The following is a 144,179-nucleotide window of genomic DNA, read 5'->3' as shown; positions in this document are numbered from 1 at the left end:
ACTCGAGTCCCCAAATGACAAAAGGACCTCACTGAGACTGATGCTTGGTGTCAGAGCCATGGCCTCAAGCTCAACGTCAAAAAGTGCATTGTCATCCCCTTTGGTAAAAACCTTGTACCCATGGACTACCACATAGGTGGCAGCCCACTTAATGCCAAAGGCATGATAAGAGACCTCGGGACTCTAGTGGACAGTATCCTCTCCTTTGATAATCACATTGCCACAGTAGTCAGGAAATCCTTCTATGTGACACACCTCATCAAGAAAGGGTTCTCATCCAGGAAAAAGGAAGTCATTGTCCCCCTCTACTCAGCTCTCATCAGACCCATTATAGAGTACAACACCCCATTTGGAATGTACCTTACGAGGCATCTGCAGCAGCTGGAAAGGCCACAAAAATACCTCACGAAGAGTATTATGGGACTCAACCAGTTACCCTTCACTGACCGCCTCAAAAAACTCTGGCTTTACTCCATAGCCTATCACCTACTCTGAGGTGATCTCTGCCTAACATACAAAGCTATGTCAAACCCTGAGCTGTTGGACATGCTACACCTAAAGAAATCCCAATCCCTCAGAGCCACACACTCTAGAGACCTAAACCTCATCACCACAATTAACAGAACATGCTGGAGGAATAGATTTGTGTCCCAGAGACTTCTCATACTCTGGAACAAGCTACCTGTCTATGTCAAGCAGAGTTCTGCATTAGCACTCTTCAAGAAAAATTTAGATGAGTGGATGGGTAATAGGAAATTTACCCCGAGAATCACTTTGGTGGCCCTGCTAGACAAGGGCGCATGTAAATAGCATCCATGGGTGATGAAAGCCAGGGAACCTTGTTGGCTAGGCTTACATAGGCCCTAGGGCCGATAGCCTAGTACTTACCTATGAACCTATGAACATACTTGTTTTGAAAAAACTTGTGCCTGGTTTCCTCTCCACAACTTTCTGTCTTCACTATGAGTAATGAAAGATCTTGGCTATTCAAAGTTCTTAATCACCACACCTTCTGGTTGCTTATCTTATAGACCTCTGATACAGTCTCATTCTTCTATTCCTCTGTTTCAGACAAGGTAGGCATCTTTTGTTTTTTTGCCATAGAACATTTGTCTATGTTGTGTAGAGGGGTCTGCTTTCAGTCTCTCTCTTGTACTGAACTAATGCCCTCAGAATGTAGTAAGCAAGCAGAGAAAGGCAGTGTAGGGACCATCAATAATTAAGCAGGTGAAAAATACACACCCTGCAAGTATTTTTAATACCTACAAAAGCTCAAGTGCATCCAAGCAACAGATGATGAAACACAAATGACCAGAAGACAAAACCTCTGGTTATCGTTGAATAATTGTTTAAAGGAATGATGCAAAAGTCTGTTAGCAGTTCTTTCAATGTATTTCCTGAGGATGCTTGTTAAACTAATAGATTGAGAGTTCTCTGTTTTAATAGCATCTTTAATATTTAAGAATAAGTACCACTATAGCCTCTTTCCATATCTCTGGAAGATAGTCATATGAAAGGTTGTTTTGAAATTAGTACGTTAAACATGGCACATAACCAAGAATTATCTGAATCAAAAAATATCCATTGATGCCATCTGGTCCTGCAGCAGCATCTGGTTTGATGCCCTTTATTAATTCATCTTCTTCAGTTTTACATGGACTAGTATTATCACTAACATTGCTCAAATTACAGGTGTTTGTAGGCACCACAAAATTACCAAAGATATTTTCACAGAATATTTCAGTTATTATTGTATCTGTAACAGCATCCAAGGTTAATATTTAATTAGTCAAATGAGCATAGTATAAAAGGAAGTGTTTTTTTAACATGGCTGTTCTGATGAAGTCCCATTATTAAAGTGTGTAGGGACGAATGCACTTGACATTTTAAGTGGATTGTGTGGATTTACAATAAATGACATTGGTCATTTCTGCTTGAGGCTTTGCTGCATGTTATATTGAGCTCTATGAGGGAAGGTCATAATAAGAGATTTATTTTCAATTTTGTTTTTTTTTTTTTTTTGGTTTTATTTACCTCTTTTTTCCACTGGTTTACTTCATTCCAAGTTTAATATTGTCTAAACTGTCTCTGTCATATATCATATAATCCTAAGACACTTATAAAAACATATTTTTCATTGTTGCATGATTCTGTAGCAAGCTTAAACTCATAACCACTTTTAGCTCTCTTTTGACCCTTCCTTAAGGCAACCTATATTTAATGTATCATTGTTTGCTTTGGTAAGCTAAGACTTTATGAACAATTGTCCAGTGTTGCTTTTTCCTTATTAATTAACCTTTTAAGAGACTTAATACATCATGGTAGATTCTTATTCCTGATAGCTTAGTGAAAGCCAAGTGGAACATATTTCTCTACACGACTATTGATAAAATCATAAAACCATACCCAGAAACTACCAAAATTAGCTTTCTGAATCATTCTTTGTTAATCCCACAGTAGAATCTCAGATATTAAAGTATTGTAATCTGCCTGATAAAATGTCTTAGCGGGGCTAATAATGAAGGGTACCTTTCTTTAATGATCTTGATTCTCCAGATAATGCTTAGATGTCTGGAAGTTCCTAATTTTGAATCAATCTTACGTTCTCCAGTGCAACAAAATGAGTCAGCCCAAACCACATCTAAGATGTTTCCAAGTCATGTTGGATGTTTAACTGTTTAAGTCAAGATATCCATTATACCTTGCTTGGTCATTTCTTTAAACCAGGAATGAGGTTTGGTAACAAACCAAGTTGTCCTGGGACATCTTCAAGAGGGGTTAGGGTGATATATTAGTGGGAGTTAGTTGGGTTGGGGAGATGAAAGGGTTAAATGGAGGTAGGGATGACTGAGAGGAAATGAGATAAGGGTGGGGAGGGGCTTAAAAGGTTTAGACAAATGTAGCTGGGTAAGCAATCACATTTTGGCGTGAACTTGCTTTTTTTTTTCTTTTTTCCAAATCTCTGGAGGCAACTCCGTAGGGGTCGGAGAATGGGAAGAGAGAACCTTGGGGGTAAGGTCAATGAGTAGAGGAGGTATTGGTACGGCAGGAAGGTAGGTTGACAAGACATATTCCAAGCATTTTCAGTTTTCCTATCTTTAGATTAATAACTTGGACAAATGAATCCTCAGAATATTATAAATAGCCAGGATTTTATAACACATCTATGGATGTCCTAAATAAAGTCTGTGCCACACATTTATTCCTGTAAGGACTGTGGATTCTTAGAGATCATTATGGCTTCTTAAAAATAGAGATATTTCTAAGCAACTATATACTGAAACAGTGTAGTTTTGTGCTTACACTGTAGTTTTGTGATCTGGTGGTCTGTGTGACCTTGTTACTCACTGTTTTAAACAACTACATAATGGAACAGTGTAGTTTTGCACTTTGGTACCTCTTCTTACAACATTCTGATTATGATATCTCTTGCTGCGTTAAATCTGATATGTAGGAATTAATACATTCTTGGCAGTTATAAGTTGTGAAAGCTAGTGGTGCTAAGGATGTGCTAAAGGGATCCTTGGCGGTTAGCTGAGCCCAGCATTTGGTGGAGGGGACAAAAGGACGAGTTCCCAAATAGTTGTTTACACATTAATGTTGTTTATCTTGGCATAGATATTGAAGTTTGTAGTAGTTATTTGTGTAGGGACAGACAGTAATCTATATACTTTTGTAAAAGACGCTGCCAAAATGAATAACTATTTTGTTTTATTTGACAGGTCACTGTGTCCAGTATGGGACTTGTGGTTAGCTACTCATCAGGTCAGTTCCTTTCATCTTTAGGCACTTTGGGTGATATAATCCCTTGTGAGCTGCAGGGAAGAGGACAGCATGCTATTAAAGAGCCCTTTTATTCTGGTTGTCTGGTTTGATGGCACTCTGTGTTTTCACGTGCTATGGAGCACTGCGAGTAATGGCCATTCATCGTGCATGCATGGTGTGGTAGTAATGGCCACAGGGGGAGAACAATAGCAGGATCTGAACTTTGATGTGATATTTTGGCAGGAGCATAACCTGTCACTTAGATACTTGCATTTTAGGAATTGTGGATAATGGGGTGCAAATATATTTACAATGACACTCAATAGAGGGTAGGGGGAGTGTCTTCACATTTTCAGACAGATGATCATATCTCTGGGGCCATAGAGGTTATGAAGGAAGCATAGAGGGAAACCTTCAGCACAAATTGTTATAATAGTAGTATTCCTTAGGTTTTTGGGCTTAAAATTTGAGTTTTATAGGTCACAGGAAACCCAGTAACTGTTATGTTTGTAAGATTTTGATTAACAACTTACAAGATCTCAGCAACCACTTAGGTTGCACGGACTGTAGGTGGCATTTTCCTCAGCTAGTTGAGAGCTTTCATATGTGATTAAAGAGTCCTGTCAGGTTACTTGGTCGTGGAGATATTTAGAAAATTTTACTTAATTAGATTAATATTATAAAAACAAGAGTTAAAGGGCTTGATGCCCATCTTTGTTTTGGGGTCATTGGGGTGAGGATGCAGGGTAGTTTGCAGGGCGGTATGCATGCAGGGAAAGAACTGGTAAGCCCTATACTTTAGGTGTGGTAGTTCATTAAAGAGGGAACTGGTAAATGTCAGATGTGAGAGGTAGGCATCTTGGTGGTATACAGTCATTATTCGGAGAGGAGTGGACAACAACATACTATGTTTGATGTGTATGGGGAGTCTATTTCAAAGATGGGGCAGTCTCTGGGAGATAAACCTGTCTCCTTAGCAGTTGGTGTTAATGACATATATGAGATTTAAGCCTTCCGGCACTATGAGAGGAGTTAGACTTACGGATATGGAGCATCTCTATTAGAGTAGGGTCTGAGATTGCCTTGTAGGTGTGTCACAGATGTGATTGAATATGAGAGCTTTGGTAAGCTCAACTGGGTCATCATCATAGGCTACTGTAACATTAAGACATATTATTTATAACGGGGTTACTTTGTATAAATAGGAAAGATAAGAGTACGTGATAGCTAGAAGCTGTGCTATTGACATGACAGCAAGGTGCTTAATTTGTTTTCTTTTGCAGATGGAGGTACAGAATTTCTGGCAGAGATGGTGAAGGACACAGTTTGTATCAGCTAGTGGGCCTAAGGAAGTGGACTGAAGAGATAATGATGTTGTTAGAGGTTGGAAAGCAATGAAGTTGCAGGTAATGACATGATTCCAGGTGCATATTCAAGCGAGTAAGTTTGTATGGTTTAAGATTACTGTGGCTTCAGGGATGCTTGAAGCAATTTAGGGGCATGGTACAGCAGGTGTTTAGTTAGCAGTTAAGGGAATTTTGGGGTAGAACCTAGGTGGGATGGATTTAACAGCTGAGGTTTTGGTATCCTCGGATAATGAAGTTTCCAGTAATTTTAACATGGTAAGTACATAGTTAGGCATGTCAGATTTGGGTAGAGTTTTGGGGTGCATTTACAGTTATCTATGCAGGTCACTGTGTTGGTAGAGGGCCCATGCTCTGAGTTGGTGATGGAAAATTGTTATGGTTCATAGGGCATGGTAGCTATTGGTAATGCTACATACTAGGTTAGGGTTAGAAGGAGTACCACAAGAACCATTTCTTTATGCTTGAGGGAATTTGATATGTAGGGTTGCTAGAAGCATTGCAGGTATGAGGGTGCTTTGGTACACTGTGGGAGCAGGGTGCTTTGTTACGTGGGTGATAGAGGGTTTAAGCAAGGCATGTTTTGGAGTTGTGCAGAAGTCGGCCAGGTCCTGTTTCTTTTAGTTGTGACTAGGGTTTAGCTAGGAGGTGCTTTAGCAGGTTCTGATTTGGGGGTGTTTAAGGTTATGCAGATCTAAGCTGTTTCTAGCAATCATCACCTTCATCAGGAGCATAGTATTGTGCTATTGTAACTTTGGTGGGTTTTCAATGGTTTGATGGGTCGGCTTGAGTTGAGTGGGTGGAGGGACAGAGGTTGAATACTGTAAGATGGGTTTTCTTTGACTGGGTGCAGATTTGGGTTTAAGGGGTTATAGTTTCTGTGGCTCTTGTTATGGCTATAGGTTGTCATTCTGAAAAGGTTGAGCCATGGTTAGTGGCCTGAAGGAAGCAGACTAAAAGGGAATGTATTCTCTTGGAGCGGATGTTCCGGTGGTACAGCAGGATCATAGTTAATCCTACTTTATTTAGTTTCATTACGGTGTGTTTCAGTGCTGGTATGTCAAGGCATGGGGTTGATGCCTGGGGTTCTAATGTACTTTACAGATGATGGGTACACCAAATGATGTTTGGCTTAACCCTTCCCTTTATGGGAGGTAGTTGGTGGAACAATTTTGGGTAGAAGGGAGGGGGGAAAGCCTGTTTAGGCTGGTTGGCAGAGAAGAGGGACAGGCTTGCCCTCTTCTGTTCCCCCCTCTGGGGTCTGGATGTTCATTTCAAGGATTTGGGGAAAGGAAAATGAGCAGCTGGAGGAAGTTTGCTGAATAGATAAGCAAGCGGAGGTAAGGATGCTGTTTATTTGGTGGGAGGTAATTCAATGAATTGTGTATGAAGTGAAATGGGACGCTGCTTCATAAGTAAAGTAAGCGAATACAGGTATGGACACTGCTTACTGGGTAAATGGGATATAAAGTGCATCTTGGACGCTGCTTCATAATTAAAGTAAATGATGAAAGGTATGGACGCTGCTTACTGGGACAAGGTGAGTAGGTACGCTGCCCTGATTAACATTATAAGGATGTTTATGCTGTGTTTAAAACCAACAATATTGTGTCTAGTTGTAATTAATAATTTTGGTGATCAAAGCTATGTTATGGAAGTTTTAATAAGGGTCGTCAAATGTCATTTGGTGTGATGTGTTTATTGAAGAGGACCGGGACAAATGAGATTTGGCAACAAACCAGGTTGTCCTGGGACATCTTCAAGAGGGGTTAGGGTGATATATTATTGGGAGTTAGTTGGGTTGGGGAGGTGAAAGGGTTAAATGGAGGGAGGGATAATTGAGAGGAAATGAGATAAGGGTGAGGAGGGGCTTAAGGGGTTTAGACAAGTGTAGCTGGGTAAGCAATCACATTTTGGCGTGAACTTGCTACTCACCCACACTCCCTTTTTGTAGGTGGATTGGTGGGGATTGGGGTTATTTTATCAGTCAGATTAGGCAGAGAAGACGGACAGGCTTGCCCTCTTCTGTTCCCCCTCTGGGGTCTGGATGTTCATTTCAAGGATTTGGGGGAAAGGAAAATGAGCAGCTGGAGGAAGTTTGCTGAATAGATAAGCAAGCTGAGGTAAGGTGCTGCTTATCTGGTGGAAGGTAATTCAATGAATGGTGTATGAAGTGAGATGAGATGCTGCTTCATAAGTAAAGTAAGCGAGTACAGGTATGGATGCTGCTTATTGGGACAGGGTGAGTAGATACGCTGCCCTGATTAACATTAGAAGGATGTCTATGCTGTGTTTAGAGCCAACTATATTGTGTCTTATTGTAATAAATAATTTTGGTGATCAAAGCTATTTTATGGAAGTTTTAATGATATTGTTCTTCTTTCGGCTTTTCCCGGTTAGGGGCCGCCACAGCAGAACTCCAGTCTGCTAATGATTGGCAGTAGATTTTTTACGATGCTGAGGTGCCAGCTCGATGCCCAACCTTCAATGAAGGCACGCCCATTCAAGGTTGTCAAATGTCATACAGTGTGATATGTTTATTGAAGGGGATCATTTATGTTTGGTAAATTCTCAGTAAATATAAGGAACCCTGACGTCTCCAGGAATGGCTACAGAGTTATTTTCAGAATAAGACCCTAACTCAGATATAAAAGTATCTATAGCTGCATTCACTTGACCAGATAATCAGTAAAATAATGTTACAGCCCAACAGCAATTCATCATTGTAATAGAAACTGTGACCATTTAACTTCAAATTAAGTTAGCTTAGCAGGTGAACTTACATTTCCTGACATATATTGAGACACCCCTTCCATTCCTACTTTGTTTATATCTGCAATAACCCTAAAAACCTGGTCACGGTAGAGAATGATTAATAAATCTCTACCAAGTTTCTGTAATTATTAGCATGTCAGGCTTCTCCTTCTTTCAACTTTTCACATTAGGGGTCACCACAGAGGAACAACAGTCCTCAGAACAATTGGCGGCAGAGTTTTATGGTGTCAAGTTGTCAGCCTGGCACCCAACTACAACAGAAGGTGGACACACACACACACACACACACACACACACACACACACACACACACACACACACACACACACACACACACACACACACACACACACACACACACCGAGGGCCAATTTAGAGTGTCCAATCCACCTTCGGCATATCTTTGGAATTTGGGAGGAAACCAGAACACCTGGAGGAAACCCACATGACTGCAGGGAGGACATGTAGACTCCACACAGAAGGCACCCTACCCAAAAATTGAACCAGAGAACCTCTTTCTTTGATGTGGCAATGCTAGCCACTGCACTACCATGGCCACCCAATGCCATGCTTCTCCTACACAGTACTAAATTCAAGGTTGATTATTTATTTATATTTCAGACATGACACAAAGAATTTCAAGGGCCATACAATAAGTTGTTTCTTATCATCCATGGGAATGCTTGCTGTTACAAAAGCGTTTACCATTTGTATTAATTTCCTACCCATGTTTCTACTATGCTTATGATCAAAATGCAGTTTCCCCCTACAAAAAAGTGTGTATTACCCTTGTATTCTTCCCATTCTGCCCAAAGGTGTAAAACTTGCATAGATAAATAGAGGAAAAGTTTATGTAGTCCATTGGTTGTGGTACTTGCTATTCTTAATCTCTTAAGTCTGAAATCAGGAGCAGGAAAAATGGCCATCAAAATGGTAAAAAGACCTTATATTTACTTAAAATTATAACTTCTTCTACTTCCTTTAAAATTCTTCATTCTTAATTCTATCTGTGATGGCCTCTCTACCCCGGGTCAGTAATCAAGGAGCCTCAGTCCTCACCACTGATACCAGTGAGAGACATTCACTAAAAGCAGGAATGAATTTACACACTATTTTCAGATGCAGCTGTCTGGATCAAGCACAGTTTTCCCCAAGTACATACAGAGAACACACTGCAGACCTGGGACTGGAATTTCTGTCTCTTCAGATCCCAAACAAGACTCACTTTGGAGCACTGTGTCTCAGTTCCCAGTAGCTGACACACCCACACCTGGGTTTTTGATTTTCACACATACACACACACACACACACACACACACACACACACACACACACACACACACACACACACACACACACACAAACTATGCTGGCATATGTTACAGATGCACTGCCCTATTCTCCCTGGCACAGATGGCAATACCACACATCATCACATCTCTCTCCCCTTTGAAGACTCAAGCTAATTTTTCGAGTGACCCTGGAGGAACATTGCTTGAGAGAAATGGGCTTGTCTTGAAACACATTAACCTATCTTGAGAGTCTATCTGCATTGGCATTGCTGACCCCACTATGGTGCTGTACTATCATATCATATGCCTGCAACCCTAGGTTCCACCTTAATAACTTGGCATTGTGTTGGCTGACTCTATGTAGCCATGTTAAGAGATTATGGTCTGTAACCACAGAGAATTTCATTCCATACAGATAAAGCTGAAGTTTCTGCATGCCCATACTATGGCTAGACATTTTTTTTCTACAGCTGCATAACATTCCTCCCTGAGTTGGAGTCTATGGCTGAGATATACAACTGGGTAATCTTCTCCCTCTGAGAAAACTTGGCTGAGTACAGCCCCCACCCCATGGTGTGAAGTATCCACCTGCACAACACATTATTTGCTGTAATCTGGACTGGCTGACACAGGGGGTTCCTCCCAAAGCTCCTTTAAGCTTTTGGAATGCCTGTTCACAGGCTGGGGTCCACACTACCTTATCTGGCCTGTTTTCCTTGTAAATCTGTGAGGGGAGCAACTATTGTACTATAATTGGGAACAAACTTTCTATAGTACACAGCTGTCCCTAAGAATGCCCTTACCCTGCTTTTTGGTAAAAGGGGCAGTTCACACCTGAATAGCTTCCACATTGTTAGGTTCTGGCCTAATCTTACCACTCCCCACTTTATGTCCCAGGTACGAGATCTCAGCCATACCCTCCTGACACTTACTAGGCTTAATGGTCAACCCTGCCCTTTGCAGTCTACCCAGGATCTCCCTGACATGCTGAGGCTTCATCATGTTAACATAGTACAAGTTGTGCCCCTGCCTCCTGCCTACCAGGTTTACTATATAATTGACATTACTGACCTTCCTTACCACTTTGAAGGGTCTCTTCCAAGCTGTCTGCAGCTTATTGTGTCTGACAGGAATGACCACCATATCCTACTGTCCTGCAGCATTCTCTTGTGCTCAAACATTCCTGTCATAGTAGATCTTTTTCTGCTGTTGAGCTCCTGCCAGGATCTCCTGGGCCAACCCTATGAGCTCCCTAAACCTTGTCCTTAGGTTTAAGATATATGCCACAACAGACTCCTTGTGGGAGTCACACTCACCTTCCCACTCATCACAAATCAGATCTAAAGACCCCCTCACCCTAGGCCCATACAACTCAAAGGGTGAAAAACCTGTGGATTCTTGGGGTACCTCTCTGTATGTAAACATTAGATGAGGTAAATATTTGTCCCACTCTCTCCTAAAATGGTCTGCAAAGAATTGTAGCATGGTCTTTAGTGTAGATCTCCACAAGACCATTATTCTGGGGGTGGTAGGGGGTGGTCTTTAGGTGCTTCACCCAACAACACTTCCACAGTCAAGCCATCAGGTCTGACATGAAACTGACACCTCTATCAGTCAGTATTTCACTCAAGAAACCTTCCCTGATGAAAATCTCTAACAAAACATTTGCCACCTTCTCTGCCTCAATGGAGGAGAGAGACACTGCCTCAGGGTATCTAGTAGCATAATTTACTACCACCAGGATATACTTCTTCCCTGTGAAACTTGGGGTACTCAGATGCCCCACAATATCCATAGCTACCCTCTGAAGTGGCTTTTCAATCACAAACAAAGACATCAACAGAGCTCTGACCTTGTCCCCTGCCTTGCCTATCTTTTGGCACTGCTCACAGGTCCTGCAGTACCCAGTTACATCCCTTGCAATTCCAGGCCAATAAAAGTTCTGCATAATATATCTCTTGGTACACTTTATGCCCATAGGACCTTCAAAAGGAATGTCAGGGGCTATGGCTAGAAGTGCCAGATGGTAGGCTGTGGGCTCTACCAACTGCTGTATTACCTCACCATCTAGTCCACCCTCAGGGGTCCACTCTCTGCATAACAACCCCCTTGTTCTAGTACACAGGCTGTCCTTTTCCTCAAGCATCAGGTGCCTCTTTAGCAATGTCTCTCAAGCTTCATAAGGTAGGGTCTGAAAACTGAGCCTGTCTCAACTCTACATTTTTGACCCCTCCTAGTTCCCCTTCCACAGGAAGCCTGGTATCCTCTAACAGCAGTGCCTCACTGTCAGCCTGGGTACCCCACTCACCTCTGTCCTTGCAGTCACTCTGTCCATGGGAACATCAGTACCTATCAGCAGCTGTGGCTCACTTTCAGGCTCACTGCTACAGGGTAACTCCCTCCCTGAAATAACCTCATCACCAGCTCCAGCTTCTGGTGTGGGATCTGTCTGGTTCTCCCCCAGCCTACCATACCTACATCCATGTCTCTAAGCCTGACTGCATGTAACTGCATGCACACAAGGTACTGCATTATCAAAATCATTCCCTATGAAGACATCTACAGGAATATCCCCAAACACAGCTACCTGCTTGCTTCCTTTTCCACCCTCCCTGTCAAGGTGAGCCCTGGCCAAAGGTATTTTGGAATTTGATCCTTCCTAAAGCTCTGATTGGAGTGGACTGCCCAAGTAAGTACTCCTCCTCTTTAACCAGTGCAGGTTTCACAATAGTTATGTCAGAGGCTGTGTCTCTCTTAGCACTGGCCTGTCTTACATCCACTAAGATAGGATACAAACACCGGTGATAGTTTGGTACCCCTATTGTCTTCAGACAACTTACTACTGGCACGCTGTTATTCCCACTTGCTGGCTTCCTCACCTTTTGTTCTCTACCTTATGTCAGTGGACATTTGTATACTACATGGCCCCTCTGGTTACATTTAAAACATCTAACCCCTGATCCTAGCCATGTACCTTAACTAGGGGCTTTCCCTGTTACTGGTAGACTCTGTTGGGGTTATTTAGGCTGCCCACCATGGGTTCCCTTATACAATGTACAGCAGTAGGTATCCTCTTCCTGTGCAGTGGTACCCTGCTTGCTAAACAGAGATCCTGTTTTCTCCCCAGCTCATCTGCCGAGTTACACTCCCAGTCTGCCAACCAGATTCTCATGTCCTCAGGCAAAGTATTAAGGGCTTGTTCCCTCACCAAAAGATCTACTAGTCTTTCAAAAGTGGTGACTTGACACCCACTCACCCATCTATGAAAATAAATGTTTAACTCAGCAATATAATCACATACACTTTCAGGTGCCTTGCATCTAAGCTCACAAATGTTTTTTGTAAGCTTCAGGGGTTAACATATAAGACTTCAATAAAGATTGTTTCACTCAATCATAGTTTAATCAATCAGCATCAGAACATTCAGAAATAGCAGTTACAGCTTTACCATGGAGTAAGGGGGTCAGGAACTGTACCCAGAGCTCTTGGTCAACATTATACTGTTTACATACTCTTTCAAATATATGAATAAAACTATCAAAGTCATCCACCTCTGAAAATTGTGGAAGAAATTTGCTGACCTTTATTGCTTCTGGAGTCTGCTTATTCCCTCCTCCATTACATCCATGACCATGATGAAGGGCTAGCATCTCTCTCTCTCATGCTGATGCTGCTTCTTTCTTTCTTCAGCTTTCAAATGCTGCAGTCTTTCTTCGATCTCCAAATGTTGCAGTTCATGCTGACCCTGCTTCTCCTTTTCTTCAGTCTCATGTTAATGCTGCTTCTCCTTTTCTTCAGCCTCCAGTTCATGTCTCTTTAACTCCAGATGGATTTTTAATTCCTCTGAGGAAAAGGTAAACTGCCCTATTTCTGAAAGCTGCACATCTCCATCACTAGACTGGTTGCACCAGACTGGTTGTCCTTCTGGCCACTCGTCTGAACTGCAGCTGTGATTAAGGCTGAAATCATTTTCTCTTTAGTCCAGTTAGCATGCACCAGTCCTTCGGCTTCACACGCCTTGGCCAACTAGTTCTTTATCAGCTTACCATAATTATTTATTTCCAGTTTGATTACCAGGGAAGTTCACTGGGCTCAGAGAGCCCATTTGCAGTGGAGGCCCGGGGAGAAAAGCTCCATGAAACAGATTACAGTAAAGATAGCAGTCCAATAAAAATAAAAGTACAAGTACAAATTCATATCAAATAATACAAAGTGTGAGCAATATTGCCCATAGTGGAAAATATTGTGTAGATACATTTTAACAAATTTACACAGTTAAAGTCAAAAGCCATAATTCTCTGCCGACATCTTTGCCTGTTTTGCCTGACTAAACTAAACTAACAAAAATAAATAAAACTATTGCGAAAATGAAACTCTGAATGTTTACCTTGTGGCTGTTGAGAGCACACACTCCTTCAGTGACAAATGCCCACAGGTTACTGAAGTTCTATTAATATCCCACCACTCTGACACTAGTATGTGATGGGCTCTCTCCCTCAGGCCAGTAATCAAGGAGCCTCAATCTTCACCACTGACACCAGTGAGAGATGGTCACTAAAACAGGAATGAATATACATAGTATTTTCAGATGCAACTCTTTGCCTCAAGCACAATTTCCCCCAAGAGCACACAGGGAACACACTGCAGACTTAGGACTGAACTCTCTGTCTCTCTAGATCCCTAACAAGACTCACTTTGGAGCACTGCATCCCAGTTCCAAGTAGCTGACACACCCACACCTGAGTATTTGATTTTCACACACACACACACACACACACACACACACACACACACACACACACACACACACACACACACACACACACGCACACACATTGCTGGAAAAGGCTGCTACAGATTTACTAGATGTACCCCTTCTGACTGGACTATAAGGTAATCACTCTGCCACCAGTCAATTACTCTCGGGCTCTTACAAGGGTATGCAATTATACTGAGTAAAATCAATACTAATATAAATGGTAGAGTGTAACCAAAGCAGCAAGGCTTTTCGGAGTGACCAAGGTATCACTAAAATAAGCACAAGTATTCTCAAGATGTTAAAAGTATTCTCTAAAAGATCAGCCACAATGAAATGTATAGAAATATTTAAGAATAAATAATAAAATAGAAAACACGAGAATAATAAACATCTAAGTACAATAAACACCATGGTTTAATCACAGGAAAAATACAAATAACACAGCTGAACGGATTCAAACAGATGCAGAAAAAACAATACTTAACTAATCTCACTATATTTCCTGACTGTCTAAAGAATAACTGTTCCCTAGCTAACTTAATTAATACAGCAAGGCAAGATTAGATGCTGAGATGCTTACTTCCGCAAGGCAAAGTGGTTAGCTACTAACAGTCTGAACTTAACTCAACTGACATAGACCTTTTATATCAGGTTCCAAAGAAAACAAAGCAAAACAAACTGTTGTGAGAGTTCCACCCTCTCAGTGCTGGTTATATAGAATGACATCACATTTGATCACCTGACTCTGGTACCCTACACATTCAGAGCTTTGCTAAGATCTGTTACAGTATCTGAAAGCTATAAAACAATTTCAAAAACTTCTACTCTTCCTTTCCAGAATTCTTTGTTTAAAAATAGATGTAATCAGTTATAATAACACTAGTGATACATTTTTATCACAAGCATCTGTACAAGTCAGTGTGATAGTCAAATGACATAAAATTATTTATAAAACTCCAGCTAACTATGCTGGCATATGCTACACATGCACTGCCCTATTCTCCCTGGCACAGATGGCAGTATCTCACATTGTCATACTAACCACATCACTTAAATCACCCATTTATTATAAACATATCATATTCTTTTATACTTGCGAATATTTCTGTAAGGTATTTTAATTTCCTGCATCTTGCAACCTAGTAAACAAGAAGCTGTCACTTTAAATTTTAGGGTATAATGATCTACAATTCTGGTTTTGGTTCTTGATATTTTTTCAAAATGGCTTCACATTGTCTTGACCAGGGTCTACCTATTAATGTAGTGTGTCTTGATTATGCGAAAGCATTTGCTACAGAACCCTATAAAGCTATTTTGGATGTAATATGTGATCTTAGTGAATTTTGACATTATCGGATGGGGTGCTAACTGGCTAGAGGGAAGAAAATTTGTGGTCAGAGTCAAGGACTATTTTTTTGGAAACAAGAAGCATTCTCAGAGGAGTTCACTAAGGTCTGTGTTGGGGCAGATTTGTTTGGTATCTTCATGACATGCTTTCCAGAGCAGGATAAAATTTGATCAACAAGTTTGCAGATGACACCAAAAGTGGGTGGTATTATATCTAACATTCGGTACCAGACAATGTTGCAGAAAATTTTAGATTTATTGATTTAATGGTCAAAGTCCATTGAAATGCAGTTCAGTTCTAGAAAATGTAGTATTATGCACTTTGGAAATTATAACAATGGGTATGTGTATGCCTTGAATGACCAAATACTATATGAGATAAATAATGTAAAGTATCTGGGTGTAATTGTGGATTCTTGATTTAAATTTAAACACTTATCATGTATCATAAGTACGTAGGTGCTATAGTACTTTAAACAATATTAGACACTGTTTCATCAGTCCGAATGATGAAGTCCTGCTCCCATTATATAAGTCAATAGTGAGACCAGTTATGGAATACTGTGATTCCTTTTGTGTTTATAGCACCTCTTGCTGGGATAGATAAGCTTTCTGATAAGGACAGACTGAAAAGTTTGCTTTATATTCATTTGGATGCAGGCAGATATTTGGTAATCTTACACTAATATAAAAGTTCAAAACCAATGAATTATTTTCTGCCATATTGGGAATCAATGTTTGAAACACTCAGCTCACACCAGAAAATTGTGGTTTCCTGGTAGCTTTACTCAGTTCAAACTCACAATACATGCATATTTTTTTTTCAGTTTAGAGAGGAATAGTTTACCCTTGCATTTTAGAAATGCAGGGAGTATTATAGATTTTTGAAGGTTATGGATGGTTTGGTTAAATTGTTTTTGAAACAGGGTTAAAAACTATTGGAAAACTCTTAAATTGCTCCCTTGGGGGATTTTGAGTTGTATCAATACACTGAACATAAACCATGGTAGTGGTGCTGTGGTAGCATTGTCGCTTCACAGCAAGACGTTGTCCGGTTCGATTCTCAGCTAGAGCGTCTTCTGTGTGGAGGCTTACGTGAATGGGTGTACCTTCGTTGAAGGTTGTGCGTCAGAGCTGGTAACCCGGTACATAAAAATCCACTACCAAACATTAGCGGACCAGAGTTCCGCTGTGGTGACCCCTAACTGGGATAAGCCAAAAGACACAACAACAACAAATCAATACACTGAACATACAACAAACCTGTCTATTCTGAGCAGTATATTATATACCCCGTAAGCAAAGAGTCCCTGTGTATTAGTACTTGTTAGTCCTCCTTTACTTTTGGCATCTGTCAGTTATTGTCTGAAATAATACTAGTTGGCTCTTGCTGGGGGGAGGGGAGGCTAAATCAACAAGCAATCCACTGGACTCATAGGTCTGCTGCACTGGATTTGAGGGACTATAATTAGCTGCAACAGTAGTGCTCCCAAGTCCTTGGCTGTTTTCTTCACTGGTTTGGAGAAGAGAAACAATCTTTACTAGGCAGTTCATCATCTTGTCATAGCATTTATGTTTGCTATATCTTTACACTTCAGAATTACCACATGTGACTCATACTCTTCTCAACATTTCTTTCTTTAGCTCATTTGACACTATTACAAGCCGTGGTGGTACAGAGGTAGCGTTGTTGCTTCACAGCAAGAGGTTCTCCCATTTGATTCTCGGCTGGAGTGCCTTCTGTGTGGAGTCTGCATGTCCTACCCGCTGTTGAAGTGGCCTCCGAAAGACATGCGTGAATGGGCGTGCCTTTGCTGAAGGTTGGCCGTCAGGCTGGCAAATCGGCACCATAAAAATCGACTACCAATCATTAGCGGACCGGAGTTCCGCGGTGGCGACCCCTAACCGGGAAAAGACAAACAAACAACATTATCTGCTTTAAAAACAAGACATTGTATACAGATTATGTCTTCTTATGAGTGCATTCCTCATATTCTTTCCTTACAATCATTTACTCGTTTTTAGCTTTTCATTGTTACATCTTCAAACATTCTCAACTACAGATCTTTCTGAATATACTTTCAAATGTTTCATCTACTTGATCACAAGCAGCTGTAATTGCTCAGGTCACTTCAAGAGCTTCCCCATGCAAATCTTGCTGTTGCTTTGGTAGATAAAAATGACTTGGAGTATCTACTATATTGATTTTCTTATCAGACTTATACTTTACAATTAAAATACCGTTTAATAGTCTCAGAAATATTTTTTGAGTTATTGGGAGCCTTACAAGGACTTCTTTAAATTATTCTGCAACAGCTTATGATTCAGATCCACTTTCATGCTTCTCATAAATGTACTCATGGAATGATTCACATCCAAGATCTTTTTTTATCTGTTTTTTTTTTTCTGCCTGATTGTGTCTCTTCTACCATTCCATAATGGTTTGATTTAGCTGTCTGAAAGATCACTGCACCAATACTGTTCTGACTGATGACTGCTTGTACTGTAACTGAATTATTCACATTAAAATACTTCAGTAAAGGTATTTCAATTTAAGCACATTAAAACTTTTCATTCTTTGGACTCTACTGTCTTTCTTCATTATGTTTAATAAGTTCCTTAATGGTAAGCTCACTTTCAAGAGGTTTGGAATAAATGTAAATATCACATTATTCTTAGAAATACCATGACATCTTGTATGCCCTCCAATCAAAGTATCTGGACTATGGCTTTTATTTTTTTCAGGGATTGGTTTCACATCTTCTGTGGAAAAGACATTACCCCTATGTTTCATCTCTATAACTTTGATTTTATGCATACTCTTGTTCCTCTTGAGGGATATTCTGTCGAAGCCTTATTGGTAAATCAGTCAGTGTCACATGTTGGTCATTGCTTTGGTCCCATAACAGTTTATTATCAGCTATCTTAATAACATGATCAAGTCCTTGACTATCTAAGCAACAGCTGTCCGAAATAACTCAGGTGCTGATAAAACACCAAATGGATGTCTTAGAAATCTGTACGTCCCATATATGAGTTAGAAGCATAAAGCTTGAAACTCTTCTCAACAGTATACATCTTCCAAAATCCTGGATTTGCATTAAGCAAAGAAGATTGTTGTTTCCAGTATGAAGGATCATTTAAACAGAGTGGATAGCACTCTTTTTCACAACTGTATTCCAATCATATGGATCAATACAAATGCAGATTGTTCCTGGTTTCACTAAAGGAGCATGTTGTTGACCCCTATTGTAGATCCTGTCTGTATCTGAATCACACTCATTTTTAAAATGCATTTGTTGACTGGGTAACCACACTAAGCAATTGTGCCGCTTTACAATTTTGACAATGGAGCACAGTCTGATTAAGTGACTTGCTCAAAGTGATATTTTGGATGAGTGAAGACTGAGATAATTAAGCTAAGGTCTACAGGATGAAGATTATTAAAAGCTCATAGCCTTAATCCTGCATCACAGACTGTGAAAACCACCATTTATTCCATGGGATTTAAATATTTATCTCTAGGTTCATAGGTGTGCACTAGACTAATGACCACTGGGGCCTTTTTAAACCTAGTCATACATCCAAATCTCTGGCAAGTTCTAGTACCCTTGCTAAGTGTAAACAGAGACTTGGAAGATAAACCATTTTCAGGCAGGGACCTGGAAGATGAACCATTTATAGGCTCCCTCTGTCAATTAGAGACATAGGTGCAAACCAGGGATGAGTTTTCTGTTCCCTACCCAGTTGTCCAAGTTACACTTAAAATGGGTTAGGGAGGAACTCTGATTCACATGGATGGGGACCTTGTTCCAGAGTAGGTGTAGTTTCTGGAATACATACCTGTATCTGCAGAAGGTCCTATTTATGTCACAGGCAAGGTTTAAGTTTGTTTTGTGGATATGCAGAAGGTCCATCAGGATGGGGTCCAACAATGCATTGTATGCCAGGCATAGATCTACTCTCAACAGCATGTAGGAGACAGAATACAGGGACAGGGCTTTCAGGCAGTCTGCATAAGACATGTTAGTTATGTCCTGTATTCTGTTAGAGAGGAACCTTTGTAGACTGTTGTTGGATGTGCCTGTTAGGCACATACCAGTGGGGGTATTGTACTCAGTGGTACATCTGATGAATGCTGAATACAATGGAACAATGACCTCCTTGGATCTTGATGCCATACCTTTGTTTATTAAGTTGAACAACATAGAATAATGTCCTCACTACTGTAGATATGTGATGGTCAAAAGCTGGATTACCATCTATGTGTGTCTCCAAGTCCTTGACTACTGGGTTGACTCAATATGTATGTTGTCAATATGATAGTTACCAGGGTTGGATAACTTCTTGAAGAATACAATTATGCATTTCTTGGAATTTAGTTTTAGTCCATGGCTCTAACACAAGTTTTTTGTTTGTGTCTGACCTTCCTGGAGAACATTAGTGTTGGTGGGGGATTCTATGACTGCTTATATTTTGCAATTGTCTGTAGATCTGGTCAGCCAGAGGCCTTTGATATTGGCCTTGACTTCAAAGAAGTAGATGCCAAAAAGGAGCAGTCCCAGAATTGATCCCGACTCCACTTATGACTGGCCTCTTTGTAGAGGTGGCCTCCCCAGTTCTAACACCTGGGTCTCATCTGTGACCTAATTTCTTGAGTTTGACCACAATGCTCGAGTGGAGTACTGTGTCAAATGTCTTGGCCAGGTCAAAGCAGGCAGTGTGAGCCATTTTACCCTTATCCATTGCTTTGTTGGCCTTCTCAAAGAATTCCACCAGGTTGAGTAGGCATGACCTGGCCTTGATGAAACCAAACTGAGTTGGGTCCAATGTCTAGAGGTTTCCATGGCTTTGCATATGAGGTTTGTAGTTTCCAGGGTCTGTAGATGGCCTGCATTTGTGCAGAGGGATGTCACCTTCAGTTCTCCATTCATGAGGCACAAAGCTTCTTTGGAGACTGTGGCTGCATAGCGATTCCAGAGGACCTGATAGGTCATGCTACATGCTATTTTGAGGGCATCCTGGGATATTGTCTGGGTCCATTGATGCAGTGTTCTTGGCCTTAGAGAGAACATTGAGGACCTGTTCCCGTGTAATAGTGGTGCGAGTTATAGTTGATGGTATTTTCTGAGAGCAGGTTGAGGGGAAGAGACATGCAAAATTACAGCTGAATTTGTATGCCTGTAAGTTTGCTATGTCTTCTGGCTCAGTATAGATGGCTCCACTGAATGAGATCTGCACACAATTCTGTGTTGCCTTTGAGGTTGTGGACATAGCTAAGAATTCCTTGTGGTTGTCCTTGGCCTGGGAGGCCAAATTTGATTCAACTTTGGCTATGGCAGACTTTGTTTGTCTTCTGTGTTGTTTGTTTAGTTTGATGAATTTTGAGAAGTTTTATAAATGCATTTGTGTTTACTTGCATATGTTAGGGACAGTGTTGCAAGGGGATTTCAAGAATGTCTGCTTGTTCTAATGAGACAACTCCTCCAAACCAATTCAGGTTTTCCATCTAGTTTTGTTTTTAAAACTGCAGTAAAATGTAGCCAAGTGAACAGTTTCCTGCTTATTGTGGTTTTAATGGATTAAATAGGCAGTTAACTGGGGGTGGGGGTGATATGTAAAAGATTGGGGCCCCATTTTATATTGGTATGCTGCAGTTTTTTTAAATGTTTTTCCTCCATCAGAGTTAGGGTTGACAGAGAAGCATTGTTAAACGGGTCTATATCAGAACATCAAAGTATTAAAACTTCGAATGCTCTGATATTGAACACTATTCAGCGAATGCTAAGAATAGTGAAGCTGCAGAACAGCGAATTCTTTCCTCGGGAAAGAATTCGGTTGGCCGTTTCTGTGGCTTCGCTATTCTTAGTGCTGTGGTGGAAAGTTACGGATTGGGTTCAGATAAGTGTGTGATTGTTTGTGCATTAGGGTTAGGGCAGGTTAAGTGAGTTAGGGTTAGGGCACGGGTTAGGCATGTGTGCGATAGTGACAGACTTTAGGGTTAGGAGTGGTTTAAGTGAGTTAGGGTTAGGACGCGGGTTAGGAGAGTATGCAATAGTGACGGACCTTAGGGTTAGGGTTTGGATTAAGGTAAGTGGGTAGATAGTAGTGTATGTTTAGTTTAGTGTAGCGTTAGATGTAGGAATTTAAGTGTATGTGTGTGGTTGCTGTTTGTTTGATGTACTTGTGTTGTGTGTATGTGTTTCTGAATGTTTGATATTTTCATGTTTAGATGTTTTGGGACTGATGAAATAGCATTCGCTATTTTCATCTTTCGATAATGTGATATAAACGCTGTTAAACAACTGCTGTAATGTGAATTATCAATTCTCACTTTAAATCATGGACTTCTGGACTTTTTGTATCTGTTTAAACTTGTTTCAGAAAATATTCTGCCACGTTCCAACTTGTAAAGCTTGATACTGCTCTGCTTGGAAAAATACAAACAAACAAAAACAAAAATAGCACCCACAACCCTCCTGGACATGGGCAGTCATTGCTAGACACAATCTTGGGTATTGACTAGAGTATCTATGGTATTACATTGGGATGAAATGGCTAGGTTTGAAATGACCTCTGGGTCGATCGCCTAGTAACCTGCTATGATCCTATGAGAGTGCTTTTATTCTGATGGGTGCCACACCTCCTAACATTTGCCAAGATTTTCTTCCCTCTGTTATGCAGCCTGTTGATGTTCTGACTCCACCAGGGTGGCTTCTTTTTTGAGATAGTTCTGTACTTATTCCTGGTAGGTACAGCTGCTATCTGTGCAAGCTGTTAACATGCTTGTATAGAGTTTCTGTGAACAGTTCCACGTAAGCAACAGTGCTGTCAGGGTTTTGGAGGGGGCCTTGAAATTTTGCCAGGCTGTCACTTAGTAGTAGTTCCTTAATATTCCAGGGTTAGCTGGAGTTCTGCATTTTAATTTTACTTAAAAGGAGGCCATTTTATGGTCTTACCTTACCAAAGAGGACATTATACTAGGCGGTATGCAGTGCTCTCCCCTATTAGATAGATCCAGTATGTTTATGCCCCTGGTCAGCATATTGACAATCCGGTCCAAGAAGGTTGTGTTTACAAAATCCAGGAATCTCTGTGCCTGCATGTTAGGTGCTGTATATGATTCCCAGTTAATAGTGGGGTAATTAAAGTCACCCATGAATATGGTATTGAGTTGGATGGTGAGTGTTTCCTTTAAGCTTAAATACCTGTTATGGGTTTCCTGTATCACAGAGGGGGATGTATAGCTTGTAAGGAAGTGCTATGCGATTTTTCCTATAGTAATTTGACGTGGAGAAGCTCAAGTGCCTCGTCTTGTTTGTCCAGCCTTGAGGTATATTTATTTTTGATGTAAATTGTGACACCTCCACTTTTAGTCCCTGTCTGTCTAGTAGCTGTTTTAAATGTGTGGAAGGCATTATAGCCTTGCACTGCAGCTGTGTTCTCCATGCCTTTAAATCATCTCTCAGTGACTGTATAGATGTCAGCATTCTCTAGGTTGAGAAGAGCTTGTAGGAAGAGGAGTTTCTTGTTTAGACTCCTAGCATTGAGAAGTAACACCTTTAGATTTTCTTGCTTTTGATTTGCTATGTCGGGAGTACTCCCAGTTTGGCATTAAAAAGGCACTATGGGGGAGGACAATGTTTTAGCCAATATTTAAAAGCCTAGAGGGGAGAGGTGCAGACCATCCATGGCAAAGCAGCGTGGTCTGTTGTCCATCTGTTTCCATGCTGATAAATATTGAACCACCTTAGAATGACACCAGAAATGAAGCCAATTATTAGTCAGTCATCTTTTGATTGCATTGTGGTATCATCCTTGGAGAAGATAGAATGCTGTTCAGTTCTAGGCTCATACCAGCCCTGGACACATATTTCTAGAGCTCCATGATGTCTCTCTTTATATAGTCTCAGGAGGTATGTCTAAGGACATTTATACCCACAGTAACTATGACTGAATTATATTAGCACTTGTGGTCCAGTGACCTCAGTGTGTGTGTAATGTGGTGGATCCTGGTCCCTGATAAGCAACTGACCATAATTTTCTTTACTCAGCTTGGTGTGATGGACATTAGTGTGCCTCTCAATGGAGTTTGCAATGACCAGAATGTTGGATTGTATAGTGGCTTGCCTTATAAGCTTAGAAGTAGAGACTCCATGAGATGTGGCTGTATGTGTTGATGTGGGTGTTGTTTTGAAAGTATGCATTTGGGGCTGCTGACAACGTTTGTTATGTGTTCTTTATCTAGTAGGTCTTTGGGGTTTAGGAAGGTTATATTTAAATGCCTCAGCATATGTGGGTCTAAGTGTCTGCTTTGTATTGTGTGTGTTGGGTGTAGCATATGTACTACTGACAACCCGAATGACATTAGGAGTGCTTTTTTTGCCTCCAGTGTCATTGTGTGAATACATCTCTCACATATCTTAATCAGTTTGTTGGAGAATTAGTTGGTTGTTAGTAAACACAGGGCAAGTTCTACATTGCCTCAGGATGCCCATATCAACCAAGCTGGTAACGGAAATAGTGGGAATGTTCATATCCATAGCAACAGACCCTTTTTATTGATTAGACAGTTGCAGATAGAGCAGAAAGAAAAGTCAGTAGTATCTGGTTTGCAACTCTGGGGGGCAGTGCTTGTCAATGCAAACTAATTGCCCTGTGAGCATCTAGGTATTGGTGAAATTTTAATAGTGCTTTTACAGGAAAAATGTCAATTCAGGGTGCCTGTGTCTATAAACGACACTGCCAAATACTCGAGGGGAAACTACTAAAGTGGACCCTGAATATTTATGGATAAAGCATTTAGGGAGATATGTTAGACAGTAGCTAATCAAGTAGTATTTCCTGAAAAGAAAAAAGAATGAGCTTGGTCAAGAATGATGAATAGTGGGTTTACACCTAATTGGCTACTGCTTGACTACTACTATTAGGTTCATAGGAGGTTAATAAGCTATTGACCCTAGGGCCTTTGTAAGCCTAGCCATGTTATACCCTTGCTCCCTTATTGACAAGTTGTATGGTATATATTTGCAGTGTGAGTCTATGATCAGCACTGACTGCCCTTATCCAAGAGGGACATGGGTGACACCCCCGGGGTAAATTTACGGTCTCCCATCCAGTTGTCTATGTTATGCTTAAATAGGGTAATCCACAAGCTGTTTTACATGAGTTGGGAGTTTGTTCCAGTGGAGTGGCAATCTCTGGGAGATATATCTGTCTCTCCACCATGTCCTGTTAATGTCGCAGGCTTGGTTAAGATCCCTATAGCGAGTGTATCTTGTCCCATTTGACTTGTGGATGTGCAGCATTTCCATTACAGCAGGGACTGAGACTGCTCTGTAGGCCAGGCACAAGTCACCTCTCAGCAGCCTATAAGAGACAGAGTACAGTGACAGACTCTTCAGTCTGTCCCTGTAGGTCATGTGTTGAAGGCCTTGAACTTTCTTGGTGAGAAACCTCTGAGGTCTCTCCAACTGCTGCAAGTGTCTGGTGAGGTGCATACAGAAGCGAGTATTGTACTCTATTAGTGGTCTGATGAGGGATGAGTACAGGGGAGTTATAACATCCTTAGCTCTGGATGCGATGCCCTTACTTATGAGATGTGCAACACAGAAGGCCTTCCTTACCACTGTGGACACATGGTCATCGAAGTTAAGGTTGCTATCAACCTGTGTTCCTAAATCTCTCACCACAGCATTTGAGGTAAGGGGGTACTGTTAATATTGTAGTTTGCAGGGACTTCCCCTTTGCCAAAAGGGATGATCATGCATTTTTTTGCATTTAGTTTAAGTCTGTGGCTTTGGCACCAATCATTTGTCTGTGTAAGCCCTTTCTGTAGTATGTCAACATCATTGGGGGACTCAATGATTGCACCCAGCTTGCAGTCATCGGTGAACTTAGTAAGCCACAGGCCATCTATTTTCACCCGGACTTCTGAGAAATAGATTCCAAACAGTAGGAGGCCCAGCACAGATCCTTGTGATACACCACTGGTAACTGGTCTGCTGGTAGAGGTGGAATCCCCAACTTTGACTGTATCCATTTTGTAGGTGAGCCAGTGGGCTACCCATCTAGTGACATATGGTTTCATTCCCAGCTGAGTGAGTGGGGGATTGTGTCAAAAGCTTTGGCTAAGTCAGGATAACCTGTATGTACTGTTTTGCCTTGATCCAAGGCTTTGGTGACATTCTTGAAGGAGTTCACCAGGTTTAATAAGCATGATCTACCCTTAACAAAGCCAAATTGGGTCAGGTCAAGACTTTTGAGGTCACCTATGTCTTTGTTGATAAGGTCCATTATGATTCTCTCCATGGTTGCAGATTAGGCTGGTTAGGCTTATGGGTCTATAGCTCTCAGGGTCAGTTGATGGACCCCCTTTGTGCAAGGGAATTACTGTTGCTGTTTTGTACTCTACTGGGACAAAGCCAGTACTTAGACTATGGTTGAAGAGAGTGCCAAGTGGTTCCGCTAGGTCCTGTTTTAGACCATTTAGTAGGCAGCCTGGGATATTATCTGTTACCATAGAGACTGTGTTTTTGTTCATGGAGAGTGTGGTTTTGCCCTGCTCTTTGGAGATACTAGGTAGCTGGTGACAGGTATGCTTTGGGGTATGTCTGCTGGGGACAGGGAGGTGAAGTTTGTGCCAAGTCTGTCTACTAGAAGGTTGGCGAGGTCCTCAGGGTCAGTATGAGTGGTGATATCCACTACTAGTTCGGCACAAAACTGGGCCTTCCCTTTTAAATTTCTGATGTAGCTAAAGAATGCCTTGTGATTATCCTTAGCTAAGGATGCTAGCTTAGCTTTGTAATTGGCTTCAGAGGACTTTACAAGATATCTAATTTGCTTTTTCAAGCTGTGGAGGGTGTCCTTCCTCTGCTGAGTCAGTTCCCTCTTGTTCTTAGACATTAGTTTCTTCCTCTTGTTGTAGAACTTATTTATGCTTGATGTTCACCAGGGTGGCTTGTTTTTTTGTGAGGACTTTGTTTTGATCTGCTCATGTACAGCTGAGATTATATGTGTGTATATGTGTTTATACAGGGCATTTCATGGGGTTTGAAACTATTTATGCCATCGCTTAGGAGACTATAGTTTGCTTTGGAGAAATTTTTCATTCTTTTTTCTCTTGGGGGGGCAGATATGATCGTTACTTCGAATGAGACTGATTTATGATAAGACTTTACCAGGTAGGGCAACACAGGGGGGGTAGTGCACAGACCCCCTATGTTGGTGAGTACTAAATCTAGGCCATTCAAGTCCCTTGTAAGGGGTTGCAGACTATCTGTTTCAGAGCATTTGTATTAACAAAGTCCAGGAACCTTAAGGTGAGCATATTTGTGCTCATATATAACTCCCAGTTGATAGAAGGATAGTTTAAATCACCCATAACCAAGATGTGTAGCTGTATAGTGAGTGACTCAAGTAGGTCTAGGTAAGCAGAGTGGTTCTCATGGTTCATGGTGGGGAACCTGTATCTAACAATGATATGGAAGGGGGTTTTACCTACAGTTAGTTGTACTTGGAGTAGCTCTAGGAAGTTATACTGTTTGACCAGTCTTGAGATGTATTTATCTTTAATGAAGATGGATACACCTCTGCCTTTGGTTCTTTCACTCGTTTTGAGGTCTAAAAATTTGGAAGGCATTGTAGCCTTGCAGAACCAGGGTGCTCTCTACGGCCTTGACCCATGTCTCTATGACTGCACAGACATCAGCATCTTCCAAGATAAGGACTGCTTCCAGTGAGTGCAGTTTCTGATTTGGACTCCTAGCATTAAGCAGCATAACCTTGAGTTTGTCTCTAATGGATTTTTTTACAGTGGGAATTTTGTTGTTATGACATTGCCGAAAAAAGACACTATGGGGGAGGCAAGTACCTTTGCCAGTAACCAAAAGCCAAGAGGAGACAGTTGATGACCATCTCTGGCAAAGGAGCATGGTCTGTTGACTATATCTTCCCAGGCTTACAGGTACTCAATCCCCCTGGTTTGACATCAAAAGCTAAGCCAATTGTTGAAGTCAATCACTTTTTGTTTAAATTGAGTCATCATCCTGGGTGAAGGTGGAATGATGCTTAGGGCTGGGGACATACCTGCCTGGGGCACATAATATGAGAGCTCAGTCATGTCTCTCTTCATATAGTCCAGTGAGGTACATCTCAAATCATTCACTGCAACATGGACTATGACAAAGTCATAACTTGTTATTATGAAACTTGAGTGTGTTTGTGATCTATCGAATCCTGGCACCTAACAGGCAGCTGACCGTGACTTTCTAATTGTCCAGCCTGGTGAGGGGGGACATATGTGTGCCTCACTATGGCGTCACCTATGACCAAGACATTTGGTTTTGTGGCATTTTGCCTTAGGGACTTATTGGGTGATACACTGTAGTGTATATTACTATATGTAGTGGATTCTGTTGGGTCTGCAATGTGTGCAGCAGGTTTGTGCTTGGGAGGTCTCTGATCTTTAAGTAGGCTAGTAGTGAGTACCCTCGTGTATGTGTGTTTATGTGTTGTGAGGTTGTTATGTGCAAGAGGTGAAATGTGTGAGCTGGCAACCTGTTTGATATCTGGTTTGTTGTTATGTGACAGGACTGATTCCAAATTCATAGTACAGATACATTTCTGACATGTTGTGTTTGTATGTTTTAGGAGTAACGAGCTGTCAGTATACATGAGGCAATTCCTACGTTGCCTCAGGATGCCCATGCCAATCAGACCGGCTGGAGAAATGGTGAGAAACTGTCCATTCATTATGGCAGGTATATGCTGTAGTAACTAGTGGGGAGTGGGATAGATGGACCAGGTTTTGCTGTAAGACTAACAAAAAGTGGCTATTCTATGGAGAGCTAGGAGTAGAAAACTGCGTCAGTGCTTTACAATGCAAAACAGTGTTGTTCACAGGACAGCAGTGCAATCTCTGAGCAGCTCTGGTAAACTGACCACAAACACAGCACTCAAATACAAGCGAAATTAAAAGATTTTAAACAAAGTAACCAAAGGGAAAGACCAAGACAGAGTCTTACTCCAGCAATCCCAAATCAGATGGGTCCTTGGCTGCACACTTCTACTACAGGGGTGCAGGGGGGCCTTCGTAATGTAAGATGGCCGGTTTTAGTGCTCAAATTATACCAAACAGTCTAGATTCAGCAAGCCTGAATCTAGCCTATGCTATAAAATGCAGTAGTAAAAGAAATTCAAAGTGCAGAAAATCGCAGTCACAACAGCAAAAAAAAAAAAAAACCTTTAAATAAAGCAGCAATTCAGTAGAATACCCCAACAAGAGTGTACACCATAAACCTTCCTAGTGTGAAATAACTGGTCTGGAACCTAAGTGCTTAAACCAGAACAAAGACATGTAGAATAACAGGCACAATAAGCCTTCATCAGCAATTCTCACCTTAGAAGGGTATAGGTTACACTCTCCTGCCACAAGAGTCTAGACCACAAACCTTCCTAACGTCAAATAACTGGATGTCAGACAGTGACCATCATCAAACCAAGAAGAAACTTCACAGGGTGGAGGCTATGATGTTCACTTCCTGAATTATGCTATGCACCTAGATGACTTAATAAAAATCGAACTGTAAAATATAAATGTAAAGTACGCGCTACAAAATAATCAAATAGAAAATAGCAGGTAGTCCACAGCTGAGTTAAAATGGAATATCCTTTACTGAAACACACAAACAAGCGATCCTAGCTGAGTATAATGAAAAGCATCAAAAATTAGAAGTTATGTACCTACCATAACGTTCCATGTTAGTTGTCTTCTCTCGCCTTCTTTCTTGCTGGATGGGTTCAGAGCCGATCCTCGGCTCCGACTCGGCACTTGCTAAGCTCGAGAGCTAATTTTACCAGCTCGAGGCAACCCTATATCCCATGATGCAAGGCGGAGATTACTCAGATCTCATTTGGTAGCTAAAGAAATAGCAGTATTTTCTTCCAACTTAGGAGGAAGAAAATAAGAAATACTAAATAACATCATAACCCTCTAGAAAGGATCCACATAATCTAGTGACACTAGGAGTTGAACAGCTAGAAAAAGGTAATAACCTCTTAATAGAAGATGTATAATCTTCTCGGTCTGACCAGGCTAGGGGGAAGGAGGGGGGCAAGAAAGAAGGCAGAGAAGACAACTAACATGGAGCGTTATGGTAGGTACATAACTTCTAAATGTTAAGTTGTCAATCTCGCCTTCATTCTTGCTGGATGGGACAGCGTCCCTAGCACCTCTATCCTGGGTGGCTCAATGGAACAGACTCTTGAGAACGGTGGAACCAAAATTTGCTCTGTCTCTGGAGACCAAATCTAATTTGTAATGTGAAACAAAGGTATGAGGAGAGGCCCATGTGGCTGCTGTACAAATAGTGTCTATTGGAAGTCTAGCTTGAAAAGCTGTAGATGTAGCTAGAGCTCTGGTAGAATGGGCTTTTGGGTTAGAAACCAACTCTTTGCCTCTGAGCTGATAAATGTAAGTGATCACGGAAGACAGCCACCTAGATAAAGTTACCTTAGAAACTGGAAGGCCTTTCCTGTTCTCTGCATAGGATAGAAAAAGTTGATCAGATTTCCTAAAAATTTTTGTCTTATCCAGATAATATCTCAGCTGACGGTGAACATCGAGATAATGTAACTTTTGTTCAGCTCTATCAGAATAATTCGGGAAAAATACTGGAAGATCAATGGACTGATTTAGGTTAGTCTGAGATGCCACCTTTGGTAAGAAAGATGGATTAGTTCTTAGGGATACCCTATCTTTGTGGAATATTAGATAGGGAGGGCGAACACAGAGAGCATGAAGCTCAGATACCCTTCTGGCAGATGTAATGGCAACTAGAAAAAGTGTCTTCCAAGAAAGCAATTTCAAAGAACAGGCAGCTGCAGGTTCGAACGGGGGAAGAATCAAGGATGTTAAAATTAAATTTAGATCCCACTGTGGTGGGGGGGTCTCTAATTGGAGGTTTCAATAAAAAAATACCTCGAAGGAATGCCTTGCAAAGTTTATGTGACATAATGTTGTGGTCCAAAAAGCCTATATGAAAATTTGAAATGGCTGCCAGTTGAACTTTCACTGTGGAAGAAGAGGATCCTGAATTAAAAATGTCAGCTAGGAAGTCCAATACCGAATGAATTGGAGCAGTATAGGGGTCTATGTTCCTAGCTTTTGCCCAGAAAGAGAAACGTCGCATTTACTAGTGTAGATCTTTCCGGTAGAAGATTTTAGGGAAGCTACTATGATATCCAGTACAGGATTAGAAATCATAGGAAGCCTGGCTAAGGATGGAAGTGGTGCAACCAAGCAGTGAGGTTGAGAGAAGGTATGGATTGGTGCAGTTGACCCGACTGGTGGGTCAGAAGATCTGGAACCGGGTCCAGATGCCATGGCTGTACCAAGAGGTAATGATGTAGGAATGGAAACCATATCTGTCGAGGCCAATAAGGGGCAATGAGAATCAACTTGGCTCTCAAGGCAGTTGCTTTCTGAATTAGCTGAGGTATCAGCGGAAAAGGAAGAAAAGCATAAAGAAGTCCCCGGGGCCAATCTTGGGTTAGAGCTTCTCTGGGGGGATGGCCTGGAAGGGGGAAGAGAGAGAAGAAGTCTGGGCATTTGCTGTTTTGAGGTGTAGCGAAAAGGTCGCAGCAAGGAAGGCCCCAATTCTGAAAAATCTCTTCCGTCACTGACTGTTTGAGAGACCACTCGTGAGGCATGAGAATAGCTCTGCTCAATCTGTCCACTATGATGTTGGATTTCCCGGGGATGTGCATTGCTATCAGAAACCGGTGAGAGAAGATTGCCCATTGCCAAAGTCTGAGAGCCTCTCGACACAGTGGATAGGACTTGGTTCCACCCTGTTTGTTTATGTACCACACTACGGACATATTGTCTGTTTGGACTGCAATAGTTCCCAGGGGAAGAGAGTCGTTGAGGGCTTGCAACGTTAAAAGCACTGCTCTCATCTCCAGAACATTTATGTGCAGATGGTACTCGAAAGGTTGCCAAGTGCCATGGACCATTCTGCCCTGATAATGCCCCCCCCACCCGATCAGGGAGGCATCCGATGTAACCATGGCAACCGGGGAAAGAGGAACAAATGGTCTGCCTTGATGGATTTGAGGGGACGATATCCACCAAGTCAGATGTCTTTTGCAAGTTGGAGTTACTATGATCTCGTGATGCATGGGAAGTTGTTGAAAGGACCATTGGGTGAATAGCATCCATTGTAGAAGCCGCATGTAAAAGCGGGCGAGGGGAAGAAGTGTTATGGCGGCCGCCATAAGACCCAGTACTTTCAGAGCAAATCTGGCCTGAATTTTGTTGCTGAATAGAATCACTTGGACGTGTCTTTGAATGTCCAAGATCCTTTGGTCTGTCAACCTTGCTAAAAGTTGTACGGTGTCCAATTTTGTGCCTATAAAAGTAATATATTGACAAGGCGACAAGGCAGATTTTTTTAAATTTATAGAAATTCCTAGCTCTCTGCAAGTGTGAATGGTGTAATTTCTGGCTTGGAGAAGCTGATGCCTGGTGGTGGCAGTGAGGAGCCAGTCATCTAGATATGGAAACACCTGGAATCCTTGACGTCTCAGGTGAGCCGTAACCACTGCCATGCATTTGGTGAACACTCTGGGGGCTGTACTGAGTCCAAAGGGCAGGGCTCTGAATTGGAAGTGACTGGTCCCCAGCCGAAAGCGGAGAAATCTTCTGGTGCGTCTGTGAATTTTTATGTGATAGTACGCATCCTGAAGATCTATCGAGCACATCCAATTGTCCTTGCCCAGAAAGGGCAGAATGGACTGAAGCGTAACCATCCGGAATCTTGATTTCTTTACAAACTTGTTGAGTTTGCTCAGATCTAATATTGGTCTCCAGTCCCCTGTCTTTTTTTGAACTAAAAAGAACCTTGAGTAGATTCCGGATCCTATTTGGTCCGCTGGGACTGGCTGGATGGCTCTTTTTACTAGCAGTTTTGATATTTCTAGTACTGCTAGTTCCCTTAGACCGGGTGGAATGTCTGGAAGGGTTCCCTTTTGTTGAATTGGAGTTTGAATAAAGGGAATTTTGTAACCCTTGGATATAATTGACTTTACCCATTTGTCTTGAGAAAGGGAAAGCCAGGCTATTGGGTACAGCGATAATTTTCCCCCGACTGCCTCCGAAGGCGGACAATCGGGCAACATCTCAGGGATGCTGGAAGGGTTTGTCAGAAAGAGGCTCTCTGCTACCCTGATTCTGCAGACCACCTCTGCCCCTAGGGCCGCGTCTATTATTGTTACCCCCTCTGCCTCTGGGGGTAAACTCACTTCGTGCATCAGGCATGACTCCTTGAGATTTGCAGAACCACATTTTCCCTCCCTTCTGTCCTTTGGGGTAAGGTCTAGAAGGGGTGGAGAAACGGGCTCCTACAGCAGAAAGAGTCTTGCCATCTTGTCGCATCTAGTCAAAGTGTCTTTCACTTGAGGACCGAACAAGGTCGAGCCATCAAAAGGGGAGTTTGTGAAAGACACCTTGAAGGGGTCTGCAAAATTACAAAGCCGCATCCAGGACTGATGCCTTAAAGCCACTCCTGTGCCTGCGGCCCTACTCGCTCCATCGGCTGCATAAGAAATGAGCCGCATGGAGGAGTTAGCAATGGAGTTAAAGATTCCTAGCTGTGAACTAATCTTATCCTGAGACCCAGCAGCTGACGGATCCTGTAAAACTTCTCCCAACTCTTTAAGAACATCTCTTTGAAGGCGGGTGAAGTGGCATAAGTAGTTCAGCGATCTCATGGCAAAAGTCGCTGAAGAAAAAATCTGCTTACCGTACCTGTCCATAGTCCTAGAATCCTTATTAGGAGGATGGACAGGTACTGAAGGATCAGCTAATTCCTTCTTGGTGGCAGCAGCCACCACCATGGCATCAACTGGGACACCCTTTGTTAAGTATTGTCTATCTTGTGGGGCAGTAATAAATTTTGAAGGTCTCCTGGGGATAGGTTCCACCGAATCTGGAGCCATCCATGCCTTCCGAGCCACTACCTCCATGAGAGGGTCGAAAGGTGGAGACACCCAGGAGGTGGAGGGTCGAGATCCGAACGCCTCCAGGTATACTGACTCGTCCTCGGAGGGATTAAGGGAGGGCCAGTTCCCCCTCTGTTTGAGGATTTCAAGGATGTCTGAAAATGAGACATCCTCAGAGGAGGACCTTGGGGATCCCTCGGACTCATCCAAGTCAGTATCTGATGTAGTAGACTCAGGGGAGTCTAAATGTTTCCTCTTACATGTCCTCTTATGGGGGGAATCTCCTGACAGATCAGGAGAAGCCTTGGAAGGGGAAGATATTCCCAATGGGGAAACCTGAGGCATTGGATCTCTGGGTCCGGGAGCAAGAGAGTGGGAAGAGACGTCAGCAGGCACTGTAGTGGGAGGAGCTGATGGAACTGTCCATTGACTAAGCCCAGGAGCTAGTACACTCCTCATCACCTCGAAGGCTCCCCCGTCAGATAGACCAGAAAGTTCCCGCTCCGAAGAGATAGGAACCCCAGGCCTCACCAAGAGGGAAGGCTCCGAGGCAGATGTCGGGGCCGAGCTCACTGGGGTCGGACAAGGGTCCGATGCCACTCGCCCCCTCGGAGCTGACGAGAGAGACTAGACGCCCGGATCCCTCCAATGAAGGTCTCAAGGAGGAAATCGGAGCCGAGGACGACGGAGCCGAAAGGGGTGGTATCGGCTCCGAAGCCACAACAGTACCGGTTCCGAGGAGCTCCGGCTCTGAGCTCTGTAAGAGAGTCGAAGGTGGAATGTTCGGTGGATGTGATATAGCTACCGTCTGTTGTGATGGGCTATGGAGTATTTGGGCCAATGGCTGAGACTTTAATAGTCTACTCACCACTCTCTCAAGGTCGTGATTAGATAGCCTGGATGACGGAGAAGATCGGCTCCGATGGCTCCACTCTGAGAGCAAGGGTGATCTCGGAGCCGAATGAATAGATTCCACAGAAGGGGATCGAGATCTCTTTTTTGAGATCAATGGAGCCATCGGAGCCGAAGATACGTCTGCTCCAGCCGGAGCCGACACTGAGTGTCTAGACTTGACAGTATCGGTGCTGGATGGAGCCGATACTGAGACTCGTATGGAAAGATCGGCTCCGGCCAGAGCCAATCTCAAGCCTGGTGAGGAATAACCTGAAGCAGATGGCTTGGAAGCCTGAGCCGAAGGCTTAACAGGTTTCGAGAGCTTCCCTGGCGCCGACTTAGTCGGGGAGCTCTCGGGCTTTAATAAGCCCCTCAATATGAGCTTATTCTTTTGTTCCTGCAGGACTCTTGGGCTGAAAGCATGACAGATAGCACAAGAGTCCTGCAGGTGCGAAGGTTCCAGGCAATAAACACAAGAAGTGTGACCATCTGTCAGAGACATCTTCTGACAGCACGAGTCACACGTCTTGAAGCCTGAGACCTTAGTGTCCTTCAACATAACTGTGTCGATGAAACACCAGTAACACACTCACACACAAAAACACTCAGTCCAACAAATTAAATTAAATTAAACAGGGATAACAGACAGTCACACACAAAAAAATCCCTGACAGGAAAAATTTAGGGAGGGGAAGGCCTAAGGCCTAACTAGGGGTAAGGGAATATTTACTCAAAAAGAAGGGAACACTGACAGGAATAGGGTTAAAGTGAGTCGGTAATTAACAAAAAATAATATTTATATATATAAAGTTAAAGGGGGTAGACAAAAAGTCTCTAAAAAGTTCACTTACCTAGAGCTGGTAAAAGAAGGCACCTCGTTAGCGCGCAAACGAGATCTGAGTAATCTCCGCCTTGCATCATGGGATATAGGGTTGCCTCGAGCTGGTAAAATTAGCTCTCGAGCTTAGCAAGTGCCGAGTCGGAGCCGAGGATCGGCTCCGAACCCATCCAGCAAGAATGAAGGCGAGATTGACAACTTAACATCATTCCTTATTTACATATAATCAGGTTGTCTTGAGCAAGGGAGTGATTACAGATAGTGGCTCTGTTAAGAGCAGTAAAAGCATTAAAATCATTCCTTTAGCCAAGTCCCCCTTCCCCCTTACCACCATAGCGTGATCTGAGACTGTGCTACCTAAAAACTGAAACTAAAAAGCTAGAGACAAATTAAAATATAAGACCAGCTTACTAACACCTTATATAGGCTAACCAACTAATCCAAAACTTTATTAATTAAGAAACTAACTAACAAAATGACTAACTAACTAACTAACAAAATGACTAACTAACTAACTAACAAAAAGATGGATTTAAGATCCAGGCAGCCATGAGGATAGTTTGTGCTTTCACTAGCATCCTAGCAATGAGACATAATTTATGACCTAACTTTGCTTTTGATGATGATGTGAGTATTTGCGCCACTGCAGAGGCCACCTATAGTCCTCTGTCCATGTATGTGTGCACCCCGACAATTATCATCATCATCTTTGGTAGCCACATTCCTGTCTTCCATGCACAAATCATCGCATTATGCTTAGCCATCTACTTTTAGTCAGGGCTCTGTCATTGTAGCAGTAGTGTGAGGTAGGTGGTAACCACAATCACTTCCCTGTCCGGGATGGGCATCCTCCCTGCCTGTATCATCGAGTGTTCAGGCTGCTAACCACATTTGGCTTACCTGGACTGTAGTCAGGGATTTGTTCTTCTATACCTCTGATGTAGGCTTCCACTCCTCATTTGTTACTGTTTTTACTTGCTTTTAATTATTTTTGTCTCACAAACCAGTCTACGCACATCGGTCTCTTCAGTGAGCACTTTCCTTTGCGATAACACATCACCGTACTTAACATTACGCCAGATTTCCTCAGAAATCTGCCGCTTGCTTGAGTATTTCTGATACTACATACAATTCTGTCTCATTCTAATGAATCATTACAGTTTATCAAATTCACAGACTTTAGTTTATTCCATAATTTGTTAACATCAGCATCAATGAATTCTGTGTGATGTTGTGACCCTTTTAAAGAACAAAGGGTAAATAAACAGCAGATTTCTTCTTAGCTCACATTAGCACTGAAACTTTTGTGTCATCACATTCTCTCTTTCTCATTTTCAAAACAAAGATGTATTAATAAACAGTTAGGGCTTCTTATACCATGACTTGCAAAAATGTCGTACATTGTACCTTTACGGGACTCTTAGGCATTCTACTCATAGTCATGAATAAATTGAATTTCTGGTTCCGCAGTTTCTCATTCAAAAATTACACTGAAGATAGGCATTGCCAGGTAGCTGCATTTAAACAACTTCACAAAAAAAGATGATATGACATAGTTTTACTTACTTGTAACAACATTTAACACTTGGTATCATGGGTGCCCGCAGGATTTTTTACAAGGGGGGTGCAAACCCAGAGGCCAGAGCTCCAGGGTATATCTGTTTACATGTGTGTAACCAAGAACTCCTGTATTCTACACTGTAGTACAGAAACTGACAGTGTCTCTGTGGATTTATAGTTATATGAAATAAGAATTCAATGAACTCATTCATGTAAAAATTATAAAGTTTCTGGGTAATTGCAATTTTTAAAAACAAAAACTGAACATACTATATTGTTGTAAGTTTAGGTCTACGACTTTGGGTGTGAAGCTGGCTCAGTATTTTCACTTATGCATTTAATTTTCTTGATACCCTTTAATCCAGTCAGTCTAGGATATGGAAAAGCCGGAATCCATCCCAGCATTCACATGCACTGTGTGGTGAACACGAACCAGGAAGCATAAAATGGACAACTGGTGGAGATGTCAGATAAAGGTACCAGGGTCGTAGTTCAACAGCACCAGATGAGCTACCAATTTAATTTCCATCTACAATTTTAGTACTAGTAGTATCTATAGCCAAACAAAGTTTGAAGTAAAGGTGGTATGCCTCTTGAATGATTTGCAGCTGATGGCCTACTTACCCATCAGGACCTGGCCCTGAAGATGGCACATTCATTTAGCTTATTCTCCAGGTCCCCACCATCACTTGTACCTAGCTAAGTCATACAGAGAGACATCTGGCCTTTTGAACCATAGAAATGTCATTCTGAAAGTCTTAAGCCTAATTCGGGGAAGAAAGCTGCAGATTTTGCTAAGAGTTTGCTTTTGCTCTCCTTGACCCTGATTTGCAAATAATTGTATATACTGTTGATCAGTGGCGGCTGATGACTTCACATCAAAGGGGGGCTGCAGGAGACAGCTGAATGGGTGGAGTCAATGGGAAGGGGTGCAGCCAACTAGAAAGAGAAGGAGCTATGTTCAAAACCACAAAAACTAACTAATTACACTACCCTGGGTGCCAAACCGTCATTATGAGAGTCCAATCAAGACAAAATGAAGTGTAGAAGAATAAAAATATTTCAATGCATTGGCTGCATGACAGCTTAATATCTAGATGTAAACAAAAAGGTTGTGAGGCATGAACAAATAAATTACTTTTTAAATACATTAATGGAATGCCAGTCAAAATCAAGTATAAGAAAAACAAGCAGCACTCAACTCAAACCACTTCTTGCACTGCAGTTCTAATTATAATTTATATTCAGCTTTATTAAAGTACCAAGTAACATGCTGAAAGAAGAAATCTCTGATGCCCCCACTTGTAAAAATGTTTCTTATCCAAAAAAAAGACCTGCTGCTGAGAACTATCTACTTGTTTCATGGGGAAAACATGATCAAAGTAAAAAATGAAAAGCAAACAAGAAATGAGCTCAAGATACATTTCTTAAAAGGATTACTGTACAGGTTATGGACCACACAATTGGCATTCTGTTTAGTTTACGGGTAAAGCCTGCATTTCAGTACCCGAGGCATATACATTATCTAGTTAAGTATTCTCTACATGGCAACAACAGAAAGGCTTTCAATGTTGGCAATTCTTTAACAGTATGCTTATTAAAGCTTACTTGCATCCTACGATCTCAGCCAAGCTTACCTGATGATGGTCATTAAAGTATTGCTACTTAAACACAGAGCAACAGGCACTTTGAGTAATAAGCATAAATCAACAGTACAAAAAATATGACAGAAACCAGACCACTCTGCAAAAATCAAGGACAGATGAAAAGCCACTCTAGTACTTGTGTCTACCTTGGATGGGGGGGGGGATACTCTGCACATTTACACTGCATAACTACTCCTTGCCTTGCTTCGACACATCCAGAGTCACTACATGGGGGAGTGGGGTGCAACAAGTATGTCATAATTTGAAATGTCTCTGGCTGACTGTGATGGCCCTGACACATTTGTCATAACTCTCAACCTCAGAGCAAGAAATCTGGACAAAGCCATACAAAGAAGTGAGACAAAGGCCCAAAAATAAGGACAATTTTTAAAATATTGCTCTTATAAACTTAGAAAGATAATAGAATAGGTCTTGCATTAGTATGAATTTTCTGAAGGGTATGAAATCTGAAACTCAAATGTCTGTCATTATTTTCTAACTTCAGTCTTTAATGATTTGTCACTAATTTGCCAAAAAAAAAGAACCAAAAATGTGATGTAAAAATATAAAATAGCCACACAATACAACTGGGAACCTGTCAAAGAAGGGACACTTTAATATTAGTACTGTTAACTTGAGTAGCTGACAAAATAAAAGAATCTACATGCATTTCTGAAATAAAAGTAATCTATAACTCTGATTATTACAGTTATTTCTTAATTGTAAACCCTCCATGTTTTCTTCCAAAATTGCTATTTTGCAGAGGGATTATTAGGGGAAGAGCAACATTTTGAGCCAAAATCAGAAACAGTTGAGAGGTTTGGCTATGCCTAATTCTATAAAGCAATTTATTTGCATGTACCTCTCAACCTGTTAATGCAATAAATCTGGACAAGGCCAAATATATTGGGGGAACATATAAACAGTACTAAAAATTGCTCTTATATAAACTGAGACAGTTGATAGAACAACAGGTCTTACTTTAGCATGCATTTTTCTGAAGGTTATGAAGTCTCAAACTCAGTGTGTCATTTAGTGACTTAATTCCTAAATGATTTTGCCAGAAAAGAAAACCACAAATTTTATGAGGAACAAACCAAAAATAAGAAGCAAAAATCTATTCATTCTTTGAAAATCTGGACAGTTGGGAGGTATAGTTCAGCTGGGGCTGTCTAAGTTTTCCACCCTTCCCCATCACAAAATCATGGAGCCTCCCCCTGCAGCCATTCCAATGATCCATTACTTGGCTATTTCACTCCATTTACCATAAACACTAATGTGCATACTGATTTACTTCTATGAGGATTTGGACTTCGTTTGAAGGTTTTATTTTGCATTTTACAGCACAAACACTAAGACATCTGCTAAACAAACTTAGCATTAAAACTTCTCTGCCCTTGAAACTCACATTCATTGAAACAGCATTGAAACCCACATTCAAAGAAAATAAATTTTATCAGTGGCAGATAAAGATTAATTCTGGGCTGTTTTCAAATCATAGGCCCCTTGCATATGAAATACATGTGCTCTTTGATACACCTTCCTATTGTTTTGAACATTTTTCCAGTAAACAATGAAACAAAATGCATGCACCAATAATGACAAAACTGCCCAGTTCAGAACATTTCCATCATAATTCTACTCAAACTTCTACAGTCCACCATTAACAGTAAATAAGCACAATTCTACAGTCCACCATTATCAGTAAATATGCACAATTCTACAGTCCACCATTATCAGTAAACATGCACAATCTCTGAAGAAGTAAAAACGTCATCTAAATAATTACACATTAAATAAATCTGTAACTAATGAAGAGGTTGCTGCTAGCAAACACCTTTATATTTCATGGTTTCATCGAAAAATAAAGCGTCTGATGCCTCTGAGGAATAAATTGCCTATATTACATTAAAAATGATAAGCTAGTAATATTGTAATAGGAAATGGATGGCAAACTGATAACAGGCTCATATTTAGTATCTTAACTTTTTCAGTAAGGTAGCATTCACCCCTTGTGGGAGTAGAACCAACAACCTTCTGCTTGGGCCATCCTTTCCCCTGATTCTGAGAGTCAGGTAATAGGGAGTGGCCCACACTGATGTTCCTGTAGGACACCCTACCCTCTCCTTATGCAAAGGACCCCATTCCTCCTTGGTGACTTGCCAAGCTCCACAAATGTGACTTTCCAAAGGAAGATTTAGCAGGTGCCTCATGACCTCACAGTCTGCTTAGTCTCATACTCCATGGGTGAGGCACCTCATGTTCCTGCTGGGTGTCACCAAAGTTGCAGTCCTGAGTTACCTCCCTACTCCCCAGGATAGGCAAACCAGCAGTGGACAGTCATGCCAGTCTTACTCAGCCAGCTCCCACGGATACCTGAGCTGGTAATTTAACTTAAATAGTCTACAACATAGTCAGAATTTTATTCTTCCTTGACATGGAGACAACATATCCAATAACTTCTGAGTTAACCATTACTGTCACTTCACTCTCAGAATTGCTTTCCTAAACAGTGAATGTCTGCTGAGTAATACTGGTTTGTATAACTGATGTGTTGCTGCGACTCCATGCTAGGTATTGATGACAAATGGCTAAAACCAAGCTGCTCTTCACCCTTTCCAAATAAAAGGGGTAGATTTTGAATAGGATTCAGAAGATGGGCACTCTTGATGAGTGTCTCCTCTTAGTCTACTTTTAGAAAGAGTGCTCCAAACAAAATCTTCATAAATAATTAATTAGGTGGTTTGCCATGCTGTTGTAAACTTCAGCATTTTTATTTTTATGGTTTATTTTATCATTTGCTGTGATCTGTGTCTGAGTATTTTTAAGTAATGCGTATAATGGTGCTTGGTAGATAAGCACATAAATAAAGTTGAACTTGTACAGTCTTTCAGTGCTGAGAATGCTAGCAGTCTTAGTAAACTGACATTTATGGCTGGTTGAGGAACAATGAATTAAAATATAATACTGTAAAGTGATGAAATGTGATTACCACTGTGCTGGTTCTGCATTAGTTGTGCAAAATTATTAACATGCACTGGAAATGTCAGCATGTGGCTGTGAGTTGAAGGGGAGCCAGACATGTGGCCCAGCACTGTTAAGTTGTACTAGCCTGGCAGTTTATCTCTTTTAGCACATATTTCAGTATCATTATTCTGCACTAATGGGTGGTATCTCAAACCATTATTGCTTAAAAAGTAAAGCTTTTTCTAAGTGGTCTGCCATCTTCTCACCTGTCAGGGTTCAGGAAAAGAGGTAATACCTCAATCACCCTGGTCTCATTGATACTCATAGTCTTCCAGAATGTGTTTATTGCCTTTCATACTGGTGCTGTATCTCTCTAGAACCCAGAGTTATGTGCTGATTCACAATTCACTATGCCTCTGGAGGTCTTTCATGTATAACGTGAAACACTCACCATACATGGAATTCCGAATTAGGGACAATATTAATCATAATCACCCACCAATATTATCAAAAATTAAAAATGTACAATTGTGTTGCAGCTGGAAAAGTGAATCATGAGCTACAATACTTACTTTAATTCTGCACCTTCACTCTGTTCTTCTTCTAACGTCTTTTCTTTCTTCCTCTTTCTTCTTCTGTTCTTTCTTCAGGCTAGCACAGGCTGCACAGCTGACAAAATCCACCCAAATAAAAAAAAATTAAAATCCAATGCCAAATAAATTAAATCGGTCATGAATCAATCCACAAGTCAAGCCCACAACTGACTGATTGATTCTCGCTCTTTTCCCAACACATAAAGCCCGGGAAGAGAGCGACAACCAATCAGCAGCATTTAGCCCAGCAAGCACGTCATGACATGCCTGCGGACGTCGCAGTCCAAGCCCCTTCCAATTCTATGCGGTTTGGAACCGCATAGACTTCTGGGCATCACAATGATGCCTTCATTACTCCACTGGGCTGCAATCAAAACAAAAATAAAATCTGTTTAAAACCGCCGCAGCCCGAGGCGGTTAAAGTGCGCATGCGCGTACTTCCGAGTTGCGGACACAAATTTTGTATTAAAGTTAAAAAAAAACATCTGCTACACACAAGAAAATGCTTTTTTTTTTTTTTTACATTTTCTTCTTCTTTTTAGCTGAGGGGGCTGCAGTCCGGCAGTCCGATGCCATGAGCCGCCCCCTGCTGTTGATATATGATGTGTTATTCCCAGCATTCTAACTTTTCTAATCCCTGCCCATTTTTTCTTAGCATGATTCTGATTATTCAGCTGAACAATCAAAATACTTTACTTTTAGATCTAAGTGTTTTCCCCGAGCAAGTGATCTAATAACAGCTAAACATTTGATTTGGAAATTATTATATGATAACTGACCATCCCCAAATTTTAATATCTCAAAAACATGACATCACAGACATATAACTGATGTTACAGAGCAATATCTCTCACTGCAACTTCCTGTGTGGAATGATGTATTGACATGCACTGTACATAATTCTCAACTATCTGGAATTTTACAGAAAGCCTAGATTTTTGCCCCATATTTCAGTCTGTTCCTCATAAACTGTGTGGTTTTCTGGTAATTCTTTGTGGATTTCAGTCATTAAATGATGATAGCCATTTGTTTAAGACTTCATTCACCATCCATCCATTCACATCCCCTTTTTCCTAATTTTGCACATGGAGTCGGGTGTCACTTAAACAGTGACAATCATCTAGAATGAAGGTTTACACCACTGGGTGGCTATATCCAGAAAATGAATGCTAAGGCAAAAACCTATTATTCTATGTACTCTCAAGGTTTATAAGAGCAATATTTAAATTTAGCCCCTGATTTTGGCCCATCATCCCCTATTATTTTTGGCTTCATCCAGAATTCTTAAGCAAAAAAGTTAAAATGTATTGAAGCACACATTAATAAATTACCCATGAAAAATTAAGTGCTCAATTCCTCATTCGAGAGTGAGAAGCATTTGATGCTTTTGTTACTAAGTTCATGAAGAACTTGATTCATCAATGAGGGTGAGAAACATGTAGTTGTTAAAGAAAAATATGTGAAGACACTACAGGATTCTCAGGAATTTGGGGTCTTGCCCCCTCCCCTTCAGTGATATACCAATAAAGAAAACAAAGCAACACAAATCTGGTGATAAAGACTCTAAGTACTCATGATTACACTGCCTGTAGTGTCCAATTGGAGACTCAGAGTTCCTGACATACACAACCACTGTCACAGCACTAGTGCTGTCGTTGCATCACAGACGTCAGTGATGCCAGTGCAGGCTAAGGACACAATCGCAGTCAAGAGGCAAAGGAATAATAATTTAAAGTAGCTACTTGTAATTTCATGGTACTATATTATTTTAACGCGAGGATCAAATATTTTTGGGCAAATACCAGACAGTTGAAAGGCATTGACTAGAGTTAAACACTGTCCAAATGTCAAGTCGAGCTAAACACCAAAAGTGACATATACCTCTGTGGTATTTAAGCAAATGGTGACAGCCATGCTAAGAATAACATCTTCCTATGATAAAATAGTAAGGTTACCAAAAGTCTTTTACCCCAACCAGCCTTACTATTGCAGTCCATTCTAATTACCCATGTAATATGTAAGCGTACTTACACTCAACATATCCTCTGATCTTAGCAATTTACATAGCTGCAAATACACTTTTGTTTCTTCAAGGATTGCATTACTTTTCCCCATATCGCCTGCATCTGCCAACCCAAATTTAGCAACATGGCTTTTAGAATGTAATTGGATTGTTAGGATCAGCTGACAAGGAACTGATCCTGACAGTTCAATCATGTTTGACATAAACTATACAAACTAGGAAAGTTAAAAACAAGCAATACTACGAGGGAAGTATTTGTGAAAAACGCACTAAATAAAGATAACATTTACTTTTTTTGAAGTCAAAATCCAGGGGGGTGCAAGTGCACTACCTTGCACCTGCCTATGGGGGTGCCCATGCCAGGTATGTCAGGATTTCTTAAAGAAGAACACAGAGATCATTTCCATTCTGCCAGCTTTATCAGTATGTATTTCAGTTTGCATCACTGAACAAAGACTCACACACCATGATTCAAAATCTTTAAGTGAATGCATTAGGTAAGGTACCAGTTTCTTAAAGCTACATACTATATATTACACACACACACGCACACACACACACACACACACACACACACACACACACACACACACGCACGCACGCACGCACGCACGCACGCACACACACACACAGTGGACAGAATTTCTTGAATAAACAACAAGCACTACACCAGTCACATCACATACTCCACATACTTCATCACCATGCATTTCAGAATGCACCACAGAACAGGAGATCAGACCATTGCTATACATTCTTTATGTGAATACATTAAGCTAAGGTACCAGTTTCTTAAAGCTGCGCATTACATATTAAACTCAGGCATTGACTGAGAACTTAATGAACACACACCACACCAGTCAGATCATACCCTCCACATACCTCACTGTGTATTTCAGACTGCACCAATGAACAGGAAATTAGGCCATGTGCTACCCATTCTGTTCCTGAATATGTTAGGCTAAGTTACCAATTTATTTTTAATAAGAACATTTTTATTTATTTAACATATTTACAATGTATACACAGAAAGGAAGAAATTCAAAATTACATATTGTTATACAATGATAGGAATACATTGAATCATCAAGATAATCTTATGCAATTAGTACATGAAGAGTCTTGGTATTTCAATAGCTACATTTCAGGTTTATCCCAATCACTAAAATTCTTAGTGTAATTTATAAACCTTATTCTAATCAATTCATTTTTCAGTTTTACATAGTATTTAAAAATAGTTAACTTAACTTTAAAAAAAATTTTGAACCTAAGAACCGAGTTCAATTTGTAATAACTTTTCTAGAAACTACCGGCAGAGCCCAAAACATTTTTTGCTCTTTGGCTTTTACAGCTACAGGAAGTGGAACATTCATTAGCATTAATGATCTAGTTAAAGAACATTTGTCTATAACCTCTTAAAAACATATTTCTCTTCCTAATATACATATAATTTGTCACAATCCATAAACATGTGTGTCCAGTCAGCTTTTACAGCTTTACTAAATCTCCAACAAACTGAATAAATCATTTTACTAAACTTAAGAGATCTGGAAGGTTTTGTTTAACAGTATTTTAAGAGGAGGAGAAGTACCATCATCCTGGAAGAAAGCAGTGGTAGCTGTAATACCTAAAGAGGGTAAAGATCCATCACACCAGCTTCATACAGGTCCATTTCAATACTAAACCATGATTATAAAGTGTTCATATCTATAATAGATAAAAGAATGGCAAAGGTGATGCCAAAATTGATAGATATGGATCAATGTGGAATTGAGGAGGGGATGCAAACATTTGACAACAGAACAATGATGATCCAGAGGGAAGCAGAATGTAAGAAAATACCACTGTTGTTGGTGGGTCTTGATGCAGAGAAAGCATTTGACAGACTAAGCTGGGACTTTATGAGCAGGGCAATGGAAGCATTTACATTCCCTGATAAAATTATAAGGTTGATTAAGAGGATATATGCGGTATCGAAGGCGAAAATTAAAGTGGGTGGGATCCTCGCTGATAATATCTGCTTGAGCAGAGGAACTCGGTAGGGGTGTCCTCTCTCCCCTTTATTATTTGCATTAGAGTTAGAACCACTGGCAAAAGAAATAAGGAAATGAGAAATTCAAGTGTATAATTGGTATGGTAATCAAAAAAAGCTGGCTCTGTTTGCAGATGACATTATTCTATACTTGACAAAACCAGAAAGGGACATTACAGTGTTGTGGAACATACTGAAACACTTTCAAATCTTTCTGAGTTGTAAAATTAATTAAACTAAAACAAAGGCAATAGCTGTAAATTATGTACCCACATACAAATTGGTTCAGCAATATCCATACTTATGGGGACATGATAAAGTGAAATATTTAGGACTATGGATTAAAAATGATTCTGGTGTGGCAGGTAAGAATATGTGGGAAGAGACTAAACAAAGGCAATACAAAACCAGAGAAAATGGAAGCTCTGTTATACCGATATTGATAGTAAGATACAAGCAGTTAAAATGCTTTTAGTCCCTTTAGCCTTAGAGCGTCTTCTGCGTGGAGACATGCGTGAATGGGCGCACCTTTGTTGAAGGTTGGGCGTCAGGGCTGGTAACTCTGCACGTAAAAAATCAACTACCAATCATTAGTGGACCGGAGTTCCGCTGTGGTGACCCCTAACCGGGAAAAGCCGAAAGACAAAACAACAAGCATTATACACAGTTCAGGCATATTTCTATTAACCAGAGAAGTTGTGGATAGTAATTAATAAAGAGCTGAAGGATTTTATCTGAATAGGGAAGATGGCAAGGTTCAAGTGGGATAAGCTTAGCCTTTGACCATCACATGTCTACTGTAGTGAGGAAATCATTCTTGTTGTGCAGCTTATAAACAAAGGTATGGCATCTAAGTCCAAGGAAGTCATTGTTCCACTATATTCAGCATTCATCAGACCTGTCATTGAGTACAGTGCCCCCTTTGGTATGTACCTAACCAGGCATATCCAACAATTGGAACATCCACAGAGGTTCTTCACTAAAAGAATACAGGGCGTAAGTAAAATATCCTATGCAGACCACCTCAAGACCCTATCCCTGTATTCTGTCTCCTACTCATTTGAGGGGAGATTTATGCCTGGCGTACAGGAATTATCAGACCCCACTCTGATGGACCTCCTGCATATCCACAAACCAAAGAGCACAATAATTACCCATGCTAAAGACTTAAACCTTGCCTATGATATAAATAGGACCTGCTAGAGAGACAAGTATGTATCCCAGAGATTACCCCATCTATGGAACAGGCTCCCCATCCATGTTCCTCCCTAACCCAATTTCAGTGCAACTTGGACAACTGGATGGGGAACAGGAAATTCATACCTGGTTTGGCAACTAAATCTCTAATGGACGCAGGCAACCTGTAAATGGTTCATCTCCCAGAGCCCTGTGTGTAAATGTTTCATCTCCCAAACCCCTGCCTACACTTATCAAGGGTATCAGAACTTGTCAGAGATTTGGGGTGCATGGCTAGGCTTAAAAAAAGACCCTTGTAGTCGTTAGCTTAGTAAACACCTATGAACCTAAGAACATTAAAATGAAACAAACACCACACCTAAACAGCAAATTCAAAAGGGCACATGACATTAAGCAACCAGTCATATCCAGAAACATTCAGTTGAAAAATTAAAGGCAACGGTAGTTGAACAATAAAATCCTTAATGCAATAAATCAAAACAAACCTAGTCTAAGCATATAGAGAAAAAAAATTAAATATAACTAAAATGGTATTGATACAACCAGTAAAAACAAGGCATAACCTCCTACTACAATTTAACTGCATGTATTTTGAGAACACAATTAAGTGAAATCTTATCATTTAAACCAGGGGGCTTGTCAGCTTCTAATCTAAGCTGCTAAAGAAGCTTCCAGTACTCTAGTTTCTGTTCCCAAGACCCCCCTCCCCCAACATTTGGTACAACTTGCTCCAGTATAAAAAATAAAAACATTTTATTATTAGGGCAAACCTGTTTATGTTTAAGCAAAGCATTATTAACACTGATCATTTTTAAATCATACATATGTTCATATATGAGTTTTTTAAGAGCACGTTCAGTTTTGCAAAAATAGTGGCAAATATTGCAAAAAGCAAAATAGATTACTCTAGATGAGTTACAATCACAAACTTAATGCAGTTTAAACACAAAATGAATGCTTTTCAGTTTTAAAGTTTGGACCACAAAAATAAACTTGCAACTTCCACTGTGAACAAGGCACACACTTTCAAATTCCTTTAGACTCTTTGGTGGAAACATTTATAACATCAGTTGTCGTAACTGACTCCAACTTTTCCCTTAAATTGAAATGCTTCTTGTACACAAACTGGGGACCCACCCCCAATATATTATATAACTTACTGTCATGTTCTATAACCTTCCAATTACTAGTCAGTACCAGCTTAATAGACTTACAGCAGGGGCCATATTTTACAATCATAGTTTGTTCATAGTCAGAAGGCAAAGCATGTACAGTATCTGTAGTCTGAGGACCTATACATAATAATGGAAAAAACTTATCAGCTCTTTTTTGGCAAACCTCATCCTTAATGTTATTCAGCATGTTAAGTAGGTAGCCTCTTTCGGTAAGTATGTTTATTAACTTGTGGATGTCAAGCAAAAACTGGCCCTCCTCTGACACAATTCTCGAAACATGTACCATCTGACTTTTCACAAGGCTTTTTTTTCCTGTGTGAAAAAGTGATTAGTAAAATAGTGCAGAAAAGTGTTGGAGTAAGTGAGTTTCCTGTAAAGTAAAAAACTGAATCTTTGTTTACACATTTCACCAGAGTAATATCTAAATAATTAATTTTTTGGGGGTAAGAAAACATAAATTTTAAAAACTGTTGATGCAGTTAAAAAGTCTATACATCTCTCCAGCTCTGTTAGACTACCTTTCCATAGAATAAATATATCATCCAAAAAGCGGAAATAGGTGGAAATAAGACCCATGAAGTTAGATTTAAAAACAAAGTTCTGCTCTCATTACCAAATAATTATATTTACATATGTAGGGGTACAAGCTGCTCCCATCACTATCCCAGATATTTGTCTAAAATATTCACCTTCATAGTAGAATAAATTATTGTAAAGAATTAATTCCATTAGCTCTGATAGCATGTTAACATTCCCAGACAGGATATCTGCAAAGCTTGCACAAGCCTCTCTAAACCACTCAAGACCAAAGAGGTGGGGTATACAAGAGAAAAGGTCGACAGCATCAACGGTTACCATTAACCACTCATCATTGTAGAACTCTTGCTTCATATACCTTAAAAAGTGTCATGAATTGTGCAAAATATATATATCCAAAAAAATGTTTAAAATACCATCAATATAGCTGGATAAAGGATGAGTCTTAGATCCAGTAGCTGAAACAATGGGATGTAAAGGAGGATCATCTAGTTTCTTATGCAGTTTAAGGATGCCCAATTTATTTTTTTTTAATGTTTGATGTTTCACAACTTCGATCATCTGATCAATGATGATCAGAGGTTCGATGCTGTGAAATTTTAGTCTTTTGAAGTAGACCCATTTGTTTCATTTTAATGTTCAATTGAAGCCTTTTGTGTAGGGATGAAAGTGGTCAATGTTTTATTTATTAAATTGTTCTATTCACATTATTGTGTGTGCATATTTGAGTTTATGTGCACTAGCACAGCCTGCTTCACTTTGCGACAGCCTGGAGAGTTTCTGGACCTTTAGAAAAGGGTAAAAGCAAATTACAGGGAAAAAATGGGAAGTGAAGGATCAATGCATGCAGGGGAGGAATAAGATTTAAAAGAAGCCAGGAATTGAACGAGCTATGTAATGGCTGACTGACAATGACTGGATATATTATAAGTGATGTATAATGTTTGCAGCTACAGTTGTATCAGCATGGTTTGTAATTTATGTTTGCAACTGAGATTGTGCTGGTGTGGTTTATTTTCATTTATATAAGTGTAAGATTGTCTGTGTCATACATGCTAATTTAATGAAGATGTTTCTTGTTTAAAAAAAAAACTTTGATGCTTTCTTGAATGCAGTAATCACATAAGTGGAAGATCTTATTAACAGCTGACTGCAAGTACTGCCTGTACTGGAAATCCAGCACTATGAATACACATGCCAGTCTAGAAATTAGTATATTCATGTGTGAATGGGCGTACCTTCATTGAAGGTTGTGCATCAGGGCTGGCAACTCGGCATGTAAAAATCTACTGCCAATCATTAGCGGACCGGAGTTCTGCTGTGGCGACCTCTAACCAGGAAAAGCCGAAAGACAAACAACATTCTAATTGCCTTTCTTGCTTCTATTGACAGCATCACCTGTTTCAATACTTCATTCACTAATGTTTGAATATGCAGCTAAAGCATGAGGCTAGGCTCAAGCCATATGTGGAGATACTTAAAAATACATACCTACCTTAGCAAATTAACATCAACATTATTTAAAAACAGTTTATCTGCATGTATCAGTGTTTTTAATGAATCAACATGATTGACCAATAACTCCCTTTCCTACATCCATCTGATCCATTTTTTCCCTCTGTCAGGCTGACAGCCCTCGAGTTCATTTGTTCCCAAGTGGAGATGACTGTCCGATCAGTGTTAGGGAGCTGGTCAGTTTGCTAATCCTCCAGATGATCCTAGACTCATATTATTGCCAGGTTGCATATTCCATGTCAGCTGCTTTTGAGAGGTGCACATGTGCTGCCATGTATGCCCATCCTTCTGGCTAACTAACTTAACGCTATATAGTATAGGACAATAGGCTCCTTGCTGTAGGTGAGACAACTGCACTGCTGCAGGTGTTTCCAATGCAGCAAGCTAATCTGCTTCCCTCCTCCCACAATGAGGAAGCTGGCATCTACCATTCATTCCCAACCTCCCCTGCCAGGTACCTCCAGTGTCTATACCAATAGTCATGCATAAGTAATATGACGTGCAGTTAAGGCTTTATCCCTCTGTGCCACGGGGCTCTGGGTGCATATCAGTTTTTGAATGCTGCCAGCTAACATAGCTGCAGACTTAGCTGGTTGAGTATAAGTTTATCATCAGTGAGCTAAGAGCAAACCTATTAAAATCATTCCGTAAATGTTTTCTGGAAATAGTGAACTAAGTTAGCCTCCTTTGAGAAGATAAGGTCGTCAAAACAAAGAGTGATCAAACGTCTCAGTAAGTCCAGCATCATGCAAGGTAAATGACACAGTCACCTTGTCTCATGCATGCCCAGACACACACATAGACCAACAGGCACACACACACACACACACACACACACACACACACACACACACACACACACACACACACACACACACACACACACACAGGAAGCCAATGGCTGACAAGTTATGCAGTTTGAGAGTGGCACCTATCAATAAGACTGGGTGACAAGCTGGACGACTGACAGCATTCAGAAAGCCATAGTAACTGAAGATGCTTGTAATGACTGAGAAGCCACTGGTGTGCTATGTCAGGATTTATTGCTGGGGCTAAACTTCATTAAAGTGATTAACTCTTAAGGCTAAGACCTTATTTACCTTTTTTACCAGTGTGGGTCTGTTAAAATATATGCAATTTTCTGACCTACCAAAGTTGAGCTACCTGATTTCTTCGTAACTGCTTTAAGACCCACATAACCCACATTCTGACATTTATTTAGAATAACACTCATATAATCCACATTCTGACATTTATCTGGAAAACAATATGTGAAGGTACATCCCAGTAAATGAATAGCGAGTCAAGTCATTGCTTATTATTTAATTGCATTGTTAAATATTAATGCAGGAGAGCCCACAATTAACAAGATTCTAGTATGCAAAATTATGCAGAAAATGAGAAGGGCTTGGCAAGACTGGAACAATGGTCTAAACTGCGCCAGCATCAATTTGGTGTAAAAAGTTCCCCGATGCCCTGGCCTAGTCGTCTGCCCTGAAAGTAGGTTAATAATCTAGTAAGTCTAACCTGGTCAGCAAAGGATAAATAAACTAAAACAAAGAATTTACTTTTTAAATAAAACATATTTAAAAGCACACATGAGAGAAGTTAAGAGTTTTAAAAGTGATATGGTCCTTGGCTTGGCTGGCTTAAAACACTGATATAGATCATAAGTGCCATATAAAAATATGTAATACACAGAAAATATTCTAATAAGTTCATAACATGACTTTTCTATGAACCTTTGGGTCTGGCTAATGATAATAATAAAAAAATAGAAAAAGTACAAAAAGTATACTTGTATGGTATATAGAACAGAAGCAAATTATATCAAGAGCTGTTGAAAAGCATTAGACTTGTACTCCATAAACTACAGATTACTGGTTAGGTGACTGTTCATATGACTTTCTTTTGCAAGTGTGTGTGTGTGTGTGTGTGTGTGTGTGTGTATATATATATATATATATATATATATATATATATATATATATATATATATATATATACATATATATCAATTATTTTAATGGTTTTATTCACCCTTTGTAAAGCTGCAGGGTGAAACCATAGCCTACTGTTTTCATCCTTTTTAGTTTACTTCAATAAAGGAGCTCCTATTTCAGCTTCATAGTGCCAGAGTTCATTTGTTGATTTTTACTTGTTTCAAGCACCATTAGGTCTGTGTATTTCTTGTGTGCAATGTTCATGTTTTATAAATTACATGTATGTATGAAATTCAGATAGTGGACTGCTAACAGAAGTAATTTCAACAAGCACAGTTCTCTAAAGACCCGTATATTGCAACCCCAAAGGAACAGTCTAAAGCTGATCTACTTGGGCCTATAGTCTAGCAGTTCTTGTGTCATGTGGCAGAAAGTTGCATTTATGGGCAAACTCTAAATCTATCCATCATGTTATTGTCTTTATATTTACAACTTACAGCAATTATTTAAACATTCATTCCATTTCCCTGTGTGCCATGTACAGACCTCTTAAACTTGGCAATTAGGTTCACAAGCAAATACTAGGCGAGCTACCATTCAGGCCATAGAGTTCATAGATTAGTATTAGCCCAACTTCCCTTATGGGCTATTTTAAACCTACCCAGTTACCCCATGTGAGAGTCAAACCCTACACCTTATGTCTGTAAAGTAGACACCTTAACCATTATGCCAACCTCAATACCATTTTAAGCTTAGCCAATTTCTTCAAGGTGAGAGTCAAACCCTGTACTTTGAGTCTGTTAAGTAAATCATTATGCCAACCCTCAAATCTTATTGATGTTTGTAGTAAATTAGCATTTCAACATTGCTAGATGATTAAGTCACCTCTATTTTTCCTATATCTGAGTGAATAGAGCCTTAAGTATATTAACATAATACAAGCATTGCACATCTTTCATCATTTTATACATTTCTTTCATATACTTTCATCTGTTGCACAAATATTTTAATTAGGTGGTTGTGATAGCATATGAAGATAAACTGGGATGAGAAGGTGTTTCATACACAGGCCATTATTACAGCAATATTTATGTTTATAATAGTTCTGTTCATCATATGACTTTTCTTTATTGTTTTTACTTTAACATAACTCAATATCTGAAAAATGCCCTCTAACTTCATTTAGTATATTATTAATTATGAAACAGGATAGGTGTCTGTTTCTGTTACAAAATACATTACTTTGTATTTCTCATGTTAAAGTTTCATTATTTTTGGTGGATCATGCATATAACTTCCCTGTACATTTTTGCAAAACCTGATAAAACTTGTGTTTGGAATTACGCATGTATTTAACTAAACAGATGCTTTCAGATGGTCAAATATTGCTGAGATAAGCAATGAACAACATCAACCTCACTTGGGTCACTGAAGACCCTTTTGGTCATTGTTCATTCATCAGAAGGCATTTCACCATATTTAAGATTAACAGATCTATCACTCAACCAGTTTGCAACTCATATTATCATGTCTTTCCTTTATTTTTATTTTAGTATTTATTAATAAACTGCCCTTCAGATGAGGTGTTAAAGCGAGGCCCGTCTTCCTGTGTTGGTGGTAGCTTTGGTGAAAGTAAAAGATCCAAAGGTGCTCACCGAAAAAAAGAGTAGGGGAAGTTTCCCAATGCCCTGACTAAATTTCTCCTAATCTGTTATTTTCTCCCCTGAAAATAGGCAACTTGCTGAATGGGACTAACCTGATCAACAAAAACCATGCATAAATACATGAATATTTAAAATAAAATAAAATAATAATGACCTATGCTCTCTTCTTATTAGATGTTCTTGAATCTTAATATATATCACCTTATTATCTGTACTTTTTGTAGGTAGAAGGTATATGTTGCTTCGTCTTATAGCTTTGTTGGTTATTTGCATTATTCTATACTTATTAAATAAAGCTTTTATTTCTCCACTTGTTCCTGAGTATAACCTGACATTCTGCTATATTTTTGAAAATTGTAAGTTGTGCAATAATCCTTCCGTATTCTCATCTACCTCTTGTTTTCAGTGCACCCGCGCACCCGCATTGCTTTGAGCCTCTTTTTCAGCAGGTGCCAAGTTCAATATAAAAGTTAATAAAGGTGCACTAGCAATATTCTTTTTTTCATATCATATTTTATTTTGGTTTTGAAAATTAAGTTTTTCAGATTCATCAAATACTGTTTTCCTGCATAACCATTTTCTTAGAGATCACCACCCAGGACTACACATTTCCTTAGATGCTTTATTCATGACTGTACCATGACTGTTTTGCAGTGCACAGAGTGTAGCGATTATACACTATCTGGAAAAAGACAGATCAGTTAAGCACTATTATACCACGAGATCTGATCTTAACAAATGTTAAGCACCCCCCATACCTCTCAATTGTCCAGATTTTTGAGGAATGTCCAGATTTTTACCTCATATTTTTGGCCTTTTCCTTATAAAATTTGTGGTTTTCTGGCAAATCACTGAGGACTGAAATAACTAAATAATATAATACATTTGAGTTTCAGACTTAATTTCCTTCAGAAAATGCATGCAAAGACAAATACTGTTATTCTAGCAACTTTCTAAGTTTATAAGAGCAATATTTAAAATGTGTCCCTATTTTTGGGGCTTTGTCCCCCCATTATTTTAGGCTTTGTCCGGGTTTCTTCTGCTAAGAGGTTGAGAGGTTTGCACCCCCTGCTTAACTTGTTAAAGTTGGGTCTCACATTTAGCAGTCATCTCTGCCAGTTTGTGTCTTTCGGCTTTTTCCCGGTTAGGGGTCACCACAGCGGAACTCCGGCCCGCTAATGATTGGTAGTGGATTTTTACATACCGGGTTACCAGCCCTGATGCACAATCTTCAATGAAGGCACGCCCCATTCACGTATGCCTCCACACAGAAGACGCTCTAGCTGAGAATCGAACGGGACAATGTCTTGCTATGAGGCGACAACGCTACTGCAGCACCACCACAGTACTAACCAGCAAAAGACAGAGGCAAAATAAAAGAAAAACAGATTTGTTTCTGCCTGTGGTATGTACCAGTAATGTGTCCCTTTCTTTTATAAACTTAGTAAGTAGCTAGAGAAACAGGATGTTTGTTCACCTGCATTTTCTGAAGAATACAAAATCTGAAACTCAAATATATGTTACTATTTAGTGACTTCAGATCTCAATGATTTGTCTGATAACCAAATTATTTTATGAGTAACATACCAAACATATGAGGCAAAAATCTGGACATTCTGTGAAAATCTGGACATTTGAGAGGCATGGCAGGGTAAGTGTAAACATAAAGGGATTGTGTACACTGTCTTTCTGACAGTGTTCCCTAAGTGCTTTAAGGCTTTAAAGCTGACAAAACACTTAGCATTTTTTTTCCATGTAACTAGTAGTACATGGAGGAGATAAAGCTTGATGCACTACAGAGAATTATGACTGGGTCTCGATCATAACTTTCAATTATGTGTTCTCAACATGGATGCCAAGATTCACCTCTTGAGCTTCACTATTGAGGTGAATTTCTTGGCATTCATGTCTCAGATATATAATAAACAGGTTATGATCAGTGGCGAGATCATAATCCTCTATATTGTGCTTTGCATTTCTGGGATTGCCCTTAAAAAAATGTAAATGTTTTATTGCTACCACCGCTGCCACAATTAAAATAATTCCTGCAGGCATACTTGCATACATAGCCACATACATAAATAAATATCATGATGCCTGTATTGAAAGGTTTCTTTTAGTATTCATTACTTAATGCAGGAACCGTACTGAGGGTTCCCTTCTATGTCAAATCTAGCAGATTCTTTCTTTCTTTCTTTCTTTCTTTCTTTCTTTCTTTCTTTCTTTCTTTCTTTCTTTCTTTCCTAGTTACTACCTTGCATGTTTCCCCTAAATTATTTAAAGAATGGAAGTACCTGATGTTCAGGTATACAGTTTCTTAGTTTTGAGTATGTAGCCTTCAGAATGATTCATTAATCATCTCCAAATGTACCTTCAGAATATGTAAGAAGTTCTTGACCGCCTCTACTATCCCTGGCAGTCACACCTGAACTATTTCAGCTGAGCAGTTTCTGTAGACATTTTACTCACCTAAGACTCTTTGCTTTGGCATCTGTTCTTATTTCATGTGTTCATAGGTTCATAGGTGTTTCCTAGGCTAACGACCACAAGGGCCTTTTTAAGCCTAGCCTGTAGGTGTCTGTATGTGTGCACGTGCATGCCTGATTGTCTGCATGTGTTTATGTGCCTCTTCATTTTGGTTACAGATGTGCAGTTATTCATGTAGGTCCCTTTCACAACTTTAAAGACTTGATATTGCATATCTCACAGTTGCAAAAATTAGATTTAGTTTCAATAATTAAACAGCAAATTATGATACTCACTGTCACACTTCTGAAGCATTTTTGCAGGAGAGCAAGCCCATCTTCAAACCTGTGCAAAGCAAGGGGAGGTTACACCCCCCTGCTCCTGCCAACTATATATATATCAAATCTGAGATTGCATTAGCATGGAGTTGGAGAAATATACCAAGAGATACAGGAACCTCAAGACTTCACACGTTCTACCACATGTGCTGTAACAGTTATGTAATTCGTCAGAATTACAATGAGGTGCCCATCAGATGGATTCTCCTTCTGGCTAAATTGTAGCATTTTTCACATCTGATCCATTAAATGTCAGTTTATCTGTTATGAATTGTTAGCTAAGAAATCTGGCAGTACTGCATAGATGCCAGGTTATATATTGTCATAGGTAGCCACAACATGCTATACAGTATTGCAAAGATACCAGGTTATACATTGTTATAGGTATCTGCAACATGCTATGCAGTATTGCATAGATACCAAGTTATGTACTGACACAGGTAGCCACAACATACAACCTAAGTGATGAACTTCTTATACAGATGCAAATTCCCAAAACAAGGCTCAGTTTCTTTGCACTGTGTTTCATCTAGGCAATCTAGTTGATTCTTCAGTGTTACTCATTCAATAAGTACCTTCTGTTTTTGGCATAACTTATTGTATTTATTTATTAACCAGTTGGGTGGGCAGGTGCTAAGACCCCCATACAGCCTTGAATCAGGCGAAATGTTCTGGCAAACAGAATACAGATAAAAATCGTGGGGAAAAGTAGGCAATTCATTTGCATGCAATTAACATATTTACAAAGAGAACAACAATGTTTGCATTCCAATCATAGAAAACGGCTTTACAGCACATTTACTTGACACTGACTTATTTACAAAGAAAAAAGCAGTAGTTAGTGGCTGTTGTTTACATTCCAACTGTTGTACAATCAAGGCAAAAGTTCATGGATGTTTTTAAACTTCATGCATTTGACAATCCGGGCAGAAGTTGAACTACATTATGTTATTCAAACTTCTATTTGTCTTAACTTGATCTAGCAAACCAGGATCATGTTATTTAAACATATCACCTGTTAAACCCACTGCAGAAGTTCTTGACTAGATTATGCTGAAATTCATTTACTAGAATTGTTCTGTTGTCATTTCTGAGAAGGCCTGAATCACTGCTTCTTGAAAATGGGACTTTATAGTGGTGTGATTTCTGTTACTATTGCTTCTTGTAAGATTAGATTAAATGAAACTCTGTTTTCATAAAAAGGCAAAGTAAGTTACTTCAGTCCAGCCTTGACATATGGGGCACTTTGTCAAGGCACCTCAGGACGTGCATTTGAGAGATATTTTTGATGTTAATGCACTTGGATCATCAAATGCTAAGTTCTACTGCATTTATTTGTCCTGAGCAACATCAGGTAAAGCAACTGATTCATTATCTCATGTCCAGCTGTACACATTTCATTGTGTTCACTGTTATATTTCCTCCCCTGTCTGTCAGACTAAATATTTTTTACAAATAAAGCTTTGCTGTTTTGGTAGCTCTACTTGTCATTCATTACCAGTTGCATAAACTATAGCAGATGATTAAGACAAATATCCAAGCTCACAGAAGAAAACTGTTTTAGGTATGGTAACACCACTGATTTACCTTAAGCTCAATACATTTTTTGTCCTGAAGAAATTCATGAGTGGGAGGTTGGTATAATGGTTAAGGTGTTTACCTTATAGACACAAGGTGCAGGATTTGATTCTCACCAGGGTTAACTGGCTAGACTTAAAATGGCCCACAAGGGCAGTTAGCCTAGTACTAACTTATGAACGTATGAAATTCTGATTCAAGATTCTCTGCAAGCTTCCTCAGACCAAATGTAGCCTTAAGTACAAGTGCTTCACTTACTTATGTACACACATACCTGTATGCAAGTACATGTGGACATGGACACATATTCACACAGGAATAAGCAGACACACACATTTATCAACACAGTTATTCAGACATGCACTTGAGCTGCATACTGACACATGCAGAAGGGTGCACATGCATACACAAACATATTGTGAGACGTAGACTTAAACACATGTAGAAACAAAAATATATTTGGATCTATCTGAAAGCAAATCTACAGAAAATATGTGTACATTTAAGTATCCTATTTAATGTGTTTCTTTACTGAGAGGGCAGCTATTTACAAAAGTTTACTGTTCATTATAAAATATTTTTTATTACTCGTTATCTGACTAACTATTGTTCATTTAGAAGAAGTACACAGAACTATAACAGATGCTCAGGAAATAAAGGGTGCTGGTCAGTGTTTCACTGACCTTCAACTGCCTCTATATCCCTGATTTTTCAGCATTTAATTACTTGCTGTACCTAAGAGCTTCACTTTTGTAAACCTGAACTATATTCCAACCCATTAGATGCAATACATCAAAAATAAGTTTTGTTTCATATTTACTTATGACAGTTTACACCCATGTGGACAAAATAGTTATTAATTTAGCAGTTAACATAAAGGATTAAGGCTACAAGCTATTTCATTTTGTACTTTATGGTTTAATTTCCAACGGCTCCTTTTGTCTATTGAGTGGCTCTCAGCACATCTCTTGACCAGACAATGCTCATGGGCTATGGCCAAAATGAGTCCCTGTGGATCAGTCCACTATCCTGGTAAACAAACAAATTAAATCAAAACTAAAGAATCCTAAAGAGAAGTAGCTAAAAACTTTATCTTATAGAAGGTATCCTGTGCAAAGTAGTAATCATTTTTACTTGTTTCACTACAGTGCAGAAAATTAGAATTACTAAGAAAATTCCACTACTGAAATACAAAAAAGAAGGATCCTGTAGGAACAGTAATGGTATTTAAATTCTCTGAGACCTACAATAAATATAATAAGCACACCAAGCATACATACAAACATGAATATAAATATAAGTACATTTGTTTTCTGTGTGCAGTTTTTATCCTCATGTCTGTCAGTCATCAAGCCTTACTCAATGGGACATGACCCATTTGTTCCCTTACTTGGAATTTTTCCCAGGATCAGGATGAGTGCTCAGAAGGAGCTATCATTCAGTCAGTGAAGAAGGTGTTTTATGCCCTCACCACCAGCATCCTGACAATAAGGGCATTTGTAATGGTCCAAATCCACATCACTGTGGAGGCCCACAATGCCTTCCTCATGTGAATGCACACTTCCACGCACTCACTTTGAAGGCTACCAGCAGGCGGTGGTTTAGTCAACCCAATACCTCCTTCCAGGTATGCATTTGTATGACCACTGCTCCTTCAAGGCACTATGGCAGTTTGTGGCAGGCTGAATTTCCCCCCACCCCCACTCCAATGTACATGGGCATCCTCCTCTCCCGGCTCCATCAGGGACCTGAGACACTAAGTGAGCTTTGATTGCCTAAGTCATACTCAGGGCTTTATCTGTCTACACTGTTGGAGCTGTCACAATAAAAATACAATTGTTAACAAATTCATAAGCAAACATAAATAAATACATACATACTGATATTTACATTAATAATTTCATGTTTAACTGCTTATTTTGCCCATCTGGGCATAGAGTGTCATAAGTAAATATGAATCAAACTTGTTTTTGATGTATGTGGTGAGTTGGAATATGGTTCAGGATTGCTGCAATGATACATATCAAAAATGTAAGAAGGTGAAAGCTTTAAGAGTGTACTTCATTAAGCTGTATGGCTATTGCACTAAATGTAGAGGCATTATGTATACTTTTATATAGCCCTGAATATGAATTATAACCTTATGACTGGATTGGTTAATATATATGGTGTAAGAATAACAAATGCATAAACAACAGCAGCATTGTAACAGCTTTTGTGTTCTTTAACCTTAAAACAATGTCCATTAACATCATATGTACCTTGTAGTGTTCCTGTACAGATAAACTGAACAACCATGGCACGATGCAGATGCCAAACCAAACTTGATCTAAGAAGGAAGGAGAATGGAGCAAATGATCCATAAGGCTGCGGAGTTCCTGGAAAAAGATTTTGGATTAAGATCTAAAATTTATTTATTTATTTATTTGTTTATTTAAATTTGTTGACCGGGAGTGTCCGACTGGACGTAGGTCCATTTTCAGCGGAGGCCCAGGGAGAAAAGCTCGACAATTAAAATAAACAGACAGTATTTACATTGGATTACATAGTGATTAACAATTTACATAGCAATTACTTACAACATATTTACAGATGAAGAACATAGTACATCAGTAGACAACTAGAATCTTTATCTGTGAAGTGCATACCAGACATTAACAAATGTTACAAGAAGAAGAAGAAGTTCGTGCTGTATAATAAGTACTGGCTTATGAGCATCTGAGCTTGCTATAATCAAGGTAGTTAGTGGAGTGGAAAGAAAGGTAGTGGTTGGCTGGGGTGGATGATATTAGAGTGGGAGTTGCAAGGGCATAGTCAGCATGTTTTTAGTTGCGCTTTTAGTAAAGTTTTGAAGTGGGTGCATGATGGTATGGAGGTAATTGTGGGTGGGAGTGGGTTCCATAATTTGGCTATGGCGCAAGAGAATAGTGCTTCACCAGCAGAGTTATTGGCTTTAGTGATCTGCAAGTGATTTTTGCTGCTGGATCTTAGTGGTCTGGTGGTGTGATAGGGTTGGAGTAGATTCTGGAGGGATGGGACATTTAGTGGATGGTTTACTAGTTTGTGGGCGAGTGAGAGTTGATACCACTGAAGGAGGTGAGGGAGTTCAAGCCAGCCCAGTTCAGCAAGTGAGAGACAGTGGTGACTACGGCAGGATGCCCCTGTGGCGAATTTGGCGATTTTGTTAGCAGGTCTCTAGCTTGTTTAGATCACATTGCCTTAAGTTGGTATATATTGGAGAGGCATAATAGTAGGGTGGAGATAAGGTGGGAATTTGCTATTGAAATCTTTGCTGCTTTGGTGAGAAATTGCTTATTTCTGTATAACGCTCCTAGTTTTTTGTGGACTTTTTTTATAGTCATGGATATGTGAATGTCAAATTTTAGTTTATTGTCTATTTCCACTCCCAGCAATTTGGTGTGTTCAGTTGGGTATATAGTGGTGTTGTCTTTTGCCGTGATGTTAAAGTGAGAGTTGTTTTGAGTATGTTTGGTGGGTTGGAAGGTGAGTAGTTTAGTTTTGTTTGGGTTGAGTATTAATCGGGCATCGGATAACCATGTTTCAACAGAGGAAAAGGCTTCCTGTGTGACTTTTTGCAGTTTTGGTAGGGACTGGGCTGAGCAGATGATGGTCGAGTCATCTGCGTATTGTATGAGTGTGCCATGTTTGTGGCAGAGGCTAGATTATTGGTGTAAACAGAGAAGAGTAGGGGTCCAAGGATGGATCCTTGGGGAACCCCTATGGAGACAGGTAGTTGGGGAGATATGTCATTCTGCCATACAACGGATTGTTGGCGGTCAGACAGGTAACTCTGAAACCAGTTGGTGACCGATTGTGAGAAGGATAGGTTATTGAGGACAGAGATAAGTTGTTTGTGTCGGACCATGTCAAATGCTTTAAATAGGTCTAGGAAAGTAGCAGAGGAGAGATAGCCATTGTTTTTATGCTGAAGGATAGTGTTAGTAAAGGAGAGAAAGGCAGTGGTGGTGCTATGGTTTGGTCAGAAACCATGCTGAGTACTGGAAAGGAGGTTGTTAGTAAGGAGGTAGTCTGAGACCTGAGAGTGTATGCATCTCTCTAGTATTTTGGAGAGTGGAGAGAGAATAGCTATGGGGCGGTAATTGGTTAGTTCTGTGGAGGGTCCGCCTTTGTGGTGGGGAATTATATGTGATACTTTCCACAGTGTGGGAATGTAACTTTCTGACAGAGATCGGTTAATCAAGATGGATACTGGGTAGGCCAGAGCATCAGCTGTGATTTGTAGGTATTCACTTGGGAGGCTGTCTGCTGCTAATTTGGTGGGTTTAAGTTTAGTTAAGAGTTTTTTTATGTTGGAGGTAGGTACAGGAGAAAAAGAGAAGGCAGTGGGGAGATTACTAGTTGAAGGTGTGGGTTGGAGGGGTGGGGGGTTGTGTTGTTTAGCTAGTGATAGCATGGTTTGGGTGAAGTGTGTGTTGAATGAGGTAGCAATATTTTCTGAGGAGTGAGGGATGTTAGGAGGGGGGGTACTGACTTTACCTGGGTGGAGGATGGAGTTTATGGAGGACCAGAGTTGTTTGGGGTTGTGTTGTGAGGAGTCTAGGGCAGACTGGTAGTATTGGGATTTGTCCTGTTTTATTAGCTTTTTGACTCTATTGCGTAGTTCTAGGAATTTCTGTCTAGCTGAGCGGGTTTTGGTTTTGCGCCAGTGCTGCCAGGCTTTATCCCTTTTTTCATTTCTGACTTAGTGGTTTTCTGTAGCCATGGGGAGGGTTGTGCTTTGGTTCTGGAGAATCTTATGGGGGCATGGTAATTAAGGATGTTCAGGAAGGTAGTATTAAAAAAATTCAACTGCATCATCTAGACTGAGGTACTTTAGAGGATGCCAGTTACATTCTTTGAGGGATGAGATGAATGTGAGTGGGTTAAAGTTTAGTTTTTTACGTATTTGACGGTAGATGACAGGTTTAGCTTGGTATAGGTATTTTTTGAGTAGGAATGTTGGGGAGTGATCACTGAGGCTATCTGATAAGCAGCCTGTTATATATGACTGGGGGCTCTTACTAACTAGTATCCAATCCAGGGTAGTGTGCTTGGTGGAATTTTTATTTATCCTGATTGGTGACTGGACTAGTTGAGTGAAGCCATGAAGGTGTACATGATGGGTTGGATTGCTGCCAGAACAGGATTGCCAGTCAATATTGAAATCACCTAAGATGATAGTTTCTTGGGGGAGATGGTGGGTAGACCAGCTGAGGAGGTTTTCTAGGGGAGTGATGTTTTGGCCAGGTGGGAAGTAGCATCCAATTATGTTGATGGTTTTGTTTTGGTTAATTTTGAGGTTGGTATATATTATTTCTTTATTGCCTATTTGTGGAGCTGATGATTTTAAGGTCTGGATGTTTAGATGCTGTTTAAATATTATAGCTACACCACCTCCTATTTTGTTTAGCCGGTCTACTCTTAGTATGTCGTAACCTGTAGGGAGTATTTGCTCACTGGTAATGTGAGGTTTTAGCCAGGTTTCTGTCAGGATGACTATATCTGGGGAGTACAAGTCTATGGTGGCATGGAGTTCATGGACTTTGTTGGATATACTTCTAATATTTAGGCATAGTAGAAGGAAGTTACTTGTTATGTTAGTTAAAATGCTATTGCTTAATATTATATGCCAATACGTTTTATTTCAGTAGTTCTTTCAATAAAATGGTCAAGTGTGGATGGACTCTGCATATGAAACAGAATACAAGGTGTTTTTCAGATAATAGTATTTCAAGTTCAGTTAAAACAAACAAATATTCTGGATAGAGAGGCGTGTGTATCTCACTTGGCGTAATGAAGAGAATTCATGCAGTTCAGATGCAAAATTAGTTTATTTCTATAAGAAAATGTGATACAAATGCAGTTAGCAGTCAAGAGTACATCTTATTGATACTGGAGATGTTGAAAGAGGATGCATGTATGCTTTCTGTGAAATTGTGTCAGGAGCCAGTATATAGTTGCAAAAGTGGTTATCACAAGTGTTTGAGTAACTGATACAACACAAAAGCAGTGTAATCATCATCAGCTCCCCTTTTACTATTTTCAACATGGGGTTGGGGTGTTGCATTAACTGTCACCATCTCTCTCAAATTAATACCACTCTCCTGCCTTCTTTGACAATCATACCTGACTATCACAGGCCTTCTCTCAAACACAGTCCATCCATCTCTTTGGTGGTTGGCCTCATCTCCTTTTGCCTTCTTCCTATCTGTCCCAAATCCTCTTCACCAGATTATCGACTGTTTTCCTGCACATATGTCCAAACCTCTATAATCTGTTGTCTGCAATTTGAACTATTTAGGCCTCTGCTCTAATGTTCTCAGGAACATGTTTCAATAGCATGTTTTCTCAGTTTAAAGCACTGGAAAGATGAGCCATAAATACAGGTTTTAAATTTTACATATTTTTACATACTTTTGTTTTCATTTTTCTGAATTTATAGGGAATACATTTTATACTATTTTTTAGATTTTTTTTATATATTTTTTCTTGTTTGCAAATTTTGTCAGTTGAATTGATTGAGTGCTGCACACTGTGAATTTCTTTGTGGTGCTCCTTTAAGATGATGTAAAAGTCAAACCAAACTCGCACAAACCACCAGCCAACAGAAAAGCAGTAAAAAAACACAGTTTTAATGAAAGATAAGCACTTTCACAATTAAAAATTGCTTCCTCAGATCACAATCGCAAAACCTAATATGCCTACTAGTAGAGCCCGCCTCTAATAGTAAATCAGTAATTCAGTGTCCGTGTATACCAAAATGTATGCTAAGCATACAAGACTGTCCACGAACAGTGAAATAAAATCAAAGTAGTAAACACACAAGCACGTAGTGGAATGTTGAACCCTGTCCCTAGAACTTTCACAATTAGATTCCCCGTGTCCCTATTATACATTTGAATTGCTGCAATATCAAAGGTGTAAGCAAAGTGCAGTGTGTTTGCGCATCTCTGCCCTCTGCCAAGCGTAGCTTACACATCAAATTCATTCAAATAGAGAAAACATGCAGAATCAACGTGAATGTCAATAGTGTAGTGTTTAGAGCATCCACCTAATGAACAGGCATTCACGGTTCGAGCCCAAGAATAGCACATATCATTTTCCGTGTGCAATGAATGTCGTTTTGCTGTAAAACCGACATAAGAGTATCGCATGAGATATTTAACTCAAATATCATTCAATCAAAGTGGCACTGTCATAATGAATAAGGCACTAGTAATAAGGTGTAAACACAAATAAGCAGCAGTAAACATATATAAGTACCAGTAAGCAAGTCTGAGTGCGCTTGCGCGGGTCTAAGCAGTGCCCAGTATAGGAAATGTATACAAGCATGTACAGATATATTACTTATATATATATATATATATATATATATATATATATATATATATATGTATCTATGAAAAAAGAACGATGTAGCAATTAAGCATAAAAAAGGAATGAGAAGAGAATCAACACCAACCCCAGTATTATATAGTGCTGTCAGCGCATGTCATATCCAGCTGGGCAGGAGTGAGCAAAGCACTGTTACTCACACCACAGGCAGGATATTACCAGTGGGAGTAACATTGTTGATCTGCTAAGTCTACTTTACACACAGAGGGTAGTCCCTGGTGGGACTACCCAAAAATTGATAGGCTATTTGGTCATCCGTCCATTACATAAGCAAGGGCAGGTATGTTCAAGGACTAAATGGTGGTAGAGCCTGAGAATACATGGGTTGGGACAACATACGTGTAGGGCTGCTAACGCTCGGGAGAGGGCAATGTGTGGAGGTGTGTCATGGCTACTATAACAACTGGACAATGGATGGTATGCTTGTATGTTGAACTTGGGTGGGGTGGAGGAACTATGGGTATAAAATTATGGAGCCAGGGGTGCCAGGGTTGGATGGGCTGGTTCTAATTGGACTGCCCCGTGGAGGTCACTGAGTTCGTTATAAGTATATATGCATACACACATACAGACATCTATATGTAGAAGTACATTCTCTGCAACACATTCATTCCATTTGCAGACATAAATAACATGAATGCGCCCTTACAAACCTCGACAGTAGATAGAATAATAGGTTGTAGACAAGAGGGAAGGGATGAAACTGCTAAAACTCAGAAGTGTGTACAATGTCCGAAGCCAGTGCTGTGCAGAAAAAAATCAAATATGAGGACTTTCCCACACAAGGAATCATTCCTGTGATATGCCTGCTACAGCAATGCCAATTGCTAAACTGGTCTATTTGTAAAAGAAATGCACCGAACACGTACATAATTAGGTTCTCATGTGTAATGTGTGCATTATGACATAGTCATACTTATTAATTTATTGTAGTGTCATGTTAACGGGAGTAAGGATGTAATGAAGTATAGAGTCTAATCTTGACATAAAGACATGCGTGTCCCATGTGGGATAACCCAAAAATTGCGAATAGTGTCCTTTTGGTCGCTCATGTCACCAGTGTTTGTGGACTAAAAGTTTGGAAGTTCTGAGGATACGTGGAGTGAGTCATCCAATGGGATGGGTCTACAGGAGTAGGGAGTGGCCAATGTGTAGTGATCTGGATACACCGCAAATCCAGCTGGAGAATGGATGACTGCAGTATTAGGGAGGCGTTGGGGTGGGTGTTTGGGGAACCAGGAGCCATGGGTATGTGGGTATATATGCAAATGAAGCAGCACAGAATAGTGTATTGGTTAGAGCAACGGCCTAATGAACAGACATTCCCGTTCCAAATCCCACTGCATCACATACCATTTACCATCAGTAATCCGTACATGAACATATTGCAACATCTGTCTGCTGTATAACCTGCAAAATAACAATTAAAAGTTAACTGGAGAGAAGTGACAGTGTCATAATGAATAAGGCACTAGTAAGCAGGTTTAAGTATATATAAACACCAGTAAGTATGTGTAAGTGCATTTGCGTGGGGTATGCATTGCTTTACAGACACACACACACACACACACACACACACACACATATATATATATATATATATATATATATATATAAAAATATATATACACACATATATATATATATATATATATATATATATATATATATATATGTGTGTGTGTGTGTGTGTGTATATATGTGTATATATCTATATATATATATATATATATATATATATATATATATATATATATATATATGGATTCCATACACTTGGTCGAATTACACTTAGTCGAAAATTATTCCAGGCAGTTCACTTCACTGAAAGCTCACTTGAATGAAAGCTCACTTGGTCGAAGTTCATTTGGTCGAAAATGGAATATAGCCCCTGCCCCACTGCAGTGCAACCCTGGAGTGAGAATATTAAATAAGGGGGGGTGTGGGGGGGGCATAGCCCCCCCACATGATTTTAATGTATTCACTGTTATAAGAAGGTATATCCATTAGAAATGCATTGATATATATATCTTTAGTAAAAACTATTGGCATAGTGTGGGGGGCTACGCCCCCACACCCCCCATTATTTAATATTCTCACTCCAGGGTTGCACTACAGTGGGGCAGGGGCTATATTCCATTTTCGACCAAATGAACTTCGACAAAGTGAGCTTTCAGTCAAGTGAGCTTTCAGTGAAGTGCAATGCCTGATATAATTTTCGACTAAGTGTAATTCGACCAAATGTATGGAATCCATATATATATATATATATATATATATATATATATATATATATACATACATACACACACACACACACACACACACACATATATATATATATATATATGTGTGTGTATATATATTTTTATATATATATGTGTGTGTGTGTGTGTGTGTGTGTGTGTGTGTGCGAATGTGTGTGTAGATATACACAGATATACAGCTATGATAGGAAACAGCACACAAGAATGACATATGTTCACAGGCTATGCCAATGGAAGCGAGGAGCCCAAGCAAGAAACATGAAACACATAGCATGACCTTCCACACTCCTAGCCAGACACAAGAAACATACACAGAAACCCACAAGCAATGTAAATAGTCCACTGCTCCCCAGACCACAGGCAGGATACAAGCGGGGGGGGTACACAGTGCACCCATGAAATCTAATCTTGGAACACAGACAGGAGCTTCCCTTGCGGGACACCCCAAAAATTGACAAGACAAAAAGAAGGTGATACACCGACCATTCTGGCTGGGGTGTATACATACCCAGAATACAAAGGTGGGAAAGCCTGATGACCCATGGTTCGAGACAATTGTATGACATGTGTCTCGTGAAGTGGAGAGTGGGCAGCGTGTAGTGGTGTGTTCAGAACCGACCAAGACCCAGAGTAAGGATGGGTGCTGTAGAGGATGTGCGGCTGGGGGAACTATGGGTAGCTACTTATGGGTCTAGTTGTGCAGGTGTTGGCTGATGTGGGCCTATATGGACAGCCCCAGGGATGTAAGCAAATGTGTTCATTGGGCAGAGGCATCGCCCAACGACCTGCCACACCCACTACGAGTCCCACTGCAGCAAAGTGTAATCTATATGGCAAGGAACAAAATAACCAGATGTAGACGTATATATGTAGAGGTATGTGTGTATGTATCTATCCATAGCAATAAAGAGATAAGCTTCTCCCTCTCCGTAGTACAAATGCATACATACAGAGACAGAATACATATACATACTCACATATAGATATATCCATATGCAGACACCCATAGTCCCATATGTTGTTGGAGATATATATATATATATATATATATATATATATATATATATATATATATATATATATATATGTGACTGTAAATATACACATGTATATAGCTAGGATATGATACAGCAGTTATGAATTACATATGTTAACAGGCTGTGCATATGGGGGTGAGGGGTCCAATAAGCAAACATGTAACATGTAGCAGCAACCCCCCCCCCCCCAGCTAGGCCGGTGAGACATATAGACACACAATAGAAGTAAACACACCACTGCTTCCCAGACCACTGTCAGGATACTACCAGTGGGAGAGACCTGCCAGGTCTAATCTTGAAACATAGACATTGATGTCCCTTGTGAGACACCCAAAAATTTATGATCATCAGAGTCAGTCCCAGTAATGATTCATCAAACCAGGCTGTAGATGTACATGGACCAGTAGGTTGTGCAAGCCTGATAACCCATGGGTCGACACAACGTACATGTGTCCCGACATATGGAGAGCGGGCAGTGTGTAGTGGTGTGTTTATACCCCACCTGCACCCACAGTAAGGATGAGTGCTGTAGAGGAGAGGCAGGTGGGAGAACTATGGGTATGCAATTATGGGCCTAGGCATGCAGGTGTTGGCTGGCGCAGTCGTATTAGGACTGCCCTGGGGATGTAAGTAATATTCCGAAATGGCCATAACTGATGCCCATACGTCTCAACCCCTAAGAGCAAATCCACTGGACAGGACATAAACCACTGGAGGAACAAATAGGGACCATACCTCTGAAATGTCCCCAATTTCCAGGGAAGTCCCTGATTTCGACTCAAATTTTAACTCTGTCCCACTTAATCCATTCTAAAACTAGTAACTTTTGGAGGAAAGGTGGTGAATTGCACGTAATGAATAATGACAACAATTAAGAGTTATAAACATCATTTACCTCAGAAAATGTGTATGAATTCATATGCTCTGAGTCTGTTAACGTGTCAGGTTAATAGCACTAATAATTTAAATATGTCCCTGATGCTGTTATGACATGTCCCTGATTCAGTTGATATTTGTCCCCAATTGTTTGAGAGGTCTGATAGGGACAGAAAGCACATATTCCACTTACAACCTTAGAAAGATGATAGAATATTAGTTATGCAGTAGCATGACTCGGCTGAAGGATGTGGGTTCCAAAACCCAATTACTTGATTGTATTGAAGAGTGTCAGTTCCCATGTATTAGCCAGACAGGTGCAGATTGTAAGAGGAACACACCAATAATATGAATCAAACTCTGGACAGGCCACAGATTCTGTACAGTCGAATGGCATGCTTTTGCCTAATGGGCAGCCATTCCTGATACTGAAGGCATGGAATCTGATGTAATAGGCATCACAAGGTAATATTGTAGTCCTCACTCCCACCCAGGATTGTGAGTGTCAGATGCAAACACCAAATGCAGTGCATTTGCAAGTGCTGGAGCAAGTGGGTGTAAGCCTGTTTGGCTGCCAGTATGTGAGTATTACACTGGTGAAGCAATGTAGAGGCAAACTGATTGTAAGAAACTGTAACCGGAGGTTAGCATTGCTTAGCTCAGCACAAACCCATGCACACCCGCTCACAACTGCTTTAATGTGCCTTAATCACTCCGTATCCAATGGCCTTGTTCTGCCCAGCAACAAAATAAATGGCCTCTGCAAGGCTTGAAACCAGGACCTTGCACATACAGCTAATGTGATTTACCACTAAGCCATAGGCAGATATACAGACATTGGAAGTTATCACAAACATATCATCCAGCGCAGTCATTCAACAGTATAGGAAATGTATTCCATCATGTTGATGTATGTGTGTGTGCATGTGTGTGTGTGTGTGTGTGTGTGTGTGTGTGTCTTTATGTCCAGATATAGATACATACATATATATAGATATATCAGGAACATCCCATGTGACAACAAAGCATTACAAAGGAATGAAAAGGGAAACACCAGCAATGTCTGTATTATGTAGTGGTGTTGTCCTATGTAATATCAAGACGCTCTCAGACAGACATGTGTCATTAATACACACAAACATTTGTACATTGGCCAAATACATCACTCTGTGCATTTTATTTACATTAACACAACAGTTCCTGTCCAATCATTATGTGAGAACAGTACTCTTGAAAGGTGGTGTGTGCGACATCGTCATCATGAAAAAGGTAAATGGGGTAACCATAGAGGGACTGGTAGTATTGTGTGTACAATGGGGTCATCTGCAGCACATGTACCTGGAACCTTTAAGAGTCATGTGCATACCAGGATCATGTGCCTGAGAGACACGGGTGAGGAAACTGGAGTATGTTGTTATGCATATTAAAAGGGTTACATGTGGCCAGTGGACACGTGTGTGAAATGGACAGCTATGTATGGGGCAAATGTTGTTCTAGGAACTGATTGGCCTTTTGTTTCCATAGGGTAAGAGTGGGACGTGGGGGAAGGGGAGTAGGTATGCTCGTGGAGGATAGGTTTGGTAGGATGACAGACAAAACAGCATACAGGGTTGGTATATGACACATGTGGGGGGATACACCTTGGACAGGGAGGGGTGTTCAGCAGTCACAAGCCCATGAGCCCCCAGATGGAAACAGTGGGATGGAGGTCCCCAGCCATGAGCAGCTACCACTGCACCAAAACAGCCGCAAAGGTGGCAGTACTTGGGGCTGTCTAGGAGGGGGCAGGCTAACCCTGTAAATGTGACACTCTGCCCTTGAGCTGGCGTATCTGGCCTTGAAACCCCTTAGTGAGCCCCCTACGCACCACGTCTGGGACTGTACGACAGCGGACAAGTTCCTGTCTGGACCTGCTCCCAGGGGGACAAGCCCCATCCTCAGTGGTGCAAAGCCAACAGAGGTGGAGGTCCAAGGCTGGGCCCCAGATGTACTGGTGTCCGGTGCCATGGCCAGCTGAAGTGGGACAGGAGGTTCTGCCAGGACCTCCAAACCCATACAGCCCATGGTGTTGCAGTTTTAACACAGATATGGCTTAATAATAGTCAACCGCATTCAGGATTACTTATAACAGCATGTATAGATATGACCATCAACCCAACACAACAGATGGTATACATTTGCAGAGGGAGCACAACACATGCATATATACTGCATGACATCTGTACAAAGTGTAGAAGACTTGTGACTGCAGCTATGAACAGTGGCTCATTACTGGAATGTCACTGAGAACCCCAGACAGTGACTGTCATACCACTGTTTCATGTGACATATGTCCAATCAGGGATGCGATGGCAGTAACTCTCATCACTATCACCATGTACTGCCTGCAATCCTCACACTATGCTCCTGCAGTTCACAGATGTCTGTTCAGTGAGTAACACAGGAAACAAATGGTTCCACACACTGACCAGTCCACAGATGGCCCTACAGATGGGGGTTCCCTCACAAACAAAGCACTGTCTTGTCAGTTTTAAAACATGCGGAATAGCCATTACCACACACAACTTGTTAAACTGGCAGTATTCTCAATGTAGCATAGCTACACTTACATGCTGTAGTCATGTCTGGCACATCACCCTCCTGTCTTTAGGCTATTTTCCACTGTGTATGTTGTTTGAGGAGCATCCAGATATCATCTGTGATGCCATTTACCAAACACCAGATCCAGGTTCCATTCTCAGCGATTGTCATGGGCAAACACCAACATGATGTTCCTAGATATTGTACTGTGTTTCCATGCGATTGGCTATGGGAACATCATCACAGCTGTTCCACATGCAATCAGCTAGAGGAGGACTGTAATAGGTGCAGATGCCATCACCTGATCATGACCATCACTTACAAAACACAAGCTGCTGCTGAGCAGGTGTACAACTCCACATCCACCAGAGAGTGTGTGGGAGGGACAAACATAGGCAAAGTACATCAGAGAAAGGCTTGGAGACTAAAACCTAAGCATTGTCTGTCATACACCTACCAGTACAGGGGTTCAAGCCTCTGACTGACTAGTCATTCCTATTACAAGTGCATGCAGTTACTCCATGTGCCACAAAGTTGACATGTTGGTGTTCTGTAAGAACATATATGTGTGCTGGTGAGTGACATCTTCAACAGAGATATAGTAGACATACATTAGGTGTAGCACACATGGCTGTCCACATGAACGGATGTCATTGTCAACACAGCCACACTCTCTAATGGACTCACATTGACACACTTTGCTAGGCCCACAAATACACTTCCTAACTACTTAGTTTACCACACTGCAGTAATGCACAGGTGCTACATGCACCGCAGGGGATATCCAGAAATTCTATGGGCTAGGGCATGTGAACGTGTCTGAAATCAGTCGGTATACCAATGGAAGTTATACTGTGTGTGACTGTGGTTGGGAGCATCATATCCCACATGCAGACACAAGGTGCCAGTACTGACATGCATGTGTGCATTGCTTCATGGGTGTGTAGTGGTTGGCTGTACAAAATGGCTGTACAAGGCTGGGTGAGGTGTAATCATTGGCAACATGCCACCCAACAATGGTGTGCAGTGTGATACAGGGGTGTAGTGTCTGCAATGTCCCACACAGATGGGTATTGTATGAACTGTCCTGACATCCTGGTTACCATTGTGTATGGCCATTGCTTTGCAATGCATGCCATGTCTGTGTTTGATAGTCCTTGACATGGACATTGCCTGAGATGTGCATGTCCCACAATAATGTACAGTGACATGTACAAGTGTACCTGGTTTGGCCAGCACATGTTGTGTAGACAGACTGTTATCCTCAGATATGCCAATACTGGCCTGGTGTGGCAGGACCTGCTTATAGACAGCAGGCTGGCCCTACACCTGCATTGATAGCATGATACAGGTATTCCCTGATATGAGTGGCATCAGTCCATACAGGGCACATGTGCAAGGCATTGTATGGCCTCTGTGGATCACATTTTATGGCACCACATATGTTGCAAGCATCCAGTGGGGAACATAGTGAAGGCACATTGTCTGCAATGTTGTGCCTATTGTACTGCTGGACAGGGTGCCATGCCCTCTGCAGCCCACAGAAATCACACCATGCCTATCTGTCATCAATGTGCAGGGTACTAGCAACATAGCAAGATATTCTAGGCAAGTGTGTTTGTATATGACACATGGGTTCAGAACATATTCCGGGTAATAGTAGGGTTTCATACTTTGTTCACCAGGCCTTTTGCCAGATGTAGGGGTATGGCTTGCCAACACAGTCCCTTGGCTGATTGACATCTGTACTCCTTGTGAGGTGGACATTGTGACATATAATATGGACACCATCTAGGAAAACTAAAATATCTGCTCCCCAACATGTCCAGTGGTTAGACACTCACAGCCTCTGACTGTCAAACACACACACACACACACACACACACACACACACACACACACACACACACCTGCCATGTTTTGGAATAGAACCCCTATCTAACTAGTTTATCACATGACAGCATTATGCATTTACAGCACACGCTACAGAGATTGCTGGATTACAGAAGTCCCAGAGGTGTATTTCTAGGTGGGTGACATCAGCAGGATTACCAAAGGTGGTTATGTGAATTGTAAAGAGTGTGCATAGTCTAAAAAGCATTACTTTCTCAGGCAGACAGACAAACACACACACACAGTTGGCCTCTTTTGGAATAGAACCCCTACCTAACTAGTTTATCACACTACAGCAATACTCAGTTACAGCATGCGCTATGGAGAATACTGGGTTACAGCAGTCCCAGAGGTGTATTTCTAGGTGGGTGACATCAGCAGGAATGCCAAAGGTGGTTATGTGAATTGTAAAGAGTGTGTATATTCTAAAAAGCATTGTGACTTTCTCAGGCAGACAGACAGACACACACAGTTGACCTGTCTTGGAATAAAACCCCTACCTAACTAGTTTATCACACCACAGAAATACGCAGTTACAGCACGCACTGTGGAGAATACTGGGTTACAGCAGTCCCAGAGGTGTATTTCTAGGTGGGTGACATCAGCAGGATTGTCAAAGGTGAGTATGTGAATAGTAAAGAGTGTGCATACTCTAAAAGCATTGTTTCTTTCACAGGCAGGCACACACACACACACTTGGCCTGTCTGGGATTAGAACACCTACCAACCTAGTTTAACACACTACAGCATTACACAGTTACAGCACGCACCATGGAGATTACTGGGTTACAGCAGTCCCAGAGGTGTATTCGTAGGTGGGTGACATCAGCAGGATTGCCAAAGAAGGGCATTTCAAGTGTACTGTGAGTTGTACATGTCTGCTACCTGCATGTATCCGCTGTTTACTGTCACAAAAACACATTTATACCTGCTTAAAACTGTCTTATGCAGTCCTAATTGATAGTATCAACAAGGCTTGTAGGTCTTGAACCCTGAACCATGCACACTGAGGTCACTGGACATACCACTAAGCCATCTGGGTTGTATACACGTTACATGGTGTCTATAATGCACATCTCACTACAGGTATTCCACAGTACTGAAAACAAATGGGACAGTCACTTTGTGTACATATGTACAGTACCCTTGAATGTACTGTACTCTGAAACAACAAAGATAAGTCTATATCTGCACAACTGTCATAACTACATATATATATATATATATATATATATATATATATATATATATATATATATATATATATATATATATATATATATATATACCTACGGGATGTACACACACACACACACACACACACACACACACATATATATATATATATATATATGGGTCTCCTTCTAATGCCCGAAACGCCGTTTCGCCGACAGGGAAATAACCGACGCCAGAAACCCGACAACGCAGTTGACCGACCTTCGAATCGACAGACGGAAGACCGACAAGGGGAATGTGTAAGCGCGACCTGGTAAGTATGCGATAGTGAGGGATTTAGGAGTAGGGAGCGGACAGGTAAGTGTGCAATACTCAGGGATGTAGGGTTAGGGTGTGTGATAGTTGAGTGTGCGGTAGTGTCGGAGCTTGGGGTTTGGGGTGTGTAAGTGAGTTAGGGTTAGGGTGCAGGTAGGGAGTGTGTGCGGTAGTGTCGGAGCTTGGGGTTTGGGGTGTGTAAGTGAGTTAGGGTTAGGGTGCAGGTAGGGAGTGTGTGTGGTAGTGTCGGACCTTAGGGTTAGGGTTTGGGTTAGGGCTAGTGGATATGTGTTGTAGTGTACTGTGTTGTTGACGTGTAGTGTGTCGGTGGTGTTATGGTGTTCGGTGTTTCGCGTTGTCGGGTTTGTGTGTTGTCGGGTTTCTGGCGTCCGGTTATTTCCTGTCGTGAATCATGCTTCGGGCATTAGAAGTAGACCCATATATATATATATATATATATATGCATATACACAGAAACAGCTATAGCTATATATATATATATATATATATATATATATATATATATATATATATATATATATATAGATATAGATATAGATATATACACACACACGTCTGAGCACCCTTTGTGACACAGAAGGGTTCCAAAGGAACTGACGTGTACACAAAATAGAGGCATCTCTTGTGTTATAACATTTAAATCTTAAGCAGTTCACCAGAGAAGGGATGGTTGTTGTGTATGTGGAGTTTGGGGTGGGGAATGATGGCTAATGTAATCTACCTCGAGGATTACGGAGTTAGGGTGGGGGAATGATGGGTATGGACTTACACCCCAGTGACCACTTCTGTGTCACTGCTCGACAGTGGCACGGGAAAATAACATACCCAACTGTAGTCGTGCTTGACTGTGTATTCTTTATCATTCCTAACTATGTAATATTTTGTAGACACCGGTCACCACAGATGGCTACCATGGTGTGCTAAAAGACATTACACATGTGTATGCCTGGCTACAGAGTAGTCACACACAAACATGCACACACTTTCAGTATTATGCATACACGTCTTGCCTATGTAAAGGTAACTAGTACAGTGGTATGCAGTTGGGGTATGTGCCACAGAACACATACAATTACACTTACTCTGATTCCACTTCTGAGCTGGATGACATCACAGAACTGATTACTTGCGGTGGGGAGGGGGGAAGAGAGAGGTTTAGCAGTTGACAAGAATAAAGGCCAGTGCAAAAGGAGGTATCTCTTTGGAATGCAGCAAAACCCACTGTCATGACAGGATGCAGACATAAATACACACACACAACCACACTCAGGCATTTGTTGACACACACACACACTCAGCCATTTGCTGACACACACACAAACACATGCACATAGTTGCCAGTGGTGGGATCAGAACTCCTGCCTATCTACAGATAACTATTACAGTACTACGCAGTTACGAGATGCGCCACAGAGATTACACATTCCAAGGCAGTCAGAATGCCCTTCTAAGATTAAGGACAACAGCAGGGAGACTGACAGTCACGAAGTACATAGCTGTAAACCTGTGTGTTTAAAGTAGGTGTCCATTACAACCTGTATGCACAAATAAGACACATCATCTGCAGGTAGGCCTGAGAGGTATAGTTGTAGCACAACAGGAACCTAAACTGGAGTATGCTCATCTGTGGAATGGACAACTACTATCACTATACAGGGTTACAGTGAGCATGCTTATACACTTAGTAGCACAGGGCCGTTTGGGATGCACTATGACTACAACTACACAAGGTTATACTGGGCATGCTCATACACTTAGTAGCACAGGGCTGTTTGGGATGCACTCCTATTCTAACCACAGAAGGTCACAGTGTGCATGCTCATACACTGACATGTACAGAACACGTTGTAATGGACTCCTATTGTAAACACACAGGTTTACAGCTATGTATATCTTACCTGTCAGTATATATGCACATCATACTGGTTTACTACCTGATACCTGTATGTGGCCCGTAAATGATATATCTGTGTCTGTGCTGTGTGATACACATGCATACATGTACATGAAGTACTGACATCTATATGTTAAGTATACACATTCATGCATGTGTGGAAGTGACAGACAATAGCTTACCTGGGACACACAGGTAGATGCTACCAACAGCATTTGTCACACACCTTGCTGCCCTGAAAGGCATACATTGATAGCAGGTTGTGGACAGTGGAATTATACATGGAACAGTGGCATGTGCAAGCATAATGTGTGAGCCACATTGTGCAATGGTACTGAGGTGCAGGTGTCAAGATGACCTCTCCCGGCTGTGTTAGTTGTTGTCATTATTAGCAGGACTGCTACCCTAAGTATATCTCACTTTGGTCATATACACAATTTCAGCTGCTGTCCATCACCTTACATGAGGCATTTGGTACCAAGCACATTACTGCCACTCACAGTGATGTCATGGTACGAGTGGCAACTGCTAGACCAAAACAATGAGCCAATGTCCTGCTGTTATTATGAGGTTGCCCAGTGTCTGTCATTCCGGGCTGTCATAAATGAACAACAAGCCTTCAACACAGAGCACATGCATCCATGTTTCACGTGTGTGTGGATAATACCTAGGTTGCATTTACCCATATAGCTGCATTCCAAGGCAAATGTCCTAAACCCAGAAGTAACACCCTGACACCTACAAGACAATTGCTTTGGATGCTTATGCTAACCAGTGCTAGATGTGTGGTTTTAGTAATCCATTTGCTCAATGTAGAACCTACAATGGGGAATACTGACATATGTGCAGACAGGAACACCTGGCTGAAGGCTCTGTAGTGCACAATTGCACTACCACCATATGACTCAGATCCAGACATGTGGGCCATAACAGTGGTATGGACCATTCCAGGTGGTGGTGCCCACATATTCATAAAGGCTACTCACATGTAAAGACCACTACATTGACATAACTCATCACAGATGAGTCAGGTACAGGTGACAGTGGCAAATGCTGCATTCTAGGTTGTATCCTCATATACATCCACCACCTTGTCCCCAGACTACCAACACACATCCATATGTGGTATGACATAGTATGGTAGACCACCAGATAACCCTCGATTGGTGGACTGTACCTAGGTCTACATCAACTGAACAAAGTACCCATGTACAGACACAGCTGCATAATGTGTTATGTAATGCAATAATACCACTGGTTGTAACCAGCTCATTTGTACACATACCAAGGTCCGTCAGATGTTGTCAGCATTAACACGGCCCAGTGTTGCTGTACACCAGTAAACAACACCCTCTTGGTTAGATATGACCTAACTGTACCTGCCATGGATATGTACATCCCACACTCATACAACATAAATGACATTACCATAGATTTCGTTATCCTTTCTACATAAAGGTGGCTACAGTCATTACACACATGCACATGGCAGATAGCACGCTAACAGTACATAAGGTTTGATATCTGTCTTAGCATAGGTAATATTCCCTCTTTACTGGTCACCCATGACACCTATCATATCATACAACACCCCATGTGGCATGTATGTCATTAGACATGTCCACCTAATGCAATGCCTACAAACATACCCAAATAACAGGATCATAGGACCTACACAAGGCTTGTATTGACAGACTCAGGGAAATCCAGCTCTGCTCTGCATGTTCCAGAGTAGTCACAGGTGATATATTCATGACATGTACAGCCATGTGTAGCCACAGCTCCTACATATACCCCATGCCAACAACTGCAAGCCATGCATGCTGTGTGCTGTCTGGACATTAGCCTTAGTACCACAATAGCCAGTACATGCTGCGGTGAGATATTTACAAGCCACAGACCTTGCACATGCTTGAATGAGTGTACTGCCTAGCTCTAACAGAGCACATTGCTGGCACTCTTCCAATAAACATGAGGTGTGTGTGGCAAATATGATGTGCTCACTGTTGACCATTATAGTGCCCTGGCTTCACCATGGCACTGTCAAGTAACAGTATGTAGGAGCATGACATGGAATAATGCTGTGTGTGTGTCTCATTGATATGTGCTGTTGTCATATATGTACACTTGGCTACTTGGTGAAGGTAGTGGTGTCCTACCACTACATGAATACAACATCCATTATGGTGTAATGCTCGGCTATGTTTCACACATGGCATGGGGAAGGTGTGGAATGTATTCTCTTGACCTGCTAGTGCACTTACTGATGTAGACATCATATGTGTACATGTATTGATGTTTGTGTAGATTCCATGTGTGTGCAGTGTCTGATGTCTGAAGGTGACTGTTGTCTTAGTACATGCTGTTGCAATACAACCTCAACACTGCCAACTGTATATGGTGATATGCTCTAAGTACAGTAAGCCGTACATGAGGTATGGACAGATGTTTGGACATGACTACTAAGTGGTGGGGCTTCTTTGCAGATGAATGATTACTGAGGATAGCTCACTGGAGTGTTACAACCATTCCTAAAATAACCTGTGTAACTGATAAGGTCAGGTTTTGTTAATAGAAGTGGAAGACAGACAATGTAGAATGCAGTAAGGGTTACACTGAAGGCAAACCTCATGACACCTGTAACAGTAATACCTCCCCTGTGCATATATTGTGCATATATCAGCACAGTTGGCAAAGGAAAGAGTCAGTAAGTTTTGTAACAAATGCGATAGTGCTGTACTTCTGTAATACCTTTCATGAGATAGGCAGGTGTTTGATTCACAGTACTGGCACGTGTGGGTGTATCCATATATGTGACGTATGGTTGGGAATACATCCCACATGTTTTCACTCTCCTGAATACTGTTGTTCACACCAGTACAGAGTGAAGTGTAGAAAGAAAGGCATAGGCAGGTGGTTGAACCTCACACATGTAAAGTGTCTGTATGTGTGTGACATAGGTGTATATCTTTGTGAATGCCACAGTATGTGTGAGTGTGTGTGTGTGTGTGTGTGTGTGTGTGTGTGTGTGTGTGTGTGTGTGTGTGTGTGTGTGTGTGTGTATGGCTGTCCGGTCCCTGGAGTGAGGCTGTATTTTACCATAGTAAAATGTTAATGCCCCCTTCCCCCATCCACTCAATGCAATCTAGCATCCCTGTTGATATCATCAATCATAGACGAGCATTCTAACCACCTGTTAACATGTACACCTTGGGGTGTGACCTGTTGTTACATAGCCTACTGATGGACCCCCCTCCCCACATACACTCACTGCACTGTAGTATCCCTGTTGATGTCCTCAATCTTAGGCCATTCCGACTACCTGTACATGTGTAATCTCTGTGGCGCGTCTTGTAATTGCGTAGTACTATAATGATGATATGCACATAGGCAGGGGTTCTCATCCAAACACTGGCAACTGTGTGTGTGTGTGTGTGTGTGTGTGTGTGTGTGTGTGTGTGTGTGTGTGTGTGTGTGTGTGTGTGTGTGTGTGTGTCTGTGAATCCCTGAGTGTGTGGGTGTGTCTGTGTTTGCATGCTGTCATGGCAGTGGGTATTACTGCTTTCCAATGAGAAGCCACTATTTCCACTGGCCTTTACCCTTGTCATCTGCCATACCACTCTTTTATCTCCTCCCTGCTCCAGGTAACTATATCCGTGATGTCACCCACTATGGATGTGATGGCTCTGAGCACAGTAGCTTACTACACAGCTATCATGCTCTTGGATCATTAGAACAGTAAACATAATTTTTTATTTATTTTTTTATTTTAACATTTGTTGACCAGGAAAGTCTGATTAGGTTCCACAGATCCTGTTTTCAGCGGAGGCCTGGGAAGAAATGCTCCAGAAGCATGTTTTTTTATTGAAACATGGGGGAATATAACTGTGATGTGGAAGCTACAAAGTGCATGCAGGTATTGTCATACTGACCTGTGGGTAGTCAGCATGTACATATGGGACACTAACTGCAAACACCAACATCCCCCCGGCACATGCAACTACACCTGAAAGAGGAAGGCAGAACGCCAAGATCAGCATGCTGTTAGTGTTGTTACACATGATACATACTGTCAGATGTACAAAATGCATTCTAAAACTGTAATACATGGTATGTCAGCTGCCTGTCAACACTACTCAACAATATTGATCTACAATTGTCTACCTAGTATGTTCACCCTGTGCATCTGACCATATGAGCATGTCCTTGCACCTATGGTGTGGATGACAGGGATGCGACACACGCATCATCATATGCACATGGTGATAATGTTTGCCAGAGGCCTAGGCTGCGCCATTGGATGACATCATGTGTGTGTTAGGGCCTGTGATATCATTGTGTGTGTGTACATGTTATGTATGTGTGTGTTGAGGTGCCCTACATTTGTTTCCGGTGTGTGTGTGTGTATATGCATGCACACAGGTCTGGCATGTGGCTGGCCTACACAGGGGTATTATTGACAGCTGCGGACTGTACAAGACAGGTTTCACAGTTCCCGGTCTCCAGCCACGGCCATGTGAACTGCGCCTGCCAGAGGTTGCATGGGCGCTACCAGGCAGAGGTCCAGATTGGGTACTGTCTGATGACACATTTCCACTGGAATCGTATCCCTGTTGGGACCGTCCAGGACCACATGCATGTGGCTTGCTGTGTCCTGGTGTGGACTGCACAGCACCAGCTGCACTGCTGCTGCTACTGCCACTATGGGAGCAGGCATGTGCAGTAGCATGTTCACGTAGACCTTCAACAGGTGATGTAGCTGACCTAAACCCACGTGCCTGACACCTCACTCCCACCTGATGTTCCAGCACAGACATTCCACGCTCGAGGATTGACATGTCACGGTCAAGGACTCCCACCATGTCACCCAATCGTCTATCCAAAACATCTGCAAGATGATGGTGAGCATTTGCAAGTGCCTGGATGCTAGTTAATGAATGGATAGCAGCCCTCTGAAGCCTCAGACCTTCTCTGTTGTGCCATTCAGCATGTGCCTGTGCCTCCATTACAGCCCAAAACATGTCTTGAAGGGGCATGTTGGCCAGTGGTCCTCCTATGAGCAGCACTGGCCACATGCCTGTGTGGGACATCACCAGTCAGTTGACTGGGATCATGGTGTGCAGGCACACCTTCCATAATCTCCACACTTCCCTGTTCCATGCTACCACCCACCAACTGTCTTTCCTCTATGGCCAGTGGTGATGGGGTATGTGTAGGCAGGGAACTGTGTGCGAGGATGAGGTGGAGACAGGTGGAATGGCAACCAATGGCACAGATTCAGCCCCTGACAACCCTGCCTGTACCTCAATCATACTATCATCATCACTGCTAGAGTCTGTGGGGACACTAACATCAGGTGGACCACAGGAGGGCAACGCACCTACATCAGCACCTGTGAGGGGAGGACAAGAACTGTACATTACAAGTTATACCAGACACACACACACACACACACACACACACACACACACACACACACACACACACACACACACACACACACACACACACACACACACACACACACACACACACACACACACACACACGCACACACAGACAGAGACACACAGATGCACACACAGACAGACAGAGACACACAGACACACACACACACACACACACACACAGAAAGACAGAGACACACAGACACACACACACACATGCTACATGCAGGTGATATGACAGATGGCATTCAGCTTAGACAATTATAGTTTCAGCTTAGACAATTATAGTGGTAGTTATCATACATCCCTGAGTTGCACACAACAGCATGCATGTGTTATAGCAGATGGCATGCACCTTACACAATTATAGTGGTAGTTAGCATACATACCTGTATTGCACCATTTGTGTTAGTAGCCTATGCCCCATACCTGCAACACAATGCATGCACTTTGCACCATTGCATTGCACTGCCATGGTGTGTGCAACATACACCACATGTTAACAGACCATCGCTGACCTTTGTACATCTGCCACTGATGCTTTGTGTTGGCCACCACCCCTATGTGTGAGGACATGAACAGTAGGGTATGTCGACTGCATACTATGTTTGCCTGAGCCCTAGCTTGCATATCTCCCCCAAAGCAGTGCATGTCTGTTCAACATTATTCCGCCTACCCCTGAGTTGAGTCTAGACATTGTGCATGTGGCTGTACATACATGTTTAACATAGCTGTCCCTACTTTGCAATGATGCCACAGACCAGCACAGGTTTACAGTACACCGGCCTGCTGTGTGGCATATGACCTTGCCAATCACATGTAGTATGACATGTCTTCTTCTGACATGTTGAATGACAAGCATACATGTGTAACACAATGGTGCCTTTTCAATCTACAGTACGGTAATGGTGTCTCAATGCAGGGATGTGTTATACTAACATGGCCCTTCAGCTGATGCAATGTTGTCTGCCTGCCCTACAAATATGCAGTGACATGCTGCACATTGAGCTGATGTGCATAGCGATTGCAGGGCATCATGTGGCTTCACAATTGCTATACAGTGTGAGCTACTGACACAGTTCATAGCCATGACTATGTTCACATACAATACATATTTAATGTGAAATGTGACCCATGTCACTGAGGTATATACACACTAAACCCTAATGTGGAATGTATGACAGAAGTCACAGAAGGGTATACGGATGACACCCCTGCACATCTGCAACCATATTACTGATGCCTGGCAACTATGTCCACACATGGCTAACTTAGCAGTACTCTATATCCCACATGCTGTCTGTGTACCTCACACACATGAGGAGCAGGCATGACAGTGATGTCTGACACCAGCAAGGTGAATGTACTATATCTGTGGCCTGATGTGGTTGTATGTGTATGTTGTGCAACACATGTATGTATTTGGATACTATATAGGTGAATGCTTTCATGTTGTGACACACTCAAGATGTTCAATTATGCTCCAGAAGCATGTTTTTTATTGAAACATGGGGGAATATAACTGTGATTGGAAGCTACAAAGTGCATGCAGGTATTGTCATACTGACCTGTGGGTAGTCAGCATGTACATATGGGACACTAACTGCAAACACCAACATCCCCCCGGCACATGCAACTACACCTGAAAGAAGAAGGCAGAACACCAAGATCAGCATGCTGTTAGTGTTGTTACACATGATACATACTGTCAAACGTACAAAATGCATTCTAAAACTGTAATACATGGTATGTCTGCTGCCTGTCAACACTACTCAACAATATTGATCTACAATTGTCTACCTAGTATGTTCACCCTGTGCATCTGACCATATGAGCATGTCCCTGCACCTATGGTGTGGATGACAGGGATGCGACACACGCATCATCATATGCACATGGTGATAATGTTTGCCAGAGGCCTAGGCTGCACCATTGGATGACATCATGTGTGTGTTAGGGCCTGTGATATCATTGGGTGTGTGTACATGTTATGCATGTGTGTGTTGAGGTGCCCTACATTTGTTTCCGGTATGTGTGTGTGTGTGTGTATATGCATGCACACAGGTCTGGCATGTGGCTGGCCTACACAGGGGTATTATTGACAGCTGCAGACTGTACAAGACAGGTTTCACAGTTCCCGGTCTCCAGCCACGGCCATGTGAACTGCACCTGCCAGAGGTTGCATGGGCACTACCAGGCAGAGGTCCAGATTGGGTACTGTTTGATGACACATTTCCACTAGAATCGTGTCCCCGTTGGGACCGTCCAGGACCACATGCATGTGGCTTGCTGTGTTCTGGTGTGGACTGCACAGCACCAGCTGCACTGCTGCTGCTACTGCCACTATGGGAGCGGGCATGTGCAGTAGCATGTTCACGTAGACCTTCAACAGGTGATGTAGCTGACCTAAACCCACGTGCCTGACACCTCACTCCCACCTGATGTTCTAGCACAGACATTCCACGCTCGAGGATTGACATGTCACGGTCAAGGACTCCCACCATGTCACCCAATCGTCTATCCAAAACATCTGCAAGATGATGGTGAGCATTTGCAAGTGCCTGGATGTTAGTTAATGAATGGATAGCAGCCCTCTGAAGCCTCAGACCTTCTCTGTTGTGCCATTCAGCATGTGCCTGTGCCTCCATTACAGCCCAAAACATGTGGCTGGTGACTCCAGCTGATGTGCTTTGTCTTGAAGGGGCATGTTGGCCAGTGGTCCTCCTATGAGCAGCACTGGCCACATGCCTGTGTGGGACATCACCAGTCAGTTGACTGGGATCATGGTGTGCAGGCACACCTTCCATAATCTCCACACTTCCCTGTTCCATGCTACCACCCACCAACTGTCTTTCCTCTATGGTCAGTGGTGATGGGGTATGTGTAGGCAGGGAACTGTGTGCGAGGATGAGGGGGGGACAGGTGGAATGGCAACCAATGGCACAGATTCAGCCCCTGACAACCCTGCCTGTACCTCAATCATACTATCATCATCACTGCTAGAGTCTGTGGGGACACTAACATCAGGTGGACCACAGGAGGGCAATGGACCTACATCAGCACCTGTGAGGGGAGGACAAGAACTGTACATTACAAGTTATACCAGACACACACACACACACACACACACACACACACACACACACACACACACGCACACGCAGACAGAGACACACAGATGCACACACAGACAGACAGAGACACACAGACACACACACACAGAAAGACAAAGACACACAGACACACACAGACATACATGCTACATGCAGGTGATATGACAGATGGCATTCAGCTTAGACAATTTTAGTTTCAGCTTAGACAATTATAGTGGTAGTTATCATACATCCCTGAGTTGCACACAACAGCATGCATGTGTTATAGCAGATGGCATGCACCTTACACAATTATAGTAGTAGTTAACATACATACCTGTATTGCACCATTTGTGTTAGTAGCCTATGCCCCATACCTGCAACACAATGCATGCACTTTGCACCATTGCACTGCACTGCCATGGTGTGTGCAACATACACCACATGTTAACAGACCATCGCTGACCTTTGTACATCTGCCACTGATGCTTTGTGTTGGCCACCGCCCCTATGTGTGAGGACATGAGCAGTAGGGTATGTCGACTGCATACTATCTTTGCCTGAGCCCTAGCTTGCATATCTCCCCCAAAGCAGTGCATGTCTGTTCAGCATTATTCCGCCTACCCCTGAGTTGAGTCTAGACATTGTGCATGTGGCTGTACATACATGTTTAACATGGCTGTCCCTACTTTGCAATGGTGCCACAGACCAGCACAGGTTTACAGTACACCAGCCTGCTGTGTGGCATATGACCTTGCCAATCACATGTAGTATGACATGTCTTCTTCTGACATGTTGAATGACAAGCATACATGTGTAACACAATGGTGTCCTTTTCAATCTACAGTACGGTAATGGTGTCTCAATGCAGGGATGTGTTATACTAACATGGCCCTTCAGCTGATGCAATGTTGTCTGCCCGCCCTACAAATATGCAGCGACATGCTGCACATTGAGCTGATGTGCATAGCGATTGCAGGGCATCATGTGGCTTCACAATTGCTATACAGTGTGAGCTACTGACACAGTTCATAGCCATGACTATGTTCACATACAATACATATTTAATGTGGAATGTGACCCATGTCACTGAGGTGTATACACACTAAACCCTAATGTGGAATGTATGACACAAGTCACAGAAGGCTATACGGATGACACCCCCGCACATGTGCAACCATATTACTGATGCCTGGCAACTATGTCCACACATGGCTAACTTAGCAGTACTCTATACCCCACATGCCGCACATTGAGCTGATGTGCATAGCGATTGCAGGGCATCATGTGGCTTCACAATTGCTATACAGTGTGAGCTACTGACACAGTTCATAGCCATGACTATGTTCACATACAATACATATTTAATGTGGAATGTGACCCATGTCACTGAGGTGTATACACACTAAACCCTAATGTGGAATGTATGACACAAGTCACAGAAGGCTATACGGATGACACCCCTGCACATGTGCAACCATATTACTGATGCCTGGCAACTATGTCCACACATGGCTAACTTAGCAGTACTCTATACCCCACATGCCGTCTGTGTACCTCACACACATGAGGAGCAGGCATGACAGTGATGTCTGACACCAGCAAGGTGAATGTACTATATCTGTGGCCTGATGTGGTTGTATGTGTATGTTGTGCAACATATGTATGTATTTGGATACTGTATAGGTGAATGCTTTCATGTTGTGACACACTCAAGATGTTCAATTATGCTCCAGAAGCATGTTTTTTATTGAAACATGGGGGAATATAACTGTGATGTGGAAGCTACAAAGTACATGCAGGTATTGTCATACTGACCTGTGGGTAGTCAGCATGTACATATGGGACACTAACTGCAAACACCAACATCCCCCGGCACATGCAACTACACCTGAAAGAGGAAGGCAGAACGCCAAGATCAGCATGCTGTTAGTGTTGTTACACATGATACATACTGTCAAATGTACAAAATGCATTCTAAAACTGTAATACATGGTATGTCTGCTGCCTGTCAACACTACTCAACAATATTGATCTACAATTGTCTACCTAGTATGTTCACCCTGGGCATCTGACCATATGAGCATGTCCCTGCACCTATGGTGTGGATGACAGGGATGCGACACAGGCATCATCATATGCACATGGTGATAATGTTTGCCAGAGGCCTAGGCTGCACCATTGGATGACATCATGTGTGTGTTAGGGCCTGTGATATCATTGGGTGTGTGTACATGTTATGCATGTGTGTGTTGAGGTGCCCTACATTTGCTTCCAGTGTGTGTGTGTGTGTGTGTGTGTGTGTGTGTGTGTGTGTGTGTGTGTGTATGCATGCACACAGATATGGCATGTGGCTGGCCTACACAGGGGTATTATTGACAGCTGCAGACTGTACAAGACAGGTTTCACAGTTCCCGGTCTCCAGCCATGGCCATGTGAACTGCGCCTGCCAGAGGTTGCACGGGCACTACCAGGCAGAGGTCCAGATTGGGTACTGTCTCATGACACATTTCCACTGGAATCGTGTCCCTGTTGGGACCGTCCAGGACCACATGCATGTGGCTTGCTGTGTCCTGGTGTGGACTGCACAGTACCAGCTGCACTGCTGCTGCTACCGCCACTATGGGAGCGGGCATGTGCAGTAGCATGTTCATGTAGACCTTCAACAGGTGATGTAGCTGACCTAAACCCACATGCCTGACACCTCACTCCCACCTGATGTTCTAGCACAGACATTCCACGCTCGAGGATTGACATGTCACGGTCAAGGACTCCCACCATGTCACCCAATCGTCTATCCAAAACATCTGCAAGATGATGGTGAGCATTTGCAAATTCCTGGATGTTAGTTAATGAATGGATAGCAGCCCTCTGAAGCCTCAGACCTTTTCTGTTGTGCCATTCAGCATGTGCCTGTGCCTCCATTACAGCCCAAAACATGTGTCTGGTGACTCCAGTTGATGTGCTTTGTCTTGAAGGGGCATGTTGGCCAGTGGTCCTCCTATGAGCAGCACTGGCCACATGCCTGTGTGGGACATCACCAGTCAGTTGACTGGGATCATGGTGTGCAGGCACACCTTCCATAATCTCCACACTTCCCTGTTCCATGCTACCACCCACCAACTGTCTTTCCTCTATGGCCAGTGGTGATGGGGTATGTGTAGACAGGGAAGTGTGTGCGAGGCTGAGGGGGAGACAGGTGGAATGGCAACCAATGGCACAGATTCAGCCCCTGACAACCCTGCCTGTACCTCAATCATACTATCATCATCACTGCTAGAGTCTGTGGGGACACTAACATCAGGTGGACCACAGGAGGGCAACGCACCTACATCAGCACCTGTGAGGGGAGGACAAGAACTGTACATTACAAGTTATACCAGAGACACACACACACACACACACACACACACACACACACACACACACACACACACACACACACACACACACACACACAAAGACACACAGACACACAGACACACACACACACACACACACACACACACACACACACGCACACACAGACAGAGACACACAGATGCACACACAGACAGACAGAGACACACAGACACACACACACAGAAAGACAGAGACACACAGACACACACAGACACACACAGACACACATGCTACATGCAGGTGATATGACAGATGGCATTCAGCTTAGACAATTATAGTTTCAGCTTAGACAATTATAGTGGTAGTTATCATACATCCCTGAGTTGCACACAACAGCATGCATGTATTATAGCAGATGGCATGCACCTTACACAATTATAGTGGTAGTTAGCATACATACCTGTATTGCACCATTTGTGTTAGTAGCCTATGCCCCATACCTGCAACACAATGCATGCACTTTGCACCATTGCACTGCACTGCCATGGTGTGTGCAACATACACCACATGTTAACAGACCATCGCTGACCTTTGTACATCTGCCACTGATGCTTTGTGTTGGCCACCGCCCCTATGTGTGAGGACATGAACAGTAGGGTATGTCGACTGCATACTATGTTTGCCTGAGCCCTAGCTTGCATATCTCCCCCAAAGCACTGCATGTCTGTTCAACATTATTCTGCCTACCCCTGAGTTGAGTCTAGACATTGTGCATGTGGCTGTACATACATGTTTAACATGGCTGTCCCTACTTTGCAATGGTGCCACAGACCAGCACAGGTTTACAGTACACCGGCCTGCTGTGTGGCATATGACCTTGCCAATCACATGTAGTATGACATGTCTTCTTCTGGCATGTTGAATGACAAGCATACATGTGTAACACAATGGTGTCCTTTTCAATCTACAGTACAGTAATGGTGTCTCAATGCAGGGATGTGTTATACTAACATGGCCCTTCAGCTGATGCAATGTTGTCTGCCCGTCCTACAAATATGCAGTGACATGCCGCACATTGAGCTGATGTGCATAGCGATTGCAGGGCATCATGTGGCTTCACAATTGCTATACAGTGTGAGCTACTGACACAGTTCATAGCCATGACTATGTTCACATACAATACATATTTAATGTGGAATGTGACCCATGTCACTGAGGTGTATACACACTAAACCCTAATGTGGAATGTATGACACAAGTCACAGAAGGGTATACGGATGACACCCCTGCACATCTGCAACCATATTACTGATGCCTGGCAACTATGTCCACACATGGCTAACTTAGCAGTACTCTATATCCCACATGCCGTCTGTGTACCTCACACACATGAGGAGCAGGCATGACAGTGATGTCTGACACCAGCAAGGTGAATGTACTATATCTGTGGCCTGATGTGGTTGTATGTGTATGTTGTGCAACACATGTATGTATTTGGATACTGTATAGGTGAATGCTTTCATGTTGTGACACACTCAAGATGTTCAATTATGTGGTGGTTTCATGTTATGCCTACACAAGCTGTGCACAGGCCTGTATGATGTTTAGTGTTTCACATCTACAATATCACCATTACACAAAGGTCATAGTTGTATTGTGTCAAGCTAATGTACAACAGGGTGTACACACATGTACATCACTTCTACTGTGTGTGTTGCTTCATGTCTCTGGCCATCCTCCAAGGCCATGTGTACACATGTTCTGTCCAGTGGTTGGGATGGCCATCTTATTTCACATGTCAGTGTTATCCCATATGGCATACACCCATAGATGTCATATACTCCACTAACGACAGGGTTATGCAGACAAAGGGTGGTATGTATGGGATGTGAGACATGTTTTGCAGGATAGTTGAGCAGTGTTGATGTCAGCCCACTACATGTCATGGACATGTCAGATAGCACATGACATTGTGTGACATTCATAGCAAGGGTATACTCTATAAGAGTGTATCCTGTGGGCCGGTCATACTCCAGCTATAACACATTTAGAGTGTGTGCAGACATATACTCTCTGTACAGTACTGTTCGTATTCCCAACATGTGTAATGCTGATATGTAGTACCTGTCCCTACAGTGAAACACACCTCCACCATTGTATTCACTGTTGTCCAAACATCTGGCAATGACAGTTTAGAAGGTTTAGTGTAGGTGTTTCATACAGTCTTCAATTGTTTCACATTGGTAACCACTGTGATGCATGCAGGTCTGACCAGTGTCTATTAACAGGACCACCATACATTATGTGTACATGTGTTATGGCAGATAGCATGCAATTAATATGTTCCGTGCATTATCAAGCCTGGTAAATAATAACAATCTTACCTGACACAAGCTGCTGTCACTGCAAAATGCCAGAGGTACCTAAACAGGAGTGTCACAGCAGTAAGATCATTATCTACACCTGTGTGACAGCTACAGGGTGCAATGTCCTTGTTAGCACATAAGCCAGTACAATACACTATACTATGGAGTATGCACATCTGTGCATACATAGAGTAGCAGACTATAGTATGTGGCATGTGTGCATACATGCCTTGCATATGATGTTACATTACATATTGTACAGTAACACATGTAACTATGTGAAATATAGTTGTGTTATATGTGCAGTAGTGACTTACCAGGCAACTCCAGCCTCAGTGGTTGAGAAACACCCACCTCCACAATACCAGCTAAAGCTTGTGGATGGAGGTCTGCAGGTGTCCCCAGGTTGGCCAGTAGCTCCTTGGTATGTGTGAGTGGAGTTGGGTGAGTGGCCTCCCACCTGTTTCACCTTGCTCCCTGACAATTGCATTAGCACGCTGTTTTGTCCGTCTTATGAGGTCAGTGCAGTGTCGGCGCACCTGCTGATAGGTGCAATTGTGACCTCCAACATCATTTACCCTCCTGCAGAGTTCTTCCCACAGGGCATCCCACTGCTGTGCATCCTGTGGCACATGGCTGAAAAGTGTTGTATGGTTGTCAAGGAGGTATGGGACAAGGACCTCATCCTCCAAGCGACTGTACGCTGGCAGCCTGCTACGTGGCAAACCTGGAAGACATAATGATGGAGACAGGTCACAGTAACTCACAGAGAAGTACAGAAGTACAGCTGAACATACATGTGTATCACATTTATTAAGATTACAAATACGTCTTTGCAAATCTGCATGACACTAGCACCACTGACATGTATAAGTCACACACATTTGACACTTACTGGTGATGTGATGTTATCACCATATATGTGTGTGTCATGTGATGACATTGCTCATACACCATGTGGATGTTGTCTTTACTGGTGTATTTACCTATCAGCACATGCCTGGATGTGTTCACATTAATGCAATTGACCTTAATGCTGTGTATATGTCACATATATAGTCATACATAGCCATTAGGGACATGACCTGTGACCCTGCAGACTTGCAAGCATGTATGTGTTTTGCCATATATATCTACATGGCACTGCACAGCTGTGTATCATACTGCCATGTATTGCCTGTGTTGCGCATGTGTAACACATGGGACAATAGCTATCCTGATGGTATTTGCAGGGATGGATATCAACTATAGCATGTACGGTCATAGTGATCTAGTAGGCTATATGCCCTGGGCCATTTATGAGCCTAGGCAGACAGTTTACCTAGCAGTAGGCAAAAGACAGGTAAGTTTCAGTGGCCAGTTCAAGCAGTGCCACAGGACGGATCCACAGGGTTACAGATATTTTTGGCATGCGGTCATCACACCATGTCACAGAGAGGGGCGATGTGCAGCTTCTCCGGACAGGGATGCATAGTATGGCAAGAGTATGTTAAGTGTATGGGACAGAGATCTGTCTGGCATGTTGTGATCCTTGTACTAGAAAGGTGGATGTCCATGAAGTATGTGTTTATTTGGGATCAGGATGTGTTAAGTCTAGCATGTCCAACACCTCTGGATTGGACGTGGCTTTATTCAGGGTAGGCTGCATGCTACATAGTGCAGCTAGGGATTGGGAAGGGCAGTGTAGGCCATCTACACATGGGCAATAATCCTTAAAGTAAATATGTGATCTATTATGGGTCACATAGGTGTTGAGTATGGCTGAGCAATTATCTTTATATTCCTGGATGGCACCCTGTCATGATTAGGGGTTCCACATACGACTACCTGTCTGGTGTGGTGAAGTAACTATAAAAGGAAAGAGTACTGTCCAGCTGCATCCCATACATACAGTTGCCTAGGTGGTAGTTCATGGCTACAGGGTTTGTAACATAGGGGATGACAATGCAATACTTAGCTGTCAGACTGTGGCCATACGTCACACACCACACATCTGACACACTAAGGCCCTTCTGTATGTTGAATGCAGCACACATTGAGTCAACTATTGCTCCTAGTTCATAGTCATTTAGAAACATCAGTAGGCTGATGCCTTCTGTGTTAGTCTGTGTGGTATAGATACAAAGAGGGGGAGTACCAGGAATGAACCCAGTATTACTGTGGCTGGCACTGGTTTGATGTGCGTGTATTCATCAGACACCTTCTGTAGTGTGGGTTCTGCCAGCAGTCCAGTTGCCAACAACTCCTGTGACAAAAGGATATACACCTAGTTTACTGAGTGTAGCTGGAACACAGTATGAGTGATGGTGTCGTAAGACCTGGCAAGGTCATGATATGCAGTGTGAATCAACCCTACTGGCATCAACATTTGTACTGAGTACAGCAAATAAGTTGATCATGATTCATGGCCTTACAGACCAGACTCAGCAGGGTAGTTGTGCACTATTTCCCATTATCAATGGTGTCTCTCCCTTTGTGGGGTGTGATAACTGTTGTTTTGCACCATTTGGTGTGTACACAGCTTGACATGGAGCTATGATCGAACATGATGTGTATGTGGATAGCTGATTGTTCTTACATTTGTGTAGGATACACCCTGGGATGTTGACAGGCCACATGAAAGCTGTATGTATGGCTTTAGAGAGTGCAGCTTGTACCTGCATAGTCGTTATTACAGGGGCCCTGTAGTGTACATGGATATATTACTAAGTGTACCTGTTGGGGGGAGTGAGAGTGGGTTTAGGTTCTCCAAGACCCTATCTGGATGAACGGATGCTATTTCTGTAGGTCCAGTACTTCCCATGCCATAGTGCTGTGCAGCACGGCAGGTTTTGTCATTGCCATTACGATTAATGACACAGCTATAGAATGCTCTGTGCTTGGCCTCATAATATGTGGCTGATTAGTTTCACAGTAGCTTTGTGTGGTTTTATACGGCGTATCTGCATCTTACTGAGGCTGATCAGGGATCACCTACACTCATGTGTGTTCACTCTTGCAACAGTTACTACCTTCTGTGGTACCATTTAAAGCATGGTGCTACCAATTTGCCTTCTTGTTTGTGTTGGATTGAATCCTGGTTCTGTTTCAATGGCACAGTCACTGCACATATGTGACTGCTTAAGGTTCATTTGTGTAGGATTCAGCATTTGCACATGCATTGTCCATCTGCATGGGTGCTATGACAGTCACCACTCTGCTCTTAGGAAACATAACATTGGCATTGGAGACTGACTATGTGTAGCATACTGTTAGCCCTTTTTGTGTGACTACTGTGATCCAGGTCATTGGGGTCAATAGAATCCAACATGCACTGAGCGCAGGTGTTGGTACATGAGGAGTCTTCCCAGTTCATAATGGAATAGTTATTATGGTTCTGTCTCAGACATAATCTTCCCCATTACAGCACATTATGACAGTTGGGAAATCCGCAGCCTGATGGGTGATCTGTTGCAAGATGCAATTTGAATTCCACTTTGGCACAAAGGTAGTTGCTCAGCATAATGCATCTGACATTATGCAAGTGCAATTAGCGTGGGGGTGTACATATCCTTCAGGAATATGGACACACCTGTGGCCTGTGTGTTCCAATAAAGGATAATGAGCAAGAGGTGAGGTATGTGTTATAACATGGTCATGCAGGTGTGCTCTCAGAGCATTGAAACATGTCTCAGCCACTGCACAGATATGTTCTCCATGTTAGGAATTGACATATGTGTGTCCATATAGTGTTTCTGACATGTATCATTGTGTAACGAGACCCGCAGTTTATTGCTTGGCTGTCCCTGTAACAGCAGTGGACCTTCATATGAACTGTGCATGATGAATGCACTATAGGGGAAGCATGGGCCCTAGGCAGTATCCAGATTCCCAGGGGTAACAGGTGCAGGCCCTGTCTGGCAAAGCATCATGGTTTGTCAACCATGTTATCCCAGGCAGACAGATCCCAGATACCCTTTGACTTGCAGCACTACACTAGACAATTGTACAATCCTTTTGTCCCTGTACTGCAGTATCATTCTGGCCAATGGCAGAATGCAACCCAGGCCTTGGGACATACCTGCATGGGCTACAAGACCTGACAGTTCCTACATGTGTTTCCATGCAGTCTAGGCTACTGCATCACAGGTCCTGCACAACAACATGGAATATGCCAGAGCCATGTGTATAGTTCAAAAGGTGGTCTAAGTGTATGGGTATGTGGCTAATCATGGCAGACAGGCAGCTGACAGTATGTATGCCCTCGTATAGGTTGGTGTGTAACATAGTGCTAGAGTTTGCATTCACAAATGAGTAAACTAAAACATTTCAGAGCTTTACCAGAAAGGCTCATCCAGACTCTGCTACACTTTGCTGTGAAGGAAAGGTTAGTTTGCTGTTATTTTTTGTATTTCTGTGTTGCCTTTCTATATTTTGAATACTGTAGTTTGTTTTCTTTATCTTGTGTTTTGCTTGCATTCTGTTTTAAACAGCATATTAAAACTTCAAAAGAGACCACAGCTCTCTCTGTTCTGAGTCAGGCAGAATTTTTCCCTCTCTCCCACCCATTTAAGTTGTCTTGTTAAATACCACTGTCTTTCTAGTTGCCCGCCTCTTATGTTAATCTGACCCTATATCTCATTTCTCTCTACTTTCACTGGCTTATGTGAGTAATCACAAAACCATCACTTTTGAAATCCCACCCCTTCAATTATTTAAATTTATTGGCCATCCTACAGTATTTCATAGTACCAAAATACAAAAGTAACCACCCCTTTCAGTCCATCTTGCTGTTTTAAAATAGTAACTCTCCACTAAACCTTAACTTTTAAACAGGTAAAACTCAAGTTACCTACTTTCATATCTAACTTCTCTAGTGCACACTGCAGAGTGCATTCTTTTCAATCTTACCTTTAAGCATCCCTGTTACTAGCACTTTCTCTAATACCTAAAAGATCATCTCTACTTGACTCCAAGTAGACTTTTCTCTATCTGTTAAACCTAGCACTTGCTCCTACAGTACTTATTACCTTGATACGGCACTCTTATAGATAGCACCCCAAAAGGCAAAACCCCATTTCTCGGTCACCCACATCCCCGGAATCTCTTTTAAAGTTTTTTGTCTAGTCCTTCTAGCATGTCGAGGGATCAGTTGCTAGTGTCCTCTCCTGCTCAGCTGGTGAACCTGGGAATATTGAGGCAATGTTACAATTGCCTCATGTACACAGACAACCCTCTCCTCCTCCCACAAAACACAAATACATGCGAGAGATGCAACTATACGGCCAAACTGGAGGCTGAGCTCTCAACATAGGACTGGCAAGACCAGTCAGGAGGAGAAGGTTACCACACACACTATAGACCCAGTCTCACATAGTACCATCACAACCTCAAATCATACACATAAACACACAAAGACATACTCAAGGCTCTGATCAAAAATCTACCAAAACAGCAGAGGCCACCAAAGCAGACACCCAAACAACCACCACCTCAGAACACAACACCTGCAACACATAGACCTCACAGTCAGAGTGTCAAACAGTCACAGCCCTTAAGGCCAAACACAATGCCAGACACACTAGTCATTGGTGACTCCATAGTCAGACACACTGACGCCCGCTCACCAGACTGAGTAAGGAGAAGGTCACAGTAAGCTGCCTGTCGGTGCTAGAATCCACATAACGCAAGCACTCAGGTCTCTCAACAGCAGGTACAAATACGACTCAGTCATTGTCCACGCTGGTGTAAACGACCTGAGACGCACCTCCTGGACTACATGAAAAGAGACATTGAGGAGCTCTCTGATTATGTAGCCCAGGCAGGTATGACCCTGACCTTGAGCAGTATCCTACCTTCACCAAGAATGATGCCACAATACAGAGATAAGATGATCAGCTTTAACAATTGGCTTAAACTTTGGTGTCATTCAAAGGGGATCCAATGTCTGTCTGCCTGGGATGACATGCTGGACAAGCCACGCTGCTTCAAAGGACGGCTTGCACCTGTCACCCTGGGATTCCGGATATTGGCAAAGGCTCTTGCCACCCCATAGTGCCTTTTTAGGCAAAGCTCAAATTCTAAACCTACCACCCTAGAACACAAAAAGGAAAAAACTAAGGGTAATGCTGCTCAATGCCAGAAGTCTAAATCTCAAAATGCACACTTCGAGGCCCTTCTCAGTATGGAGAACATCGATGTCTGTGCAGTGACAGAAACCTGGTTCAAGGCTCCTGAGAGCACCCCAGCACTATCAGGTTTTACCTCTTATCATGCGTTCCGCCCCAAAATCCGGACAATACCAAGAAAGGAGGGGTATCCATATTCATCAAAGACACCCACACCTCAAGACTGGTGGCAACGCACGATGCATCGGAGACCATCCAGGTGCAATTAACCATAGGCAAGACTGCTCTGCAAATTGTAGCATGTTACAGGCCACCCTCACAAACTCAGGAACCTCACATGGCCTTCCTGAAAACACTAGAGGGATAAATGTATCACCAAACACCATCATATTAGGTGACTTCAATTACCCTAATATAGACTGGGAACACTACTCAAGCCCAAACACCCTAGCCCAAAAGTTCCTGGAATTCATAAACTCAAATGCCATGGAACAACTAGTCACCATCCCCACAAGAGGAGAAAACATACTTGATCTCATCATCACGAACATGGGAGCACAATGTTCAACACGAAGTATACCCCTCACTGGTGAGATCAGATGACAAACTAATCTCGATGGAGGTCCTCATCCCACCCCCACCTGAAATAAAAAGACCACAGTAAAGAACTTCGAAAAGCCGACTTCACACTTCTAAAGACTAGTGTGGTCTCCTTTAAGGCCCCGAGCCGGAAAACAGTACTCAAGCAGCTGAATCACTTACAAATGCCTTCTACCAGCACCTGCAGGACTGCATGGATAAGGCAATCCCAAGCAAAACAAAGACTCTTTGTACCAAAGGCAAGCGTCCAGTCTGGTGGACCCCAGCCATAAACAAACTCTACAACAAAAGGAGGAAGCTACTACAAGATAGAGCAAAATCCTTAAAAGGTAAGACACCCTTGATCACTATAAGTAAAAACTAAGAGCTCTCATAAAATCATCCAAAGCAAATTTTGAGAGAAAAATAGCTAAAGACTCAAAAGACAATCATAAGGCCTTCTTTAGCTATGTTAGAAACCTGGGAGGAACCTCCCAGATATGCTCAGAACTAGTTCAAAATGATGTGAAGATTACTGATCCTACAGACATTGCCAACATACTGGCTGACAGGTTCAGTGCAAACTTCTCCCCAAAAGGAGAGATATCTATACCAGCGATTGCAGCCCCCAAACATCTCCAACGCCCAAGTGAGAACTGCTCTCTCCAAAGCAAAACACAGCATCCATGGGACCTGATGGTGTCCCGGCTGTGTGCTCCACAAACTCAACGAGGAATTAAACCCACAGCTAGGACAGCTGTTTAATCATAGTCTTACCTCTGGATCGTACCCAGGAGTGGCGACTGCAACTGTGGTCCCACTTCACAAAGGCGGTGCCTCCACCGACCCTGGAAATTACTGGCCCATTAGCTTGACAAGCCTTATCTGCAAAGCCATGGAGAGGATCATAATGGACCTCATAAATAAAGACATAGGGAATTTGCAGACTTTGGATCCATCCCAGTTTGGCTTTGTCAAAGGCAGATCATGCCTTCCAAACTTGGTTGACTTTTTCGAAACAGTCACCAAAGCCATTGATGAGGGAAGGCAGTCCATACAGCCTACCTCGATCTGGCGAAGGCCTTCGATACAATACCCCACTCGGGTATCATTGAAAAACTCATCAGCTTAAATGTTAACCCGTACATCACAAGATGGGTTGCAAACTGGCTGAGTGACAGAACCCACAGGGTCAGAGTTGCTGGCGCCATGTCAGACTCAAAGCCTGTCACAAGTGGTGTACCACAGGGCTCAGTCCTGGGCCCACTCTTGTTTGGCATCTACTTTTCAAGTACAAGCAAACACAGGAGGGTTATGGCTGACAAAGTTTGCAGATGACTGCAAACTGCCATAGTAGAAAACACATCTGACACAGATATCCTTCAGAAGGGTCTCACAGAAACGGATAACTGGTGCCAGAGCCATGGCCTAAAGTTAAATGCCAAAAATGCATAGTCATACCCTTGGGAAAAACAAGGTTACCCCTAGCTACCAAATAGGTGGCAATCCACTGAGCATAGAAGAAGTTATCAGGGACCTGGGGACCCAGGTTGATAGTAGTCTGTCATTCGACACCCATGTAGCTAAAGTAGTTAGGAAGACCTTCTACATTGCCCACCTTATCATGAAGGGATTCTCATCTAGATCAAGGAGGTCATAGTCTCCCTATACTCATCACTCATCAGACCAATGATTGAGTACAATGCCCCATTCGAATGTATCTGACCCGACACTTGCAGCAGCTGGAGAGGCCACAAAGTTCCTCACCAAAAGGATAAAGGGTCTCAAACATCTGTCCTATGCTGCCCGACTGAAAGAACTCCAGCTCTATTCAGTCGCTTACCGCTTGCTCAGAGGTGACCTTTGCCTAACATACAAGGCCATGTCAAACCCAGATTTGATGAATATGCTTCACCTCAAAAAATCTAGATCCGTCAGAGCCACAAGGGCGGAGACTTAAACCTCGACACGGCTATTAATAGGACGCTGGAGGGATAGATTCATCACCCAAAGACTCCCTATGCTGTGGAATAAAATCCCGGTATATGTGAGGCAGAGCACCTCGCTGGCCTTGTTCAAGAGAAATCTTGACCAATGGATGGGAGATTGCAGATATACCCCAGGGATTACCTCAGTGTCACTGCTCAACAGAGGCACAGCAAAATAATGGGTATAGTTCCCCATACTAAAGGGGTGGCGTAAGCCACAAAACTATGGGCTAGGCTTGTAAATGCCCTCGGGCAGATAGCCTAGTATGAACCTATGAACCTATGAACCTATGAACCTAAGTACTGTTGGGCATATTTCCAGCCACGTGTTCTGAGGTGTGGCACAATTATGCAAACTATGTCATACAGTTTGTGTATTTTGGTGTCTGTCTCTTCCAGCTTGGGGGGGGGGGGTCATTTGTTTGGCCAGATACTTAAAAGCATCTGTGAATGTGTGTGATTTCTGGTAGTGTGTGTGGGTGTCCTTACTGTCTTCTGATAAAGGTATGTGTTGGTTGTGTTGATGAGATGCATGTGTTAACCTACACCTCATGACTGTCCAGTCCAGTCATGGCTGTAGACTGGGCTGCCTTCCAGCTTACCCCTGTAGCTGCATCCTAAACATTGTGTGGGGCATGGTGTTAGGTGGTTTGGCAGTGTACATGGCATAGAGATTACATTCCCCCAGGATGGCCACATACACAAAGCTGAAATTAGTAAACACCAGTAGCTGACTAGTGGACATGCCTGAATGAGCATTCAGTACTACAAGTACCAAGTACTGTATTTAGTTAAAATATTGCTTATGAAGATGTTTTAGACAGTGATGCTCACATGTAAATATTTGTGTTATGGACATGACAACACTGGATATTACGGAAACATTGTAGCTACCTTTAACAGCAATCCTCCTCTGAGGAGCACATCACATCTTGTTAGTTGATTACAGATGATGCAAGTGTCTACAGGTCTGTTTCCTTCTCTGGGTATATACTCACATATCCATCAGGACCATGAGCTCTGTTGGGCACAGACACCCACTCTCCAAACAGAGTCATGTATCAATAGACTCTAATGCCACTATCAACATGATCAGGATATAATCAAATAGTGTATGCCATCACCTATGAAGTGGCTATTACACATGGGCAGCTGTCTCCTACATCTTGCACTCCTACTGCAGATGTTACACTAGAGTTAAAGATGATATGCAACCTGTTTCATTACCAGTGCTATACACTACCTTACATACAGTATGTGCAAGTAAATGTTAGGTTGGCAATGAGAGGTTGGGCTACACAAAACTGGTAGTTCAACCAGTGTGTATCTACTCTCAATATCCACTCTATGTAGGTGTGCACATAGCCATTTGGCCCAGCCCTGTTAACAAGGGTCACTACACATTTGCATAACATGTTCACATGCACAGCTGTTATTGCTTGCAAACAATACTAGAGAGAACCAGCCCTGTAACAAGGGTCACTACACATTTGCATAACATGTACACATGCACATCTCTTATTGCTTGCAAATTATACTAAAGAGGTCCAGCCCTGTAACAATGGTCACTACACATTTGCATAACATGTACACATGCACAGCTGTTATTGCTTGCAAACGATACTAGAGAGGTGGATATTACATGTGTTATGTGCATGGATAGTTACCTGGCTCTTCCAATTATCTTTGCTATCATGCTGCTAAACTGTCAGATGAATACAAATGATATGTATCCTGTTATTGAGTATTGTAATTGCCAAGAGACATAACTACTGTTTGCATAACATAACAGAACTGCTACGTAGAATAGAATACAGATCTGCCTAATATACTGTACATTACACAGTTATTGGCACAATATCCCACAATGCACACCATATTTGCACGGTAAGCCCACCTTTAACATGTTCATCTCACTTATACACCCATACATATGTCGACTGTTACAATATATCGACATATACTATCCCCTGTTATAGCACATACTTGTTGGACCAATCCTGACACTGACAGTGGCTGGAATCAAATTGGTGGGTTCCAAGCCCATATCATCCCTTGTGGTGTATGCGGAGTTTGCCTTGTGACCTACAGCAGTACACACATAGAATACTACAAGCATTACTACTGCTCAACAATACATCATTACAAGATAGCTATTTCCACTATACGCATTGATTACACTGTAATTCCTACAGAACAGGTACTGCATACACAGACATACTACATGTTAAACATACCTTCTTAGTAATTGGAGCTGTTATTGACTAGTATAATACTCGTTTTTGGTTCGACTTTCAGTGTTTTGTACTGTCCTACAGGTAGTTACAGATGGTTTGAATGTGTGACAAGGCAACCTTTTATAGTTACATATCAGTAACATGTGCTATCCTGATAACCAATTGGTGTTCCTAAGTAGCTAATTACATGCACATCAACTGCGCTGCTACTTCCTTAGCCAATACCATGGCTACAGTGGAGTATAACTGAGTACTCCACTTGGACATTGTCCCTTTGCCTTACTTGTGAGGAAGACAGCGTGGAAGTGTTGTTTGGAATCTATTGCAACAGCTGTATGGAGATGAACAGTAATATATTGTGTGTAATGCCTAGAGGATTTGGTCTAAATGTGAATACTGCTTTTATATTTCTGAACATTGCTACTTGTGCGAGGTTTGTCTGTACTTAATACTTCTGCATATGTTTCAGTCTGGCCAGGTTGTTTGACCAGCTCAAGGCTGCATAGCTATGCATATAATGTTAGGGGGTTTATAGTTTGCTTACCAGACATATTTTGTTTTGTGTTACTGTGTATCATACTGTGCTGATAATCAGTACTCGGTAACACTTCCTGGTGTACGAACCTTTCAACCCTCTGAAACGGGATTAGTTCATACAAACCCTGTTATATCAGCAGCTGTTCAATTGTATAACAGCAACTATTTCACATAGAGCCATGTTAGTGTGTCTGTGTCCAGGTATATTAAGGTTTCAGCAGATGTTGTACAGTAGTTGAATAATTGGTTATGGTATGACAGTATGTTGTTGTTGTGTCTTTCGGCTTTTCCTGGTTAGGGGTTGCCACAGCGGAACTCCTGTCCGCTAATGATTGGCAGTAGATTTTTACATGCCGAGTTGCCAGCCCTGAGGCACAACCTTCAACGAAGGTACGCCCATTCACGCATGTCTCCACAAAGAAGACGCTTTAGCTGAGAATCGAACAGGGCAACGTCTTACTGTGAGGCGACAATGCTACCATGGCACCACCGCCGCAGATGGTATAACAGTATGTATTAATGTAATTATTTTGGTTGTGGGGTAGATGTTGGTGGGTGTACATAGCACATGCAGGTGTGTAGGAACCCCTTTTATACAATGTCTATATGTGTGTCGGTGTTCTTTCCCAATGTGGACACCTATCCCTTAGTGGACTAATACTATGGTAATTGCAGGCTGATTCATTAAGGCACTGTTAAATACTTCCTGTATAGCATGCATGTACTGTTAGTCCTTGAATCCTTTTGGCAATACATCGGAATGTAATAAAGTTTTGCAAAATGAAAGCTGTCTGTGTATTTCTGTCATGGATATTTGCAGTCATTGCAGTTGTGTTGGTGACTGTGTCCATAGAACATATTAGTAATAGTGTATTGGGATATACTCTTCATATATTATGTTCATATTGTTTGGGGGGGGGCGGAATGTGTGATTGCTATAGTCCATGTTATACTCAGATATGAATACTTCGGATGCTGTCTACAGACATGTATGTATGTGCGCATACACATATATATATATATATATATATATATATATATATATATATATATATAGATCTACCTTACAAGCTCGACACTTCACAAGATTGATATTTAGAACGACGAGACCACAAGACCGATGGAGCAGATAACCAACAACCTGTAATCCCGACAGCGAAAACACTGACATGGGAAACATGTGAGCGCAACTCGGTAAGTGTGCGATGGTGAGGGATTTAGGGTTAGGGTGCAGGTAAGGTGAATGTGCGATAGTGAGGGACTTAGGGTTAGGGTGCAGGTAAGGTAAGTGTGTGATAGCGAGGGATTTAGGGTTAGGGTGCAGGTAAGGTAAGTGTGCGATAGTGAGGGACTTGAGGGTTAGGGGCGGATTAAGTGAGTTAGGGTTAGGGTGCAGGTAAGGTAAATGTGCGATAGTGATGGACCTTAGGGTTAGGGTTTGGGTTAAGGTTAGTGCATAGATAGTTGTGTGTAAGGTGCAGTGTAGGTTTTTAGGTTGTTGGTGTGCTTGTGTTGTGTGTGTGTGTGTGTTGTGTGGAACAGCAAACTTTTTGTTTTGTTAACTGTCGGGATTGTGGTTTGTCGGACATGTGAACTTTCATGTTTTTGCGGTTTCGTTCTTGTGGTGTCATCGTTCTAAATGTCGATCTTGTGAAGTGTCAAGCTTGTAAGGTAGATCCATATATATATATATATCTATATATATATATATATAGATATATATATATATATATATATATATATATATATATATCTATATATATATATATATATATATATATATGTGTATGTGTGTGTGTGTGTGTGTGTGTGTGTGTGTGTGTGTGTGTGTGTGTATATGGATATAGATATATATATATTATTGCATACGTTTATCTGTACCTCCATAGATGTGTAGATGTTTTTAACCTATCTATGTATCTACATATATATGTAGATCTGTATATATTGACATGTCTCTATGTCTCTCTCTCTCTCTCTCTGTATATATATATATATATATATATATATATATATATATATATATATATATATATGTGAGCATACACCTTTACTTGGGTACATGGCGGGTTGTCCTATTTCAACACATTCCTCCCTTTTGTGTTTTAACCTGTCTGCATATACAACTGGGATAGGTACATCCCAGGTAGCTTAGTGTTAGGTTACTCTGAGGATGGAGTACATGGTTGCGGGTTCTACTCCTGGAAGGTGTTATTATTTTACCTCTCAGAGTAGGCACTGGTAAGGAAAGTGTGAATAACGCACATTTACATGGTTGTAAGCAGGTTTGCCCGTGGTCTGTGCGACGTTAAGCAAAGGTTAAACCTGTGAAGCGCTTCACTGTTTACCGTGTTTCAGCACTGCTTACCATCATGCAAATCCATGGAAAACCGCTTACAACTGCTTAAGAGTGCTTTAATCCACCTGCATCCAACAGCCCTTATTCTGGCCCTCAAAATAACCTAATAGCCCTTGCAGGTCTTGAACCGGGAACCATGAACACCACAGTCACTGTCTTTATCACTAAGACATCGGAGATATGTACAAATGTTATGGTGTTTAGAATATATATTTTACTACAGGCATTCCTCACTACTGAAAAGAAATGTGATAGTTGGTGTACATATGTCTGATACATGTTAATGTTCATATGTTTGTGAACTTAGGTGTTGAAATGTGACATGACAGGGTGTAGTATGAATGAGTAAGGTTCTTGTTTTGTGTCCTTTTTATATTGTCCCCATACTCCATGTATACCCCTCCAGTTCACTTATTGGACATCCGACCCAGGCCCCTCCTTGATGCATGATTGCATTACCCATCATTCCTCCCCCACCCCAATCTTCACATACACAACAACCAGCCCTTCTATGGTGAATTAGGTTAATATTAATTGTTATAATACCAGAGCTGCATGTGTTTTGTGTACACTCCAATTCCTTTGGAGTGCTTTTGTGTCACAAAGTGTGTTCATAGATGTTTGTATATATGGCTATTGTAACTGTAGAATATATATATATATATATATATATATATATATATATATATATATATATATATATATATATATATATATATATATATGTGTGTGTGTGTGTGTGTGTGTGTGTGTGTGTGTGTGTGTGTGTGTGTGTGTGTGTGCAGACATCACTGACATATATATATATATATATATATATATATATATATATATTTCATATTAATTTGTAACAGTAATACATATGTAGACTGGAATGTGTTGGTTCACAAACTACAGTACATTACAATGTACTGTACATATATACACAAAGTCCCATTTGTGATCATTACAGTGAAATGCATATGGTATAAGGTATAGTCTCAAGACCATGAAACATGTCTACACCTCAGATGGCTTAGTGGTAAGTCCCATGACTATAGTATGCATGGTCCAGGGATCAACACCTACGATGCTTTACAAATGTTTTTTTACTCCAGAATAAGGCTCATTTAAGCAGTTGTAAGTATGTTTAAAAGTGTTTGTGTGACATTATAGCAGTGGTTAAACACAGTTAAACAAACTTTGTAACGTATAACCTGTGCGCGCAAACACAGCCACATCCACTAACTACTCAGGATATATACATGTTAGTGAAGTAACATCTTAACTATGTGCTGACATAACATTACATTCTGTTGACGGTACTCTCCAGCACACATGGGTTTATATGGGTGTTTTGAATGTTTATTATACAGACGATTACTACCTATATATGCAAGCTGTGGTTAAGGTATACTTTTGAACATGATAAACATCCCTGCCTTTATCGGGATTGTAACCTCGAACGCACAGATACTATGCAGATGCTGCAACCATTACACTGTTGACATTAACGTTGCTTCCGACTATTTCCTATTTAGATGATTTCTATGTGTAAGCTAGGCTAAGCAAAGGAAGGAGGCCCCCAAACTCACTGAGCTTCACATACTCTTGAAATAACAACATATAACAAATGTACTTTGAGACAATACATTACATTCCTAACTACATTAGGCATAGCCCCTCACTGACACACTTCAAGGAAAACCTTGTTGTGTGAATGGGTAACAGAATATACACCCCTGGGATCATGTGTCCCAGAACCATACAGCCAGGGGGTGTATATTCTGTTACCTGTCTGGTTTGATAGCTGCGAGACCTGTTGGGGGAATTGAATGGTGTTGAATTGTCACATTAACATGCCCTCTTTAGATCACTAAGTTCCCCTATCACCCTCCACAACCCCAGTCTTCAACAGCTTCCAGCAACTCTGCCTGGGATTGCTTCATTGGCTATGCTTGACAGAGGCTGAGTTACTTCATCAATGGTGTGGGAAAAGCCAACACACTGTAGCTATGCTTGTTATTGCCCTTGGGCAGATAGGTAGTTGGCTATCTGTGAACCTCTAAAGTGCAGGCCATCGCATCCATAATATGTGAATAAACAGACCTTCAGATCACAATATACAGTGAGAAATCACCACGTAGTCAGGAAACAGTTAAGTACAGCAAGAACATACAGAACACTGATACCTAGTCACTCCAAAAGCATATCTTGGAAGCTAGAAGATGTATAAATTTAAGGCTTTCTATTGCTTATCAGTAGGTTACCTACAGGAGAGATGAAAAACAAGCACAGATGGGGAACATGCATGCAACGATACCATACCGGCCTATGTGTCAGCCTTAGGCTTTGGAATACTGGCCAAGGCTATTGGCACCCCTATGGTGCCTTATTTAGGAGAGTCTCAAAGGTGGATACTAGATCTATAAATGGCACAATAGCAGATTCAATGAGGGTTATGCTACTCAACACCAGGGGTTGTGATCACAACATGCATGCACTCACAGCACTTCTCAGGATGAACAACATCAACATCTGTGCAGTAACTGAGATCTGTCTTAAGACTCCTGAGAGCACACCAGCACTACCAGACTACAACCCATACCACACATTTCAGCCACAGAACATGGACTTACACAGACATGAAGGGGCTGTATCCATATTCATCAGGGATACCTACACCTGCAGGTTAGTAGGGCAGCATGATACCTCTGAGATCATCTATGTGCAGCTAACATCAGCCACAACTGCAATGTAAACTGTGGCCTGCTAGGGATCACCCTCCATGACCCAGGATCACCACTCCACCTACCTGGAGACAATGGAGAACATGACAGTCCTAATGCACACCCTGGCATTGGTCAATGTCAACTACCAAACCATTAACTGGGAAACTTACTCCAGTACTCACTTCCAGGCCCAGCGCTTCCTGGAATTTATCACCTCATATGCCCTGCATCAAGTGGTAACCTCCCTAACATGGGGTGGAAACTACTAGAAGTGGTCATCACCAACATGGGCAACAAGTGTACCACAGCGGAGGTTAACCAGTCACTGGTTAGATCTGACCACAAACTATTCACTGTTTCCACACCCAAGCATCTCACCCGCCCACGCATACCACAGTGTATACCTGTCGTACAGCTAAATTTACACTACTAGTGACAGGGGTGGGGTTTTTTACAGCCCCCACACTAAGGGGAAACACTGCTCAAGGTACAGACAGAGTTACAAATGCAGTCTATAAGCACCTACACGGATGTATGGATCGTGCCATCACTGGTAAATCAAGACTCACTCCTCCTAGACAAGGACACCAGTGTGGTGACCTCTGCAATAAACAGGCTATACTACAGAAGTAGGACAGTGTTCCAGACAAACAGCAAATCCCACAAAGGGCAGACATCCGTGACCACTATTAGTATGATAAGTAGGTCCCTCATGACATCATCCAAGGCTAACATCAGCAGGAGAATACGCAAGGATTCAAAAGATAACCACAAAGCCTTTTTTGGCTATGTCAAGGATCTAAGTGGTGACACACAGATTTGCACAGTGCCGGTGAAATATAGCACAAAATATGTTGACCCTACTGATATCGCCAACATCCTTGCAGATACATTCAGTGCGTACTTCACCCCCTAAAGAGCCTACAACACTACCCAAAAGGTACAGTATCCCACAAATCAGAGACACACAGGTGGAAATGGCCCTCTCTAACAGCAGAACACAGCATCAGTGGAGGCAGATGTTGTCCCAGACTGCATCTTGCAAACTGTACAACACAACCTGACCCCCCCCACCTTATTAAGCTTTCCAACCTCAGCCTCTCCACAGGCTACATGCCCATACAATGGCACATGGCAACGGTTATTCCACTCCATCAGGGTGGAATCACAACTGACCATGGTAACTACCACCCCATAAGCCTGACTGGCCTGGTCTGCAATGGCATCGTTCACATCCTCATGGCACTCATTAACAACTCAGGTCAGCTTGGTTGAGTGCAGTTCATGCCTACTGAACCTGTTTGACATCTTACATACAGTCACCAAGACATTAGATGACTGGGAAGGTGGTTCACACATACTACCTGGACCTCGTCAAGGCTTTTGACACCATGCCCCACTCAGATATTATTAATAATCACATCAGCCTGTACATACACCCATACATCACAGGTTGGGTTGCCAATGGGCTTACACACAGAACCCACATGGTACGACTAATGGTCTCCAGGTCCAACTCTTGACCAGTCATGACTGGTGTCCCACAGGACTCAGTCCTTAAAGCCCTGCTGTTTGGTATATACAGGCAAACACAGGTGGACTATGGCAGACCATGTTTGGCAATGACTGAGAACTGGGAGCCATGATTGATAGTCCCGCTGACACAGACATCCCTCAAGGGGCCTCTCAGAGAATGTCACAGGGTGTCAATGTCATGGCCTCCAGCCAAGTACCACTAACTGCATAGTTATTCCATTGTGGAATCAGCACCCACATATTAACACATAAGTGGCAGCCACTTTAATATGGAAGAGGTAATGGGGTATCTGGGGACTAAGGCAGATAGTGATATCCCCTTTGACAATCATATCTCCACAGTAGTTAGGACATCCTTCTATGTAGGCCATCTGATTACTAAAGGATTCCCATCTAGACATACTGGGGTTATAGTGCCCATTTACTCATCACTCATCAGTCCCATCATAGGGTATAATAACCCATGTGGGATGTACCTCAGAAGACACTTCCAACAGCTGGGAGGTCCACGAATGTACCTCGCCAAGGGGAATACTGGCCTCCAACATATGGCCTATGCAGCCAGACTGAATAAACTCCTGCTTTACTCTGTGGCATCTCATTTATCCAGAGATTATCTCCACTGGCCAACACAGCCATGTCGAACTCAGGCTTGATGGATATGCTCCACCTATGGGAATCCATGTCACAGTGAGCCACACACTGTAGTGAGCTGAACCTTGCCACAACAATAACTGGAAGATGCTGGAGGGACAGATTCCTGTCACAGACACTCCCCATACTTTGTAACAACATCCCTAACTACATTATACAGAGCCCCTCACTAACACTCTGCAAGAGAATTCTTGAAGAGTGGATGGGAAACAGTAGATACACCCCAGGGATCCCGCCATCGGCTCTGCTCCACAGAGGGGCAGTTAATGAATCAACGGGGTGGCAAAAGCTGACACATTTTGGCTGGGCTTATGAATGGCCTCTAGCAGTTGGCCAAGTACCTACCTATGAATCTATACATACAGTATCTCCATATACTGATAGCTTAATTTACTGTTCAGGCGTTGACTTACCTTGTGCCAATGGCAGCTGTGTATGCAATAGTTGAGGGCTGCCTATGTTGGATGCACACAGTAGTCTGCCTATACATGACAATTTACAGGTAGTCTTGTGTGTGTGCCATCCATTTTTACTGTGTGTGCAGGTGGAGAAAGGTGTCAGTCTGTAGGTGCCTACACTGTCAGTGTGTGTGCTATACGTTCCCTCCTTGCCAAGGCATACTGGGCACTCCTCCATCTGCCTACTGGGACTGGCTCAGGATGTTCATGGTCTGAGTACCTCTTTGCCTGTGGGGCCTTTGGCAATGGTGGTGGGCTGTGAGGGCCTTCACCATTCTGTCCCTGCTGCAGCTGTTTCCGCAGGACCATATTGTGTAGCATGGCACACACTATGAAGATGTGGGCACATGTGCCTGGAGAGTACTGCAAGGCTCCACCAGATATATCCAAGCAACAGAACCGTGATTTCAGCATCCCAAACACACACTCTATGATGATTCTGGCTTGTGCGTGTGCCTCATTATGGCATTCCTGATGGGTGTCATCATCCACAGTTCCAGTGCATAGCCAGCATCCCCCACCAGGTGGCCATTTGGGATGTCCCCCTTGGCAAATAACTGATACAGCTGTGAGGCATGCCAGATGTGGGAGTCATGATAGCTTCCAGGGCTGCCAGTACACACATCCATGATAATGACCTGGGCATTGCACACGACCTGGCAGTTGATGGAGGGGGGTATCCCTTGTGGTTTATGTAGCACCTACCCTGCTCACCGGGTGGTGACTTGATGTATATGTGCGTGCAGTCTATTGCACCCAGTACTTCTGGGTATTCTGCCACATGGTGGAAGAGGCACATATTGCTGGTCAACTCCTCCTGCATTCGGGGGAAGTGTATGTGCTCATTGGCATGTGGTAACATAGCATCCAGGAACTGGTGTAGTACCCTGGATGCTGATGCCTGTGAGATCCCCATGATATCCCCAGTTGGTCTTTGAACGGTACCTGTAACTAGTATTCTCAGGCTTACACATACCTTCGTATCCACTGGGATGGGTTCCCCTCTGTTTGTTCTGGCTCTGAGGCGTGGCCGGCACAGCTCCACAAGTTGCTGTAGGATGTCCCTGTCCACCCTGTAATGCTCTACTATCTTCAGATCATGAAGCCCCTAGTAGGTTACCCTGGGTCTGAACACTCTCCTCCTCCTCGTCTGGTGCCTGAGGTGGTCGTGTGCATCATCCTCCATACCACCTTCAGTCTCCAACACATACTGGTGGATCAAAGCTATGGCAGGCCCTAACATGTTTATACTAAAAGGTCCCCATCTGTATACACCACTGATGCAGAGTGTATGGGAATACACTTTATACTATTGTGCTATGGATGCTGCTGATGTCAGTGGGTGTGTATGAGCTATTCCAGCTGCAGCGTGTCTTAATTATGGGTTTTGCAATGAGTACTGCAAGTGTGGAGCCTTTACTGTGGAGATCTACTTGCCTGCCTTGATTAATCTGTTGCCCTTTAATTCACTTTTAAACCTGGATCCCCTCCCATTATCAGGCATGCATCCACCTGCCGTCTTTCTTGTTTTGTACTTTTCCCTACCCAGTCATGGCAAAATGTGCCTTGTAGCTGATATACTGCAAATCAGCTTTGTTCTGCTTTGACACTTTACTGTTTTCTATGCAATACAGCCCCTCCCCTTTCCTGTTCTGCAGGTAGCTGCCTGCAGCCTTGTTAGCTGTTGTTAATGGCCCACTGTAGGCTCCTAGGTGTTAATTAGTCATTTGTACACCAGTTTCACTGCTGCAGCATTTCCTTATTTCTTTCCTATATCCTTCCTGTTTCAGCTGCAGTGTGCACCGCACAAATCCATTTACCGGGTTTACATGCGTTTTCATCTCCGTTCACATGCATACTCGGTTACCTTGTGTACTCTCAGCTAAGCATAGCTATGGCCAATTCAACACTCCCCTATCCTGCAGCTTTGCCTAGCTAGGGGCAAACTGGTTTAGCAATGCTCCAATGTGCTTACAGCAATGGCGGCACACCCCTCTCTTGATGTCATCTTTATCTCAAGGGCACACCTCGCTGTTATAATGCTATGCTGTGAGGTGCATCCTTACACTAATGGGGAATCTGCGATTCCCTATTACTCCTCTCATTTGCATGGCATTGCCTACTAATTCCTAGCTACTGTGCATAACACTGTCACTGCCCCTTAGCAACCCTTGCGCCATAGTATGGTGTAGCATGCCTGCCATTGACTATTATGGGGAAATCATGATATGTGTTTCATTGTGGTTTTATTCTATATTTTTATATATTCCTTGTGATTCCCCTTTGCGCACCACTGCCCTGCGCTTCCACGTCGCGATAATGTGACTATATATATATTAAAAGTTAATGTTATATTTTGTACATTTTTTTATGCCAATGGCTATATATTTAGCCATTGGCATATATTAACAATATAATACATGTCATAAAAGAAAGCAACCTTACTGCTGAGTAGATCTCTCACCAACAAACCAATAAGTTCTTTGCACTTAGAATGGTGCCCTTTTAAATAACAAAAGATTTTCCACTATGAATTTAACTATAGCCATGTTTTAATTGATTAATTGCTTTTAATTGAGGGGGTTTTCCCACGCAAGCGGGTATTTAAATGTATAGTTGTTTGTTTATTGTTGTCTGATGAAGCGTAGGTCCACTACGCGAAAGCGCTTATCTTTTCATCTCTAATAAATCGTATTGGCTATTATTCTGGAGTTTGGACTTTTTAGAGTGCTTTTTGCAACTTGACATCGTGGCTGGAACTCTCATTTTTTCTTTCAATATAATACATGTGTTTGGTCGGCTGTCATGGCTCTGATTTTATGTTTGCAAAAATGTAAACCATTTTCTACATTTCTGGAGTTGTGCTGGCATAGCATAAGCAGGTAGTGCATGTGGAAACAGCTCGTACCTGAATCGCTTGGCTTCCATATTTGGTGTTAGAACGCTGACGCTACGCCTGCACCTGGCACAAGCTTCATCAATCCAGGGGTATGTCTTTATAAAACTAAAATACTCTAAAAAGTGTAATGGTGTTCTATAAAACAGAAATCAATGGAAAATCAAAAGTAATCAGTTCAATCAAATATAAGCACCAACAGGACAAAATATCCTCTAGCTATTCAACAGGTATCAGGACAAAAAATAACTGAGTTACACATTCTTACAGTTCAGAACTGAAGAATGAATCAATCTTAAAATTCTGGGAATACATGGAATATTGTAATACATCCAGAAAGAGCCAAAAAGACTTGTCTTTTAAAACTCATATATAAACCAAAATGTCATAACCAGGAAACTGAATAACTGTGATAGTCCATCCATCTTATTCATTTACTGAACCACTTTTCCTGGTAAGGTTCACAGTAGTAGCAATCAAAGCAGGGTGTAGCAGATTTCCTTATACCCAAGTCATGACCACCAGGTGTTCCCAGATAAGCTGACATACAATTCCTTCAGCATGTCCTGGTGGTCCTCTAGGGCATCTTCCCAGTGGGCCATACCTGAAACACCTGTCATGAAAGGTGTCCAGGAAGGATCCTCATTAGGTGCCCCAACCACCTCAACTGACTCTTCTCAACCCAGAAAACCATCAGCTCTACTCTGAGATCCTACCAGGTTTCCTTGCTCCTCATTCTGTCAAGGAGAGCAAACCTCACTACTCTGCAAAGGAACCCCTCATTTCTGCTGCTGACTTCTGAGACCTCCTACTGTTGTCAGTCATGACCCACAGCCTGTGACCATGATGGGACAAAGACTGACCAGCAGATTAAGAACCTTTAACTAGTACTATGTTCCAGTTCACCACCACAGCTCAATTTAATATCTGCAGTACTGCCACAACTGCACCATTTCTTAGTCAGTGTCATAGTCACCTGTGCCTCCACTTGTGAGCAAGATCACAGAATACTTCAACTCCTCTACATGAAGTAGCTGCTACCCCTCACCTGCAGAGAGCAAACCACTCTTTTACAGAAGAAAACTACTTCTGATATGGATTTACTGCTGATTTCAGCTCAGCTGACTTATGCTCACAGCAAAATACTCCATGGCACACTGAAGACTGCAGTCACATATGAGAAAGAGAACAATGTTATCGCCAAACAATAAAGTCATCACCCTCATGCCCCCAAACTGGATATTCTCCAGGCCTCTACTGTACAATATCCTGCCAATGAAAATTATGAACAGAAGAGTAGACAAAATACATGTATTTGTCCATCTTACAGGTTTAACATATCTGACTTAATACCATCAATGTGGATACAGTGCTCAATTCTCAAATGCAGGTACTGAATGACACACAGCAGTGGTGCAGACATCCCATATTGTTTTAACAGTTGTATGTTTTCTCCAAACAACAAAGTGCATCTAAACAGCACTAGGAAACTCCTAACACCCACTTCAATATCTGGGCAACTACAAAGAGCTGATCTAGGGATCCATGACCAAAAATGGAATAAACTTTTCTTCTCCTGAGTCAAAGGATCAGCTATTGGATGGAGTCTCTTTTCCAGCACCCTGGCACAGATTTTCCCCTATTACTGTGAGAAGAGTGACCCATTATAAATGGGATATACATTCCTCCCACTTTTTGAAACAAGGCTGTCCACCCCAGTTTGCCAGTGCACAGTTGCTATGTTTACCTTTTATGCAACACTGAAAAGATACATTAAGCTTGAACCACATAGGTGGCAATCCATTAAGCACAGAAGAGGTTATCAGGGACCTGGGGACCCAAGTCGACAGTAACCTTTCTTTTGACACTCACATTGCCAAAGTGGTTAGGAGGACCTTCTACATTGCCCACCTGATTATGAAGGGATTCACATCCAGATCAAGGGAGGTCATTGTTCCCCTGTACTCTTCACTTATCAGACCAATGATTGAGTACAATGCCCCATTCGGAATGTATCTTACCCGACACCTGCAGCAATTGGAAAGACCCCAAAAGTTCCTCACCAAAAGGATAAAGGGGCTCAAAAATATGCCATATGTTGCCCGACTGAAGAAACTCCAGCTCTACTCAGTCGCATACCGTCTGCTCAGAGGTGACCTGTGCCTGACATACAAAGCCATGTCCAACCCGGAATTAATGAACATGCTCCACCTCAAAAAATCCAAATCCACCAGAGCCACAAGAGCAAGAGACTTAAACCTCAACACGGATATAAATAGGACGTGCTGTAGGGACAGATTCATCACCCAGAGACTCCCTATGCTGTGGAACAGAATCCTGGTCCATGTGAGACAGAGCACCTCGCTGGCTCTGTTCAAGAGGAATCTTGACCAGTGGATGGGAAATCGTAGGTTTACCCCGGGGATCATCTCTGTATCACTGCTGGACAGAGGCACGGCAAACTAATGGGTATAGTATTCTTCAACCTAAGGGGTGGTGAAAGCCACACAACTCTAGCTAGGCTTATAAATGCCCTAGGGCAGATAGCCTAGTATGAACCTATGAACCTATGAACCTATGAACCCAACAGTGCCCAGTACATTTCTGGGTCAGTTTTATCTGCTCTCAGAGCCTTGTTACAGCGGAACTGTGTGATTGTCACAATTAGCTCATCTATGGAACTGAACCCAATCCCAGAAGCTGCTTCTGGAATTGCTTTCTCAGTGGAAGGAGGGCAAATCGACTGCATTCAGGAGCTCATCAAGGTGTTCCTACTGCCCCTCAACTGCATCCCTGATAAAGGTCAGTGCTTTAGCACTCATGTTGAGAACATTCTGCTGAATATCTGCCCCCCCCCCCCCGAGTTATTGGATGGTTTGCCAGAACTTATATCAGGCCATCCAAAAGTCAGTTTCTATAGCCTTGCCCAATTTTACCCACACATGAGCCTTCAGTTCTGTGACTGCCATAGTTGCTGTATTTCTTGCCTGTTGGTACTTATCAATCAATCAGTCAATTATATGGGAGCCTTGTGAGGCCTCTGTCTTTAGCTTGACAACTTTCTTAAAATTTGGTTCTATTAGCAAGGCATAGTGTTACTGCCATGACAAGCATCAACCATCTTTCATCCACATCTCCTTACAAACCACTTCTACAAAAACTGAGGTCTTAAGTTCTTTTGGGACTTGATATGCCCATTTCCAACAGTTATATGGGAAATTCTGTTTGACTTGTGAGAGCGGAGGTCATTCCATAGTGAAGCATTCAGCACATCCTCAGTACAAATTTGAGTTTCCAAGGTATGTCTAACCAGTCTTTCTGCTGTCTGACTAATTGTGATGGCATTGTTCAAAAATATCAGAAAAGACTGAAACAAGCTCTATTCTCCCTGATTTGTTGAAAACAGATGTAAGACAATTCAATACACATTTGAAATATATTAAATAAAATCAGAAAGTAAGCGTTTGAGCAAGGCAAACAGAAGAGTCCCTAAAAACTTGGACATACAAACATTTCTGAGAAAGCATATTTTTGCCATTTTACTAAGGTATATTGGAGGAGATCAATGAAGTTCTGTATCAGCGTTTAGTTTGTTACTTGATTTTGAACATACCTCTCAACCTGGAAACATCAAAAATCTGGACAAAGGCCCATGAAAAATAGGTACAAATCTGTACGCTGATTAACATAAAATTTGCGTGCATAATTATGTAACCTCACCCACTCAAATGGAACTGTGGGATACCAACTTTTAAATGCAAACTGCAGAATAGACAACCAAAATATGAGCACGAAACACAAAATAAGTTAATCAATAATAGTGTTTTATTTATATTAATATTTGAACTTGTGCAAAACTAAAATACAATTTTCTTTTATAAAAATAAAATTAACTGCAGTTGCACTCCTCAGCCTTCTTCATTAAATAACACAAAATATAAACCAGAACAAAACTGTTTTATTTATATTATTAATATCTGAACTTGTATAAAACTTTGAACTTGTATAAAACTAAAATACAATTCTCATATAAAAATATAATTAACTTGTACTAACTAGCCTACTACTACACATATAAAACAATCAAACTAATTCTTTCTAACAAGTACTACACTGTGCATCAGCTGGTGAATTGCTTTCAAGAAGAAAAACGAGTACAGACAACATATTTCTCAATCTTTTAGCACAATAGTCAGCACTCAGCAGTTAGTGATAAAGCCAAAAATGTAAGGGGTGAGGAGTGGGGACACAAATCCTGTTATTTTAGCAACTTTTTAAGTTTATAAGAGCAGTCCTTAAAATCTGTCCTTATTTTGGTCCTTTGTTCATCATTATTTTAGGTTTTGTCCAGATCTTCTGCTCTAAAAGGTAGAGAGGAATGCATGTCACATCTTCAAACCTTTACACTAATTTAAAAGCACATGCCTCCGATAAAAGAAAATACTTGGACCTGGGAGATGAACCATTTACAGGTTGCCTGTGTCCATTAGAGACACGTACCAAACCAGGGATGAATTTCCAGTTTCCCATCCAATTGTCCAGGTTGCACTTGAATTGGGTCAGGGAGGAACTCTGCTTTACATGGATGGGGAGCCTGTTCCATAGATGGGGTAGTCTCTGGGATACATATCTATCTGTCCAGCAGGTCCTATTTATATCACATGCAATGTTTAAGTCTTTAACTCTAATTTTTCCAGAACAAAGTCAATTTATAGCCCAGTACACACTTCCCATGCTACCTGATAACACAAGACTCAATGTTATTTTTGGTAAAGGATACTGAAATACTTCATAATAGAAGACTTCTTCAACTACCTCTTAATAAACTGGGAGAGCCTATACCTCCAAACTCAAGTATGTACAGGGATAGCAAGACTTCATAACTAAAATCCTTGGGGGAAAAAGACAGTTAAAACCAGCTACAGAACATGACATCTTCACCTAGCTCTAGTTAACTAAGACAGCCACTTCATGGACCACCCCCTCTAGCTTCTCCCTGGAGAAATGTGACCATTAACATGTACACTATCACTTTCAAAATCTCTAAAACCTCTGTAGCCAATAATTACTTCAAGAACTCCAGAAGGACAATGTCTTAAATGCTATGATGAATTATCCAAATTCACTTGCATCATCACCAGACCAGACAATGACATCTACTTATACAAATCATCTCCCGTAAGTGCCTAGACATGTCCACATCTACTACAGCCAAATGTAATGAGAAGTCACCAACTAAATTAAAAGTCATACCATAAACCTAAAATTTATCATATTAAAAGATTACCTCAACGATATCTAAATATTATTAAGGAGCTAAAAACTATTATTAACAAGGCAAGTAAAGCAAATTATAAACTTAAATTAGCTTTGAAAGCCACTGACAATAAGTGTCTTTTCAGGTAGATTAGAAAACTAAGAAACAAACAATAAGTAGTGGTGTGCACCTGGCTTAGTACTAGGGCCTCTCCAGTTTCCAGACTGGGAATCTGGACCTTTGGTTAACCAAACTTACAGATAATGCCCCATTCCACACAATTTTTCTAAATACATTATCAAACTGGAAAGGCCAGAAAGGTTCCTAACCAAGAAAAGTTATTGGCCTAAAATCTCTCAATAACCAAGAAAGACCCTCCATTTGCTCTTGTGGGGCTATATTTTCTAGGTGTTTCATGCCATTAGATACCCCATCATCTTAGTTTGCCACGTATATTCACAAATCAGACAGCTCTATTAATACCAGAACTAGAGACTAAAAAATGTGATGGGGACTCCAAATTGCTACCCCCATGGCAACTCACCTTTGGAACAAATGGCCCCCCTGAAAGTAACACTAACATCCATTAAATCAAACCTGCATAACTGCATAGATCCCCAACCAGGTAGGCCCACTAGATACACAGACCCTTTTTAAGACAGACAGTAACAATATCTGACTGATTTGCTCAAGGTCACACAGTAGGCAAATCAGGGGTGAAGGAATCAAATGCCACACCACAAGACTGCAGGCTACAGCATACAGTCTTAACCCACCGCATCAACTATCAGACACTTAAATGTGTGATGCTGAATTATCACCATTTATAGTACTCTACCATTTCTTAATACACATTTGTATGTGCTGTAATGTACTTAAAGAGAGAGTACCACAAATAGTCTTAAGAAACGTATACACATATGCAGCATCAACCTTTTCCCATTACCTATTACATTTTCAGTTTAAGAAAAAAAAAGCACTCAGAATGGCATGCCAAAATATTTCAGTAACTACAAAATTTAACAGTTTAATGAAAAATGTCCAAAAAGGAAGCACGACAGATGAGATGCTGGGCAAAAAGCCAACCATGCTAGCATAACAACTAGGCCAATAAACTGCCAGACAGTAAAACCACATGAAATACACGAGAAGCCTGCAACAATCCTAACAATTTTCACCTATCTAAAATAAAATACGTTTAAGCATTTAAAACAGTGATCTGATACAAGTTTATAAGCAGTTTATTTTTCTAACCTTGGCCAGAATACAATTCAACTTATGAATCCCCACTACAAAGCAGCCCAAAATGCTTTAGTTATATGACAGTAAGCCTCTACCAGTTACGTGAGAGACCAGCAACAGAAATACCATCTCACCCTGAAGTTAACACACTGTAGACGACATTATCTAAACACTATAAAACAGCACATCTGACATCAGACGTGATTCACGCGAACATCCCTTTTTCTATAGGTCTGCTCTTGATTTTAATAACCCCAATAATGCAGTGATTATCTTCAGAAGACAAGCAGAATCCCAAACGCGAATGCCCAATGTGACAACAAGAAGCACATACTCTAGACTCCAGCCCACAGAAACCCCTTTGAATCACCTTCCAAAGCAAAGTTAAGAGTTCCAGTGGGCTGTGCTTCAGTTTCCTGGGAACACATCAAAGAGGGAGTCTCGGCAGTGCTAACTTCCACAATGCAGTAGATTCATGTTGCAACCACGGGCATGCATGGCATGTATGGAAAAATTTAAACAGAAACAGTAGAGTAAGTATACACCACTCAAGCCCTCAGCCGATTCTGACAGGCTGAAAGTCTGCATTATGAAGCTGACATCATTGCGCACGCCCCTGCATGTGATGATGTCAGTAATAACTTTGCAAAAAAAAAATTTTGAAAAAACAGCCCGTGAAAATTGGGAATTGAAGGGGTCATGCAGGAATTTGTAGCATCCCTTTATTTTGCCCTCAAAACTGGTAAATACCGAGAAATTGAGAGGTATGATTATGAGGGTCTGAAGTATCAAAAATGCTTGTGTCTGACATTTGCACTAGCAAAATAACATGTAATATATAACAGCACACCGATTATGTTCTGAAATGAAGGAAAAATAATTTTGTTACAGTAAGCTTAATACTTGTAAACCTAACTATAACATAGAGGATTACAATCAGGTTACTAATTATAGCCAATTTATTGTGCATTCAAGAAATGGAATATAAAAAAGTTCTTCAAAACCATTTCAGGAACATGTAACAAACTACAAACTGAAGTTATGACTGGATCATCATCATCAACATGCTTTTTTCCATTTTTCTACATGGGGTCGGGGAATCATGTTAACTGTCGCCATTTCTCTCGATTCAATGCCACTCTCTTGCCTTCTTTGACACTCATGCCTGACTGTCGCAGATCTTCTCTCACACAATCCATCCACCTCTTTGCTGGACATCCTTGTTTCCTCTTACCTTCTTCCTGTATGTCCCAAATCTTCTTCACCAGATTGTCTTCTGCTTTTCTGCACATGTGACTGAACCACCATAATCTGTTCTCTTTTAGCTTTTCTACAATTTGAGGTACTTTGGCTTCTGTTCTTATGTCCTCATTTCTTCATCTGTCCCACAGTGTGCATCCTACCACCCTTCTCAGGCATTTTATTTCCATCACCTCTAGCTTCCTTATCTGCTCTACCTTTACTGCCCAGGTTTCTGTACCATACAGTAGTAGGGAATGTCTACAAGAGGGTAGTGAGACCAGCTATGGTATATGGGTTGGAGACAGTGGCATTGACAAAAAGGCAGGAGTCAGAGCTGGATGTGGCAGAGTTAAAGATGTTAAGATTTGCACTGGGTGTGACGAGGGTGGACAGGATTAGGAATATGTATATTAGAGGGTCAGCCCAGGTTGGAAGGTTTGGAGACAAAGCCAGAGAGGCAAGATTATGTTGGTCTGGACATGTGCTGAGGAGGGATGCTGAGTATATTGGGAAAAAGATGCTAAGGATGAAGCTACCAGGTAACAGGAAAAGAGGAAGGCCTAAGATAAGGTTTATGGATGTGGTGAGAGAGAGGACATGCAGGTGGTTGATGTGACAGAACAAGATGCAGAGGACAGGAAGTAATAGATTTTCAGCTGTGGCAACCCCTAACGGGAACAGCCGAAAGAAGAAGATGATGATGACAGTAGTACTGTTTGCACCACTGTTTTGTACACCTTACATTTCGGCTTCTATAGCATTCTTCTGTCATTCACTACACCTGAGACTCTATGCCAGTTGGCTGCAGCTCCTCTGATTCTGGCTTTGACCTCCTCGTTCAGACTTCCCTTCTCAACCACCCCTCCCAGATACTTGAAGCTGTTTACCTGTTCCACTATCTTCCCTTCTATCTCACTTCTCATTTTCTTTTGATTCACCAATTTGCTGCCGTTATCACTGTCTTACTTGTGCTTAATCTCATCCTTTATTTTTGCATTCCATTCCTCTATCCTTTCTGAAGTTCTTGCTCAGAGTCTGCCTGTAATGCCACATCATCTGCATACAGCAACTTTGCCAATCTGTCCCCTCCAACCTGTTTGCTAATGTAGTCCTTCACCAGTATAAACAATAGTGGGCTTAGAGCTAAACACTGGTGCACACCCACTCCCACTGGGAACCCCCCCTGTGGGACCAAACACTGTTCATGCTTGACTCATTGGGTCCTTGTACATAGCCTACCCTAATTCTACCAATGTTTCTGGGACTTCGAACCACTGCACTGCAGTACTGCCCAAATCAACTTTCTTGGGACCTTGTCATATGCTTTCTCAAAGTCTAGGAATGCCTAGTTGGACTCTTTCCTCATCTCTAGCTTCTTCTCAGCTATCTGTCTCACTGCAAACATTGGGTCAGTTGTGCTGCATCCTGAATTGAATCCAAACTGCTCATCTCCCATCTTACTTTCTACTACTCTGCATCCATTTATCAGTCACCCTGTCCTGAATTTTCATGTAATGTGACAGGAGTTTTATACATCTCTACTGCCCACAGTTGTGGATGCTCCCTTTGTTCTTGTACACTGACACAAGTATGCTTATTCTTCACTTTTCTGGGATATGCCTTTTTCTGCACACTGCTATGATAACTTCAGGAGCCATTTCTTCCCTATCTCACCCAGCATCTATATCATACCTGCTGTGACCTCATCTGAGCCTGCTGCTTTCCCTGAGTTCATTTTCCTTAGTGCTGTTCTTACTTCTCCTAGGGTGGGTTCCTCTTTTCTCACTGTAGGCTGTGTCTGGGGTACTACAGCTTCTGTAAGGTTTTCTTCATTCAGAAGCTGCTGGAAATACTCCTTCTATCTGCCTTTGATGTCCTGTGGACTGGTGAGCAGGTTGTTGCTGGCATCTCTTATGAAGGGTGTCTGACCATCTTTTTTATCTTTCTGTCTTTGCCTTGCAACCTAATATAGTTTCTTTGTGCCACTTACTGAGTCATTTTCCAGAAGCTGGTAGAGTGCCTCCAATGCTCTGTTCTTTGCTATTGTAACTCCATTCTTAGCTTCTTTGTTAGCCAACCAATATTCCTTCCTAGGCTGGTCGATTTTTTCTGTCTCCCACTTTTTCCTGCACTCCTTCTTTCTTTAGATGACTTTCTGGAATTCTGCATTCTACCACCAGTGTTCCTTATGTACCTCATTTCAGTACCTGGCTCGGCCACATATCTGTTCTGTAGTCATCTCACATGCTGTTTTGAGGTGTTGCCATTCTTTTTCAGCTCTATTTCCTCCTCTTCTTGGGATGCTACAGCCCTGAGTAATACCTTGAACTGTTGCACTCTCGCCAGTTAACTTCCAGGTCTTCAGCCTGGTCTTTGTTGACCTTAAAGCCTTCTCTGACCACTGCTTGCAGCTGATTGTGGCGACCAGTGGTTTAGGCTGTGGGCCAACTGTTTCACTGGGGATGGCTTTGCAATCATTGATTCTACCCCAGTGCCCTTTCCTTACTAAAAGGAAGTCTACCTGATGTTGAACACTCTTGCATGTGATTTTATGACTGTCTCTCTTCCTGAACCATGCGTTGGCTACTACCAAGCCATTTGTCAGACAGAAGTCTAGAATGCCCTCTTCTTCTTTATTCCTGTTGCCCCACTCGTGTGGATCCAGTCAGTCCTTATATCCTGTCCTGTCTGTCCCGATATGTGCATTCAAGTCACCCATGATCAACACCAATTCAAATTGTTCTGTTTTATCTAGTAGGTCCTGGTCCTGCAACTGCTGTCTGAATGTTGTGGGGCCCTAGGCTGAGATTATGAATACTGCCCTATCATTACAGTGGAGTCTGACTGCCATGAGTCTGCCACTAATTCTGATGATATCCCTCACTGCCTTTTGATGCCTCTCTCTCCCCACAATTCACACACCATTTCTAGCCTGTCCTCATCCTGAGTAGTAGACTCTGGATCCCAAGCCAAGTGGCTTTGCTTCCTCCTCTGTACCATCATGTCATCCACTTCCAAGCTGTGTCCTGTCAGTGAACCAACATTAAGTGTAGCAATTCTTAGTTCATGTTTGGCAGGGTGATTGGTTTTATGTCCAGCTTTCGCTCAACAGAGCTATCCCAGGTAACCCAGGCTAGGAAATTGAACACCGGCTGCTCAGTAGTTTATGGACCCATGGCTACTGGGCTTTATGGCAGGCACACACTGGCCAATAGGGGGCACATACATCCTTCCCGCCATTAGAATGGGTCCCTGACATAGGTTGGAGTAGGCCGGGTCCTCAACCTACTTATCACCAGCAAATACCCATGCCCATCTGCCGACATTAGTCAACATAACTGAATCCCCTAGAGCCATATCTTACACCATCAAGTGGCTAGCCCTCCCACAGTATGCAGTCTGCAGTCCATGTTCTACTATCTTGAGGATACTGAGCACCATAGTAGAAGCCCAAAGTGACTGGTCTACATAACTCTTCCCCCTATAGGGCATCATGTAGAGTCTGTGCTGCTGTCCACAGCTCCATTCATTGGTGAGTTTAAGATGGAAACAGTATGTTTTTCAGAGGTGGGAGGAACCCCACAAAGACACAGGGAGAAAATGCAAACTCCAAACAGGCATTGCCCAGAGGTCAGTATTGAACCTTGTACCATGTGCATGGGAGGCAAAGACCTTAACCATTATGCCAACTGGGAGGCAAAGACCTTAACCATTATGACTGGACACCCAAGCATAACTCATTGTATTACATAAAGAGTTTTAGTTACTGCTATGTAATACCAGTTAAATGAAAGTTCAGGCATACAAAGTTTAACAACTTCAAAAAATGTAACACACACATTGCACGACCACACAAATGGCAGTCAGAAGTGAAGTGCACATCTAATCAACCATCACATTAAAAGATGTTAAAGACTCTGCTCTGCCACAACGTTTTTTTTTTTTGCTGTTGTTGAGTGGTAAAATTGTGGCAACATGAAGTGTGTGTTACAGCTTTCAAAGATGCTGGTAGGTTTCCATTGCACTTCTGTGATGGCTGCCTCCTGTGTGGTAGTATGAGACACACTAATAACAGCAAAATATTGCCTGATGCATTGCTGGTAAGAGATGAAGCCCTCACTATGACCCAGAATACCTGAGTTTGATTAGCTGCACAGGCACCTGTTGGAGTTGGTATAGTGGAAGAGGAATGAGGAAATGGTACCTGCTCGCCCTACGTGGGGGGAGGGTGTGGGGATGTACAGGGTGCACTCAGAAAAGGCAAAGGCAGTGGTAGGAGAGTATTGAACTACAAGAAATCTAGTGGCCATTTCAGGGGCATGTCACTACACAGGTGGGGTCATTTCTCTCACAACACCACTGCATGCCTATTCTGGTGATAAAAGCCCAGTCTCTTAGTAGGGGTAGGGCTTTAAAAGACAAAATCTCACTGCAAAGTCACAACATAATGGCTGTCCATCTAACCTGTCCCATTGAGAAGTATGTGGTGGCTCTTACCTCTTAGAAACTGCACAAATGAGAACCTCTTCTAGGTAGGGATTTTCTGTAAGGGAGACCCTCATGGTGTGGGACACCCCTGATGGATCTCAATGTATGGGATCCTCTGAAGGTGGGAACATTAGAAACTGGGTCTGGGAAAGCATAAATCAACAGTAAGGGTGATGTGAAAAGCAAACAAGTAAGATCTTATCAATAACACGCTTAGTGTAGTTACATTTTTTACTTATGAATGTTATGGTCTTACATATGAACATCACAACAGCAATGTTCTTTTTCGCTGAATTCCGGAGATTGATTGGCTCATTCTGTGTATTACAAGCTAGCTATAGCGAGGTACTCATGCATGAACCTTGCTTTTATTAGTGCATCTTGTGCTCCCACACAGAGAGCATCCACCACAAAACTGTATTGGAAAGCTACTGACAACCTGGCTCTATCTAGACAGAACCTCAGTTGTCTGTGGACATCCAAGTTATGAAGTATCCTTTTGCCTTCATTTTTAGGTTCTGAAAAGTAAACAGAGGAATCAATAACTCGGCTTAAGGTAAACCCAGATACCACATTAGGCATAACTGAAGGATTAGTTCTTAAAGAAACCCTATCTGTGTGGCAAATGACACAAGGTTGGCCCACAATTCGAGCAATTAGTAAAACCGCTATCTATGTGAAGAACCTCAAGTTAGCCTGATGAGCTGGTTCAAATGGAGCAAGAGTTTTTCTAGCAAAAAATTAAGGATCCTAAGGAGAAGCCATCGGTTTCCTAGGAGGCTTATGCAACACCCCTTTGCATTAAAAGAGGGGAATCCATGGGCAGACATGAAATGGCTGACAAGTGAACCTTGACTGAGGAGTAAGATAGATCATAGGGTAGTAACTCATAAAAGTACTGAAGAACCAGAGAAATACTAGCACTTAGTGGGTGCTGGACTGTTTTTGGCACCGGCTAGAAAACCTTTTCCGTTTGCTAATATATGATTTGCAGGCTTTCTTGCCTCTCTTAGCACCTGCTGCAGGCCCTCAGAGAAAAGGCACCTAAAAAGTATTAAGGATCCATCTTCCAGCTATCATTTGTAGTTGTGTGGAGTCAGGATGCATCAAACACCCTTGGTCTTTTGTAAGTAAATCCAATCTTTGAGGAAGCTTGTAGTAATTGCCCTGGCCATTTCCAAAAGAAGTGAGAACCGCCATTGCCTGGGCCAGAAGAGAGTCACCACAATGATTTTTGGAGAGTCCTTCTGAATCCTCAGAATCACCCTGGATATTAGTGGAAAGGATGGAAAAACATACAGGAACATTCCTGTCCATGGAAAAGAAAAAGCATATTTATTTCAGGCCTTTTTGTATGGATTCCTGGAGCAGAATTTTGGCAACTGATTGTTGAGAGCACAGGCAAATAGATCTATTTCAGGTGTTCTCCAAAGCTGAATCAATTGCTGGAAGACCTCCTGATTTAATTTCCATTCATGAGAGTCTGTCCTGGTGATCCTGCACAGCTTGTCTGCTACACAGTTTTACTCTGAGAGTATGTAAGATGCCTGTAGAGTGAGATTGTGCTGAAAATCTATATCCCAGGCTACCATGACTAGTCTACACAGAGGGATAAGATCTGGTTCCCCCTTGTTTGTTTATTTATCCCATCACTATGGTGTTGTCTGTAAATACTTGAAAATGTCCAGGAGAATCAAAAATGGTTGAAAGAGTTGTAAGCATTAAGAGCTGACATCTATTTTATGTTCATGTGTTTTGTTTTTTTATTTTTTGTTACAAAGACCTTGTATCCATGGACACTGCTTGCTGAGCAAAGTCTGAGGAGTCTGTTGAGACTGACTGTGCTGGAACAGGAAAGAAGAATGGGATTTTTGACAAATCCTAAAACTGGAATTGTAAACGTCAGAGAATGTTGATGCTGGGACCAAAGAGGTCACAGGCACCTTTGAATTTTTCTCATGTAGAATCTTGCAAGAGGTATCACAGGTATCTTGGATGCCTTGAGGCCCAGATTCTTGAGGATTTCCCTTGCCAAGATGAAGTTCTGAGTGGAAAAAAATTAGGAAAAGATCTAAAGACAGATCTATTTTTTACCACAGAAGAAAAGCTCTTAGAAATGAGGTATCCAAGAGACTCCAGGAAATTAATTCTGTGAGAAGAAGTCAGACAAGACTTCTGTAAGTTCTCTTGGAATCCCAGCCTGTGTAGGAGAACCCATAACCAGCTGAAAGTTTCCTGACACTTTGGAAGAGCCTTTGTAAAAACTGACTAGTCATCTAAATGTGAAAAAATGTGAATACTTTGCGGTCAGCAGTAGGCCATCAAAGAAGCCAGACACTTTGTAAACACCTTTGGAACAGTAGATAGACCAAAGGGTAATGCAGAGAGCTGATAATGTGATCCAGACTCACAAAACATTAAAAAAAGTCTTAAATCTGGATTTATAGTAATGTGGTGATTTGAATATTTTTAATCTAAAGTCACTTGTAAACTGAAATGGGGAATAACGTATAGCAAGTTGTGAAGAAACAGCATTTTGAACTTGGGACCTATTGTAGGCTGATTCAGAAAGGAAAGATCCAGAAGAGGTCTCCAAGAGTCTTCTTTCTTTGGCACCAGGAACATGCTGGAATAAAACCCTTTCCCTAACTAAGGAGAAGGAGGGACAACTTCTATCACCCTCGAGCAAGCATGTGCTGAATGACAGGAGATGTCTGGTGGGTGAGAAAGAATCCCACCAAATGGAGGGAGAGACTCCCATTGCCATCTGTAACCTCTATGGATTATTCTCTGAACCCATTTGCCTGAAACAATATGTTGCCAAAAAGAGAAAAGGAGATTCAGACTTTCTGGCAGGATTAAAGGGCTGCCAGGGTGGGACGGGGTTTGGAAATCCTTCATATAGTCATTCAAGCTTATTAGATTGTCCTTTCTCTGAGGGGTTTTCTGCTTTCTTTTTGGAACTTCCTTACTATTGATTTTAAAACATTTACTTTCCAGCAGCTTGCAGGGCTGCTTATTTTTCTCCTGAAAGAAAGTTGGGGTGGTAGCACTGAATTCCTTGGCAGACTTGGAGAAGGACGGCTGAAAAGTCTGAGAGATTCCTTTAATCAGTTTACCTTTCTCATCACACTTTTTAACGACCTCTGAAGCAGATGTTCCAAACACTAGTTCTCCACCCAAGGGAGCATTCAAGATCTCGTTTTTAACATTTTCTGGGAGGTTTTAAGAATGCAGCCAGGCAAACCCCCTCACAAGGCTGGCCTTAGGCCAATTGGACCTATTTGGCCCAATAGGGCCCCACTCCATCAAAGGACCCTGCAAATAAGCTATGACGAGGTCATTATGCTTTACCTAACCCAGGGATTTGTCTGAGTTACACTACAGCAAAGAGCAAGGAATTTTCCTAATGGCAGTCCTGCTCCCATAGCAGTTTTTCATCATGCACTGCACTAGTGGATAGTCCAGTATTAGTAGTACCCATAGTAACCACAGCTTCATACCTCTAGTATGACGCAGTGTAAGTTGTTGACACTCACATAACAGTCAGTTGCTGTGGCTGAGTGCTCAATTGGGTTTTCAGACTAAACCTGGTCAGATTATCAGTAAGAATTTGTGTACCACCCTAGTTACTATTTCAGAAGATATGTTGTTGTTGTCTTTCGGCTTTTCCCGGTTAGGGGTCGCCACAGCGGAACTCCGGTCCACTAATGATTGGCAGTAGATTTCCTCGAACGCCGAGGTGCCAGCTCGACATTCAACCTTCAACAAGCTTAATTTGAAGACAGAGAGAGAGACTTATTTTTGCTTCTCTTACTCACATGGGGTTTATGATTGGTTGCTAATGAATGCAGTTACAAGAAATAACTGTGGAATATTCCGTCTCATCATGAAAACAAACACTAGTAAGCATAAAAAATAAAAATAACAGATACTGTGATGTGAGGTAACATCTAATCACTAAAACTTGTAAGAGAATGTTACAAATTTAACAATGTGGCAGAGAAAAGCTTTTAGTAATCACAGATAGAAGCAAAATAATATCAGGGAAATTAAACATGAGGTGTGTATGCTGAGTTAAGGGAAACACTGGTGGCAGAAAAGTCATTCACTTGGCTGAAAGAGGGAAAACAATAACACAAGCTGTTTGGCACAGTCACATATGCACTGCAGTGGTATCACAGTTTCAGTCAAATTTCAAATAGAGGGACAAACAGACACTAAGACAGAAGCTAGAAAATGGTTGGACTGGATTAGAGAGGAGTTTTGGAGGGGAAGTCAGAAACAACAAGCTTTGTGGATTTTGCATGTTCTCCCTCAGTTATTCTGATTACATCCCACCTGGCAAAATATGATGCTTAGTGACTACTCTAAATTATCCCTATTACCTTTCTGCACTGAAGTATAACTAGAAATGATTTGCAAGTATTATTCCACTTGCTTAGTTTAACAAATAATTGAATAAATAAAAATAAACTTTCAGAAACAGTTTTAAGCTGAGAGGCCCATGAGAAGTATTATTTCTAAGGAAAGGCCTGAGACTATTATTATTTCTATTACTATTGTTGAGCATTCTGGGGGCATTCAGGGTAACTGTAGGAGATGACCAGAAACCTATGAAGGAAGAAAGTGGTAACATGAAATGAAAATGTATGATGAAAGTTAGAAATTCTTCATGCTCTTTTTTTTTTTTTTTTTGGTCTTCAGTTTACCCACAGCTATTAAGTAAAGCCCACTTGTTTATTGGTCCAGTATTTCCTGTCATCCAAGGACATAGAAACTTAGAGCCAGCGACAGTAATGATACAGCAGATTTTTCCAGGTTTTATGCTTCTAAGTGAGCCTGCTTCTTAGTCATGTGACTGGCTTGGTGGTATCTGCTGCACCTCCCAATGACGCTAGAATGTGTGGAGTACAACTTAAAAGAGATTTTTTTGTTATTTATTTTATTCATTTGCTTAAAGTTTGTTAAGCAAGGTAGAGGTCTGATCCACCTTGACCATTTTCATGCTCAGTGCAGCAGAGATACAACCAAAGAAACAAAACGTTTTAATCAATATTATTTTAACAGTGGAAATATAAGAACAAGCATCAGTTTGGGTGGTAACATCAATATACACAATCATAAGGAGACATGATGTAAGAATTCAATCAATAAAATAAGTAAGAAGACTTCTACATTGTTATAGGATACAGTATAATGTTTCTGTGGAAAAAAATTATATACATAACAACAACGTTTTTACAGTATTTCTAACTGTTGGGCATGGGATGTGAAGGAGAGGTAAACGAGGGGAATAAGGGAAAGGAGAGCGACAGAAAAAAAAGATATGGGGGAAGTGAAAGGGGGGGTGCAGTTAAGGAGATCTGGGTAGTACTACAGGCATTTAGGGACAAGTTGCTGGTAAACCAGGTTGCACCCAGCTGAAGAGGCATAATGTAGACCCAAGGCCTCAGTGGCCCATCAAGCAGGCCCCCTTATACTGTGCCTGAGCAAGTTTGGGAGACCCTGAGAGAACAACTACAGGAAATGTTGGATCTAAGGATAATCCATGAGTCTAGTAGTTCACTTCTGTTTTAGTGTGTCTTATGACAAAATTCAAGCTAATAAACAAACATATTGTTTTATGCAGTGGTAGCGTTGTTGCCTCACAGCAAGAAGTTCTCCTGTTCGATTTCTGGCTGTAGTGCCTTCTGTGTGGAGTCTGCATGTCCTCCCCACAGTCGAGTAGTGTTCGAAAGACATGCGTGAATGGGTGTGCCTTCGCTGAAGGTTGGGTGTCGGGCAGATAACTTGGCACCATAAAAATCTACTGCCAATCATTAGCGGACCGGAGTTCCGCTGTGGCGACCCCTAACCGGGAAAAGCCGAAAAGACAAACAACAACATTGTTTTATTTTAATACACAGTGATAGCATATACTCTTGATGCGTAATCTGAAATAGTCTTAAGTCCAAGAAGCTGTAAGGGTTGGAGAGTACGATCGGGGGGAGGGTCATTTGACAGGCTCCACTAAAATGGACCATATTGGGTCTGACAGTTGCTAAGACCAGCCCTGCCTTCTCATAACAGTTCTAGTGGCAGCAGCCTTGGAATTGGCATCAGCAGAATCATAAGTACATTTCAAACAGCGAGTAGTCACTTGGGACACAGAAGACACCATGTTGCACAAATTAGATTTTGTTAGCCATATGAAATGTCAAGACCTACTAGAGTGACTCCTGAAACTCGGCGACTGAATGGTTGAAAAAAATGACTTATATATACTAAGCTCAAGATGGTCACTTCCCAGAATATTCTTTCTTCTCCAAGGTATGATGATCTCAGAGTTGGTATATATATATATATATATATATATGTTTGTGTCATAACGGGGGTTTGCCCCCCCATATCAGAGAGTGTAGGGGGGTTGCACCCTGCAAAAAAGAAGTTTAAAGGAGAAGAGTGTTGTTCAAGATTCTCTCTTCTTCTTTCAGTTTTTTTCACTGTCAGCACTCAGCATTGTGAATGCTGCCATATCAATAAGGAGCCACATATTTCTCCTTACAAGAGGAAACATGTGCCAAAATATTTCTCGTGTTCTTACAAGTGGCAAGCATAAATTTCAATATATGAGTTTGACAGCTGAGAATTCTGAAAATAAGTGTTACAGAAGCATGCACTTTCCCCCCCAGTTTTTCAAAGACATTCCCATCTTTGTCAGAAGGAGGGGGATTAATATTGACTACATGTTTAGCAGCAGCTGAGTTCACTAAAGCAATAGGTGATGGGTTAAATCTAGGATGAGTGCATACAAATGTAAAAGACTGAATCACTTAATAAAGTTTATCTGCTTTCATAGAGGAAGCAGGCTGAATGCCATGGAAATTGCAAGTTGTGACAAAAAACATCCTCCAAGGCAGACAGAACAGGAGAAATAGGAGTAGGTTCTGGAAATTACAATTGTAACAAATCATAATAATTTCTGAGGGACTAAGAAACATCATTGTTTTCCCACTGACACAACTGATTTAGTCTAGAAACAGTTTCAAAAAGAGAATCCTTCAAAATTATTAGCCGAAGCCACACTCTCAAAGTCTGAATCAGAATTCTGTGCAGATGACACATAATCTGTGCTTTCACAAACATTTTAGGTTCAAAGTCATGAATCTGTTCAGAAAAAGAAGAATTCCTATTTATTGTACCAGAAACAACCATACAGGAAGGATAAGGAGCTTGCACTAAACCCTGAGCTAAGCCCAATGAATTACTCCTCTCCAGGCTAACTGGGATAGGGTAGACATGTTTACGATTTTGTTTCCTTTTGACAGGGAAATCTGAAGAAGCAGACATACTTCTGGCAGCAAAAGACTACCCAAGGATGGGCACAGTTTTCTGGGTAAGCAGAGAGGCATTCCCTGCCCCTTCTCCCAGGTCCGACAAAAGTGTCTTTCCCTTGCCCACCAAAGGCACTCCAACAGCTGCAGAGGATGTTTCTAACCTCTGGTCCATGGTGACAGTAGGGACTACACCAGCAGCATCCAAGGCAAAAGATGAGTGGCCCAGGAAATCAGATTTGGCCACAGCTGTCAGCCACCTGTGGCTGAGGCATTTTGTCAGCCTTCTATGCTGGCAAAAGCTGCTTAAAATAATCTTTTTCTTTTTGTGACTGGAAGAAGGTAAAACAGAGGACCCAGTAGGTTGTTCCATGGTTAAGCCAAATAGTTGTCCGATTCCTTGGGAAACCTTGCAGCAATAGTCTGTAAAATAGTTAAGTAGCAAAAAAGTAACTTTTACAAGTTAAAACATAGTCAAAACACTTTAAATACTTACCCCAGCTTCTGAAGTAAAATAACTCTAGTTTCTCCACAGAAAAAGTAATTTAAATTAAGTTTTACCAACGTTTTACCATAAAAAGTAAAATAGTAATGCTCCCTTTTAAAAATTGAAAAAGTCACATCACAATCAATAAAAAAACTCCTTTTCCTAGCCCTAACTTAAATATTTAAGTTTCATAGATAAATAAAAATTTCTGTCCTGAAAAATAAAGTAGATGTGTTTTCCCCAAAGAGAACTTATCTGTCCTGCAATGGAACAAGGATAACCGACCATTGATCATCTAAAGCCTGCAGAGGAGTGCTTCCACGGCAGGAAAGCTCTAAATGGCTTCATACCCAAACTAAACTTTATTCTTCTCAAGCTGACTAACAGACTGAATGAGTGGAAGGCGCTCTGAAAGGTTTGGAAGCTGAATGGCTGTTGAATCATTAGCAGGATTCAGCCCATAAAGCTAAGGTTACTATAGCAATGATTCAAACGAAGAACATCTGTATTTTTAATTGATTTTTCTAGAACTGCATATAGTCAACAACTTATTCTCATGAATTATTCAGTACTGAATGAATGTCTGACCATTTATATTTAAAGTATAATGGAAGGTCATTGTTTGCAGATCCCCATTGTCTTGACTGAAAATGGTCATAAGACCAGTACACTTAATGAATGACAAATACATATATACATACATTCAAGTCTGTGTGGCTTCACTGGTGCATGTGCTACTGTCTTGTAGCCTAGCAGTGTGGTAAAGTTTTATATGGTTTGGCTATAACTTTTGCTGTCATGTACTTAAACAGAAGGCATGTATCTACCCACAGATTGTCAGCGAATGAAATTGTTAGCTAAAGTGATGCACTGATGTACAAGTGGCACTGATGTGTCCTAAACAGCATCAGACCATCTGGATTATATAATACATTAATATGTGGGTAGTCCCATGATTAATGCATATAAAAAATAAAGATGGCCAGAACAGAATCCTAGAGATAGAGATGCAGAGACGGATTCAACACTTTTGACTGTCATGCTCTTACAGCTAAGGTGATGACTTTAAAAATTATTGGAAAGAGCTCTCAAAGAAGCTTATTTTATTTAACCTGTTAAGATGTAGATGATGGGAAACAGAATCAATGGTTTCAGTGAGATCAGTAAAGAGTGCAGCTATTTTACCTTACTCCATGCTTCAGTGAATTCAATTATTTAAGGAAAGAGCTGAAAAAAAGAACAAGGGTAACATTGTGGGAGTCCCTGCATCCGCATTGTTTATCCAAAAGTAAACCTTTATTCTTCGTATGTTCTCTTTAGGAAACGGGGAGAGAGGAAGCAGAGGAGCAGTTGTAAAGGCTGTGCTATATCCACTAGGGAGGAGAACAACCCGAGCAGATGTCTACATGCTGGAGAAGAGGCTGCAGGCAAGATGGGAAGAGAGGAGAAGATGGAAAATGTGGGTTAAAAAGGCATTGTTATATTAGGGCACAGATGTTGATGAAATATTAAAATATGGGAGACCCTGAGAGAACAACTATGGGAAATGTGGGATCTAGGGATAATCTAGGAGACCAGTAGTTCTTTTAGTGTATCTTATGACAACATTTTAGCAGGTCTAGTCCTAGGTGTGTCATTGTTTTGTGAGTAAGAAATATATATATATATATATATATATATATATATATATATATATATATATATATATATATATATAATTATTTATTTATTTATCTATGCCTACACACACACACACACACACACACACACACACACACACACACACACACACACACACACACACACACACACACACACACATGCATACATTTTGGTCATAGAGAAAGGAATGGATTACATTCAGTTAAGATGGAATATAAAGTGTGTAATTTAAATCTGGCAACTCAAGTAATTTTTTGTGTGGAGGAAAGAGAGAGAGAGTTAACATGTTACCTATAAACTAAGTTAATGAGTAAGTAAACCAGTAAATGGGGGAAAGTTGGGAGTAGAGGTTCAGAGCAAGGTATAGGGGTGATAATTTTAAGTAACAGCCTTATGACTGAAACAATAGCAGCATTTGGCTGACTCTATCAGTGTGGAGTTGTGTAGTTCTAGACTGAAGCTCATAGTGAGAGATATTCCTGGGAGGGTGTAAAAATGATCCACAAAGGGTGGGACTGAGAAGTGAGGTGGCGTCGTGACTACGATGCAGTTTACTATGTGGTCACCTAAGACTGACAGCACTAACTGTGTGGTATCTATGGTTACGTTCATGTGTGTCTTGGATTAATCTGATCAGAGGAAGGGGAAGACTTTGAATTTTAGAAGTTTAAACAGGAACTAGGAAGGATTCCAGCAAAAGGTTTGCCTCTCCTGTAACTGAAACAAGACCAGGAGATGATGCTGTCTATGGGTCTATGAGTCTATGGTGGGGGATAGAACAAGAGAAATGAATCCACCCTTCTGATCACCAAACAGTTGCTTAACTGTTTTAGCTTTAGTTTGCTCAATATAGTATTCAAAGGGGAGTGTTTGATCAAGACAAATTCCCAGTTATTTTGCAGTAGGAAGTTGTTTGTAGGAGGGATAAAGAAAGTCCATTGATATTCCATTGTTGGGAGACAAATAAAGAGTTTTTATTCTGTTTCTGATATCACAACTTCTGCCAGTTTTGTGTTACAAAGTAAATTGTTGTCAAGAAGCTAGTTGGAGAGAATTTGAAGTTTCTAATTTCTAGTTATCTGATGGTGGACTGGAGGGGAGTGTGAAAGAGCAATAGACAACTATACCATCTGCATAAAGAATTATTTAAAATTTGAAGTGATCAGAGATGGCCTCATCAATTAAGAAGGAGAACAGCATGGGAGTAAGGAGTGGCTGTTCTGAAATCTCTTGAGGTATAGGAGCTGAGGGTGAGACTAAGGTTATGACTGATTAAAAAGAATCTATGGGGGAGATCACTAGAAAATCAGTCTGTAGCTTTAGAGCTGAAACCAGCTATGCATAGACCTGATCTGTGAAGTCTGTCTGACTAAACTGAAGGCTTTAGCAAAGATAGCAAAACAGCAACAGTAAGGTAGCATTTACACATGCTTTGAAGGATTTCTGAAGGGATGTCATGCCATATTTCCTGAGCAGACAGATGCCTGGACAGAGCACTGTATTATTGTAGTGTAAGTTACATATACTGAGTGGAACTTCTTTTTGAATCTGGCCCCAGTTTAAACTTGTTTTATAGACAGGCCTCACAGTGGAGTAAGTCACTTACACCCAAAACAGGTCTTTTGGAATCTTGCCCCAGGTGTAAGCTTGCTTCATGGATAGGCCTTACACCAGAGTAAGTCACTTACACTTTTCTTTTGGAATCTCGCCCCATTTCCCACATAAGAAGGCATGTACTGAGATGTAATGGTAAGTCAACAGGATGACAATGCCAGAGGGTTAGCAGACTCAGGGATGCCATTAAAATAACAATTGTTATACAAAATAATTGCAAAGTTGAAACACTGTTGTGGTACTGCTATGTGTGGGATTTAGTTGAAATATTCTTGTCACTGAAAGAGCTAATAAAGTCCAAACAACTGATTTTTTTTTTTTTCATTTTGGAGCATTTAACACTTCTGAACATCAGAAGATAGTATCTAACGCGCAGCTACTTCCCAAGAAATAACTTCCATTAACTCATATACCTGCATTCAGAACTTAAAAATGTAATAAATATAAGGAAATTTAACAAAGTCTTAAAATATTATTATTCTAAAATCAGTCTCTGAAAGTCACAGGCGTCATGTTAACATTCGCTAACAAGGTCATTGTTAGAACCTTGCATTGGTCTAGTCTCTCTCAGAAGACAGCAGAAAATCAAACAAAAATTAAAGTGCAGGTGGTCATAAATTTAAGTAAAGGGACAGAGTACATGCAGTGTGAAAAAAACAAAAGAACTTTTCCATATCCAAAGTGAAACTCAGAATCAGACTTCGAGGTAGCTTGCCACTGCAGAAAAGTATACTGGTTTACAAATCAGTGAACTACAGTTCTGATGTCACATATATCTTTAATCAGCACTGATTATACAGGTATCTCAATAGGCATAGAAAATAAACAGTGAAAACCAGAGTTTGAATAGCAAAAGTATAACACGACATTGTCACAATGTGATCTCATGCAAGCAATGAGGAATCAGAAGCCTTCTTGCAGTTTCTTGGAGTGAGGAATTCCCATTGCTAGCCAAATAAAAATTTCAAACTTTTCAGTGGGCACAATGTCGACATTTAGCATGTTTAGAGCTTCTGCAAAGTTCATCTTCTACAAAGTGGCCAGTTTATCCCTACTGTATTATACTAGAACTCCAGAAATGTAACTGTATACTCCATGCTCAAGACAGGCACTGTCCATTACCTATATACCACCCACTCATGGAGGTTACGGCTGCAATTGCTTACAGGCATAATTGTTTGACGAGATGAAAAATAATGCATATGTGTGTTTCAATGTCTTCCCTAAAATACCACTATAAATATGCTGTAACATCAACATGATTCCAGGACCATGCTGAACACATATATTAAATTGTCTTGTGATTGCACAAAATATGTGACTAAAAATCCATGCAGATATCAGCCAATAATGAGCAACTAAACGTACAATACAGCATCCAAAAAAAAAACTACTAAAATTCAGAGCACTTTGGTCCCACACAAAAATCAGACTCTATATAAAAAAGTTTTTCACGAAAATTATTTAGAGATTGATAGAGGGAACAAAAATATCCTTTATCTAAGGTAGCCTGTAATACTAAATATATGTTCGTCTCTAATAAATATTATAGCTTGGTTATTCATTTTGCACTCCAAGCTTCTCCGGCTATTAAATTGGAACCAAAGGCTAGTTTCTTGTTCATGTTTTAAAGCCTATTCTCCACTTAATATGTCTTAGCAATTCATATCTATGAGACAAGTTCCAAATAGCCTTTTGAAATAATCTAAGTTAAAATAACAATATGTACCATTGAATTAATTTGTACAAAGGGTTTCACACAGAGCTTCATGTGTTTCTATTTAGATGGTAAGTAAAGAGAAAGAAAATATGGAAGCAATAAAGAACAGTAAGTGTGCGAGCAGCTAGAGCGGGTGTGGAATAACAGACTATCAGAATGATCGGTGTACAGCTGTCACAACACGGAAGAATAAAAACACAATTTGTAAGTAGATAAGAATTGCTGGGCCCACCTAGTATGTCCATAAAACTGCGCATAAGAAAGGAACAGGAAAACAGAACTAGTGTGTTTGTTTCAAGGGAGGAAGCAGACAATTTAAGACTACAACTGGATTATTATATATGCTACTTTTATATCTTGTACACTGAAATTTATTTTAATGACAATGCCATTAAATGTTTATTGCTGTTGACAAGTGATAGGGAGATATTTACTCTGAAATATAATAAAGCACTTTTGTGTTTGTGTGTTCAGAAGAATATGCTTGCTTGTGAAACTATTATTTATTATGTATTTACTTGCAAACTGTGGTGCATAGTTGACTGTTTCTGCAATAAGGAATCATGTAGATATAGAAAACTTAATTTATGAATGACAAAAATAAAGAGTAGAATGCACATTTTGCATATACTTTTGCTAATCACTTTAGTTTTGAAGATGTAAAAGGTTTAAGGATATGTGCTGTTAATGAACTTTATCTGTAGTCATATGAATTTAATTTCCAAGACTCAGATTGTGCACTGTATGAATCCAAACAAGTCACTTAGTCAAACAGTGCTCCTGTGTCATTCCTGGAAAGAAACACTTGTGCCTTGTGCGTTAACCCAGCTAACAAATAAATAAATTGAAGTTGTATATAAAGTGAAATAAATCAATAGTATAATTGCAGAAGGAAAAAAAAACTTTACCTGTGTCATCGCAGGGAAACTATTTTACCAGTCTCCTAAAATTACAGTAGCTAGCTGCCCTTAAAGTTTCTGGAGAATCATCAACATCTCACTAAGATAGGACTAAGAGAACACAGCATCATTAAACCCTAAGTGACAGCTCTAGAAATTCACAAAAGGGTGGATGTGCATGGTATGATAAATTACTCTTGTGGCCCAGGGAAACTCAGCACTCAAGACAGTAGACTTTAATTCTCAGAAGGAGGGGAAACCATCCCTATACCATTCTCTTAGACACACACACACACACACACACACACACACACACACACACACACACACACACACACACACACACACACACACACACACACAAACACACACACACACAATGTCCACTGGACGTAATAATTTCTCTGAAATGGCTCATAAACTCATTTTCTGGATCAGTAAGGCCCCCCACATTCCTGCCTAAGACTCTCATTCAAATCTTCCTCAAATATGTAAGCAAAACGTTAGAAAAGAAGAAAGCAATTAGTATGGAATGTGAAGGAAACAGGGTATTATCAGCTGAAGGGGTGCCTTCCAAGTATATGTAGGTAACAGCTCAGTTTATCACTTAGCCTGTCAAACTCCTGATTGACAGAAGTATATGTAAGCAGAAGATCCCAGCAATCAAACACTGATGACCCCATCCACAAGAGATGAAACCCAAATGTCATGAACAGCTACGGGCCAATAATATTATTTAACCTTGTTGCCAAAATGCTGGAGAGGGGGACACACCTTTCCTTTTTATACGTATGCAAGCATTCCATGAACTCATGTACTGAGCAGAGTTTTAGATCTAGACTTGGGGTGAACTCTGTACTAATACACATTGCAATCAACACACTCATGCAGACAAACAAGGAGAATCCTAAAGCAGGTCTGGTTCTAGACCTGACAAAAGCCTTTGATATACAGTAGTTGATCATACAGTCTTCTTCTTCGACCCTACTAGTGAATGGTTACCAGGTCAGTTCTCCTGTGGTTCTCTGCCATTGACAGGTTACCAGCTCAGTTCTCCTGTAATTCCCTGCTTGTGAAGGGTTACCAGATCAGCTCTTCAGTGGTTCCCTGCTAGTGAAGGGATCCCAGGTCAGTTCTCCTGTGGCGGTTACCTGCTAGTGAAGGGTTACCAGGTCAGCTCTCCTGTGGTTCCCTGCAAGTGAAGGATTACCAGGGCAGCTCTGCTGTAGTGCCCTGCTAGTGAAGGGTTACCAAGTCTGCTCAACTGTGGTTCCCTGCCAATGAAAGGTTACCATATCAGTTCTCCTGTGGTTCCCTGTCAGTGCATCATCTCTCCTGTGGTTCCCTGCCAGGGAAAGGTTACCAGGTCAGCTCTCCTGTGGTTCCCTGCCAATGAATTAACTCTCATGTGGTTCCTTGCCAGTGAAGCGTTACCAGCTCAGCTGTCCTGTGGTTTCATGCTCAGCTCTTCTGTGGTTTATGCCAGTGAATCAGCTCTCATGTAGTTTCCTGCCAGTGAAGGGTTACCAGGTCAGCTCTCCTGGGGTTCCATGCCAGTGAAGGGTTACCAGGTCACCTGTCTTGTAGTTCCCTGATAGTGAAGGGTTACTGTGTCAGCTCTACTGTGGTACTCTTCCAGAGAAGGGTTACCAGGACAGCTCTCCTGTTGTTCACTGCCAGGGAAGGGTTATCTGGTCAGTTCTCCTGTGGTTTCCTACCAGTGAATGGTTACCAGGTCAGTTATCCTGTGGTTCCCTGCCAGTTCATTTCATAGGTTCATAGGTGTTTACTGGGCTAATTACCAGAAGGACCTTTTTAAGCCTAGCCATACATCCTAAATCTATGACACATTCTGATACCCTTTGTAACTGTAAGCATGGGCCTGGGAGATGAACCATTGAAGAGTTACCTGATCAGCTCCCCTGTGGTTCTCTGCCAGTGAAAGGTTACCAGGTCAGCTGTCTTGTGGTTCCTGCCAGTGAAGGGTTACCAGGACAGCCCTCTTGCTGTTCACTGCCACTGAAGGGTTATCTGGTCAGTTCTCCTGTGGTTCCCTACCAGTGAATGGTTACCAGGTCAGCTCTCCTGTGGTTCCTTGCCAGTACATGGATGACAGATAAACTCTCCTGTGGTTCTTTTGTTGTTTTCCAACAGGTCTTAGCCTGCCAGGTGACATTCTGCCACATCACTTCCAAGCCTGCCCAAGATTACCTAGTCTGGGGTCCTACATGGGGTCCATGCTTGAGTCCCAGCTCATTAACACAGTTTAAATAAAATTTAGTCCCCACAGCAGAAAATCCAACTTTGGTATGTTGATGACACTGCATTCATCTGCCACTCAGGTTCATTAAAATTAATCTGGTATGAGCTAATTTTAATAGTCTGTAAAACAGACTAGATGAAAACAAACTAATCTGCAACTATCATAATATTAAAGCCCCCCCCCCCCACACCTGAAGATAAAAGTCTTTCTTAATTCAAATAAAAAACATTTAATATTACTTCAATCAAAGAGGTTGCTACTAAAGTCACTTACAACATAGAATACCATGGTTTTCATCTATCTTAAGACATGGACAGGACACAATACATTCAGATAACAAAACCAAATTCAGAAACTGACTGGAATGTTACACAGGCTCAATAAATCTGCAGCAGAACCAAAACTAAAAAGTATCCAAATCTTTCCCCTTCCCATTCCTCCATTATGGAGACACATTAACCCAGCCCCCATGTCTCGACTAACCTGCTGCCAGTGCCACCTAGCACATGCAGCAAGATTCAAGGCTGAGCTCAGCACGGCATTTGCTTGCATCATTAAAATGACCCACACTTGACTGAAAACTCAACTACAAAGCTGGTAATGTCCTATAAGTATCTTCCCAAAGAACATTACAGCAAGATAAAAAGTGTAATCAATATTTTACCCACAGGCCATCTGATCGCTTCTAGCTTTTATTTACTGATTTATTGATTTATTTAGTTACTGGCATTTGATTACCAGGAAAGTCTGACAGGGTAGGACCCCACTTTCAGCAGAGGCCTGTAGAGAAAAATTCCAAATTATTATAAAATATTTTAAGAACAATAATTTCACAAAACAAAAACATATGCAGTTTAAATAATTATAACAAAGTAGACATAATACAAAAACATTGGTTAAGAATCGTTACAAGTTATATGACAATCATTTAATAATTAGAGAAATTTTAAACAGCTTGTAGAGAAATTAAAAGTAAGCTAGTCTAATACAAACAGGAATTGCAATATGAAGTGTGGGAAAAACAGGCTTATGGTATATTTGGAAAGAAAGTCAGGGAAGAAAATTTGATATAAGTAAGGAAGTTAAGTGAAGAAGGTAGAGTAATAAAGTATAAGGAATGCAAAGGTACTTGTTCACATTTAGGGATATAGTTTATCCTGGTTTTGAGCAAGAACAGAGTTAGATTTTAGCTAGGAAGTGGTTTTGAAAGATGAGAGGGAGGGTATTGACATGATGGATACAGGTAAGGAGTTCCAGGCCTTACCAACCTTGTACGATTATAGGCAATGCCCAGCAGATTTGATAGGTTTGTAGATAGACAGACGTTTTGGTCACTGAATCACAGTGACCAATTGGGAACATAGTTGTGTAGAATGTTTCTATTGTTGCACAGGCAGATGGTTGCTGGGTAATTGTATAGGTGGTAAGAAGCTGTGCATATGTTACTTGATGAGGCAATTCTAACCAATTTTGGCTTTTTAGTGCTATACAGTGGTGGGTTCTGAAAGGGATATTTGCTGAAAATTTAGCAACTTTGTTATAGCATTGTTCAAGTTTTAATTTTTGTGAAGCTTGGAGGATAGTAAAGAACTAAATAACTAACAAAACAAGTAAAAAGGTCACACACAAAAGCTACAGAGGCAAAAAACATGAAAGAAAGAGCACAACCAATAATTTAGATTCCTCATCTTACAGAGAGCAGGAAGGCTCACATTTACTGTCATCTTTGCAGTCACTGCATTTTTTTAATTCATTGACAGTAATTGTTAGTAAGCTAATGATCTTCAGTTCTGACACATTTTTATTTGAAGTTCATGTTAGCAGGAAAGAATTTCATGATTCTGTTTTTTTTTTTTTTTTGGTGATGTGAATTTGTGTTAAATACTTAAATTGGAGGACCTTACATTCACTGTCCTATCTGAAGACAGTGAAAA

The sequence above is a fragment of the Protopterus annectens genome, chromosome 2.part1 (genome assembly GCF_019279795.1).
Source record: "Protopterus annectens isolate FY-2018-M chromosome 2.part1, PAN1.0, whole genome shotgun sequence".
Taxonomy (NCBI): Eukaryota; Metazoa; Chordata; order Ceratodontiformes; family Protopteridae; genus Protopterus; species Protopterus annectens.
The sequence above is the reverse complement of the archived record's forward strand: the minus strand, read 5'-3'. Positions refer to the sequence as shown.